Genomic DNA, 144,179 nt, shown 5'->3' on the forward strand with positions numbered 1-144,179 from the left:
GCCTGGGAGATGATATTTGATACCGGTTAGATGAATAATTTTGCGTCAACAGAGAGGGGATTTTGTAAGGATTGAAAACCATAATTGCAGTGGAAGTGCAGACGCATTGGATAGCTGAGACACATTTTTAATTCCAGGTGTAATATGGATAATTCATATCAGAATAGAATCTAGACGCGCGGTGAATGTTAATGCGAGCTGCAAAGAGGGGCCGGCTCGTCTGCGTGTGGCTCCGACTCTCATCCTGATGAACACTGAATATGTGCTGGCAGACTGTGACTGGAGCGGTTAGCTTGCACCATCGTTACCTGAAACAAGTAGATGGGAGACTAATCTTTAACCTCCCGCAGTGAGTGTATTACTGTTGGCTTACTCGGCCTGAGAGACCTTGTCATTTTGGATTCTTCATCTTGACTTTAATCCTGTGAAAAAACCTGTTGGCCGCAGGTAGGACAGAAAAAACCTTTGGATTTTGGCCTCTTTGACACAAGCAGCTGTCTGGACTCACACTAAACCTCAGCAAGGTCAATTTCCCTGAGTGACTTCTCATTTGTGAATGTAAATAGGCACATTCTGAGCACTCGGCTTCCAGAGGGACGGACAATATCTGGGCAATTTATGAACGGCTCAGATAACACACACAACAAAGGGGAGATAAAAACTGGTCAATACATTTGCTCGGTTGCTGTTATTATAGTTTATCATCAGCTTTGTGCCGCAGCAGCCGTCTGAATACCGCTTCACTCGAGTTGTAAGCACAGAAACATTCTGCTGCGACCGCCCCATGGCTGCAGCGTCCGAGCATGCACAGGGATCTCTTGCAGGGTGACTCTTAGACAGGCAGGCAGGAAGTCCAACAACACTGGGACATTTACAAACGGGGCAGTTTGCGTTGGAGAGCTCTCCCCTTCTCCGAGTGGCAATTTACGAACACAATTTCAACAAAGCCATCGAGCTCTCCTACGCTCTCTTGACTGCCAAACACCCGGCAACCATTGTGCTCCAAGCACTTGTCCACACTCTCCTCCCCCTCACCCAGTCACCTGCGTCACAAACGTGGAGGTCTGGATTTCCAATGACTCGATATTTCAATTTGATTGAGAAATAAAGTTGGGACTAATCATTTCTTTTACTTAATAGACAAATGCAGGTATGTAAACTGGGTTGCGGATCAAGTTCTCACCAAAGTAGAGAATGTATGCACTAGATTTACATGGACATAGTGCATACTGTCGTTTTGACATATCACTTCTAAAAACACATCTGTTATTAGTCTGTAAGACTGACATGATGGTTTGATTTGTTTGTGTTGTGAATAAGGCATAAAATCATGTTAAACTCAGTAGGAAATAATTGATTTCCACTACGTAATATAAAAAGATCTTGACGTAATGAAAATCTGATGATCTTTATTGTCTTTGTATCTCTCATTGAAAGACAGTTTTTGAATTGTTGGCAATGCACTGGTTGAATGTAGAAGAGGTACCTCGCTGTGATGTTTTTCTTTTCATCGGATTCAAACATTCTAAAGATGACTTGTGTTTTAGAAAAGACAGATTTGGTCAAATAGCATCTACTTTGGGTCAAAAAACATAAGACCACTTCTGAATAGGAACTAGCCATAAATGGGCAGTGAATGGAAAAGTGGTCTGTGACATTTAAACACAAATGTTTACTATATTTCAAAGACACAACTTGAAATACACAACAGTGGCTCGCTGTTCTGAGAGCGAGCAACGGCAAATTATTTGTGACCCAGTACTTAGTGGGACGCCGGCTCTCTGGCGTGTTGGAGGTGTGTGATGAATGAGCTTCTGTAATGCGGGGAGACATTTCGATGGCGTGCAATTTCAGATTCCTCATATTGCGGCAACAAAGTGTACAAGTTAAGGTCTAGTGAATATTCCCATCAGTAATTACAGTCTGCACCCATGTATAATAAATTCAGTGTATACTACTACGCCCAATCCTCAGCATATTGCCGGAACACAGGATTGTTATCTGGATGTGCTCTCTTGCGTTCCGACCCTTAACCAACACAAGCCTTTCTTTTAGTTTTTCCTTTAAAACCTCACTGCTCATTACCCAGTTCAATAATTTTATATTTAATCTCGATAAACTTATTTTTGTGTGTTTTATATACAAATTAACTTATGTAATGCTCCACAGAAAACCAGCAGGGTGCAGACATGAGCTTTCTGTAAAAAAAATATATATATATCATCTCCATCAAAAATAATTCTGGAGATGGAGTTTTGTAGTGAACTTTACGCAGTAAGAAACATTCCACAATGAGATCAGCTCTTATACATTCAAGCTGTGTGATCCCCTGTCTGCGTAATAGTCACAGGGATGAGAGGGAGAAGCAGCTTTCTCTCGCTCTCTCTCTCACACACACACACACACACACACACGCACGAGCATCTGAGATTTGGAAATCTGACGTTCATAGCCCTTACTCGTGCTCACATAGAGGGGGAAGTGGGTGTACACACTAGTTGTACTGTGTGGCTCTACAGTGCTTCAGTTGAGATGAGCTCGCCCAGCCGATGCGCACGTCGTAGCACCCTGCCAATGTGAGAAAGGCGCAAGGACGGCGAGCAGCAGCCCCGGGAGGCATCGTGAAGAGTGGACGCTTTTGTGCGGAGGCTGCCGTGGGGTTTTTTTTACGCACAAACTAAACAGAGAGACGCGTAAAGGATCGTGCGTATTGTTGTGGAGATTCCGTGGATTTGTAGCCTGTTTGAATGGATGAGAATCGCCGACTGGACTGGGCTGGACTTCGGAGCTGAGCGGCTGATGAGAAGAAGCCCACATTAAAAAACGCTCTTCTTTTCTTCTTTGTTCCTCTTCTTCATTAAAATGTCAGGATTTCGTCCATCACCCTCTGTCCACTTCAAGCCATGGGCTGCTCATTTGGAAGGACGCCAGACCTCCAGCCTCTCAAATCTGCAAGTTCAGTCCAATAAATTGTGACATTGTCTGTCAGCTTTTGGAATAAAAAATCGATCCTGGGAAAAGGAACGCGGCATTCTTCCCGGAATCTTAACGATCTATTTATCCCCCGTCGCCATATCCTTATAAATATGCGATTCGCTTGGATTTGCTTTGGTCCAGCTTCACGCGTTCGTAGCTGGACCGGCGCTGATAGTGACTGATTATTGCCGTTGGATTTTTTGTCAATGCAAGACTCGGGGTGGAAACATGTCTGGCCACTTCTTTGAGAGGATCACTGCTATCAGAGATGGCATTTTGGTCCAGCACTTCGGTTTTCACCTCTAAAGTGCCCCGGAAAATCTTATTCATGTTCACCCTCTCCCTCTCTGTCACCTACTTGTTCTACAGCTTGATGAGCTGCTACAACTCGCTGCAGTTCCCCCTGCAAGAGAACTACGCGTATCAGGGGAGGCTGGTGACGGAGGAGACAACTTTTGTGACATTGAGGGAGAAACTTTACTCCGCTTCCCAGGGATTGGCCGAGTTCACAGAGGCCGAGGGGACCACCGCGGTCTCCGCCGTGCGGGATCATGCCGAGGCCGAGCAGAGGACGGTGGAGTGGATTAGGACGCAGGCGGCTCCGACTAAATCCGCGGCGGCGGCGGCGGCTGCTGCGTATCACACCACCGCGCTGGAGAGGGAGCACCAGGAATTCAGCACCACGGACAGCGAACTCAGGGTGAACTGCACCTCGGATTACGGGGAGAAGAAACTTCCCCAAGCCATCATCATCGGGGTGAAGAAGGGGGGGACCCGAGCCCTGCTGGAGGCGCTCCGGGTGCACCCGGACGTCAGAGCCGTGGGGAACGAGCCGCACTTCTTTGACAGGAACTACGAGAAGGGGCTGGACTGGTACAAGTGAGTTTACCGTTCCCTCTTTGATGTAGTTATTCAAGGACGACTACTGCTTTTACGCGCAAGTGTCGTGCGCATGTTTTTCTGTTGTTGCAAAATTTGCCACCAATCACGTGCGCTTTACTCTCCTGGTTGAATATTTTCCAAAGTATGCCCTTGTGTTTTGGATTTTTTACTAGATATAATTAATCTAAACTAAGGTTAGGAAATCAGCTCCCAAGATGGATTTGATCCCCTATGAGATGAGATAATCAATCAGAGTCAGAATCAGTCCTTCTCTCAAGGTTGTCAAAGTTAATGCTTAGTGTTGCCATGCAAACTCTCCAAGTCAGTCGGCAGCCGGAAAAGGAAAAGGAAGTAAAAGAAAAACAAGCTGCAACCACAACCACAACAACAAATCTGAATCTCCCTGATGCAAGACATTTTCTCTCTCGAGTTGATTTTCAAACACAAATATGAGGCATTGACAGAATCAAACTGGGGCAACAATAATAAATAAATAAAGTGTGCAATTACAGTGATCATTTGAATTCTCTAGCAAAATAGTTGAGTAAATTGAGTAGAATTGAAATGTTTTGTTAAATTCAAAATCCATCTTTCCTACATTATAAGGTGTGTATTTATTATACGTTGGACCCCATGTGAAGATGCACTTTTGTCTTAAGCAGTATTTCTTCTTTGAGGGAAAATTACACTTTCCCTCAGGACTGTCTCTTAGGCCCCGTGTACCGGACAAACACACAAGAGTAACGATACCAGTTTTGAGCATTTTGCCTCACAATTTCACCCTTCAGGCTTTTTCTTGCTTTTTATGGTAAAAATGAAAACAGACCACACATTGTGAGACAGCACTTACTATTGACGTGACGTTGGTCATCTTCAGATGTTTGTTTGGCTTATTATTCTGTTGATTATTCCTCAGTATCTTTTACGGATTCACAGGAAAAACATTCTTCCATAAGAATATCACTTGTGTCCATGTGAAACAGATTGGACTTCATTCAGTATGTTTCACATGCAGGTGCTTAAAGAAGAATTAAGGTCTTTTTTTCCTGGTGTTTGCTCTTTCTCCTAACAGTGACCTTTTGTTCTTTGTTTTCTGGAGAAAATAAAAAGTTTGATCTCAGCTCTACCACTGGCTCTCAGGGGAGGTTGAATTGTTGACACTGGTTCTCATGTGTGTGACGGTTGACTTTCACTTTGAGTCCAGGTTGATTAGCCAGAGAAGAACCTGTTTATCATTGCCCTGTTTACGGGAGGAAAAAAAAAAATCAATTTGAGGGTTCATTCATGGTCAGTTGGTCATGGCTCAGTTGGGCGTTGTTCTCACATAATGATGTCCAGGGGAATTCAGGATTTTCTAATGGAGTCAATGAGCTGATGAGAATGACTGACTGGCTGATCAAAGTCCCCTTCTGTTTCTCCGCAGAACCGGGTCTGTTACGCCCCGTGTTTGGGTTGCGGAGCATCTGCTTTCATCTTGCTGCATAGACATGGGAGCTCTCGGCTGTTAATTTAGCCTGTGTTAATGCAAGCTGTTTCATTACGCTCACGGTGAAAGGCTCATTAGACAGGAGTATGACATGCTTACATAAATAATAGTAAGTGTGCTTATGTGTTTCAGGGCCCCCGAGCCAAACAAATCCCTAAAAGAGCCTTCATTTTACATCTGTCTTTGTCCTGTGTGCAATGTTCACCTCAGAATGGTGCGTTCAGGGAGGAAACAAAGGATACAAGCAGCATTTGTCACAAGTGGGGAGGATACACCAGGCTGAGATCTCTGCTTGTTTTCATGGTCGAAAGTGACATGGTTAAAAATGACTTGAATCACCGTTTCTGATGAACTGATATAATTATTCTCTTATTTGTTTGTGTCTAAATGATGCATTTTACAGTAGCACTCTCCTCTCTCTGCGATGCTCTGTCTAATGTGCACTTAATGGGCTTGAAAGCATTCAACCGTTTGACATTGTAGTTGAACGGGACCAGTGATCTAATACAATGTGATTCTTGGACTCTTAGTAACCTCATGCAGCTGCTGGTGTTATTGCACCGTACGGACAGAAATAATTTACTATCTATTCTTCACTTATTCAGGCTTAATGATCTTTACGAAGAATTGGGATGACAGTTTTTGGAAATGCTATATCATTTTTTCATGATAACTCTGGAAGAAAAGGAAACATCATAAAATAAGCTCCATTTGAGTCTGATGCTTTGAAGTGAGAATTCACAAATACACATGTACAGTCTACATGTTTTCCACCTCGCCCGGAGCCTTTGCTGCTGCAGTGCACTGTGAGATTCAGTGAAGGTCAGAGGTAGTGGCCACACTAGCTTTCCCTAGGGAGTTGTACAGTAGATGCCCCTTGCTGACACATATCATAAAGGGTCAGGTCCTCTAAGGATGCTGCCATTATCCTTGCATATGTTTGAAATGGTCAAATGTTGTGACGGTAAAGAAAATGTGTTGTTTTATGTAGGCAACACAAACCCCCACATATTCCACAGTCACAACGCCGGGAGGTAAAGCCGCCACCAGACTGCTGCTGAAGTCTACACAGCTGGGAACTTGTAGGTTTCTCTATATGCAATCCTGAAGGATTAATCTTAAAAGCCCTTCATCAAGTAAAAAAAAAAAAAAGATAATAATAACTTGAAATGTAATATACCTTCAAGAGTGATACCTTCATAAAATACTCTCATAAAAATGAGATACTGCAAATTAAATGTGTTCTTATTAGAAGGCTGAAACTAATTACTTTTATTCGCAATTAATCTTACAATGATTTCGCATTAAGTAAAAGTCAAACATAAAAGATGTATTGGAAAACAGGAGCCTAGTTTTTTCAAATATTATTTTCTTCTTGAATATTGTGTAATTATAATTATATTTTTCTTGTCAAATGACCGATTACTCAAATAATAATTTCATATATGGTTGTTAGGGAAATTCTTCCGATCCATTCTTTTGCAGCTTTCAATCAATTCTAATTTTTCCAAAAATGGACATATCCTTCTCATGAATGTTTGCATGTAATTGTCTAAATAGCTCAATGCTGTATTTACAGTAACAATGGGTTGAATCTTCATCCTACAAAATAAGTAAATCATTTTAGCATAGTCCGAGCAAACATAGATCGACCTACTAACATTAAATCAGGAAATCTATGAAGTCCAAGATCTACGGCCACTGGGAAATTGGGCCAGACATTAGAATGCTACAATTTTCCCATTCCCAAAGAGGAATGATACTAACAGAGTTCTACTTTATTCTGTATGAGTATGAACTAAGTGTTTCCTTTTTTTAAGGATGTGGCTTCAAGATTATAGCTTCCTGTATAGCCGCAGAAATCCACATCCATGAACATATTTTCCTAAATCCGGCACACATCTAATATTCACATCAGCACTGCGGGTTGAATGTGGGTCTGGTGTGAGCCCCGAAAGACGGGCCCAAATGGGTGATTGGTGCTCTCTTCCTGTTTTTAGCACTCTTGGACAGTTTCTCCAGTGTGTTTTGGGCTTACTTGAACAAGCAATTAGCAATGTAGTGCCATCATTACCATACACAGAGGACTTTCATCAGCCAATTGGCCGTTCTAATGTTGCCTCCATTTATGAGCAAAGAGGATGAGCCACCACCGCAAGGATTTAACTCATCTGTTCTCTTGAGCCTGCCTCAACCCGGTGCAAATGCCCGTCCTGGAATAGGAAACATTTGATGCATGATGACCAATACAGCAACTCCAGCTCCCTGCCAGTTTTCAGATACTTTCGAGGGAAGATAGCTGGCCCAATAGATTGAGCTCAAGAATGTCATTGATTGTCAGTCATATATGAAGATTTACGTTTTCTGTGGGCGAGCGTTGTCAGCAGGAATTCACGCTAGTTAGGGACTGGCCCTAATGAGGGCTTATTAGTGAGGATGACTACTTGGTATTTCCAGCATCTCTGCAGAATGCCAGACAAATGATGTTCACGTTAGTGCCAACAAAAAAAGTTTTTTTACAGAGTGACCTCCAGAGCAAGAGTCTAGAAAAAAAGAGGCGTCTGAAAACCTTTGTCAGGATCATGGAGAAAACATGGCGTGATTGATTACAGTTGAATCTTCTTGGCAGAGCTGTTATTTTCTGATTTAGAAACGGTTAAACTATTAATTACAAAATAGGAAAATAAAAAAGGTATCTTCTGAGCACTTTGAAGTTTGAGTTGACTGGAAGATTAACAGTGGCAGTATCTGCCTTCTACCTTGAGAAAATAGCACCATTTTTAAAAGTGTCAGACTGTCCGTTTTAGATTAATTTGAGTTGAAAAGCGTGTGTGACGAGTAAATAATACAGCAGGAGGCTTGAGGGTTCTCAATGGAATTCAACTCTGCGTTGATGTGTGAACTGGACAGTCAGTAAAGTGGAAACAGTTATATTTGTCTTTTCACAAGGAATGAGAAGCTTCTTTCACACTGAGAGAACCTGGATTTTTAATGAGGAATATTCTATGTAATAAAGGAATAAGTTAAATATGTCATTAAGTTATTTTTAATATAGTCAATATGTCCTAAAACATCTTAAGATTATATCAGTTAAAGCTACAATTCAAGCTAAAGAACAATGCATTTGGGGTAAGATGTATAAATATTCTAACATTAGGAATTCAGTATCCATATCTCTGAGGGTGCAAATTCAAGAGTTAGAGATAGAGTTGCATCAACACAGAACATAATTTCATCAAGAGTCTGTGTGGCAGTGAATCACAGATCTGAAAATTTCTAGCAACTCTTCCTCTGGGTTTTTGTCACTGGTATGTGTGTGAGTGTGTGTGTGTGTGTGTGTGGGTACATTCAGCTCACCGCCTTGATTTTACGAGCCCTTGTGACACCCTGTGACTACAATATTGCTTAATAATTCAATTATTTGACACACCAACCTCTCTGATATAATGGCTGGAACAGCTTCTCTTTGGCTTGGCTACTGATGTCAGATGATGATGATGATGATGATCCTACTCACAGTGGATTTTGGTGAAAAAAACACCTCGTTCAATGTTGTGCTTGGCAATAAAACCAAAGACAGCAGTGACCACATGATCAGCTCGTTGTACAGAAAACTGATGATCACTCAGTTGCTGTTTTGTATTTATGAATTTTCTTATAGGCCATGTTGGGCCCAGAAGTGGGATCTTCCCCACCCATGATGTAGATGCATATTAAAAACACTGGTAGCTGTCCTAAAATATGTATGGCTCCGTCAGCCTATTGCTTACACCCAGCAGCTGCCACCTTTCTTAAAACCGAGTTTCATCGCAGACTGTATGGATCCGACCCAGTGTAAAAGGATTTGTTGCCAAGCTCCCCTGTTTATTAGGTGATACATCATTTACCAAAATCATAGCCCCACAGTCGGTGCTTGGCCAAATTACATTAAAAGCACATTTCATGAAGAAAAATCCAACACAAAAGCCAATCCTGATCCAAACACATTTAGTTTTAGTTGTTTAACTTTCATCAGACAAACCCTGAACTTGACTTGCCTGATTTACAAATTGCAATAAAAACTAATCCAGCGAGGCCTGCATGTGCATACCGTCTCTTTCTCTATCCCCCTGAAAGGCCATTTGAACATAAATCAGCTCGCTGTGAACCAGAACCAAAGTATTCCTGAGGTTTGCAAGCTCTAATATCTCTGTGTTATTAAAATGACACTTTAACCCCCTATGCAATAAAAGCTGAGGAGATGTGCCTATAAATCTTTGGGAACAGGGTTCTTACTCTTTTCAAGGCTGCGTCCCCGTGTAGAGAAACGAATCGGCGATAGCTTCCAGCTCCATGGTGATTAGTCCCAGCCGACTTTGTTTTTATCCTAGCATACACTGAAATGGGTTTCGTATTGTTACTAGCTGCTTTTCTATCATCTTTTCTTGATGCTTCATAAAACGTGGCATTTTCAAAGGATGTCACGTAATGAGCTTTGCCATTTTCAAGGACTTTTCTTTTTTGTGTTAGTCTGATCTCATCAATAGATCCTAAATGGCTTCAGAACTTTTCCATCCGCCGAGGCCATGCAAGAAAGTCAGTTCACAACTCACGTCACCTCATCAAAAAGACTCTTTTTGTACTGGCAAAAAACGTCTCAGCTCCTTTATTCATCATATTAAAGTCTACTCATGGAGGCAGTGCCAGTGTATCATGTCTGATTCAGCTGCTGTCGGACACCGAAGGAACAGTGTGTGCTGCTGCACAGCCTCAACTAACTGCAACCTCCAGTCGCACGACAGGACCTGGTGACAGGAGGTGGGTGATGTAGACATGGATCCACTGCCGGGGCCCAGCAGCAGAAAGTCTAAATCCAGCGCTTATCCCTTGTTTAGCCCTGCTTTCCCACTCTCAGCTGCTCCATGGGCAGCTTAGCCCCCGACTCTTGCCACCTGACTGGGAGCCTGTGACTCCACTCAGTGGGGAGATGGAAAAGACCAAGGTGGGCCAGATCCCTATATAGGCAGGATGCCATCCCTTCCAGCTGGGCCTGTGTGCTGCCGCAGTGCCTCCCTGTCCTGCACCTTCCCAACATGGCAGAATCTGCCTACGCCTGATAAGAATGTGCCAAGACTCACAAGGACGCACCTCTGAGTGCTCTGATGCCAGTGCCGCAGTTGAGGAATTAAACTTTTTAATTAGCAGCATACCCCTGCGCTGTCAAGAGAGTGGACCAGTTCACTTAGGTCTTTCTCATTGCCCACCCCTCTTTCCACTTGATTAAACTCCCAAGCATCGAGGAGCTCGGCGGTTCCAGTAACCACAGGAGCAATCATGTTTATTTCTTGTTTGAGAATCTCCTGTATGCAGCATCTTCTATGAAGCGTGGCACAGAAATGTACTTATTATATCCGACAGCTCGATAGGGTTTAGCCTTTTACTCCAGCTCTGCCTCTCTATCTCCCTCTCACACACACAAACATACACCCTATAAATCAATGTATTGATCAATAGTGCACTTCCACGTTATTACTGTCCCCTGTCTTGAATCAACAGAACAATGGAGTCATCCACCCGATGTGTAAGAAGACTCCTTGTAAACATGCCATCCTCTGTGCAGCTGATATATAAAAAGCACATCCACATTTTCCACTTGATGTCCTTTCAGTTACATTGTTTAATAGTAATTATGATATGGGGCCTGAATTATATGGCTTCTATGATTAATGTGAAAAATGTATTATTATACTGTATTAGTAATATATACAGTGGTGAAAGGTTCAATAGATCCAGGGCATTGCTGGACGTGCTCGTGCCCTGGGCCACACATTAATTAGAAACCCAGTGGGGATTGACCTTTTCATTAAAACATTTTTAAAAACAGTTCTTTATTTCGATATGAACTTTAATCCGTTTCTGGTTCCATGTCATTTGGGTATCAGTTTCAAGTTTTAACTTTTTGTGTGCACGTTAACACAGAATCAACAGTATGATGAAGAAACAGGTCAGCTGAGCAGTGCAATCATTTAAATAAAATAAAATCAAGGTACTAAGAGCTTACCACATGAACTTGAATTCAATATACTACCTACATTCAATAGTTGCAGTGTGACATTCATTGCAAATGTAGTTACAACTTATGGAATGTGTGTAAATTAGTTGTCATCCTGTTTAGAAAACATTGTTTTAGAGAATTGGGTTTAGATTGAAAATATGAGAAAAGAAAAGCTAGCCCATCTTTGTATTACTTTGTTATTCAAGTGTTGACCACAATTTGTCATAGCGAAATTTACCCCTAATTCCAGCCCTTGTGCTACGCTAGCTAGCATCTTGCGCCAGGTAAATAGGTTACGATATAGAGATGAGAATGGTATCAATCCTCACATTTGTTTCTTAGTGAGAAAATCTACTCACCTATGTCGGTGGAGGGTTGGATGAAGGGTTGGCCTCTGGGTGAACTATCCCATTAACTTTTAACCCAGTTATGTGAACCTGTAAATGATGCCGTGTCAGGGTGGATGTCAAATGTTTCTATGAACATCTTATTTGTCAGTGTGAACATTTTGACATTCATGTTCATTAAAAAAAAAACATTTCCTCATTGTGGCATTAAATATGAACAGCAAAACGCTGGCAGGGCTGAACTGGCAGAACCGTCCCAATTAAAATTACTCCTTTCTACAGATAGCCCGCAGACAGGTTTTTTTTAAAGAATATTAACATCGTGCCATTTTGAATTCTTAAATCTCAGGTGAAAACCCTCTTTGTAGTTCTCTGTAGACTCGGATTTTAACAAGTGCAGCCACGAAGCTGCAACTATCCCAGCACAGCTAATTAGTGTTACCACCACAGTCCTCCCCAGGTTTGATATGTTATGCAGCAAATATCCCAATACGCTGGATCAACACCTACAGTAGAGCTCAGTGTTGAATTACCTTTCAGGAGGTTTTTCCTTTCACTCGTGTTTTGTTTTGCCTGAATAGAGACTCGTTTTTTTCTCTCTCTCCATTTCATTTCAGGAGTACAGGCTGGTTTGATCTTATTCTTGCGATCTGTATTGTACCGTGAGAATTATGGAAGGAGAAACGTGGCTCTATCCTTTTTGCACACGGACAAAAAAAAAATAACCCTCTTGAGCAGTTAATGGGTGTAGCCAATTTCATCCTGCCTTTGGTCCTGCTCAGAATTCATGTGCATTCCTTCTCTCTCACACACATTCATCTCTTTCTCTTGCTGTGCTGTAGCCATACTCTGAGGCTCTCAAGTGGAGGTCTATTTTACTTATGGTTAGAATTTAATTCACTGTTTTTTTTTTTACCCCACTTTCATTGCTGTGAAGTGGCCGTGGGTTATGGTCTGCCATCAAGACTCATATCCACTTTATTTTTGTGTCCATCAAAAGAGCCACATAAAATTCAGAGCAGCCCTCTCCTCCACTGTGGCTGGGATAGAAGGGAGGACTTGTGCTTGTGTTTTTGTTCCGCGACATGGACAGATTGTCTGAAAATGAAAGACACTGCTTCATCTGGTAAATAATTTATTTTGGACCCAAAATAAAGTATAAGCTAAAGTCATTTTATGCTCAAAGGGATTCATCTCTCCCAAAAGATCATTTGCATGCAACAGAATTGCCGTGATGTGGTTCTAGTCTGGAGGAACAATGATTCTGTTCGGCAGAATGCTGGTTTACAGACGTCTTTTAAATCTCTGCAAATAAGACTACCGTGGGACAAATGCGCATGTCAATCATACTTGTCAAGATTCCAATTCTCTTTCCTCATCTCCTGAAGCAGTAACGCTGCTCATGCTCCTTATTGGCTACGAGGGATGGGGTCTCATGACACAAGCTGATGCATTTGTTCAGTCAAAGGGAAAACCCTGACAGGAATGGTCACGGAGCCAAGATAGAGGGACTGCTGGGAGTTCGTTTTCAAATGTGTGTCCATGAGAGGATTGGTGCTTCTATAGTGTGCTATGCCGAGGGATGGGGAGAATAGAAATGTTGGGTTTTCCCACCAGTATAGGTGGCATTATCATATGAGCATTACAAAGCAGATATATGCAGCAATATGCAGGATATTGTAATTTTTTTCCTCTAATTAAGAAAATGGTATTTTGTCAAGGCACAGAAATTTGCATGCTGCACAACAAATACGCAAACCAGGCCAATTCTTCAGGATTCTCCTTTTTCACCAATTACCTTATTTTTCAAGAACTTAGCACAAACAATAAGTTGGAACCATCCATAGAGTTCATTGTTGGATCCAAACCCATCTCCTGCTCCTTAAAGCATCTACAGTTAGGTGACACCCTGTCTTAATTCAATTATGGCTGCGTGATGCAATGAGACTCCGGAGGTGCGAGCTAATTCCTCTGTTTACACCCATGAGTCACTCTCACAAACAAAGACAAACACACTTATTGGCTTCCAGGATCTTGTTTGCTGTAATTGTCCCATTGCCTTTGAAGTTTCCCATCGCTTTATGTTGTTTACTTATTCATGCTCTTTCTCTCCCTCAAAGCACCATGGGGTATTCCATTGGAATAATTTTAGCACAGTGTGAAACAATGCGTGAACTCACTATTAGACGTGTAAACTGCACTCAGAAACACTTCTTTCATGCAGAGGGATACGCTGCTGTGCTGGACCCGACTGGCGCTCGGAAGAGCGACTCTTCAATCAGCTAAAGCCGGATTTCATAACCGTGTTCAAAAACATACTGCTGCTGTCTCTGCCACCAGCAGTCGGGTTCGTTAAGTTGTAAGTCCTTAACACAAGCTGTGGCATTTGCCAAACTCCCGTGAGATTTGGATTAGACAAGTGAAATGCAAAAAGGACGGTTTTAGGGATTATGCTAATTGCTAATTGCTGTATCAGGAAGGGATTGTTTTTCCTGGATAATTTGGATTACGCGTTAGAGACTTAAGAGAGAGTCGACGTGTTCTGCTTTTATAATCAGGATGTTGCTTCCTCTCAATTATAAAGCCAACTCTTCCCATGTGGGCCCTTGAAATGTGTGATACTTCTCTATATTGTATATTGTCGGTATTGTCTGTATAGCACCTAAACACAATTAAATCACTTTTTGTTGAAGTACTTCTCAAAATACAACGTTAGTGCTGCCCCCGGGGATGATGGGAAAATGTTGTTAAGACCTTCACAGCCTCTTTTTATCATGGTTTCATAAAGCCAACATTCACAGCTCATGTTTACTAAAGTTATCCCAAAATATAAAACCCACACTAATGCAATATTCTTTGAAAGGACTTAAATTGTGAACAGATATTTTTAGAAATAAAAAAACAGAGTTGGAATCATATATTAAACACTTATATTATTATTTTTTTACATCATGGTAACAGCTCTGCTTTCTGCCAAAGCCCTGTGTTGGCAGCCAACGGATACTGATGGATTCAGACACTTCCTCTCTTTCCAATTTTATCAGTATCTTAAATGTCTACTTAGGACATGAACGTCAGAAACTACATTTTTCGTGGGTATTAGAATTTGATCGGTGCTGTCACAGTCCCGGTGGAATCCTTCTGAAGTTAACATATGACAAACCTCGCATAGCCAACCTAAACACAACCATGTAAACAAATTAACTGAAGACTTGAGATAAGAGACTCATTATGGGAATATTGCTGTGGGTTGTTTGTTCAAATTCTTCAAAAAAAGTTAGCATTTTGTGTACAAGGGGTTAAAGTCTGTATCGTAGTTGTAACCTTTGACTATACCTGAAAAACCAGACTGCACCATTTTAGCATTGCACTCTATAACTTTGCTGACAAAATTCTCCAGATCAATGCAGAAGAACCACAGACCTTTTAACTCAACCCTTTCTTCTTCTTTGCCATAACCTTACATAGCTTCATTGGATTGTAAAAACAGTATAAAACCACTTTAAAGCACCAATGTGTACAGTTTTTACAGCATATTTCTGATTATGATGATGGTAAAAGTCTGTTATCTTCAGTCCATTCATTCTCTGTGCCTGAATTTGAACGACCACTAGAAGTTACCAAAGTGAGATCAGTTTTTCTTTAACACTTGTGAAACGATCAGAAAACTTCTTTGAGTCATGAAATACTTCCCTGAAATAACCACCAAAAACATCTTGATTTATTTTATCATTTTATAAGAAACTGAATCATTTAAAAAGCTTATGTCAACCCTATGAACTACACTGTGGAAACATTGCTATTGATTTATGCCTTCGGACCCTTCTGACCCCTTCTGTTGACCTTTACCATTTCCACACTGTGACTAAGGAACTATGACTTTCAGACATAAAGGGTTTGCTGAAAATCTAAAAGCAAAATACTTTGTTTCTGAATGTCTTACTCATGAATACAGAAAGATTAAACACACGCAGTAACAACTGAGGAGAAAACTCAGTGATATTACAATTATCTGTGAGGGAAAAAACTGTAAACCCATGCCAGGATTCTTAAAGAAAATTACGATCCTTGACTTATTTTGGGCTCTTTCTTCATACGGTATGTCGACTGCATCTGGTTCTTCATTCACGTGCTTTTTAAGTATTCACAGGGTGAAGCTCCCAATAGCCGCTTTCTTCTCTGATCGACCTCTAGTTTGTTTCATGTCTACACGCCGGGAAGAGTGAGAATCTTAAGTATGAATTGATTTTTGAATGAGCATACATTTACTTTTTAACACCTGCAGAACGCTGGGGCTGTGCCGTGCAGCAAACAGGCCGTCCTCATTCGTTTGAGGGAATGGACAAGGACATGCTCTCTGTCTTTGGACTCAAGGTCACTTCGCCATCACAGCCTTAAGCTGCGTCCTCTGGTCTTTATAAAGGACCAACTTACCATGAAAGTGTATCTGGGCCGAGGTGAGGAGGTAGCTGCTGTGACTAATGGGTTTATTTAATTCAATTTATTGCTCCAGCCGCTGCATCATATGAGACATGCTGGTCACTGTAAGATTGAGGTTTCTTCATGAAAGAAAGAGAGATTAACCCCCTCTACAAAAGGGCAGAATTCACCCTCATGTCATGCTGGATTTTCGTGCCGAGATAGCTGGATGTATAAATCTGCAGAACTAAATGAATATAGGTTTGTGGTGAAATGGGGCTCTCAAGCTTATTTCGTACAAGCCTTCTAATCAGCGTCACGCTGGGACTACGCTCGCTGGCCTGGGAATCTGTAATAAATGAGGGCTTTGTCAACATGTCCACTGTGGGATACAGGGAAGCAGTGTCAACGTGTCAGCCCAAAAGCACTCCAGCGTATTTGTCCGAGTAAAACGTTCAGTATTCAAGCGCTATCTTTTTCATCTATTATGCATGTGTATGGATTGAGGATGGCATTCTGTTTTCACCCTCAGCATATTGTATTAATTCCTCCTTAATATCATTACGTCGTCTGCGTGTCAGACCGCATCTGCCTCTTAGCACATCGTCTCCTGTTGACGTTTTTTCCTCAATTCCTGATAGAATCTGTACAACACAAAAGGAGGAGCTTGTGTGTCGCAGGTCGGAGCAGATAGCTTTCCTTTTAAATTTGCAAGACGCCTCATTTTTACCGGAATAAACACGTACACTCTGCACATTGGGTAAACTCAACCGAGGCTTCAGGGTTTAGGAAATTAATGTGCCGTGATAATTAGTTAAGCAACGGAGGAATGCCAGAGGACGTAATTTCACACCTTGAGTTTGGTAATATACGGCATAATTTACTTTGGTTGTAATGTGTAACATATGTTGCTTCATGTTATTTCATGGTCCTGGAGTTGTACTGTCACGTCTGAACAGATGGATCATCACAGCGAGGCACAATGGCAGCCACTTGTTACAAAATGACTCTTTTTGTGGATCTATTGTCCTCATTGTGTCCGTGTGAACGCGTCGTGTGCAGCACTGACATGATAATTGGAGACTCTGGTTTCAAAGTAAGTGTTTAACAGGATTACTTTCACATTGTCTGTGGATTTCAGATTAATTTCATAATCTTTTGCTAACGGAGAAATACCTGCAGTATCTTCTTCACGGTTAGAGTCCCGGCATCACGTATCTTCAGCATCAACATTCCCAGAGAACATTCGTGCTTTCCGACAGGCGGACATGACCATGCAATCCAAAAAACATCTGAACAGCGAAAGCCCAGCCAACAGGACGTTCATCACTCCATTTTCCTTGCTGCAGTTTGGACGGCGCTGAATGCGGCGCCGGTCTTCGTGGCGCGGCGGCGTGGCGTCTCTTTATCCCGCCAGCTAGCTGATTGCTGGTAATTGCTTTCACCTGGCCTCCCAGGTGTAAACCACTTCCTGATTACATGTTCAGAGCGAAGGAACCAGCGGGCCGCCGGGTCCGGAGGCTTGGAGCGAGAACCAACCACTCATCCTAGACACTCATCTACTTCCAATCCCATCCACTCTAATTGCTCTCCAACAATTCAGCAAATGTTCTCGTTTAAAAGCTCGTTTTGAATTACACAAGTTCATAATTGCAGCTTAAACACTGAACTTACATTTACATTTTATATATGTATATATATATATATATATACATATATAAAGGTGAAGGATACTATAAAAAAGAAGTGATCATAAATATATATGTGTTAGTCTATCCAGTAGTTCACATGCTTCTGATTCATAATGAGACAGTGAGGTGTGCAGACACATCACTGAGGCTAACCCCCTGCCCTGGGTAAGTGCTAACCCACAGAGTCAGACATGGCCCTTTTCCCTCCATGACTTCATTGCTATTGTTCCCTGAGTGATTCATTTCATCTTCATAAAAGAAAAAGAAAAAATGGCCGTTGTTTTTTTTTTTTGCGAGTTTTTCTAAAGCACCAAAGATATTTTGCAGTGAAAATGTTTGTCATCATCCAGACTCCTTTTGCTCACTTAAAGAGAGGGGGGGGGGGGGGGGCTTGAGTCCTGCTGCAGCGGCTGCGTGTGCGGTTTCAATGCAGCCGTATCTTCTTACATCTTCTCACTCTTGTTCATGGTGAACCCCAAATTTTAATTTGCAGTGTGGTTGATAGGGAAGATATACAACATAAAAATGAATTATATGAAGCCTGTATGCTCCAGAACATAATTTACAAAAGGCAACTTCACAATCTCCTGCAATATTCAGATAAATGTGGTTTCACCGCAGAGGAAGAGGCACACTGCATTTGAGATGTGCTCATGTTCGTCAAAGTGCATAGAATGATGGTTAGTTGGGTTTCCATCTAAGTAAATCTGGAATTTTAACCTCATTTCCAGGAATATAAATGTCAATTGATTTTCATTAACTGTTCAAATAATTATTCTATAAATAATACGACCCTAGTTCATGCATTAATATGACATTACGGAGGGTAACCATGTCTGTGTCTCTCCGCACAGATCTGATTTGTCACTATTGTCTCTTCAGTTGAGCAGAGGCTTCAGTTAACATTCAGCTCCCAGTGCTCCGTGTTACATCATGATTTGTTTGCCAGGTCTGTTGCAGTTTGTCTCATTTTACTTTTGTTGATGCATCAACTTTTCCACCTCAGCCAACATTTCCACTCACTCACTCACTTTATATTCACAAAATTGTGCCTAAAAACAAATATATTGAAAAATCACTAAGAGAAACAGATTTTTATTTCCTCCTTTTTTATTTTATTTTATTACAGTGTAAATGATGCCTGTCTATGGTTGACTAAGTGTTCCCGCTTCCTGTGGAGTTTGTTTTTGTTTTCTCTGCAACCAGCCGACCCATCAAAACTGGGTCCATTAAGACTCTTCTCATACAATAACATCTGGTCGACAATCTTCAGAGAAAAAACACACTGTTACAGGAAATCAGACTCTAACTTCAGAAGAATATAAACTCAACTGTAAAGGCAATATTCACTGAAATTAAGTAGTTACATATCAAACAGGAGGAAGTCAAATAACTGTAAAAGACATAAATATACTGAGTGACAATATGGTACACATCTTAATCAAAGTATTTTCCGAGACAAGGTTTCTAGATAGTTTCTGTTCTTTCCTGCAGTAAAGTAGATGGAAACACGCACCCAATGGCAGATGCAGTCTGTCTCTGGTGCGTCTAATAAGACAATAATAGGTTTACGTAAACATTGTGAGTTGACAGACAGGTCAAGCAGACGTGTGTAGGAGTCAATGGCCTGTCTGGCTAGTTGGGGCGCCGCACCGGCAGCCTTTGTTTGCCTATAGTGACACGGCTCAGGGGAAGTACAGTTGCTGGGTTCACGCACGCCCACGGTGACGATAGAGTCCGTGAGGAGAGAGGTTGTGGAGCAGATGGCGAGTGTGTGACGACTGTGGGCCTTTTTTTTCCAAAGCACACATTTTGTCACAGTGGGAGAGGTCCAGGTGTTCCTGTTAGCATTATCCCTGCTCGGTTCAATTCAAGCGTCCCCGTAAATAATCGCATTATATACACCAGCAGCAAAATGTCTTCCAGGAAACCAAATCAACAGGATGGCGCTGTCAAGTCGACACAAACGTAATACTGAGCTGTGAGTCATTTTTTGGATTCAGGGGGAATGTTGTTGAGAATTGACATATATATAAACTGTTGCCAGGATTTTATAACTATATGTATATTGTGGTATTTTAAACTATTTTAGGGGAGGATAAAAGTTTAGCCCCATGTTAAAGTTACATCTGAGAAACTGCTGCTTCAACAACCAGTAGACGACACAGCTTAATCAATAGTTTAACCTGCACAATGCTTCACACAGATTAAATTCCTTTCACATTGGCACTGCTCCATGCTCAGTGTCTAATCAAGCCAAGGCTTTCTGCAGTCAGTGTTGGCTCCTTTCTGATTTTTTAGTTTAAATTGCACCTTTTTTGCTTTGGGGTTTTTTCTCTTTCCTTTTACGTGTCATTGTAAGCAGTTGAAACTTCTGCTAAATTATAAAGGCCAAAATTTACTTTGTATGCTTCTACACCTTGAAGAAACTTATTAGCAGCCTGCCTACCAGATAGTAGGGCTCAAAAGACACCTACGTTACACTGGCTACATTGCTGTTAGAGCACAGTCACACATTCACGAATGCAGGTGAAGGTCGTGGGTCAAAGTTCACCAGAGTTGAACCTGCCACAGGTTGACCACCTCTACATTTGCGTATGTCCCCTTGAGATTATAAAATTATCACAAAACCTCCAACCCAGGCCCCGACAGCTTGCATCAGGTATCCACACTCTAATGAGTATGGGCCGACACTTTGCATTTAAATTGGTGCTAAATAGCAAATAGCAACATGCTATCAAGCAGAACTCGGATAGTAAACATTGAATGTGCTGAGCAGCAGCATGTTAGCACTTGTACACGGTTTGACGACAGAAGAGATGATACAAGTCAGCTGCTCGATATAAAAACCTTGAGTTGTTGTAGAGGAAGGGAATAAAAGAGGTTTTGCGTTACATGGTATCAAACCTTGCAGCATTTTCAAAGGATTAGCAAACAGCTGCTTCTGTTGTGCTGACAAATGATGGCGGACTTCTGTGCTGGCTTCCCTTCCTCTGCACGAGCGAAGCATCTGGGTGTGATTTCAGCCTCCCCCTGTGCTGGTGTTGTGGTTTGTTTGTTTTGGAGCAGGTTCGGTGCCATAGCTGGCCTCTTTATCACCGCATTCCCTAATGCCTTGATTTAATGCACTCTCAGAGGTCAGAAATTGTGCTGGCAGCCACAGACCACTTCCTTCAACGCCGCCTCATTAATAACGGCAAATAAATCAAGGCACACTGTGAATATCGACGCGTTTGGGAGCGCTTTGGGGACATCTTTATTACATAGAGGAAGTATATCACCAAACACTCATCTGTTTACACCTCAATCCCGAGTCCAGAACATGTGGTCCATGTCCAGATTAATTAAAGTTACCATTCCCTGTGGGACACTTACATTTGCATACCAATACAAATCCTCAGAGGGCCTGAAAGTGATTTGTGGGAGATTTAAAAGACCATGTAATGTTGACTCACTGAGAAAACTCCTCAAAAAACTATTATTTGTCCAGTTCTAATGAACGCGGAAAAACATACACATATCTGGAATGTAATGTATGGTTTGAACACACAAACCAACGTGTGAGTAAATCAGTAGCGTTTGAAGCTGAGCGTGTGATTCAGGTTTGTGACATGTGTGGAATGAAATGTGAAATGAGTCGCCGAGGGAGCGGTGCCTCGGACACAGCCTGAGTCCTGCACATACGTATCAGATTCAGTTCCATCGTCCAATAAAGCAGACATGGTCATACAGAGCACGTGTTTTCCCTGAACAACTCGTGATCAATTTTAGCCTTCATTTTCAATTTAACCCAGCAAGCACCTTTCGTTTTACTTAAGTGCAAATGCGCCGTTCAAAACCTTCATGTGTCTTTTGAGAGAAAACGTTGAATGACTCCAAACATCTTCTCCTGCTGGCTGTAACAGTCGGTTTATTTGTGGCACAGGCACACGCTATTTTTAAATGATTATATAGAGAAGCTGTGTCCTGCTGTTTCTTTGAAATGAGTGAAATGACAAAAAATGGGCCACCAGACGTCTTCAGGAGAAGAGTCTTGAGAGAATGACACAAGATGCTCACTGTTTCCCTAACCGACCCGAATTGGACCAGGAAGCCAGTTTGGACTAGTTCTAACTGTGGCTGCAAAAACCAACATTTTTTTTTTTTTAAGGTAGAAATTTATAGCAAACGTTGAATCACCGAGGTGAAGGTCTGCATGTGCGAGATAGGTTGCGTATTTTAGTTCTAGATACATCGGGGAGGTAAACCTCTTGGCAAGGTTTCTCTCAGGCCATGTGCTTTTACAGAAGCGCCTGAGATTGGATAAATAAATAAATAAGAGCAGGAAGATGGAAAAAAAAACATGCACAGGACACCGGCTCTATGCTTACACAGTCATCTATATTGTTTATGTGCCATTAATCTCATGCAGCAGTCTCCCTTCACTTTTCACATGAAAGCATAAATTGCTTCAGGCTACTCTCATGCAACAATGATTCATACAGTCTGTACTGTAACGGGGGGGGGGGGGGGGGGCACCTCTGTATTCATGGCAGACTCCCCGAGAGTTTAAGAATCAGTCTGGAAGAGGCAAACAAGATAAAATAATGCATAGGACACCACTGTTCACGCTTGGAGACATTTTATTATGCATAATCACGATGTTGTGGAAATAAATTCCGCCTAGAGTGAAATATTAACTCTTGCTTCTTCTAGAAATAAAGCAGAAGTAATCAAAGGCTCTGCATTAATTACATACATGAACAAAGGAATCTAGTTAATGGTGATAAGCACCATCAAAGTTCCTGGAGGAACTCAATGCAAATAAGGTCCTTGGAGAATAACAGTTAGCACGTGTTTGTGTATCCATGTGTGTGCTGGCATGAGGTCAATTTCCTCCATGTGGGAAGTCCATGCTTGTGTGGTGATTCATGTTATTCTCAAGGAAAAGCAAACATGTTCCTCTGCCCGGCTGAATAATAAACATCATTAGCCATTCTATATGTTCCCCCCCCCCCCCCCCCGCCTCGCTATTAAAAATGAACACACGCGCTATAGCTGCAAAACTTGGCAACAGTGTCTTTATCTTGATTTGCCTGGCGGCCAATGGGATGTCTCAGCGGGGGCGGGCATTCTCTCAGATGTTAAGAGGTATGAATTATGCAGAAAGCAGCCATTTCAATATTTTTCACTATATGTCATTCTTTATTGCATGGGGTGGAACAATCGTGATGTCATATTTGAAGAAGCTATTGTTGAGACAAAGATACCAGTTTGTTTTTTAACCTCCAAAAGAGTGTCCAGGTAGCAGCTTTCACTGGTTCTCATTACAACCCTGCAGTCAACTTAAGTGGATGCTAAGAATACAGCCGGGAGAGCGGAGAGTGAACTGATCTCATGTTTTCACGTTCCAAGCTCAACTAAATTATGCACCGGAGCATTGTTTATCCATCAAACCAGGCCCCGTTCCAGTGATCCACTCACAGAGAATCCAGAATTAATTGGCACCACCAAAGTGGTTGCACCACGGCAAACAGACAACTTTTTCTTCCTCTGTCCACGATGCAAATGATTTCCTGTGAAGGGGAAAAAAAAAAAAAGCAGGTTTCAGTCTCTTTTTAATGTCTCACCCGCCTCGGTTCTTCTGCCAAAGCTCAGTTGCTCTGCGGAGTGTTTAACCTCTCCACCCCCAGTTCCCCAAAGGCGCTGGCAGGAATATCCTGACTGAAATTAATGCAATGGTGGGCAACAACTGAGGAGGTAAATGAAGGATTGTGAGTGACGGTCAGATAATTGGGGTCCGCTGCAGCTCTCTGTCCTCCCTCTGATCCTTGGACAGGGAGGATGGGAGTCGGGAAAGGGGGGTGGGGGGGGCTTACTCAGCAGAAGAAACCATTTGAAGTAGGGACACTCTCTCGTCTACCTTCTGCTGTCATAATAGCCTTTTAGTACACTCTTAAGTGACTCGCTCAGATACGTTTCATGTGGCGAAACCTGTTTGAAAAGTTGGTGCGCTGTCAGCGGCCCTCGTGAAGAGCGCTCTTCTTGTTCGAGGGCAGTCAGGCAGGGGGGGGAGCAGGGGACGGGGGACGGGGGGGGGTTGCTAAGTGGTGCACCTTGGCGAGAGCCGTGTTTACCCATGAGCACTCAACACAGTGACACATGCTTTCACTTTGACTAATAAATCATTGAAGGTCTGATGTGCATCGATGGGAATGCAGTGTCAGTTTTGATACTTGATTAGCATTTCTGTCACTTCGCCTTACGTTTAACATAACTCCAGCTGTGCGGCTCAATCCGCGCTGCCCACGGGCATGACTACCACGAGCCATTCGTCAAAGTGACAGCCTGTCGGGGCGACACGTCGGCAAATGTGCAATTTCACCGGATATTCGAAAGAAACAAGATGCGTTGTAAGAGATATTTTCACACCGCGCGCAACAATTAGAGTTAAAAATGTTTATTCTCATCAATCTTAGGTGCATATACATCTTGGCAATTTTTGCAATTATGCTTTATCCCTTGTTTATTGTTTCGCATGTGGGTGTGCATGTTTCCGAATTGCACAAGCGAAATTACAAATAAATTTGCCGATATGTGTATATATATGTGTCTATATACGAAACCGATTGGAGTGAAACAGAAAAGTCTCTCCCATCACCCCCAACGGTAGGACATGGTTTAAACCAATAATTTCAGCTGATGCACCTCCATGCCCACGGCTGTGCCCAGATGGTTCCTTGCCATCGAAATATTCTAATCAAATACCGAGAAGAGAAGATTGATGCATGTTGATGTAGCTTACATCCCTCCTTTATCGTTTGCTGACACACATATAAATCACAGTAATGTGTTGTTTGTATAAATTGCGCTTTTTGATGGAAGCAGTCATTTTTTGAAAAGGGAACTGCTGCTGTAAACCTATTGAGTTCTTGGCTGAGGGATTGTGGATTTCATGATAGATTATAAACGGAGCGGAACTTTGTTAATCTCACACTTCTGCTTTATTGTCGGACACATGATGCTTAGTTGGTTTATGTAAGTGTCATAGTGCAAATAGCTTATAGGCTTAACGTATAGGAATGTAGCTGCACGTTGAGTGACTGAGACCATGGCAGGTTTGACACTGCTTTTATGCAACACTTGGGCCTCAATGTTATTGTGGAAATCAGTGCAGCATTAAATGTAGGAATGATGTTACTGGTCACCTCCACCACACAAGGTTGCCTATCTGTTTAAATAATAAAGATAACTGATAGGAGGCACATGATGCTGTCCAAATGGTTGCTTTAAAAAGGACTGACAACATTAAAATGGTTTATCTGATCAGTTTACTACAGGCACATCTAAATGAGCATTTTTGGCTATGCTACCGTTCTGATGTATGAACTGCTCGTACAGCAGTTGTGATCCCCTGCTAAGATCAGGCAGATGTATTCAGAAATGCATCTTACGAGGTCTTTTTTAATGTAGCGCATGGGGACTTGACAGCATTGTGCCGTTCCTGCAGATTTCTAGCAGAGCCTGTTCGCTGCGACAATGTTCCACCACATCTCCGAGATGTTCTGTTGAGTTTATCTTTGGGCTGCACAGGCAAGCGGTCCGGGGCTAAAGTGAAGTCAAGTTCATGTCCCTGTTCAGACAGTATGTCAACCTGCTTTAAGTAACCATCAGAAGGTTGTTGACTTTGGCCTTGAAGGGATGAATAGAGTCCACGGCGTTGTTTAGGTGAGCTGTGGTGTTTGGATGGTTAGTCGATACTCTTGAGCCTGACGTGTGTGTCCTGCACCGTTAAATTCATCACACAGCCCTGCGTACATGTTTATTTTGGTTTATCAAGTCATTTTTTCAGTAAAGGACACGGCGCCACAGTCCCTGAAGATCAGCTGTTTCTACTAACGCTCACGACACGTTAAAAGTTGCGATCGCACGCCCTGCGCGCTCTAGCGACTCGGTAGTGGTTGAACCTTTTAAACCTGCACTGCATCTTTTACCCTCATGCTTTATTTATACACAGTATGCCTCACTGATTATAGTGAGCTGTTTGCATATCCAGTAATCGGGAAAATTGTGGCGTGTATGATATTGAGTCGCGTGCAGTATGTGGTTCACAACTCCCCTTAGAATATTGTGTAAACAGTGTGCCTCTGTACAGATATGGGAATTACCATCCTGAGTTTAATCACACCGTCATCATTTTTGAGTGATTCTGTGTTCAAGTTCTGTGAAGAGGCCAGAACAGTTTGAGTCTAAAGTGATGATACAAGACGCTCTCACTTCTGACCTGATTTATATTTAAAAAATCACATGTTGTTCTGGAATAATCTTACTTCTTTAGACTTTTTAAGGGGTCAGAGTCAATTTAGCTTTGACCTTGGGATTCAAATGAAGTTTAATTGAGGTAAGTGCAGGGGCCACATTTTCATGCACAATGTCAATATGCTAATTAGACAATATGTTAATATCCACCTTCATTCTTGTCCTCATTCATCCTGGCTGCAGTGATACCTGTCTGCTGTACTGCCCGCTGCATCCCTGATAGAACCCAGCACACCCGCACACTGTTAACCACGACTCTGTCCGTGCAGAGTCAGAGGTGGGACGCACTGAAATCTGTCAGAGACATCACCAGATTCTGCTTCCTGTTAAACACAGAGTGGTACAGAATCATTACCTCCCCCAAGGAGGTTGGGTTTTCATCAGCAATTGTTTCTCAGCAGGATTACGCAAAAAACTGCTTTGCAGGGAATTTTTATGGAGGGGTGTGTCATGACCCAAGGATAGAACCCTCTAAATTCTGTTTTCCATATTTATTCAACACTTTAATAATTCAAAAATATTCATGGTTCTTCACCTGGCGAATTGGTTCTATAAGGAGAATGTTGGCCTTTGGCGGCGGTACACTCTACCGTGTACATTCTATTCTATTCCTTTTAATGGAGTCTTGACGATATAGAACCGACTAGAAATTGTCCTCAGTAAATCAGGAGAGTTGAATATTAGTTTTATCATTATTAATGTAAGATCAGGACCCATTGCCACACATGAAAAAGGGTATATTCTAATATTGTCCTCTTCGTAAAAAGTTGGATGAAAAGTTAAATTATGAGAAGTCTGATTCTTAAAAATTGCACTCTCTGTTGTTTAGATCACAGAAAAAGTCTTAACTTTCACTGAAACCTTATTACTGTTAAGTCTTCATTAACACAGTACAACTATTACTCATTCTTTTATTTTCAGAGCATCTGGTTGACGCTGTAAATGTGTTGATCATCGTGATGACTTTGATTCAGAGTCGTTTGAACTTTCCCGGCAAAAAAAAAAGAAGAAGAAATTCCTCTTTGAAATGCTGAGAGGATCAACGTGTGAAGCGCAGTTTTCCATGGCAACAGTAAACCGGCTTTCTCGCTCTCGTTGCCATCTAATCAGAATCAGCTCTCGACGCTGCACAACAGATTAGCCAAAGAACTACCCTTGAATCAAGGGAAGTAATGAGTTTCTCTGCTTGCGACATTACGGAGCTGAAGAATGTTCATGTCATTTGCCACTGTGTGATGGTGGGTAAATGTGTATGAATGCAAATGTGCTGAAATTCCAAGGAATCGCTTCCAGTGTACACTCAACCGAGTCAATCCAGACACCTGTAAATTGTTGTGCAGTCGAATTTAATTCTCCCATAATGGTGTGAAGATTGAGGGGATGGCATTCATCAGTATTTTGGAATCCTTGGGGAGAACATTATATATGTACTTATTACTACTGCCTGAGCCAAATGAATAGTTGGGACTAGACTTGAAACTCTTTAGTAAACATGTTTAAGCTTCTGTGGGCAAACCAAGGTCTTGTGTTGTTTATATAAACCAGTTTTTTTCCTTTCAAATGATTACGAATCACCCAAAAATAAAAATAATCTTAAAGCCATCTTTAGTGCAAATAATCAACAATCCTGTAGCAAAAAACTCAAATGTGGCGCTCCAATAAGCCTAACTATTGTCTATTATCTCACCATAGTAACATTAAATCTGTTTACTGCAGTAAGCTATGTTTTCACATAATTCAATTTAATGGCATTGGAACTGAAGACCCGTTGTTTCACAATCACTTTCAAACAATGGGTCTACAACTGCAGTCTGTTTTCTTCCATCTGTTACACGGTTCCACATGGATTTTTGTTTCACGCTGCAAGCCCTGGTGAAGGTGTAAACATGAGTCTATGTCATGGACGTATTGCAGGCTTCTCAAAAGTTTGCAGGACAAGCGATTGCGGAAAACGGTCGTATTTGAGCTGTTCACCATGTCCGCGTGTCAGTTTTAACAGGACCGAGGGGACACGTTGTTGTCGCTGACTGCTTACGTCAATATGAAGGTCATGGCCGAATTATTTAAGGAGGCTTTCAAGTGCAATTAAGAGCCCGTTTGAAACTGTATTTGTGTGTTAGCAATGACCGATAAATTATTCATTAAACATTAATCCTCCTGGGATTAACATGTTATCTTAGACTATGCTACAATAAAGTATTGATTAAAACAATATCTCTGCAATGCATGCTTGAATGCATTTGCACACACCGACTGGTTGTTGTGAGTGAATTAAGATTGCAACACGAGGTTCACTTTAATTAGTGCAGTTTGTTAATTCGCTTCCCACCAAATGCGTAATCACCAAAGCACAAATTTCAGCACCATTCTTTCAAAAAAATATACGAAATGCTCTGTAGAAACCCCCCCGTTCCTCAGCATTATTATCACCATCTACTAACATGATGTATAAGAACATATCATCTTGGCTTTGATGGTTCAGTCAAGCTTTTAGTTACATGTACGCTCCTCACTCCACATCAGTCTACAGCTACTGGTAAAATGATACCACCAAAATATCTTAAAATATTTCATTTTATTCAGGAAGAATAAAAAAAAAAAATAGGACGATTAACTCCGGAACAAAGAGGGACTAAAACAGGGGGAATGTTTCTTACATAACAGCATAAGGCAATTATTTGTGTAAGCTTGTGGTGTTGTTTATCTAACTAACGCTCGTAATAACTTAGTACAGTGAGGACAAGTCTGGGTTTTTCTCTGTTTCCCTCCGAGAGAGGGTCTGGTTATTATTTCACCAATGCCGGTCCTGATCCTTGCTTTCAGGCTCATGGCCTACATTGTATTGAACAAAGTAAATCTTCTGTCTTCCTCTCTCAGGGGCTCGGAATCAAGAACATAATGGCTACACAAAGAAATGGTTTTGAAGGCGGGGAAAAAAAGATGCTCTTGGGGCACGATGTCCTCTTGTGGTAGCTTCTGTCTGCATTGTAATGATATCTTCGTGTGTCCTCGTTTTGGACACACTGGGATGGGGCTCTGCACACCAAAACACTCCTTTTAAATTGTGGCTGCGTTTGTGCAGACGGAGCCTGTGAAGTGGGTCCGACTCAGATGGAACCGTGACGCAGACTGTGGTCCGTTGGTGGAAAGTGTTTGCGAGGCTTCAGGACCCAATTGAAGCTTTCAAATCTTCTGCTTGGAACAAAGATTCACCAGAAGACATCACAGACGTGGATGAATCTTTATACGTAACAGCAGCTTTGTGGGTTCTGAGCTCTATGCACACGATTGTTGCATCATTATTCTGAAACTCAAGCGAATTCACACAACTAGTTGGAATTTATGTCAAATTTAAGTAAACATTGGCAGAATTCCTCCTTTACTTAGTCAGTTAACAATCCATGAAATAAAACACATCGGCTGGCAAACGATGCTAAAGAGTTTAATGCTAACTGGTTTCTTTTAAACCATTAGGATAATGACGCAGTCTGTATCGTGGCTTCTCCATATGGCTCTCGACTGTGGCGCCAATAATAGCATTTCAGAGCTAGCAGCTGTACATCTGCCCTGCTGTATCAGGATCTGACAGGTTTAGTGGCACAGCTGTATTAACCCGGGCGCTGAGGGAAAGAGCTGAGTCTGCCAGGCCCCCAGTCCCCTTTTTCCAGGCGGAGCTCACACCGGACAAAGCCTCTCGCTTTGATCTGTTGAGTGAGTTGTGCTCCAACGTCTTAACTGCAGCTGACTTCCCTCCTCTGTCTGCTCTGTAGTTCAGATGCAGTGTGCTTATATCGAGGGGAACCAAAGGAAAGCAGAGAAATCTCGGTTGAGGAAATGTTTGACTTGTAAACGCCTATTCCCATATCATTGATTTAAACACAGGTATTTCATGCTTTGGTTATTGACATCTGCTCTAACAGTGAAGGTGAAAAACAAATGTTTAGCCTAGTATTAGCTCAGCCAGATGCAAACACATTATATAGTCATTCGTATTGCTCACTTCAAACGTCCCTTTTAAATGTTCATAAAACTGCAGTGTTGATGCTTGAACTTTTAAAAAAGGGTTCAGCTCGGTTTACATCTCTGCCTTAAGTGGCACATAATGATGTTAATGCCTTTCCAGTGAGAGGACATGCCAAGCATCACGGTGACTCATCTCCATTTCAGTGAGGCCACTTCGCACCAAGAATTCAATAATACTGCATATTTTTCTTCCTGTTTTTGAATTGTAGAAAATTAAAATTTCAAGCTATCTAAACACTCAGTGCTTTCCTCGAGGACACCGGCTGTTCAAAGTTTGGTTCAAATGGAGGCAAAGTCAAAGAGGAGCAGATGAAGGAAATGTCCATTTCCCCCCCTCCCGTCTTCACACTCTTGCCCTTTATCATTTATAATGGAGTATAATTTCATTATTGAAAAATTCCTTTCCGAGGACACCACAGCTATAGAGTTGCAATGCTAATTTGGTTACTGTTAAAGGCGTTGAAGGTCATATATATTTGGAGTCATTGTTACTCAATGTCTGTGTAATTATATCTTTGAATAGCCAATTAAAATCCTTGTTAGAGGTTGAGATATTCCTTTATTTACCTTCTCTCTGTGGACTTCCTGGCTCTTGTCATTCCTTACAGCTTTGCAAGAGCGAACCCTGGTGCACGTAACCGCACACACACGCACACACATACGCACGCACACACACGCACCAGCTCCACCACCTCCACCGTTCCCATGTCTACTCATGCTGTTTTAATAAGAGATAGCACAGATATTAGAGAAAAGACAATACTGTGTGTTTGCACTCCCCCATACCGAGGTAATGGCCTGGGGAAGCTGATTAAATATCACAGGAGCTTCTGTCCATCCAGCTTAATCTGGACAATACAGCAAGTGGGTGATTCTATTCCGTGGCGTTCACACCAGCCTCTACCAGAGAATGGAATTAGCCACACTTCCCACATACTCAACTGATTCTTTCTCTGCGATTTCCTTACATTGTCTCTTTTGCACACGGTTATTACACTATTTCAATTGTGGAAGTGTTAACATCGCACTATGTGGTATTTATAGATGTGCAGCCAATAAACACCCAGGGCTTCAGGAAGAAGCCTCCAAATGCGTCAGTGCCTGCATCTACAGTACCATCAGCAGTGAGAATCCAGTCCCCAGGTGGAGCTGTGAGGAGGTGGGAGGGGGAAGTGTGGATTCCTTTTCTTTTAATCTTTCTGTGTTTCAGAACTGAATTTAGTGATGGGTTGACATTAAAGGCCAGTGAATTGACAGCAATATAACAAGAAAGCACATGTAGGCTAAAAAATAAATAATCCTCTGCAGTCAATCACAAGCCCTGCAGGTAACACTCCTTTGTTGATCATTTGTCTTTTCAAACTGGTTGAAACATTTTAGAGGGTGATTACCTGTATCATGAGCAATAACTAGAGGCCGTGAGTGGACATGTACAGTAATACTTTGCAATATTATGCATCTTTATTCAAAAACATCCTTGAATCATATATTTGTATCGATTGAATTTGACGTTGACGTGTGAAGTATGTTTCCTAGATGATCCACTGTATTGGATTGCGTTATGTTTAAAGCTACTTACTGTGTCCACGTCTGTGTACTTCAATTAAAAGGTGCAGTGTTCTATTTGCCTGGCTTTAGTAAAAAACAACTGCACTGCATATGCACTGACCCATACCACACTGACTATACAGTGACCCAGGGGGTTCTCCAGAGATGCCACACTCTGCACAGCCCCTTGATGCTATAGAAAGAGCGAGAACGCTGCGGATGATCCTCTCTCATTTCAGTGCACTCAGCACGCTGGGCCATAATGCCTTGAGTGGTAGCCTGAGCTACATGACATCACTCAGTGCAGCCACTCTCCAGTTCTCGTTTCGCCTCTGTTTTCCAGGGTAAAAAGAAAAAAATATACTGAAAGAGAAAAAGGTAGAAGAAAGGTTTTGGCATGAGGAAGGGGGGGGGGGGGGTTGGAAACAGGCAAAAGCTTGCCCGGGGGCAGAGCGCACCAGAGACGTCTCTCTGGTACACACTAATCTGGCCACCCACTAGTCGTGACCCGTGTATTCCCAGCGTGTGCTGTGTGCTGGCGGACAAGCCCACCCGTCCATCACTGTCGCACGCCGCACTAATGAGTGCCAGAGGCCACGGGGTCAATGACTAAGCTGATTTGCATGCTGATAAGTGATTGCCAAGAGGTGCAGCAGCGGAGAAACTGAAAAGAAGTCTTCCCCCTGCACTCGACAGGACAGCGCTCTGTTCCCCTTCCCCTAAAGAAGAAAGAAAAGATGGGAAACATTTTTGCCAATCCTCGCCGTGTTCCATATTGTTAAGAGACGCCCCGGGAACTAAACCCGGCATTACACACAACGACTGCTAATATTAAATTGTCATCGTTTAGATCAGGGTGTTTCAATTGTTTTTATCACACCCCAGACATTTTTTTTTAACCTGAAGTGTTTTGTGCATTCAAGACCCAACCTGGTAACATCAGCAGGCCATCCACACAGGTAGGAAATAACAGACACCGCGACTAATTTGCATGTGATTATGCAGCTGTTACTGTAGAGAAGAGAGCGCAGCTATAACGGTCTAACTTTTAGCATGTAATTACACAGCAATTTACTTTCTGTAATCTGAGATGCTATAGTGAGCGCTGTGCGGCACAATTAAATGAAGAAAGAGGGCTGTTGACTTGATGCACGCGCTTGTTCTTTGTTCACATCCCTCCACTGCTCACATTTGTCTTTTTAATGAAGTGTGCTTCTCAGCCTCATATAACACTCAGTGAGTTCTGAAGGTGCTCAGGTATTACTTCTACCTCTCCTTTCGTGATGCATTGGACTCCACACCCTGTGGGAGGCAACATCTCAAACTCCAGTGGATAAAACGGGTGAGGAAGAAAAAAATGAATGAATAAATAAAAACGTGGGGTGATTATCCTATACCTGGTGACGCTGAAAAGCTTTTTTTTCCCTCGTTGCGTTCTATGGATAGCTTCTTATCGTGTTTCCAGCTTATCTTGCTCTCTTTTAACTTCACCAAAAGCAGCATCGGGCTTTTGATGCCTTTAATCCTCCTGAAATGAACCCCGAAGTCAAGAGAGAGAGACGGAGCCTGGAGTATATGAAATTTAACACTTCAGGTGGGATTCAGCCTTCAGTCCACTTATGCAAAACAATGTTTGCTTTGTGCTCGCAGTTAGACACTTGAGGCCTTTATTTTGGCAGGGGCCCGGGTATTGGCAGTTCTCAGGGAGACTGGCAGTGGCCCTAATCAATCAGGTCGTTCTGTGTCAGGGTGGAGACGGTCGAGCCCGGAGGCAAGCGTGTCTGTCAGGGAGCAAGGCAGCCGTCCCAAGCCAGCACCCTACCTGCGCCACCCCCATAGACGTGCATATATGAAAAGGTTGTTTTAATTAGTCAGCTCTTCCGTGAAGTTTATTCAATTTTTCGCGGCCGCTTAGCACCATTAGGGGGGGGTTAAATAATGCATCAGGTGCACACATCCAGAAGAGGAGGTTTTTGTGCTTCCACTCTGAGGATTTGCAAATATCTCTGAAAGATTTAGCAGCTGGCGCTGAAGCTCTCACATCAGAACGGGCTCAACCCGGTCCAGAGGCCACTCATGCAGACTTCGCTTTTTATAAGTTTACATGGTTTATCAAATGTTGGTGAAGTGTAAGTGAATGATACTTGTTCAAATTCAATTTAAATGTAAAATGAAAAGGCAAACTGACAAAAAGTGGTTCGCAGTGGAGAGCCACTGAGCACCCTGCTTGAACTCTGACACTTGAACTATGCAGAATATGCAGTAAAGCTTGAGGACTCGTTTTGGACAATGGATCATTGGACCTAATGTTATAGAAGTAAATAACCAAAATTAGACACATGTCAGAGTATCAATTAAACACGTCTTTGCTGTAGCTGTGAAAAGTAATGCACAAACTGCACGTCACACACCTCACATCTCAAAAACGCCAGATTTCTTTTCATCACGATCCATGAAATATTATCTTGGCAAACAGTGTAAATGTTGGCTCCACCCCTGATCTGGAGCGACACCATGATTTCCTCCCTGACCCATTACACGTCCCTCAACCAGGTTTCGCTTTGCAGAGATAAAAATACTTTTCTGCTCCAACATATCAAATGTCCTAATCTGACACACCAGATTTGACATGCTATTTGTCGCTATATAAATCATCAAAGTAGATGAAGACATTTAAACACACTTAATACACACATACTAACCAGATAACCAGGGTCTTGGTGAAGAACTGGATTAATCATTTCAGTATGAAACTACCATAGTGTCTATACGATTCTCGATTTTAAACATACAGCCATTGCTTCATAAACTGCTGTAATGCCCCTTTTTTTTTCTTCTGGAGATACGTTGTAGTGTGTGTGTGTGTGCTGTCGCCAGCCCATGAATGATGCACGTACACATGTAGAGCTGCGGGCGCTCTGGAAGGCTGACCCCGGGTCGCCTCGCTCTCAGGACTGGGAGAAGACGAACGGTGGCAGCCTGCGACCGTGTTGACATTTTTAGAGTAAGTGATCCACAACAAACGTCTGGCAACGGTGCGTTACGTTACGCGGGAGTCTGTTGCATCAGCGCCGTCCAACAGGAGTCATTTGGACCATGCCAGCGGAGGTGACGCCTCACCAAGACGCACGAGTCGGCTTTCCATTTCTCTCTGCATGAACGAGCCTGTTTAAAAATGGCTCCGGGTTGATAAGTGGCAGCTTCCCAAGATGGAAATACACTCCCATGTCCTGTGCACAACAAACACACGGCCGTGGTCTCACACTGCCACGATGGAGAATTAATGCTCGACTGGTGCTCAGACTGCACTGTGTACCCCACCTGCTGAGTGTTTGGTAATCAGTGTTTAGGACTGGAGGATGAGAGCCATTAAATGGAGTATAATAGCTTTGAAACAAGACATCACTGCGCTCCTTCTGCTGCCGAAAAAAAAAAGCCGGTTAATGTGGATATGACCTCGAGAATTTGTTCCGGCTGCATAGACTCCTGCAGGATAAACAGCTCCGCCGCCTAAAGGGCAAAGGACACTCAACAGACTGAGGAGTTAAGGGCGAAACCTTTGGTCTTTACAGCACGGTGGTGCTACATCACCACCCTCTCCCGTGGCCTATTTATCATCTGGTGAATTTGCATTGTGCACAGTCCTGCTGCATTAGCTATTAAGCAGTTGAAATGTAACCAGGGATGTGTATGTGTTTATTACCTCAGCGGAGGAAGTCCTGTTTTCACCTCCTGCCCGTTTGTTGTTGGTTTAGTTGTTTTTGAACAAGATTATGCAAAAACTAATTTACAGAATGTAACCAAACCTGATGGAAGGATGTGGTATGGGTCATAGAAAGGAATATTTGCATCCTCTAAATCAGGAGATGGATCCATTTTCACTTTCTTTTAAGGTTCAGTGTGTAAAAATGTTTATAAAATAATCAAATAAACTATTGTGTGTAATATATGAATTGTATGAATTGTTTTCTTTAACCCAGAATGGGCTTTTTATGGGCTTTTTTTTGTAGAAAGCCGCCATGCTTTCTACATCCAGACTGGACAAACCAAACACCTTTTTAGTTTTTACAACAACTGGAGGCTACCACAGGTTTTCTGTCGTGCTTGGAAGCGAGGGGTGAAGTGAAGGGTGTTCAGCTGCAACATGCAACTTCACCAGTAGATGTCACTAAATTCTACACACTGAACCTTTAACTTTTCGAGACTGGGCATTTTTTAATTTTTCCCTTGAGATTTTAGAGATTAATTAATGGATGTTGATGAAAAAAAAAAAATCACCATTATATAAGAGATCTTTTAGTGCTACAAGCAGGAGGTAATTTCTAATTATGATGATAATGGGGCAAGATCTAGAGTTATGAGAGGCGTCTTTTTCTTATTTATCTGCAATGATAATGTAATATATGCCTTTAAAAAGCAAACTGTACCTATTCCATGACTTCATATATGTGTCGCGTCAGTGTGTTCAGCTTTGACTGAGTTATGAAAAGAAACCGTGCGAGGGGAGTGGCAAACAGTTTTTTTCCACCTTCTCCGTGCACCACCCCAGGCAACGGTGCCGTAGGCAGTTGCCTATGTTGATTATAACACAAGGCACCACTGGGTCCTCAAGCTGAGACTCCTCATGAATATGAAAGCCTTACTTCCTAAATTATACTTAGTATGTAGCATTTATCCTCCGGGAGAGGAAGCATTCACATATTGTATTTTCTTGAAAAGCTTCAGGTAGGATCATGATAATAAGACTAATGTTGGCATTTTGGAATGACATGTAACACTATTCCTTCTCTGGCATTCAAGCACAAATAGAATATGTTTTCCAGGGAGCACCACTCCCATTATAGTGGAAAACTCTGATTCTTGACAAATGAATACACTAACTGGCTTTAATTGAAAACTTGAGTATCTTCTAATAGTAATTTCAAGCTGTTTAACACATTTCAATGGGAAGATAAAATGAGGCTTCAGGTAGCAGCTTGTGAGTCTGGTCCCAGTTATCTTGGTGTGTGAAAAGAATTGTTATATTGTCTGCCTCCATGCATACAAATACAAGCAACACAGGACATTATCCTGCCAGAGGTCCAGAAATACTAATTACCTGCTGTTTACCGGGCTTTGTACACCCCACCTTTCTTGGGACAATCAATAATTACGCACAAAGGCGGTGGGAATGAAATCACCCTGATAACCATTAGCATGAAACTGGAGGAAGTTCATTAGCGATTCCGCGGGCATAGTGTGTAATATCCAATATCGGAGACAACTAGCTCTGTTATCCCTTTGTCTTTTGTTCTCATCCTGTGCGGAAGGCTCACGACTTGGTATTCTGTGACAACTCATTACAGCCTCACACAACATGCAGTCTAATATATTGCCTCCTAATAGCACGATAAGCTGTTTTTTATGCATTTGTTTTTTTGCTGTTTGCACATGCTCCCTCACAAATTTCCGGTTTTTGAATACTCAAACTGATGCAGCAACTCTCTGTGACCTAAAATGACATGATTTATTTCAGGAGTCACATCTGAACACTTTGCTTAAACGTGGAGGTGATTTAATGCCTGGCAGAAAAATCATGACAAAGTAATAACAGTGTTACGGTGAGACCGGTTATTTCTATAGCTTACAATTATCCCTCTGCCGTACATGTGTCTATATTATGTTCCCAAACCGGAATTATCACCCTTTTACGAGGGCATTCACATGCATTTGCAGTCGTTTCGATGGATTACTAACTAGACACATTGCAGATTGTGTAAATTATGGAGGGAACGGGGCTTTTAGCCTATTCAAATCAATTCAGTCTTATTTGAATATCAACACCTCACAACGTACAATTTCTCAAGGCACTTAACATTGTGAGGTGGAGAACCTACAATGATAAAGAGATCAGTTTTCACACTGAACAAACAGCTGGTATCAGTGGAGAGAAAAAATTGTTCAGCTCTTAACAGGTAGAAACGTCCAACAGGACCAGGGTGAAGGACCAGGGTGAGGGACTGGGGTAGGGGACCAGGGTGAGGGACTGGGGTAGGGGACCAGGGTGAGGGACCGGTGCTGGTGAGAGGAGATAAATGGGGGAGAGAGGTGGTTTGAAAGGATGAGATAGAAAAGAGAGAACATGAGCGGTTGTTTGACTGCTGTGTTTATCGTTAAGTCAAACTGTAGCCACATCTGACCAATAATTGAATCATTGTCGGCATCTGTTGCGAAATGATTGAATTTCATTTAACCAAGAGTCGTTTGTCGTGGCCTGTGCTCTGTGCAGACTTCACTTTCTTATGTCGAAACATCTTGTGCGTCACAGGGGCCGGCTCTTATCTGCTGCATGCTCTGACATTAACACACTGCGTGACTGGCTCTCTGTGCCGGTGCACTGGAGAGCTCCGTTCAAGCAGCAATAGATGACACAAAGGGACCTCGCATGCAGAATATAAATAAATGAAGAGATATGTTAAAAATTAACTATCTCTGCCTTCCCCCCCCTCGACTGACCATGTGCCTCAAACTGCATCTACAGCTTTCGGTGTAGGCGAGGTCGGCCGGTACCAAGGACTCATTCGTTCTTACCCGACGATAACTTTCATTTTTTATTTATTGTTTGGTCAGAAGTAAACCTTTTTTGTCTCCAAAAAGTGGACCCTCAGATGTTCTCTGTAGAACACACTTGTTTATCGGCTGTTTGTGCTGCATTTACAGTCCGGACGGTGAACAACTATTTATATCTCGTATAACCCACTGCCGTCTTTTAATTAGTTTGTGGAGGCACATTTACATTTGCTGAATATTTATTCTGAATTGCATCCTATTAAAGCTTGTCAAAATATCTTATCAGCTAGAGTAATTATATGCACATGCTGCTTATTAAATCAATAATAGGGCACAAGTGAAACAACATACACACACGAGTTTGAAAACACTGGCACATTTTACCGATATTCATGGTCCTCAGATGATGAATCCAACCGACATTCTCTTGTGAAATATATGTCAACAGTTATTTAATGAAATAATGTAAACATAAATAACATTTGTTGCAGAAATGTCCCCTTGAATTGCTAACGGTTGATTTTTTACGTAGCGCCACCTTCAGGTACATCTGTTATTATTCTGAGCATGTTCGCATTAATTAGTGCAAACATGCGGATATGCAAACATTAAAGCTCCACTGAGCTGAAGTTCACGACATGATTGCTCAGCTGAGAAGCTATACACACACACACACACACACACACACACACACACACACACACACACACACACACACACACACACACTATAACTGTCTTCCAGAAGACACCTACACATTTTCAAATACAACATTATCCCCATATTTATATGATCATTTGTCTGTACAAAACAATAACACTTTCTGGTAAACACGATTAATCAACTTTTGTCTTTTTGTTCATCCTATCGATGAGTTGAAGTGCGGAGAGCAAAACTAAAGCATTAAACTGTTACTAAGTAAAAAGTGCCTGCCTTATAGTTGCAGAAAGATTCAGTACCAAACATTAGGTCGGTGAATATACAGTTAGTGTAATCTAGTGTACACATCAGAATCATGTGGTGATTCAATTTGAAACAGGAGCATGTGCAAACTTGTACTTTCCTGCTAATCACTGTATCTACTTTCTAAATACAGTTCATGTAAAGTGTTAAATGTGTAGAACAGTTGCTACATCACAACAGAGGAATCTTAATTCATCAAAGGAAAAGTATTTTCTCTATCATCCTCCGAAGGGACATTTAAAAGAATGTACTTCATTAAATAAAAGTTCAGGATGATATAATTATTTAAATTCTCAGTAAATGTATCCACTACTTTCAAACATTTATTGAGCTAGATAGTCTTCAATAATACTCACTGTACTTTAGATCTGCAGTGAAACGTTCTTGATAGTCATCAGGGGGTTTTAAGTACCAACATTTTAACACAGGTGGCTCCGCTCAGTGCACAATTCAGCAGCAGCCCTTTTATTCAAGACGTTATTGCGTTTGATCACAAACCTGCGAGTTGTAAAAATGAGCTTCAGAACAGTTGCCAAATGTCACAACAAAAAAACAACCCTTGTTAAATGTTGTAATAAACACTGGAGGTAAATATTTGACTTATAGCTCAAGGTATAAAAAGTACAGATACATAACGTCAGGTCAACAATAGGAACTTCTGTTGTATAATCAGTGATGGTGGTGGCGATGATGCTCTAGCACCAGTAATTTCATGTGTTTCAGTGAGGATTCAAATAATTCTCGCAGGAAACATGAAACATAAAACATACATTGCTTTCCGCTTCTACGTTTCAAAGTGAAAAAAAAGGATAATAATTCACAGTGTGTGCCGGGGGGAGCCTCGCTTCACTCACAGCAAACCTGTGTCTTTCAACTTTCCTTCCTTTGCCGTCTCTGCAGTAAATCAAATGAGCCCACTTCTCTTCCTCGCCTCTCCCGAGACATATTTCGTTCCAGTTTTCTGAAAATCAAACAGTTTAGTCGACGGTTTTAGGTGGTGTTGTTTACTGAGGTAGAAACACCACTTTGGGAGGAAACCTGCTATGGAACAAATGGAACCGAATTTTAGCTTCAATGCCTTCTTTTTTTTCTCCGCTTCTACGTCTTTGCCGTCACGTCGCCCAGATAACTTTGTTTGAATCGCGCTGTTATCTTTAATGGCTGTACCCGATGACCACGGATAACCTTTAAACGTGCTTGTCCCCATCTGGTTGGACACTTGATGGGAGACGAAGAGTGTCTCCAGAACAGAGGCGGTGTTAAAGTGCCCGGCGTACCCTTGCAGTGACACTATCTCAAGTGCGACTTGGTGCAAGTGGACACGAGCAGAGAGCAGAAAACAGCGAAAAAGAAAGATAACATTGATCAAGGAGAAAAATAGCGTCCTCCTCCAGCGTCGTTCATCATCGCCTCGCTGTGCTACTTAAACTCCAGACGGTCCTGGAATATGTAACACCGATTATTGTTAGAATACGACTTTTTTCAAACATTCCGGCTCTATGAAACCAGGGTAATTAAGTGGTTATATCTGTTTATTACAAATTCTCCTTAATTTCACCGTCGCTGCAGGCCCACACACACGTGGTGCACATCGTGATGAAGTCTGGCCCTGAAACGCAGTGTAATTTTTTTTTTGTAGGGCAATGTAGGGCATCCGAGTGAAGGGTCTGGTGATGCCAGAATAAAATCCAGTAATTACCCAGTTCTTCTTCAGAATAGAAAGAGCGAATAATCCTCTGATTGAACTTTTGTATCATCCGTCCTCTCGTGATGAAGTTTGAAGCTAAGCTGTCAAAGTGAATGAAAATGCAAACTGTGTGGATATTTATTAAGATAATTATAATAATAGAGATATTTGTGCTGTGAGAATAAAAGTTTTTTGCTCTTGGCTTTATTTAATGTATAAACCATCTGTAAATTGTACCATCTGTCTTTTTTTAAAGATGTTAAAACTTGTAAAAGATGCATTTTTGACGTTAATCACATATCGATGGGGGATGCTCACCATTACCAACACAAACCTACAGAAATACCAGTCCTGACCCGGAGTGTTTCCATCCCATTAAGCATACTGTACGTCAGACTTGAGCGCTGAACAAACCTTGGCTTTTAGCGCCTTTTCACCCCCGAGCGTATTGCTTTCAATGGCAAAACACTCATACTCTCTTTAAAAAAAAAAAAAAAAAGGACTCTTTCTTATTCAGTGGATATTTTGAGTCCTTCTCCGAAGCCGCGTCGTCTGTAAAAAGGTTCCCTGTCAGGTTACAACTACAACAGCGCAATAAATAAGTAAAAGCAAATACTGGTTTGCTCAGTTCTTCCACCTCGTCTTGAGTGAAACTACTCTGGTGTGTCCTGTGTTTTCGAGGTGCGACAATTCAGGAAGATCTTTCCTGCTTTGGCAGGGCTGTTTACTTTAAGACTAGCTTTAAGCAGAAGCTAAAATTGTTTGCTTGCTCAGTTCTACTCAGTGTTTGTCCATCGAGTCTCCTTCTCCCACCCGGATTAGGTGGAAATCTATGTGCCAGTTTAGAGAGGGGTTAGCCCTACTTGACAGTTTTTCCTATCTCTCTAAAATGACAAATGCCGTCAACGAATCTAGAGGCTATAGTAATAGTGTTTGGCTTGCAGTTTCCCAGGTAATTAAAAAGGGAGGGCAGCCCGCTCCCTAATGTCAGAGGGATTTCATTATCAGCTTCGCAAGGTGCTAGGAAAAGAGTCTCGGCGCGCCTCAGTCTTAACCGTTCATATCTGCCTCCTCAGACTCGCGCTTGAGTTGCAGTTTTAGACAAGGTTGCCATCCCGGGGCCCATGGCTGGATCATTAGAAGGTCAGAGGCACACACACACACACAAAAAAAGGAGACAGATTGTGCAGCCACCTCTCAACAGGGCTCATCTCATCTCGTTTTCAGCTCAGTGGGATGCTTTCACAGTGCTGCGCTCGGGAAAGTGACACGGCGAACACTGACAACTGGGAATGTACATAAAACGCCCCGGCAGAAAGAGATTACTTTTGAGATGCAAATTTTCCATTAAGCGCAATCGGACCTCATATCCCTGACAGTTGTGTCACGTGGCTGAGGACTGCTCCCAAAGCTGCCTGCAGCCTAATGAAGCTGCTGTTAATGAGGCACCGTTTGATGACGCGCTACTTAACGTCCACTCAATACGTGCAAGCTACCGTATGTTTAATATGCAGAAGGCTGGTATTGGATAGGGTGATGACAAAGCATGGATCAATATACTGTTCAGAGCTTCTTATCTTTTGGCATTTCCATAATTACATCCACAGCTTCACGTTAAGGAGGAAGTCAGGAATGCAACATGTTCTGTCATATAATGCTCAGGGGAGCTTCATGGAAAGGGGGCTGACCTCCTTATTATTAAATAGAAATATGCAAAACATCTTTCCTTGTTTCAGTTTGATAGCTGTCAAGAGACATCGGAAGTAAATTGGATTTTACTTTATGGTGCTTACAACAATAACAAGCATTTTATAACAAATTATAGCAGCAGGTCTACTACTTTCTACCAAAGACAGACAGAAATAAAACTGAACAGAGCTCACTATGTATTTTGTTGCAAAAATATCTAAGTCTTGCAAAAGTCAAACTCAACCTTCCTCCATGGTTAAAAACCAGAAGATCTAAAGCTCTTCAGACACCATTTCGGTGTTGAGATCTGAGACATTTTTAACCCTGTGTTTTGTCAATTGTGTTTAGGACACTGACTATGAAACTTTCGTCCGTCATTAAAGTTTCAGGGTTTGATTTACTGTGTGTTTTGGCATCTGACATAGGCGCTCCAGAGAAATGGAACAGAGACATTTGTTTTCATCTTTTTATACGTGGTTTAAAAAAATCTAATGATAAAATGCATCAGACCTTTCATGAGAATGTTTATTTATTTATTTATTTGTGTAAAGGAGTGGAGATCTGACAGAGTGTTCAGTTACTTTGGATAACATGTGTCAGCAGGAAAATGTCCTGTAATGTCACAAAATTGATCGGCTCAGACTCTGAGTGACTGCTTTGTATTCCAATGGATGAAATAAACATTTCCTTCGACACTTCCCTCTGAAGGATTGACAGAAGCTGTGATTCAGCCTCAGTAAAAGGGAACATACGGTGAATGTTATCCCTCTCCATTTTGCTGTCCCAAATCCGGCGCACTTATTCACACACATGCTGCTTGTTACCAGGAATACACCTCGCACTTAGTAGTGTCTTGTAACATACTCGAGTAATGTTTTTTCCCTGCCGGCCAACTTCTAGCGACGGCTGTGGTCGTTGTAACTTACACCGCAGGTTTCTGGATCGCAGTTAAGCTAAGTAGTGACTCTCTGTGTGAGGCGTGCACATCACAATACACCGTAGTACATGGTGACTGGGCCCAACACCAAATCTGAGAGTCATCCTCAAAACTGCTACATCACAGAGGGAGAAAAAAAAAAAGAAGAAGCGATGCGCCGTTCATCTACAGCTTTGGGGAATAATTAAACCTGCTGCATATGTCGGAACTGAGTATTTAATTATATCAATTGTACACTGCAAGGCATTCCTGCTTCTGGCTAACTTGAGGTTTAGACAAAATTAGCCCTTATGGTCCAGTGTTCGGCAGACGCCGTGTGTGTTGATTTTCATGTGTGTATCCTGAGTTCAAGGAGCCGGAGATTTAATTGGTATTCAGGAAGGGCTGTCTTTTGTTTCCCATCAATTTTTCATACCCGCTGTCCTCGTCTGCTTTAAACTCAGGACGGGAATTAGCCCCTTTGTTAGATCTGCCTCCCACATACTGTCCAAAATGAGTGACCCACTTTGGGTCTTAGAAAATAAGGGGTTCTGGGGATATAGAAGGAAAAGTGGACAAAAAACGATCACCTCTGCCTCTCCTCTCGATCCAGTTTCTATCCCTCTAACCCGGATTTTCTCCCCCCGATCGTCTAATAGCTTTTTTTTTGCTCCCTCAGTCTTGCTTTTAGTTTTATATGACAAACGCCCTCTCCACCTCTCACTCTCTCCGCGCTTACAAAGCTTTTAAACATTGATAGCGCCTGCAGAGGGCATTGATGGCCACATGGGAGGAGAGCTGGTGACCTCAGGTGATTTCGAGCACCTGGCTCTCACAGGAGACATGCAAGGCGCCGCTCTGCAGTTTCTCCTTTGCTTTTAGACAGACGTGCGCCGCAGACCCACTTTCCCGGTGACTGCTGATGAATTCTTTTTGTTCTCACCAGTCCCGGATGTGCCTTTGATCACAGCGTCTATTTTTACAGTCACCAAGAAATAAAACTAATAGAACACATAAGAGACGACTATTTTTTTTGCGGTATGGAAATCTGGAGGAAAAGTGTTTCTTACTCGGTGTACGTCAGCCTCATCTCAGATGTCTGACATGGGCCCTGTAAATTAGTGATGGTATTTTCATCTGTACTTCCTGTGTCTGGTTGCTGTCGGAGGCTGTTTGAAGCCTAACAGACAGCACATCACTGTGTAATGGAAACGACAGGCAAACAGCACACAGCTTATTTAGGATTTCCATCGTAGTCACAGCGCATTTAGAAATCATGCAGTCGTTCCTTAGCACACAGTTCTTTTTTTCTGCCCATAGCAGATTTTATGTATCAGGCACAGAAGTCACATGCCTCTGCGCGCTGCGGCGTGCGGTGAAGACTGCGATGACTCTTTGTTTTCCAAAACCTAATGCGGCTTCTTATTTCCAAGGATGCATTTAGTCATACCTCATTTGGTTTGAGGACACTTAACATGCTCAATTAGTTTGTCTGTTTTTGCCGTCGTTCTTTTTAATAATGATTACTGTCAGTTCATTCTCATATCAAATAATTACGGCATACATGGCACAACCTTTTTTTGGCGAATTGATGATCGTCCTTTGTCTTACTTATTTTCCATTGCAATGTTGTAGCTGCACATCGCGGCCGACTTTCTCCACGTATGTGCTGGTGAACAGTGATTCAAAACTGCCTGTGCTCACTGTGCTAAGGCAGCGGAGGCATATCCGAGTGGTCAAGCTCGGCATTAGTTTCCCAAATTCCATGATTTTGTTGGGTTTTAAAGGATTACACGGCTCAGCGCTGCACTCGAATTTCCAAATTTTGCATTTATAATGATTGATATTTACTGCCTCTCTTTTTAATCTGCTTTTTAATGTCTGTTAATCTATTGAGGTTATGTATCACTGGCAAAAACAACACCTCCCCCAAATAAATGCTTAGCAGTGCCCTGAAAAATAAAACCTGCCTGCGACTGTCAAACAAATCCTGTTTTAAATGGGAAAGGGAAGCCATTCTTCGTAATACGTCTCCTGCTATATGTCCAGACAGGAATAATATCTAAGATTAATGAAACGCTGATAGTAACCATAGGTGATTTTGGCTGAAAAGGGTAAGCTATCTTTTCATGATACAGCCACATCGGCTCACCCATTCCTTTTACAAAGAGACAAGATTATAACCATTATAATTCAGCTTTGAGAGAAATGATAGTGTTTTCCTTTTGGCCTCTGGAATATAATCCTACCCAGAGTAAATGTAAATATATATTTCATACGTATCCTTCATCACCACACTCATAAATAAACTCATGAAGGTTTATAATTCAACTGCGATCCATTAAATGCCTTTTCTGAGCTATTGCTCATTAATGGTTTGTGAAAAATTCATAGTGTAGCATTTAAGCAGCAGTTAGCAATTAAGGGCAATGTTGAGACAGATGCTGCAAATTAGCTCCAGGCTATCAATGCTATATGATATGTGGCTTCTGCTGAATCAATGCATTGTCTTAGCTTAGGTCCCTGTTAAAATAAAAATAAAATTGCATATTGATCAAAGCTTCTCATTAACATAACTCATTAAATAAATATGTAATTTATTGTTTTTTAAAAGATGGTTTATGTATCAAGCTGATAGTAAAGCTCTGTTGACTTTAAACAACCATAAATGTTTTAATAAAATGATTCCTTGCCAGTAAAAGTGTAGTTTAATATTGAATTTTATAGTGCGTAAATTATTAGTGCCTGTTCTTTCTCAGATCCCGTGGGTCATTAGTGCCTTCCTTACCTTTACTGCTGAAAAAGCAGGACTTTTCCCACAACCGCTGTAAAATTCTCTCATTCCGCCGAGCTAATTTGTTGCAGAGTCGTATGAGTAATTAAACCATTGTGTTGTTACAGATTTGCATTTGTTACCGTACATTTTGAGTGTATAAGCACTAAACCGTGAATATAAAAAGTTCATAGTAACAGATGCTTAATTAAAATTCATGGAAGTTTCAGTGGTATATGTGTGGTCAAATGAAACCCACAGGAATGCATTTTTTTTACAGTGTACCTTCATATGAGGGTCGGCCTCACTCAGCGACACTAGTTCCATAAGCTTATAAAAGTGGACAACTTTTGACTCTTGCCTTTTTTGTACACTTTATAAAAATGGAGACTCAGTGTGTAATGTGTATCTGCGTTTCTAATATTGATTACTTATATATATCCCTCCCTGATCTACTACACCTTTGTAAATTGCATTTCCTATTTTCTTTCAGGCACGTTATAATTTCAGCTTTCAGCCACGTCCGCTGCATCTTTCATCCCGCTCATAATACATGTATCTATCAATCTGTTTTTGTTTTCTTTCTTTCTCATCATGCCTTTGTTCCCCCCCCCCCCTCCAATACACAGATGGCCCCGGTATGATCCTTTCCTTTTGTTACCATGGTTACCACACTGTGAAGGTACAAACTTATCCCTCGCCATGGTCTTGGTGGATATGAGGCTTAAAAAGGTGTATATACTGTTGATACAGGATATGTATTTACCTTGTTTTAAAAAACAAACAAACATTAGTCAAGCTTTTTACAGGGACAGCCGTATGTGTCAGCGCTGTGTATTCGAGCGCCTTTTATCGTATCCTCAGCTGTCGTTATCACTTCATCACGTTGTTTCATTTCTGCCCAGATGAAGTGATATGAGTTTTAAAGTGTTTCTGGTATGGAGCTCGACGTTGGACGAGTCCAGATGAAGCAAAAACAAGAAATCCCCGCAGCTATACACACTTTAGACAAGGTCTAACAGAAGAGCTGAAACACGATCACGAAATTAAGGGGATACATTCAGAACAAGCATTATTGTTTTCTCGGGTGAAAGTAAAAGGAAGAATATTTCAACATAATCCAGATGGATGGGTTGTTATTGTGCATTAAATTGCTACGAGGAAGACAAATATCACGCCTCGTAAACAAGAAATATGGTGGCAGTAACGGATAGCGGATAAATCCATATTAATGGCACTGACTTTTGACCTTTGGGCTTGGGCTGCTTCACCTGAACCGAACTGCAGTACGTCTCCGTTACGACTCTGATACAGAGAATCTGCTTTTACTCATTGGAGGCACAAATTCATTAGGTTTGGTGCTATTTTTCAGCAGCCTGACATGCAGAAGTCAGCTGATCTAACATATGCATGCACACCTTTTCCTGTCATCACCTTGTGGTCTATATGTATACATTCTCATCCCTAAGTGTCACATTATTGCAATTAGTGGTTTGATGGAAATGAAAGGGGAACCTCATGTCCTCAGTTCAAAGGTTGTAAAAGGGGATTTTCAGAGGTTTTAACAAACAGTGTCAGTGCTTACAAGCCTTGAGAGTGTGTGTGTGTGCAGTAGGAGCACTTCCAGCCCCCCCCCCCCCGCTGTAGTAATAGTAATGCGTAAGAAATACAGTATTTTTCCAGATCGCATCCTCTCAAAGGGACGCATTGTTTTGCTTGAATAGCCTTTATCTTTGCGTCTCAATTGCGATGTGAACAATCCATTACTTGGTCAAATACACTGTTTTAGAGGAGAGGAGAAACCATCCATATTTAATGATATTGTTTGTTTCCAACTTTTCTTCCCTCCAGAGTCCCATCCCGGCGAGTGCATTGTATGTATGGCATCAGATCATCCAAATTTAAGTGTGTGTTTTTATGCGTCAACCTCCAAAGTCCTTTGCTTTTATGCGGCTGAGTGATTAACCTGTTAAACTCCGGGCGGAGCGGGACGACTGCCTCACAAAGCCGACAAAAGTCATCGGTAATTCAGTTTCCGGTGCGGCTGAATGCTGCAGGCTGCAGATTAATGTTGCATTCTTTGTTTAGCTGTAGAGACTACACTTCATAAACTCTGGTATTGCACAGGGAACATCAGGTTTTATAACATACAGTCACAGCCTCCGGAGCATCGGGGGACCCTGAAGAGTAAAAGACAAATTCCTGCAGGAGCCGACGCAAAGACAATCACGAATAAAATATGACGACCGACGCAGTCATATATAAAATAGTCAAGCCTACATAAAATTATAAATCAGTGACAATGATTTGCGTTTCAACTCAAGAGGGAAGAAGCAGAGGAAATAAGGCAATCAAGTACATGAACAGAGAGATTGGAGAAATAGTGTTGGTTAAAATACTGGAAAATGAAGCTTGGTTCAATCAATACGAACACTTCAGTTAAATATCCACCACTTTCCACCCAATCACTCAAAACATACCGCATTTATTTACGACTTTCCTGTAATCTTCAATTGTGACTTATTATCCAATCAGTTCAAATTCCAGAAAGGCAGCGTCCCCTCAGTGTTTTAGCTTCAGCAGCTTTTTCCCAGGCTTCAGGGCTCTAATACCAAAACTGAAACCAACTGTTTGTCACTGTCACTGCAGTCTGGTTCACTTGTCCTGTCTTCTACCCCAAAGCAATCGCTTCAACTGCAACCGATGCCAAAGTTCTGAATAGTTTGATTGAATTAAGCTTTTTCAATTAGTGTCTCCTGATTAAATTACCACAGCAGCGGCGGCATAATGTCACAGAAGCATAAATATGTGATCACCGCTATGGGATTCATTATCTGACAACTGCGCGGAACAGGGACAGAGGGTCCATGTTACATTGGCCTCACTGCTCTTTACAAATTGTATAAATTCCATTCGCGGTTGCTGTGTCTACGTTAGCGATGTTAGCATTACATTTTAAACTTGAGCAAAGGTTAATGGAGTGCACGGAGGAGAACAGGCACAAAGTGGAAATGAACGTGCCGCCTGGCTTGGAATTTGATTCCCGATAACAAGGTTCATAGCGTATCATCTTTCTGCTAAAGTCAATGAAATAGAAGCTTTATTGAAAGTGATGTGAGATTATTTATTCATGATTGAATCAACCAGCGTGCTGTTGATACATTAGTCCTCCACTCTTGTGTTTTATGTCCTTATACTTTTATTTTTGGACTTGGAGACAAGGAAATTACTGAAGCTATGGGTACATTTAATGGCAAAGATAGAATATTCAAAAGGCCATGCAAGGTTGTTTTTTTTCTTTCTATAAAGGCCACATGTTTGGCAGCATGAAGGACATCAACAAGTGAAGGGGTAAAATGTGGCCTGGACATCGGCCCAGAAGTCATGAGCTCAACCCCCTGCTCTGGTATGTACATGCTGCAATTGTAAGGAGCGCTACACAGATCGAGCAGTCGACAATCTTGGAGGCAGCAAAGGTCAGACACTTTGATTCGAGCTAAGTGATGTCATGTGCCAGGTCTGCACAACTCCACTCGCTGAGGCTCAGCCTTCACAGCCACTTTAACTCCGCAGCAGATTAATTGCTATGAAATGGAAGTGACCCGCCAACCTAACGTGTCTCGTATCCGTCTGCGGGATATGTGTCTTTAATTGGCTGCGATGAAGTTTTTAGGCCTCGATTTACTCTGTATTTTAGATGACATTTAACTGCGTTGACAGACACTTATTCGCAAAGCTTTCACGAGGCCGCCCTATCACGACGGCGATCACAACACTTCTGCCTTTGCGGGTAATAGCCTCACAGTCTTTATTGTGCGACCTTTGAAAGCTCGCCGCTCAAGGTGAATGGCAGCAGTTTTTTTTCTTAAACATGACTTATGCTAATGTTAAAGTACAACAAGTAGTGGATCTAAGTGCAGGGGAGAACAGAAACACAGGATAACCTACTGGGGGAAAAATGGAAGGAATGTCACATGACTGTGGCCCATCGGATACACAAGACAGGCAGAGGGACAATATGCGGAAACACATGGTTGTAAGTCAGAAGCAGATATTCTTTTTTTCACCAGCTCATGAGGGATTTAAAAAAAAAATACGCTGGGCTCCTAATTGTTATGCGAAATGAATAGGCTATTTCAGTCCATCTCTTTGTGTGAAGATCGAGTGCTATTCACTATAGAAATCCTCAGCTTGTTGATTAGTCTCAGTTGGCTCTGACTCTAATGACTGTGGGACTCTGACAGGTGCAGTCGATACGGTGAAATAACTAGGGTGTAGGGAGGAAACGTAACGTGCACAGCTTGTGCAAAGGGAAACCTCTCTTAGGCTGTGTACGAGAGAAGATGCAGCTCTTAGGCTCTTTGAGGGGCGGTCGGCTGATTAGTAGAGCAGCCGTGGCCTTGGCCTTGTTTTTTTATTTTTCGGGTTGTATTCGTGGGCAGATTTTTTTTTTTACAATTCATATCCAGACATAAATCAAACATAATAAGATCGATCTGTTGTTTATCTCAATATTTACTGCATCTCAGTACCCGTCTGTGTCACTGCCTGTGATGTGTCTATTTTATGTTTGAACCTGTCTCGTTATGCCATTCAGCGTCTTTGTTATAGAATCTGTTTTGATGTGATGCTATATAAAGTATAAATAAAAGTGCAGCACGTAAGTACGTTTATAGCGTGTGTAGTGCATAACACACGTGCGTGTTAGTGTGTGGATGTGTGTGTGTGTGTGTGTGTGTGTGTGAGGTGGGGTTATTGCTCATGGGAGTCAGTTGTTTCGGACCTTGGCAGTGTGGGGTAAACAGAGCTCAGTAGTCAATTTGTCTTTATCGTATGAAGTCTTCTGTCATCGCCTTAGTTTTGAGGTCCAGGTTGTTATGGTGACACCCGTAGACTGTGTGTATAAAGACAGACAACATGACAGCTCAACAATAGTGAGGCCAAATCCTCTCAATTGCCCCTTAGTGTCTGGTTGCAGTAAGCGTTTATCGACGTAGTCATTTGATATGCGAACTGATACTAATCCTGATCAGCAGGGATGGCAGCCCTGACGTGAGACAGAACGTCTCTGTAAGGTTGAAGATGTTGGTGAATACCTCTGTACTCGTCTGCAGACTGAATCTGGTCCGGCTGCTCTGCTGAAGTCTATTCTGAGCCGGGGAGGATCTGACCTGGTATTGATGTGGGTTTATGGACTGGCTCTTCCCTGGTAGTGAATGATGTTTGCTGACCTCTCCGTTTCAAAAGCGGAAAAGAGCAAAGGCCCTGGTTTAGTGTGTCTGGAAGAGTGTCTCTACCTGGAGGTTGTCCTTGTGGCGAGCCATTGTTCCCTTCCACATGCGGCAGGAGCTGTTGTCATTGCAGTGCTCGTCTTTGTGATGTTCAGACCTGTGCTAAGCTCCTCCTGGGCCGCCCTTGTGCTTCTCTGTGAACCTGACTGTCTCCAGTGCCTGTACCTTCCTGTTCAGCCATAGTTTCAACTTGGGAAACCCACTTTTGGAACAAGCGAATGAAGGCACTCCCTCGGTAGGTGAAAACGGTCCATGGTTCAACATCAAGTACTCTGCAGCGGCTGAGGTGTTTGCCAATGACACTGGTGTCAGCACACCAGCTGTTCTCCTCTGCCACTGCTCTTACAGACTTCGGTCCAACCTGTCGATAGGGGCCTGCCAGCTCTCATGGAATTTCTCAAACCACGTCCCTATTGTCATGATCACAGTGCAGTTCAGGCTGGTAAAAGTCAACACCTGATGGAGCTTGTAGACTTAAGATATATGGTGACAAATTATGTGACAAGAAAAAGAAAGAAAAGTGAGTTAGTAAATTAATTTTCATTTTTGTCTCATTGAGGATATAAAACTACGTCCAATCCTACATTCATGTGGTAATACTGTTGTTGAATTCTGCTCAAATGTATGAGGTCCATCCTCATCTCCAAACTACATATATTGATTCAAAATGGTTAAATGTTAACATTGTTGTCTTTCAGTAGAGAAGACACAGCTAAATTACTTTGAAGCAGATATGAAAAAGAGCTACAGCACAGCTGTTAATTATTTTGCCCTCAAAGGCATTGCCCACGTGGTGGTGTTGAAGCCGCGTGTTCAGCAAATTCGGGAACAGCTCATGGCAATCGAAAACAAAACAGTCACAAGTAGCTTCGTAATAGTTACAAGCTCGCCAACAACTGCGTGTGTCCTGGCAAACGATGTATTGAATTCAAATCAAATTTAGAGGTCACTGGAACAATATTTATTTATTTATTTTGACAAAGTCTGGTTTTACAACACTAAAGGATGTGCCATGATCATGATGACCTGTAATGAAAGACTACTGCATTTGAGGTTGCTTGTTATTATACTCTTACTGCTATTATGCTCCTGAAACTGAATGCTCAGGGACATGGATATATTAGTGAAAAATACACCAAAATAGCAGCTGATGAGTCTGTCAGCTGTGGGGTGAGGGGCTCTTTCTGGGCTGAATGAGCTTCTATTGTTTTTCTTGTCTTGCTGCTTTAGATAAAATTGCCAAAAAGAACAACAATGATGTATCCTGACAGGTATTCAGAAGCACCTCGAAAAAACTTCTATTACAGCAAGCGTTGTTGGCCTTCGGGGTCTGAACGCTGCTCATTTCGGCTGAGATGCAGTGTCAGTGTCGTAGGCAGATTTCGGCGCAGGGTAATGTGTATGCAGCCCACAGCCATGGGCTTCTCTGTCGTGGTCAGGCCAAATGACAGCCAGACGGTGGATTCTTTGTCAGTCAGCCCACAGCTGAGGTGGAAAAATGTCTGGGGCCAAGAAACATCCAACGAAAAATACTTCAATAGAGCGTTGTGTCGCCAAAACAACACAAAATGCAAAGTGAAAGGGATGTTTGTGCAAAGTGCCTCGACGAGAACTTAAAAAAAAAAAAAAATGTTTTTGTAATATTTAGTCATTTTTTCTTTTTTCCAAATGGGTTGAAGTTACCAGGGCTTAGACAGAAAGTAATCCATCTGAACACTGGCTAAACCTTGTCCCCAAATGTGATTGTCCAGTAATAGCTTGAAAATACAAACGAAGCACAGTAAGCCTGTCACGCTTAGGATTTTGAGCATGGGGGGGTTTGTGTCAGTTGTTTCCAGATATAGGGTAATAGATTTGTTGCATAGGGCATAATGCAAAGACACCCTCATCCAAAATTCTACACACGAACCTTCGTTTCACGGATCAAAATGACAGCTCAGGCCGGGGACAGCTAAGCCGACCAAACTGGGGATGTCCGGTCAGCCTTTATGAACATCCCCAAACATGACAAAAAGACACAGAGCCACAGAATTATGATTTCCTACTTATGACAGCTAAAACTGATCTGAGAGCATCAATCATCCTTTCAGTAATCTAGGGCCTTGGTTGTTAGAGCCTGCTTAGTTCTAGTAATATGAATTGTTGGACGGCTGGTTAGCTCTGTTGCCCTGCAGTAAGGAAGCTGCCGGTCTGGTCGGGGTCTTTCTGTGTGGAGTTCGCATGGCTGCCGGACGAGGGTGTAGCTAACCTCTTGCCCACTGTCAGCTGGGATGGGCTCTAGCTGCCTCTGTGACCTTCAAAAAGATAAGTGGTATTGATAATGGCTGAATGGATTAAAAAGGCCAATTATTTCCATTTTATGCAGTAAATCAAATTATATTTGTAGAATCCAGCTGTGGTGTGGAAACGGAAAAGCCTGACAGGTGTTTCAAATGCAACAGCTAGTTATTTTTTTTAATGAATGTGGACTTGTTTGTATTTCATTTCCCCAACATATCTCAATACTACATCAAATATGCAGACTGTGGCTCCTTAATAGTTCCATCAGCTTCTTTTAGATGCCTGTGGTGCTCCATCAGATTGCACTGAACATCTGTTGCGAGAGTAACAAGGAAATATCCTGGGTACACTCAGTTGCTAAATACTTATCAGATCAACATAATAACTGTCTGTTTGATTACTAGCATGTCAGGGACATCAACAAAAAGCACACGTCTATGCTAGAAAAATTATCCTTGGAGGGGCAGAAACACATGTGTTACAAATCCTAATTACCCGGGAGCAGTTTGAATGTGTCATAAACTGAGAAGTATTCGCCTCGCGTCAACCCTTCAAGACTTCCTGGTATTGCTAGTGCCCTTTGGTTTTTGTCCCAGGAAACCGTTTTGAAGTTTATATGGATTTCAACTGTGCCGGGTAGAAAACAAGCTCAGTTTCTGTCTAGCAAGCTCTTTCCCTCAATAGAGTAAATCAAACCCAATACTTTTTTCTTCTGCTTTGGTGCTCTTAAGCAACATTAATAATTGCAGGCTATATTGTGAATGCCTGACAACTTGGTCATGAGAGAGGCTGTGCTTGTCACACGCTGTGCATTAAGTCATCATGATTACAGAGCTGTCCAACAGGGAGTTGTACCATATCTTTATCAATAATATACGTCTTTCTCTCAGACTTCATCATCCTGTCCCAGAAACGTCTGAAGCAGCTGCGTCTGTTTCCTCTTCTGTGCTTCCAGGTTAGACCAAAAAAATTTAAATACGCCTCTTGGCAAAAATGACATTATCATGAAGGTACCCCATCATTCCTGGTCATTTGAGCCAAATACAAACAGGGTGAATTCATATGCAGGCTTATCTCCACTCCCTCTGACAACCTGAAGTGACCAGCCTCAGGCCTGTTTTGTTTGAGACGTCAACAGCCTTAACTGTGAGAAATAATGGAACATCCAGCAAGAGAATAAAGCATCTTTTAATAGCCCTCTGTCTCGCTGAGGTAAAAGCCAATGTGGAGACCATTTATAATGAGGCAATCATCAGGTGGACCCTGTGATATTATTGTCTCTCGTAATATGCCCAGAAAATCTCCAGGCTCAGAAAACCTCCCCCCCAACAGCAAAACACTGCTTGCGCTTGTTACTACTGAAAAAAATAAATAAACGACAACGCATTACATGCTTCTGCCGTGTCTGAATACTAACGTGAGTCATGCAAATTGCCACAGATTTCTGCACACAACATTCAGCCGGGTTTGTAAAGATTAGTGGGGCCTGTTGACTTAAAAATGCACATTTCAAACTTGATCATGTGAACAACTGAGCGGAGGATTAATTGAGGGGAAAATTCTTTCCGACAGGCTTTTAACTGCCATGCTCTGATATAAAAACTGTCCATTAAGAACATTAATAACTCCACGTCCGTTTCAGTTCATCTGAGATTATCCCTGTGGAAGTCGCTCTCAGTTCCCTCATTTCTCAAAGATACAAGCAGTGTGAGAGGCCAAGAGTTTGTCATTTCCACTTTAAACCATGTTGTGGGAAAGATGAGTGTGGTGTGTAATATTAATTATGTCAACATCTGCTCAGGGATACTCTAGGAAGTGACAAGAATGAATGCACTGGGAATGCAATTATACAAAAAGGGTAAAAACATAACAAGATACACCCAAAGCATATAATGTGCATTGTGTCAAGATGAAGAACATTTAGGAATATCATTTAAAATACTGCCTGTATTTCAATTTTTCAAGTTGAGGATACTTAGACATTCTATTCTAAAACTATTGCTGTTCATCTACTGCTGAAACAGCCTCCTCTCTCCTGTGAAGGGGTTTCCATGAGATTTAAGAACCTGGCTGAAAGGATTTGCTCCGGTTCCAACATGGGAGCGTTAGTGAGGTCTGACAGTGTTGAGCGATAAGACAGGCAGCAAATCCAGTTCATCCCAAAGGTGTTTGCAGAGGTTGAAGCTTTGAGATCTTTGCATCTGCCGGTCAAGCTTTTTCGCACCAAACCTGGGAACCTGTTTCTTCAAGGATCAGTCTTTTGCAACCTCATCTTCACGAAGATGACTTTGGTACATTTGTACTTCCTGTTCCACTGAGTAGAGTACTTGCCTTGTGAATGTTTTTTTGATATTTGAGGCAGGAGCTGTACTGTCCTCTGGGAGGTGATTGGTGGCTGGAAGGGTGGTGGATACCTGATTCTGCATTGTGAAAGGAGGAGGTTGCCTAAACCATTAAAAATCCTACCCAGATCATAATTAACCACAGTGATATTTGCTGAATTAATGTTATGAATCAATTAGGATTAAAGTCCAACATTTGCAGGGAGAAATTCACACCCAGAATATAAAACTTGTGTAATCCATTGGAAGGAATTATTGGCATATTCTGCAAATTAGGGAATAAAAACATACACTATGGCTATATGAATAACTAGGGTTGCAGAGGGGCAGAAAGTTTCAGGTAAACTTTCCATGGGAAAATTGAGCTCGGGATTTTGGGAGATTTTGATGACAAAAGAAATATGGAAATTACACGCTGAGCAATAAAAACATAATTAAAAACTCTATTTTAAAGATGTATGGAATGCAGCACTTGCTGCATGTTGAATTTCAACACTCCACTGTGCATTCTTCCATCACATGCACAGATAATTCCCAGCATCCTGCACACTACAGCAGGGCTATTGAGGACTGCTGTAGTGTGCAGGACTAGTCAGGTAAGTTTCAATGACATTACTGGGGAAAATATAGTAGCATGCTGATGAGGATGTTCATCTAGCCTATTTCTATTCATTTATCCATCAATTTTAAAATATTTTTAAAGACGATTCCAATTGTTTGGCCAACTGTTATATCTCTGGCATCGCTTTAGTGTTTTTTTACAAGATTTTTTCTCATCTTGCTCTACAGAACAATGCCAGGTGCACTATCTCATGTGTGGAGCCATTTCACCCCAGCCATATAGTCAAGTTCCCAAAGTTTCCTCAGGGCTCAAATCAGCCTATGACAAAACATAATGTTTATATTTATTTCTGTATATGAAAAGGTAAATAGCGTTAGTATAAATTACCCACAAAATGTCCAGTTTATTCCCTTTTTTTATCCCTATATCCCTTTAATTCCCGTATATTCCCGTTAATTCCCATGGAAAGTTTCCAACTTTGAATATTTCCGGAATTTTGCAACCCTATGAATAACACAATCAACACAATCAACTGATCTCCTAGTAATGGTTTATTCAAAAACAAAAAGAAAGGTGCAGCACCCGATTCATTTGTGAAATGAAATAGAAGCGCGATATCCCTGCCCTCATTTTTTCGCACTTCACACCAAAGCCACATTTACACAAAATGTTACTGGAGCATATAATCATGTGTCACTTCAACAAACAAACTGTTTTCCTCACTGACACTTGAATGAGCTGATAAGACACTGGAGACGGCTCCTGGCTTAGTTATTTTGAGCGTTCTTCACATGTTTAATGCTTTAACATCTTGAAAAAAAAGAAAAATCACACGTGTAACAACTGATATCTGAATTGCCAGTGTAAGATCACAGCTTGTGTTCGGCATCTTTTGTAAGACCTCAACCTTTTAGATTCCCATCATCTCATCACTGCCATCATGAGTATATATCACTTGTATGTACAAGAATCATTAGGTGACATATTTAGTGTATAGCTTAACACACCCTGTTGTCCGATTTGATTAATGAGAGCAGATTAATAGTGGGATTATATTCTTCAAATGAGCTGAGCTTTCTTTCATATAAGGGGAGGGTCCACGTCAACTGGAGCGTTACAAGTTCAAGGATTGGCCGTCTTGGATGGTGTGCACAACAAATACAGTTTGGTGACGAGCTCACCGATGCGGACTTCATTTTTTCAGTGTTAAAGGCAAACAATTGATTTAAATGACGTTATTGAATATGACATGTGTTAACCAAAATGTTTTTTTTGAAAATTATGTTCTTCCATATTGGGTACAAGCTTAATTTAATAAATGCAGTAATATTACCTTTAAGTGTTTAGTTTTTTTCTTGCATTACCCTGGGAGAAGCAATAAAAAGCTGCAATGCCGTCCGCTCGGCCTATTCATCTGATCACAGCGCTTAATTGAATACTGATGTGAAATGCACACAGCTCGAGATATAGCAGAGCAGCATTTAAACATAATTAAAACCTGCTACTCAGCCCATATGGACAGTTTGTTTTAACTCATCTATCCCCTGTGGGGGGAGCGTGTCTACTTTAAGTCTTGGTGGTAGATCAGGGATTTTCATCTCCAGCACTAGGTTGGGATCAGCATCTGAAAATAAGCAGAAAGATGCAGTGATGGAGCAGCGTTATAATTAGACAGGTTCTAACGAAGTGGACTTCTAAGATATATTCCATCAGAAAACGAAATCAGGGCCTTTCCCTTGTGGCTGTGAGGAATGTTCAGATACGATCAATGTACAGACATTTGCTCAGTAGCAGAGGTTCAGAAACATGCTGATAATTTACATTTTAACACAGTAAATATTGACAAACACGGTACAAGGACAACAGGAACTTTGATTCAACAGACCATGGAGTCTATACAGTGCTTTACATGCATTTATCAGTTAATAAGCAAGCGCATGGGGACAGTGGTGTGCACAGTATGTCTCCCAGTGCATTATCCAGTCAGCGGATTTACTTTGGCCGACATGTGGGCCAAGTGACCAGCCAAGCTTCAGCATGGAGGCCAAATTGGAACCATATCCAGGACCCAACATTACCAAAACTAAACCTGTTGGGAATATCTGTTGTGGCTAAAACGTGGACTTCCTGCCGAAATTTTAATTCCATCCCTAATCCAGTGGAAACTAGTAAAGTATACAGTGTAGCAGTGTGAGCACAGACACTACCAAAGGCACCGCTGATCCTGTTGAGGTACAGTATGGATTACCACAATCGTACCCCCCACCCCCCAGGTGCAGGAGGTGCAGCTGCGGCAGCTTTGCTAGGTGGCTTCCTGAGCATCGACCATATGTTGCCGGAAGACATAATGGTTTCCAGGGTGGCACAGTGACACCACATACTACATGGCCCCCTCAGCTGTTTGCTCTTATCTAGGCTGTATGGCGGTATGGCTGAAACATATGTGCCGATTGCCCAAATGTATCAGCAAGCCGTTTCTCCGCCACTCTGCCAGTAAATTGTCTCATGTGGCCAACCATACTATCATTTAGACCCGAAATTACGGAAAACACACCACTTGTTTTAGTTTCCTCTCCTCAGACTCGCTGTCAGCGGAAATGCGACCTCACGATGCTCACAGCACTTTGTGCGAGCGATTGAGTGTGACCGCTTCAGCTAAGAAGTTAATCAGCGCCTATATTTTGAAATTCATTCTATTTCCCCACATGGCCTCTCCTAAACCATCCACACTGAATACCAAAGCCACGTTAATATGTCAGTAATGTACATACAGCCTTGTCTTCTAAATTAATTGCCGATAGCCTCGAGAAACTGAAGCACTCGGTCATTTCGTGAAATCACTTGAAAAACTTGAAAGACCACTTCACTTCAGTCAGTGGATTTTGTTTTTAGTACCTGGTTGTTTTCTACAGGGCAGCTATCCAAAGTAATTTGTCTCTTGAGTTAATTTAAATTCAAATATATTTGCGTGACGATTTGGATTCAGGAACATTAACTTCTTCTGCAGCAGGAAGATGAATGAAAGTAGTTTAAGTTAAATGTGTCATTTCATTCTTTTTTTTTTCAGGAGTTCATTAAAAGGTTTTTATTGACGTTACTTACACCATTACCTTTTTAATTGAATTTTAACTGATCTCTCTTACATTCCCAGAATAGAACAGAACATATGATGATGACAAAAGAAAAAAAGAGCCTTTGGAGATTAAGGTTTATTATTTGGTTTTATTCTATCTATAAACATTTGACACATTTCTCTTTAAGCTCTCCCTTTGGCAGCCTGGATTACACAAGTTAATCTGTATATCTCTAAAACATTATCCTGCATTTGTCATGTGTGTTTATGGCGTGTTCACTTGCTGCGTGAAACCACCTCTGTCGGGGAGATTAAGTGTGTGAGCAGGGGTTTACTGGAAGTGCTCAAACAGGCTGCTCGTGGCTGAGGGCTATACCATGATCCATTCAAGGATTACAGCCTCGTATCTTCTCCCATCTTGGGTATTGAAAAGCAGCGAGATGTTCAATGACTTGCAGCAGCCATTTCACAGCTGAGGTGTTGTCTGTCCATTTTCTTCGACGATAAAGAATATCTTCCTGTTGGTTTTGGGGCTGTAACCGGCGTAAGTACTGCGGAATACTGCCGCGGTAAAGAGGTCGGAGGTTGCAGCCGAGGCTCTCAGTGCATTACGTTGAGATCTTTGCCCGGTGTCTTTGAGTTACAGAGAGCAGGACGGCACTTGCCACACTTTGATCCTGAAAACATTAAATATACATGACAGAAACCAACAAAACCCCGATACCATCATGCCTCTATAAAGAGTGATTTAATGGAGTGGCTGTGTTTTCCCTGACAGCAGGTTCAACCCACTCGCTGAGTCGGGTCCTTTTCATGGTGGACTCTGTCTCTAATGCCGTCAGTCTCGTCCAGTTATGAATCTGAATGAGGAGAAGAAACCCTCTGGGATTAGGGTGTTAGATTAAATCTAACAGTGATTAAATAACTAACCATTATATGGTTGTAGTAAATTAATTTCCCCCGAGTCGTGTCATGCCTGGCTAACACAGTGGCACCTGTGGAGCCGACTGTGAGCGGCTGACATTAGCTGCAGCGTTAGAACGAAACAGCAAACCTGACCTGGTCTGGCCTCTGCAAAAAATGTCACAGTAAAAATGGAAGACCCCCTGAGACCAAAGAAAGACAGGATGTTGAGTTATGTACCTTTTTGCATCCCCAACAGTGGCACCATCAAAACAGAAGCAACCTAGAAAGGCTTTCTGTCCGATATAAGGGAAAACACAGGGAAATTCCTCAATGACAAAACATGCCCTGTGCTTTGCGTTGTCTGCAGTAGTAAATATAACTGTCACTCAGCTCATTTAAGCATGGTGTAAGTATGGCAGCTGTGGCTATTAAGCTCGTGTGAAATGAAACATGCTTAAGGCACTCTGAACTGGTCAGAGCTGACGTTTATATGGTGAGCAAATGGAATATCTGCCATGAAAATGAGGAGGAAAAAAAGCACGGCTTTTGTGCACACTTGATGCTCGGGGAGATAAATATATTATAAATGATAGCTCATATGGCAGGTGAACTATTTGAGCTTTTAGCTGTTTCCCCCTCCCAGCAGACTGTCTGAATTGAGCAATCTCTGCCGGCTAAAGCACAATTTGGATTAGCAAAAGCCCCGCTGATAGGTCAGCTTAGCCCGTAATGGAGCAGCTTAGACCTTGTTTGCATGATTGTAACATTCTCAGCAGCCTTTTTTCTTGCATCCAGATGTTACAGTGCAAACATCGATGCCTCGCTGTAAGCTCCAGACAAATTTGGATCACAGGGACACAAGGTGATGCACGCTCTTTTAAAACATATCTTTGCATATAGGACATATTTGTTCCATCTCTTTGCTGATTCAAAGCAGCATAATGTCAACTCTAACAAAATGTCTTTATCAAGACATTTCCGCTGTGAAACTTCATTTAGAAACGCTACCAAATTTGGAATGCCTTTTCAGTAAAATGTTATTTTGCTGCTCAGTCTGGTTGCACACTCGGCATTTAAATATCACGGATGTCTCTCGTTCCCCAAACTTCCCAAACCTGTCAGCTGTCATTTATTTTACAGTTCGGTTTGTAGCTGCACATTAAATAAGAGCTCCATCTTTACAGGTGAATCAGAGTACCCCCTTCCCCCTTGTAGAAACAACCAGTGTGTGTGTGTAGACTTGACTGCACTCACCTGCGTCAATTGAATCCAAGGGTGTATTGTTAATAATTGTACAAGGTGATACCCAGCAGCTTTTGCAGCAAATCAATAAACCGGTTCAAGACATGGTTAAAGGTGTTAAAGGTCCATAAGCGACGTTCCCCATTGATGGAAATCAGTTGAAAAGAAGATTACTCGAAAAATCAATAGTTAACTTCTTTTTTTTTCTTCTTGCAAATGACACTCCAAGTGTTTGTGTGAACTGTTGTGTGCTCAGCCATTTTAAAACACGAGGTCTAGCTGAAGAAGAAACCCTTCTAATAGCAGGTTTCACTGTCACTCTTTACGGAAGAGCCCTCACTTCACTTGGACCTCATCACCAACTTATAATATGTTCCCAGCACATCACTACAGGACATCATGCAGCTGTATGAATTACAGAACATCCAGGAACAATGGATGGATGCTTAGTATAATTGGTTGACGCTGCAGAGGCTCATTGGAGTAATCTGTCACAATCAATTAAATTCCTGATTAAGATGGCGGGTCCTTTTTTCATAGGAAAGTTACTTTTCTTCTTAAACCATATAATTCATTTGGTATCAGACTGAACCTTAATGTCACTATGAGCCTACCTCCCCCAGGGTTTAAAAGTCCATGTATGAAACAACACTGTTTTTATCTGCACCAAATTGCCCACACTCCTAAATATCAGTCCTATAAATATGCCTTCTGCGTAATCCTGCAAACAAACATGCAAAAAAACATATTTTCATCAAGATTGTCTAAAACAAACTGGGTAAACGACTTCGAGTCTTCTTTGCTTTTCTTTGTTAACAATGACAATGACACAAAGAAGGAATAAAGAAAACTGTCTACATCTGCTGGGTCTCTCCCAAACCACTAGTAATCCAGGGTGTCCACTTACTTTTGGCCACATGCATCACAACAACACTTATAACCTCACCTTTGAATACAAAGAAATGTTAACATAACCTACATGGTGAAGGTAAAAACATCATATAAATGAATGAAGGGAAAAAACTGGACTATAATTTTGTAAATATTTGAAGACAATTTTATTTCAAAAGTGGTGCAAACCTATGGTAGGCCCTTCTTAAATGATTGAATCCTTAAACCTGTCTCGAATGCCTTTTATTTTTTAGACAATCTGCATGAATAATCAAAGTTTGGCTAACATAATATATTAGTTACCCGCGAATTTAAAAAGCTTCCGTTTCTTCTAAAATCAGCACCGAGCGGTTTCATCCCAGTGTCAGTTTTTACCACACGTTAGCCGCTTTCTACCGATGACACATTCCCAGCCCATTGCTCTTCTGACGCCTTAGCCAACATTAATATTTCACAGCGAGTGTAGTGGGACGGGCCGACCTGCCCAGACGACCTGCCACGGCTGCTGGAAGGAATTTAACTAGTGCCACAGTGTTTGACTGGTTGGCTTTCCACGGTGCCTTTACTCCAGAATACACATTTCTTACACAAAATCCCTTACACATCGATGTAAGGGATTTTTGTGCAGAGAAATAGAGACAGGAAAATGGGTAAAATTCTCATACAGAGGTAATAGATACACTCTTTCATGCCTTCCCTCTTCCCTCTCTTTTCTTTCTCTATTATCGCCTGCCATGGGGATGCGGGAAATATTCCAGAAAATACCCAGAGCCTAGATGACATTTAAACGTATTAACCTGCAGTGCTCGGCGGGGACGACAGTAGCGAGAATAACAGCCTGACAATTTACTGACAGCATCATAATATTATATAGTAAGTTATCGCACAAGATGTACACCATTGTAAAAATGTTTTACACAGTTTACAAAGGGCTCTCGGTGCCGTATCGTAAAGATGATTGTGGATCGCCTGAAATCATCTAAAAGAAATCAGGCGGCTGGTCACCCGACATGAATACACCCTCACCCCTCCCCATGGGGAAAGTAAAATAATTTCCGTTTGTCACGGCAAACTGCTGACCAAACACTGCTTCTTTTTTTTTTTAAACTCATTTTAAAGACCTTGAAGTTACACCCACATTCTAATAAGGGGATCAATACACTTTCCGCTGGTATTCCGTGTCGGTGTGCTGCTGTTGCACATGTGCCCCATTATAACGAGGGGGTCAAACTGAGTCATGACGCACCGGTGGCACTTCTGCTGAAGGACATGCTCCTGCAGTGGGACGGCACAAGAATTACGATTCAATCATTTTTTTTCATTCAGTTATTAGTCCACTGCTGTCCTTCATTAAATCACCCTAATAAGTAGATTTAGAAGGAAATTAAACAGGGAAGAGCAGGAAGAGTGGAGTTAAAGGCCTATAGTTGTAATGATCCTAATGGATGCATAACAACGAGGTGACGTACAGACCATACGTAAATCTTCCTTCTTTGTTTTTTGCCAGACATGCAAGCAGCTAAAAACTATCAAGATCTTACCTCGTGTTCACTGGCTCAGGAATAAAGAGCGTTAGATGCTGGAGGCAGCTCATTGTTGGATGTAAAACATGGAGCCACAGCCTGCAGACCGTATAGATAAAGGACTCTTAAATCTTAATATATCCCACAGCCTATTTATATGAATTCAGACTTATGGCTTGACAAGTTCACTCAGCAAGGCAACACAGCACGTAGTTTAATCATTTTATGAATATTTATGGCTGCGGTTTATCTTGGTCAACTAATTCCTGACGATAAATTACCTGCCGAGCGTCGAGCTGGAGCCACCGTGAGCTCTCATCTGTGAGAAATGCTCTTAAACTTGATATTCTAATCCGTCTGAGTCTAGCAACAAAATGGCCTGTGTAACTCAAACATGTTCCTCTTGAGGTTGGTATTATAACAAATGAATTTAGGTTGACATTAACCTGATAATAACTACATAGTCAGAATAAGTCAAAACTCCTCAAATCTGTAAAGATTTAAAAGATGTAAAAGACATTTCCCAACAGTTTTAGGACATTACCTTTTCCTGCGATATGAGAAGTGCCAGAAATAACTTCTCACTGATGTTCATCCTGCCATTTTGTGAATCATCGTAAATTTCTCGAAAAGGAGAAAGCTGCCAAGTTTCAGCTGATTCTCTGTAGTGTAGTTCCGTCTCTATCACTGTGTATATGCACTAATGTGTCGCACAGAAAAAGGGAAAGAGTTTGTGCAGCCTCCTCCTTTGTGCTGTCACACTGACCTACAGCTCCGTAATGAAGTGTACTAAAAAATGGAGCAAAGAAGTAGCTGTGATAGGTAATTTCTTGGAAGGTTCATGTTTGGGTGTTTAACAGATTGGGCTGCCAAAATATAACCTCATGCATCCACACATATATGTATATATATGTGTGTGTTTGTGTGTGTGTGTGTGTTAAAAAGAATCAGACAGCCTCACCTTGCTGAACACTACTATAGTACACCAACACAGGACTGTATGAGATAATGACATTTTCACTTTATTTATTTATTTTTTGTTGCAGAGAATGACACATTCTCTCTACTTTGCTGTGACCTGTTTTATTCCAGCAGCTTCTGATTTCATCTTCTGCACCCACACGATTATTGATTCATTGTCAGACATTCTATGACTGCAGGCTTGGTGCATGGAGCGTAATTGGAAATTAAAAACACCAGGAATGCTCTTATTAAAAAATGACAATTTTGAATTTCACACACACTTTGTTCTGGGCTTGTTACCTCAGGTGAACTTTAGTATGCTTCGCAAAATCAAACAAATATGTCATCAGTGAGCCGGGCATTTGTGTAAAATGCTGCTTCATTCAATGCAGTCAGATTCATGCTTTTTTTATACAAAGGTTTTATATGAGGTCAGCTCCGGTGAGATGATTGGATTCTACAGGAAAACGAAACATTTTCTGAGGCTAGGAAATCTATCATGTTCAAACTGTCATATTAATTGGTTCTGCTTAACTGAGCCGGATCTGCAACATTTTCCGGATGTAAATTTTAGCCTTTGACTCTGACGTATTCAGGTGTGACTTCCAATTATGGAAGATGCAGAGATGGATGGAAAAACTCTGAACAAAGCTTTGTATGTTTAAACTGATATTATATTTCATTAGTCGACACAGCACATTAAACAATACGCAGTTTTCATGTTGGATCTTCACGTCAAAGTTTTTTCCGTTGAAAGTGGAAAGGTCTTGTTGTTCTGAGAGAGCTGCTGCGGCGGACCAGCACATCGCCACCGCTTGTTTTTGTAGTGGCAACATCAATAACAGAATATTGAGGGCAATTGTGATCAAATTGAATGAGTGTAGCCTGAAGTGCAAGCATCAGCACATCCAAGGGAGACTAAACACACAAGCAAATAACAATAAAAGAAGCAAATCATCTTCTGGAGCTCTGGCAGACTGCTGCTGTTTTGTCCCAGCAACGATGAGCCACTAGGATAGATTATTATTTTATATGTAGGGTCTGTACTGTATATTTAGTTCTGTGAGGAGGAAGTAGTGCCTCTCGATAGTCACACTAACGCTAAAACTAGACACACCAGAGTGGAACACAGTGATGTCCTTTGAGTCTTTGATTTGAGATAAGATTGCATCGATTCCTCCATGGACTTGAAAACAGTTAAAAATAGACTAACTCTCAGGATCTTATATACAGTGTTGCGAACTAATGATGGAGGGTGATGCAGCATTCCAAACATCCTCGCTGTTTCCCTCGCCGCCACGTTTTATGTCCAAAGGGCATCCGCACACAGGCTCAGATCTCGGCACGGCAGTCTGGTGACGCGGGGGGGAGCGGTACCTGGCGATGCCCAAGGTTGGAAGCGGAACGGTCTTCAGGGGATCCCAAGAAGAGAGCTGGGAATGAGGTTTTGATCGGGACCAGCTGTCATTTTTGTCCTCAGCTACTCTGCGAAAGCCTACAGTCCTGCAGCAGTGCACGTATAATGGGCTTATTTGGAGTGGGGAGGCTGTGTTGTGATTTTAATTAAGCCCACCATTTTGTTCTTCTTGTCATGCAGACATGGTTTGCTACTTGTCAGTAGAACTAACTGAATTTAGGAGACACCGACTGTAATAAAGTTGATTAATTACTTTTTTTAGAGGAGAATTTGGCATATACTCAACCACCAGGCCCAACGTGTTATTTTTAATTAGTGAGGAGTTTTCAAGGTGAGCCTGTGTAGATGAGACGATGGGCCAGGTGGTCGATTGATAAGATGTAACCAAGTTCTTTTTGGTGTCTAAACCTAGCAATGATAAATCCACAAAACAAACTACGTGATATATTTGTATCCAACTGATTTACCGCGAAAGCCGAGCGAGGAACATAAATAAACTTTGGAAATATCTCTCAGGAGAAGAAATCTAAACTTGGGCAGAAAATGTTGTGTTCACGTAGGATCAGGTGGCTCAAAGAGTCGAGAACTAGAAAAAAGGTTATCTTAAAAAGGTCCTGAAGACTTCATGTTCCTTTTTACCTGAAAGATTGTTCTTGTGAAAATGCAAATGTTATGTGGTGGTCTCACTGGAGCAATGGGAGAAGTAGCTTGAGGCTTTCATATGCGTCAGTATGAGGCAGTTTAACAGCAACACAAACAAGACAACCCTGTCTCCTGTAAATTGTATCAATATTCAACTGGAAGGCAACAGCAAATACGTTTGCTGAAACATTATCATGGCTGGACCATGTTTTATATTAATGTAATGGGGATGTGTTGTTATTTACATATTTATATCAGAACAGGACAGCATCGACAAACAAACTGAGAACGATAGACTAAAGCTTTACAGGACTGTTGTATTGCACTGATCATAGTTTTCCTATATAGCATTATATTACACACATATTATCTTTAGCTATAATTGTAATCAAGTGGAAATAAAATGTAGGTCATAATTTAGTTTAAAGGAGAGTATATGGAGAAGTAATGTGTTGAGTGAGCAGTGTCACAGCGAGTTGGTTTTTAATATTTGAATTTCCAACAGAGCTTTACGATCTTTTATTCAGTTACTGGATGTTTTAATAAAGGCAGAATTGAATCAGTAAGTTATAATGAAACATAATATAACGCTCCTGTTTCACGTTTGAAATTAAATTAGAAATGACGGAAATCATTATAACCAGCAGCGACATGGAGCCTCTCTGACTGACAACGGAAATAAAGGTTCATCTGAAGAAAAAATATACAACACCGGATTTAACCTACAGCAGGTGTATGTATATTACAGAACTCGGGCCACTGGTTGCTCCGGGGCGAGACCAATTATAGGATCCGTTCACCGCACTCGGGTGAAAAGGTCAGATTGAGATCGAGGAAAAACAAAAACAAACGTAACCCTCCGCCATTACTGGAGCCTGATCTGATCACTGAGAAGGGCAAGCTACTCGGTATTTGTTTTCCTCCTAAGAGTTGCACCTTAACTGTGACAAAAACAATGCCTCCCACTCCACAACAGACCCGCGAGGACCCTTTGCTCTGCCCCGTAGGCTTGTTTTCCTGTGTGCCAAACAAGAACCCATCCACTTGTTGTGAGCAGACTGAGGATTGACTCATTTGACCTCCCATTTTTTCTTTCCCTTTTATTGCATTTATTTATTTCTCCACTGCTCGGTAAACCAATGCTTTTTGTTCTTTGTGCTGCTGCTGCAATCACAGACTTGTCACTCAGGTTGGTCTAATGGGATTATTCATTGCAAAACTGACCACACGTCTCTCACTTCAAATGTCCTGACTGTTGTTGACGAGCAGCCGCTCACCCCATCAACTGATGTTTGCATTTGCATTCCGACTCAGAGTTCCACTGATATACAATTACTTTTTGTTTTTCCTCTTTGTCGGCCGCCCGCACTGAGATTTAAGGCCTCGTTCTGTTGAGAAAATCTTCTCCGACGGCGTTTTCACACCTGAAAGTCTGAACCGAGGCTTATGTCTTTGTTCAGTTGGAAACATTTGATCTCTTCAGTTTTAAATTCACGCTGCAATTTAGGGAGCAGATTTGAGACTTCTCAATGACATGGATACGTCCTGTTGCATCACCCGAATGGGCTGCATCCACCTACACTTGACATTGATTGGTTGGTAGACAGGCGTGTCTGATGTCGGCGTTTTGTCAATTCCGCTATTTAATTCAATACGTTTTTAGAATAAAAGCAGTTGAAAGATTAATGAGCCGGTTCACTTTGCTAATACCGTTGCCACTGCAATATAATTTTTTTTAATACCACCAGTAAAATGAAATCCCCACAGTTCAAACTTTATATCGTCCGAGGCAGAGACTTTGAACAGTCCTGTGTTCGGCTTCCGCTTCTTTTTCTTCTGTTCTCTAAAGCTGTCTCAGTCCCAATTGGTCCGAAAAGTCCAAACTATCCCAAAAAGTGTTATCACAATGCAAACGATTCCAACCATAGGTCAGTTTGGTCCGGACTGGAACCCCCTTCTTTGTTCGACCCAGTATTTGATCTCATTCTCGTTGTATGGTTTGGACTGAACTCAAAGTCGTAGGTCGGTGAGAAAGGGCCCTCAAACAGTTTTATTTTTTTTTGGGGGGGGGGGGGGGGGGGTTTACACCATTACTTTTTTGCAAAGAATAGTCTTCATAAAATGGATGATCGATGGTTTCATCTTTAAACATCTCCTTCATTTAATTAAAATACGCTATATATTTCCACAAAAGCAAAGAGATTCTTCCACATTCGTGACAGAAGCATTACTCCGTGTTACTGAGTCATTGATGACAGGACACAAAAGATGAGACGCTTCATTATTTCACACTTCCGCACCATCATATCATTTTTTAAAGGAACTACTTAGAGGATCAGAGCGGTTTCAGTCACGCCCACATCTCTGGCACTGTCTTCAAAACGTGCTCTCCGAGGACTCAGAAGCTTATTATGAGTGCACTCCTTTAGAATAATTGATTGTATCTGACATGACATGGAGGGAGCCCGGCGGATTGATACTCTGCAGTCGGGCCCTGATCAATCCAAATGAGAGACTGGGGGAGCTTTTATTTCTCTGCCAGAGTTTATTAGAAACAACTAAGCTCCTCTGGAGAAACTCGATTCCTCCAGAAACAGCTTGGACCTATTAGCATCCGAGAATGTAAATTAGTGTGATCCCTCACCTCATCATGCCTCAAACTATTCCCCCTGCACTAGTTTGACAGAGCATAATGAAACATTGAGTTAAATGCCTGGGCATGTTCCAGCACACTTGGCATGAAGAGTTATGATTATCAGCGAAGATTGGTTTCCGTCTTAACAAACGCGAAACTTTGCTGCGATTTGGTTCAGCGCGAGTTCTGAATGACAAATCAACCCTTAGAGACGACCGGGCATCTCTGGATTGGAAGTTTTGCGTGGCTGGGTGTGAAATGGACGTAGATATAACCGGTTTTAAAGATCTATTTTCTGTATTATTTCATATTTGACGCATTCGGGGTAGTTGTGGTGGCTATATTTAATGGAGCTGGCTTTTGTCAGTATTTTTGCGAATTATAGAACGCTAATGAAACTGCATTCTGATATTTAAATGGAAGATTGTAACTTTTTTCTGAGCAGTGACGAATCCTGGGCATGTTTCGAACGAGATGATATGAATAGTTGTGTATAATCCCCTGTATCCCTCAATGTTACGATCCTCTTGTAGGCATACTGCCGCAGGTTTCCCACGGTGGAGATCATTAAAAGTTACTCCAGGCTCGAAGCGCCTGTGCCTTCACATTTCCGTTTGCTATGTAAATAAAGCTTTGGACATGAGTGGAAATGCCAGAGAGTAGGGTAGTAAACAGCAGATGGTTTGCCAGGGCTCTTTAGCGCTTCACTTTTTATTTACCTACCCACCTGAATGACCTGTGTTCAGCTGAGCAGCTGATGCGAAGAAAAACAAAAGCGAGAGTTAACTTGTTTTTTCCAGCTCCGCAAGACTACAAGGCCAGAGGAGTCGTTTGCCACGCACGGAGAAATCTGCTTGTTTATCAGCATTTTGATTTTGTTTTATGCCGCCTCGCCCTCCCACAGAGATTTTAGATGCAGATGATCCATGACTGATTCCCAATCAAAACCACCAGTAGTATTTGGCTTGTGCGTTTCCCATTGTTTTATAATTAAACGTGTGATGATTAGCATCAAGCTCAACGAGGGCATTAGCTTGTTATGTGCGCATCTTCCAAAAGGTAACCTTGAACATTGCACATCTGTCCTGTCAATTGGATATGCTCCAAAGATGCACAACGCATTACCAGCGAGATGCCGCCGCTCATGTCCATAAAGTAGGATGGTGGTTGTTTCAAGGTGATTCGCGGTGGTATATTTGAGCATCTTGTTTATTACCATGCATGGTGATGCTGCGCCCTCGGACCACCAAGCGCACTCTGTTGTTAAGTGGCAGACGGAGACTGAAGTCCTTGAAAGGTTGCAAAAATCTTTATCCATTCATTATTGTGGCGGAGGAAGTGTAGAATAAGATGGAATATAATGAAAACTAATACTCTTCCAAGTCGCCATGCTATCTGTAGATATGTTTAATATCCCATTACAGGCCCACAAGTAACCACAGTTCTAAACCGTCGAGGGACAAACATAATCCAGAGGGAAATTACCCATCAGGAAGGCAATACTGTTACTGAGATGCAATTACCAGGCCACTTGTGAGACTTTCAGCCCCGAATCCATGGGTGCATGTGTGTGAGGGTGGTCGATATGTGCATAACAGCTCTTATGTTTTGCAGGGTAAATTGGATTCTTTGCTGGAGAACAGTTCATTTAGAATATGTCCAAGATGCAAATGATTGATGTGACTATATCGTTACAACCACAAGTCTGTGTTGTAGGGCAGCCAAATGGGAAAAATAAATATATTGCAGGGAGAGGGAGATGGGTTTTATTCCAAAATTGTGGAGAATTTTCTGCAGCTAACTCTGCGAGTCTCCGGGCTGGACTGGTGGAGATTTTGGATGGCTGTTTCCTTTTTTAATACGTTCATTTCAAAGTAAACATTACATGATTTGGGAGGAAATTAACCGTCTGAGTGCTTTGATTCTACCTCCCTTTACGTTATATTGTGGAGCTCCTGCGCTCGTATTTGTTAGTAGTTAAATAAATGACGTGTCTCGCAGAGGATTTAATGTACCAATTTAGCACGGAATCGCATAGCCTACAAACAAAGAGAACAGCACGGATTGCAATGAACATCAGTGTAAACATTTGATAAGGATTTGCTTGAGGCAAATGCTATGCTTTATTACTGATACAAAAATAGAGACTGTAGAAACAAGACGTGCCTGTGTGCATGTAATGTACTTGCCTCCGCACCGTCGTTCCTTACAACTCATTCTCAGAGGCCGAGCTGAACATAATATTTGTGGCAATGGCAAATGGCTTCCCGTTATCCCCAAGATAAATTTCTCAAAGCGGGGACATTTCTATTGTGCTACAAATTATCACCTTGAATCTGATAATGAATCACTCCTGCCTTAAATGAACTGCCCCGAACCATAAATGCAGTGCAGAAAGGAGAAGAAAGCAGCTGCGCGCACCCGTTGCAGGGGAAGCTTCCTGCACAGAGTGTGAGCCTAGCATGCATAATAAATGTATGACAAAACAATACCCCAGGCACCCCGGTATTAATGATATGCAGTGAACTCATTATTAAAGTTCCAAAACAGCTCCTGGAGTAACACAGATGGAGTCAATTAAGCAATGAGCACACTTGCTTGCCTGCCGTTTCATCTTCTTTCTTTTATCTCTCGCATATGACTCCACGGATGTAATTAGCTGTATGTTTGTCCTTGCGACATAATGTCCGGTGATAATAACCGTTATTTTCCACTTGTAATTTCAAATAATGCACCGCTTAATAAATGTACCAGATTTGCTTGCACCGTGTCTTTGGGTATTCCGCTTGCACCGCGAGAGGTGCTCTGGATAACACCGTGCTAAGCTGCTCTTTCCCTTCTGCTGTCTGTGTTCCCAGAGACCTGATGCCTTCAACGCTGGAGGGGCAGATCACCATGGAGAAGACGCCCAGCTACTTTGTGACCAACCATGCCCCGAAGCGCATCCACACTATGGCCAGGGACATCAAGCTTATTATAGTGGTGCGTAATCCTGTCACCAGAGCCATTTCAGACTACACGCAGACGTTGTCCAAGAAACCTGAGATTCCCACCTTCGAGGTTCTGGCTTTTAAGAACCGGACGCTGGGTCTCATCGACGCCTCGTGGAGTGCGTTGCGTATAGGAATATATGCGCTCCACCTGGAGAGCTGGATGCAGTATTTCCCTCTCTCCCAGATGCACTTTGTGAGCGGGGAGCGGCTGATCGTGGATCCCGCGGGTGAGATGGCCAAAGTCCAAGACTTCTTGGGACTGAAGCGGATTGTCACGGACAAACACTTTTACTTCAATAAAACGAAAGGATTTCCCTGTCTGAAGAAGCCCGAGGACAGCAGCACTCCCAGATGCCTTGGCAAGTCCAAGGGGAGAACTCACCCTAAAATTGACGCGGACCTGATCCGGCGGCTGCACAAGTTCTACAAACCCTTTAACATGATGTTCTACCAAATGACCGGACAGAACTTTGAGTGGGAGCTGGAGGACGACAGTGAGTCCCGCAGCTCCCAGGACTAGTAGACTGCAGGATGGCATGGCGCAGCCACACCACCAGCCTTCTCACTGCACCGTCTGTTGTCCCGCTTCATCTACAGAGACAGTGCCCGAGCACGCCAATCTGTCATGGCTGTCTTAGCAGTGTCTGTACCCATTAGCAAGAGTTTACTGACATGCTTTTTCCTCTCCCTTCAACACTAATGGTCATGATGGACAAATCATTATTGTACATACTAAACATAAAATATATTTATATTTGTGAAAAGGAGATGATTTATTCCTTTTGTTTTCAAAGCATAGAGCTGATATAAAAAACATGTTGACTATGGCAATGCATGCGATGAGTTAAGTGTCCTTACCTCATGAGACCTAAGGGTAAACTCGGCCCATTTCTTTTCCTTTTCCTTTTCCTGCGGTTTCTTGCCCTCACACCCACTCACCAGCATTCAGTACAGAAAATGTTCTATTTCAGTGTCTAAGGCCAATAAGAGCTTTGTATTTTTTCTTTCAACACTGTCCAGCTGCTTAAGAAGAGAGAAAAATAAGACATGTAGTCGAATAATCCTTTGACATGTGCTCATCTTTTCAGCCATCCATATTCTGAGTGACAATCCTTATTTCCTTTTGTCAGTCTAAGTTTACCAAAGTGTTAATTTACTCCGTTTCAGCGTTCTAGCTCCTCTGCACTCATTAATTGCACACATATTCAATAAGGGAGCTGATGTACAGTGGCCGTCATCCAATAATTGGATTGCTTCACTGCATAGTCGAACATTAGCATACTGATGACCACGCACTCAGTTGTGGCGCAGTATCAGTGGTTTTGGCATAATTTGACAAGTGAATCCATGTACGACAAATACCGAGGGTTCACTGTGCATCCTAACAAAAAGCAAACTATTTCCTGTTCCCGAAATGCGCCCAAAACATCGGCTAACTCTCTTGCTCGAGTTTTTGCCCTGTGACCCTCGGCTTGTCGAATTAATACATGTCAATGAGGGTGAAGAGCATCGGCAGAGGACCGAGCAGAGATTTGTTCACAAACATCTGCTGCGACGTGGTCTTCTGTCCTTAGAGATTAATGGCGTGTTAAATAAAAAAAACGCCTCTGCTGGAACAGTGTCAATGTCAGAGAGAATTTGCTGATGCGGAAAACCCTACATACATGCCCAGGTAAATTACCAAGTAATTACTGTGTGTGCTTAACTTGAGTGAGCTGATGTCTGCCAGGGAAACGTGCTGTAACTTGTGATCGGCAGGACTATCTGGGCGGATGTTTGTACTGAAGATAACAGGGTTTTGCTGTGAAATGCTATTTTACAATTACATGCAATGAAATATCAACATGACCCCATTATCTCTGCTTTATTTTTATTTTTTTCAATTTTTTTTTGGCATAACTCGCTGTGCGTCTGTGTGTTGTCTCTGGACTTTTCATCACTGAGACAATCAATACAGTCAATGAGTCAATAAATACAGTCTGCTACACATCACTGGTTGCTACAGCTATGATGCATTGCTCTGTTAATCCGCCCTGTTCTCTGGTCATGGACGGCTGGATTGGTTCACTCTCTGCAGACCTCTCTTTCACCCTGGGGAGGCCGGCACCAGCAGCTACTTACATAGAGCAATTGATTCAATCAAAGTAAGCACTATACTGCCCTTTGTAGCGCCAAGCCCGAACACTTACCTTGGAGTCTTACTATCCTGCAGTCACAACTTCCACTTTAAGGACCTTTTTAGTTTTTTTGTTTTGGGAACAGCCATCCCCTTGGTGTTTTCTTGACAATCTCAGTGTCTCTGCACTTTTTTTCCTCGTCTCCCTCTCTCCACACACGTCATCCTCCGAGTCGATATGGGATATGTGGGAAGCTGCAGCTCTCTGTATGAAGACAAGCAAACTGCAAGCAACACTCGCTAATACTCAAATGAAAATCTTCCAGATCGCCTCTTTATATGCACCCACTGTCAGTTAGGTCACTGTCTATTACCAAATGAGGAAACACAATGGTCATTGAGCATATGGTTCACTGATGAAGGCATTGTAATATTTATATACATGGAATATTTGCATCATGTTGACTGATCAAAAGCTAATATTTCCTACTGCTGCAGTGATGCATTGAAAGCATGTATCTGAAAAACCAGATTTTTCCTATGCAGAGTCACAGCAAATGCAATGTGGTTATCAGTGGAGCTTGGCACTTACCGCTATCGTTCAACAGTCATTTTTGGCATTTTCCGTCAGCAGGTCAGTTTGAAATATTGCAGGCAGTAATGGAACAAGAAGGAGCAGCCACAGTGAGCTGTTAGATGAAGAGCTGCAGGCGACAGGCTGCACACCTCCAGCTTCTCAGCAAGAAGCAGACCAACTCCTTTCACTTCTCCCTGCGTGCTCACAGACTCGTGCTGTGTGCAGCAGAGAGTCAGATCATGGTTGCTCACAGAGCAGTGGAGAAAAGGCCTTGCTACTTTATTAAAATGACAGGGGTTTGTTTGGCTGCCCACAGAGTTCTGGGACCTGTAGTATTAAACCACCGGCAACTACAGGTGTCGCCAAATCAAGCATGTCTGAAATCTTCGAGATTGCCACAAAAAGCCTTTATCATTACTTATTTATTCGGATTTTTCCCCAAGCTTTAGTACATGAATAATCAACCCCTCCAAACCAGAGATTCACTCCTCAGTGTCGAGATGCTCAAAGAAACCGCACAAGGCCCCCTGCAGTGCTATTTGGACAGATGAGGACTATGTTCTTCTATGAATATGTACTTGTACCATCATTTGCAATTCCAGAATCCCATGCATGAGGGAATTCCTCTCCAAAGTTAAAACTTGGCATTAGAAGACACACACACACACACACACACACACACTTTCCTTTGTCCCTCTTGCTTGTTTTCGGTTCAATGCAAAGCACTGTGATATTATCCTGCGAGAGCTACGACTCATGAAAGACATGCTAAGCTGTCCTTCTTGTGTTCCTCCCGTTGGGGTCACACTCTGTTTTGTCGGTGCTTGCAGCATCAAGCGAAGGAGACTGTGATGATAAACGAGCATCGCCCGCTCATCAAACTGTCACGTAAGTGCCGTTGTTTTAAGGAAAAACTGTTACAAACTCACATTTATCATTCAAGACAGACAATGTGACAAAGAGCTGAAACAGTTTTCACGGTATGAAAAGGTCACCCGTGTGAGCGTGGGACCAATTTGCACTACCAGAGCATATGTGTTTTTTAGTTGATGGGTATAATCTGTGTTTGAGAGTTGCTTTAAAGGGTTTTATTTCACTTTGCATTCATACCATCTATAATTATATACTGCTGAAAGGAATAATGAAAGGGTTTCGGCCCAAAAAATTCAGTTTGAAGCAAAACAAGTGAGAATAGTTTGGCTATGGAGGCATGTTTGCAAAAAAAAAAAAAACCGTTGGGTGTAATGACCTCTCCATTATGACCAACTAATTGGTTTTCACTTCATTTGAGTGAATGATTACCGGCTCTGTAAAGAGGCACGATGGTATCAACTCCCACAACTAACTTTTTCTCTACTCCACTGTGAATTAGTCTCTAAGTGTTCCCTTTTTAATGCCCGCTGACTTCCAAATCCCCGCCCCCCAAAAAAACAGGTGCCCACTGCTGAGGCTTTAAATCTTGCAAAAGAACAATGTGTGTTTGTCCACTGGTCACATACAGTACGAGTTTATCAGCAGCTGTGAATCGCTGCAAAACAAATATCCCCAAAATGGAATAAGCGCAAAATGAGATGCGACTGTGCGCCCTCCCCGCGCGCTCATCTTTTTCATCTCGTAATAAATTCATCCGTTTATCCATACAGCAATTGCATCTGCATGGAAATGTATCCGATGGCGGCTTTACCTGCAACCAAATTAAGGAGGAAGCGCAATCCCCTCCTCGCTGAGCGCAGTCACCTTTTTTCCCCTAATTCTGCTATTGTCTTCATGTGTGAGGACGTGTGAGACGGGTCGGAGGACGAGGACAATGCGTGCGCCGGTTGCCAAGGACAACCCGCACGCCGAGGACTGAGCACATTGAGATTTCACAAGCGAGACATAAACGCTTATCTCTGCTTCTTCTGCTCGACTCCTCATTTCCACATCCGCTGTATTTCCCCATGAATCTTAAACTGGTTCAAGCGTTGACCTGCTTTGTGGAGCGGAGACGATGCTCCATCCAAATTCAGAGTTGAAACAAGGAGTGTTGCCATTCTACCATCCACATAAACAGGAGGGAAATAAATCATTATAGTAAATGTCTTCTCTTACACGTGGGTCTCAAATTTCCCCCGATGAACCAAGCTCCCTACATTGCTTGCAGACCAGAGTCACGTACAGGAGTCATCATTTCATCTGATGCTCCTTCCCCCCCCCCGAATCAGGAGCTTCCCCTTCAACCACCTCAGGAGAGGAAAAGCAGCCCTCTCATAAATTGTGACTCAGAAGCCAATCTTCTGCTCTGTGCTGTTAGGTCGATTTCACAGCTGTCGCCACTCTCCCAGACCGTCCTCGTCTCGCACGAAATCCCGTGTGAAGTTTTTACTACGCCGGAAGATCTGATTCATGCAGTGTGTGTCTTTGCAAATCCTCGAGTGCTCCCTCTGATCAGCATAATTGCTACTTCTGATATTCATGATGAAAAGAACGACGTCCAAGATGACCAACACAGTTTCGATAGCCAGCGGTTTTTGCAGGAAATACAGGTTTGCTCATTGAAACATTGTTATCGAGCCCTTCACACCCTTCTTCTGTTGTTTTCTGTGAATTCAGTTTTCTGTGTTCTGTTTATTAAGGAGATGTCGTTGATCAAAAGAGCAAAAATGGAGGGGGGGGGGGGTGACACTGAGCATCACTGCACACAGTTATCATCTAATCACCAATTAAACAGTAATCACTGAAAGATAAACAAGTTGATATTGTAGGCCAATAAATTAAGCATACATAATTAATGTATGTTTAATGAAATCGGCAGAAAATCACATTGGCTCCTCAAACTGTGCTGCTATGGTAATGTGCAGCATTCCAGTGGTAACAGAATTCCATTAACCCTGTAGTCGTCCACGTTACATCCTCCTCCTGAAGCGACACAACTCTCTCTGTGAGACACACACACACACACAATAGTGCTTTCAATCCACTTTTTTGTTGGACGTGAACGACAAAAGCTAAAAGACAGTTATTATGCATGGCTGGTGTGTTTATTCCTAAGAGCGAAACTGGTCTCCAGGTTAATCACAGAGCAAATGACTGCAATCACTGCTGATAGAGGGGGAAACCATCGGTGTATCACACTGGTCAGAGGCAAGATTCAAACACAGAAGTCCATAAGATTGCAGAGGTATCAAAAAACATCAGACTGGGGATTAGAATGCTACATGATGACAAGCAATTGACAAAGCAACGATACAAATGAAGTGCTTGAACCCTAAACAAAAAGTGGCCAGTACAAAAACGAAACCAATACTAAAAAGTAATGAAAAAGTATTTATTATTATTCAAATAAAGGCTCATTGACACTGAAGGTGGCCCCCTCCATAGAATATGAGGTTGAAATTGAATAGAAAAAAATGTTAAACCAAATATAGATTCTATTATTATATATATCTATTGAGGTAAAAAAACTACCTCTCTGTCCTCTTGGTACTTTATTCAGGTCCTCCAGGGCCGGTGCGTCCTGGAGGTGTGTGATCCTCCCTGACAGTTAACAAGCCAGACCTCGCTCTGTGTCTGCCTGGCACCGAGTGCCGCACACTAACTATCAAGGCGGAGGATCAAAAGGATGATCAAAAACCTAGAGGACACCAGCACTCGGGGAGCGGTATCGAGTTTCCAGGCTTCAGGCCAAAACAGGGGCTTGTCGTGACGCCCCGGCGCTCGACTGGCAGGAAAAGCTCCTCCAAGGTGGTCCTCCGTCACCTTGAATCCAGAACCTTTGTACAGCCGAGTGGAGGCACCAGCAAAGCAGCCTCCTTTTTCAAGGACTCCGGGAAACACAAGAGCACGGCTGAAATGGAAACTCAAAGGCTTGGTGTGAGGACTTTTTGTTGTGTAAAGGTTTTTTGTTCATGTTCACCTTAAACATCTGCTCGAAAAGGATCGGATCCCTTCATGTAGGACATTCAACATTCTGATAAATATTTAGAATCATGCAAAATGCATATATATATATATATATATTTTTTGTATCCTTTTTTTAATCATCTAGCTTTTTTTTTGGAAAAGTCTGATAATGAGGAGCCCTCGGCAGGCAGCATGAGTAGGCCTGAGGCAAATATGGAATAGTTGCAGCCAGTCTGATCCTTTTAATTAACGTGAGACTTCGGAGTTGGCTGACGGAGAGTGATACATTTATGAGCTCTGGTGTTAACAGCTAGAAGAGAAACAACCAGACATCAATGTCATGGAATAGTCAACTAAGGCTGCTTGTGTTAAAAAGAGCCCAGATACCGAATGAATGTTGTCATGCGAATCATTTTAATCAGGCTGAGGAATATCAGGGTTATTTCTGAGGAACCCATTCTCAAAAGGATGAGGAAGCGTTGTTTGAGTGATAGTTAAAAATCACTGGACACATTTACATGAAAACCAATACTCCGATATTAAGCTAATGAAGACAATACTCATTAGCATTTTCTGACCTTACCCCGAATTAGGTCATAAGCTATAATTAAAACATGAGAGTAAAAAGTTGTAATGAAGACATGTCTCACTATAATGTCCTATTGGAGTTTTCAGAGCATTTTCACATCCTTTCATAACATACATGAATTACCAACTGCTTTATGACGCATGGGTTTGAATGTAAACGGTAAAAGTATGTCGACATGAGTCACATACAGATAATGTTCTCCTTTTTGCTAAACATCATGATCAGAATAATGTCTTGTTGTTTTCTTCCATGTAAACATAGTCACTGATGTTGAACATGTTACAAATATCAGTAGTTCCAGTAACTGATGAGGAAATTTCCAGTGTCACATGAAATCACATTTTTATTATTAATGTTTGCCATGGAAATAATACAAAATAAAACATTTTAAAAGGTGTGAAAGTACAGGCTTAATAGTTTCTACAAAAGCAGTAAAATAAGAGAATTTTTTTGAATTTTTTATAGAGATGTTCAGAGTCAAGGTTTCAGTTAATTTTGACAAAACAAAAACAGTATTTCTGGAGACCTGTGATCTTCAATTAACAAAGAAAAACTAAACTGAAAAACTACCTCAGTGGCACTTCACCCTTTAAAATTGTCCAAACAAAGTGACTTTTTTCTTTGAAGAATACATTTTTCCTTTCTTTGAAATCTTGTTATTGTGATCACTCACAAAGTTTTCCTTCTCTTCCGTCTGTTCCCGTCTCATGGAATCGCCGCCGCTCAGATGCTGCTGGGCCTTAGTGTCTGAATCATTTTCATAAACACGCGCACGTAAACACACACACACAAACACACACACAAGCTGAAATGCAACAGATGTGGACGACACAACATCATAAAACTGAAAAAAAATCGAAGAAAATGATGCGAAACAGGATGAAATCATAAAAAAACAGGAGCCTTACACCTAGAGACTCACCAAGATGTCCTCTTGGTGAGTCAAGACAATGGGTTTCGAAAGCTTTTTGAAGGGAAGAGGCAGTGAGCCGGAAATAAAACATATGTGATGTTGGCAGCATGATTTACGTGTCGTATCCTGCCTCCTCTGTTCAGATGTCACCCGAATGTTCCCAACATTTTACTGATGTTGTGTGACTCTCACACCGTGTGACAATGTGTTTATTTGCTCGTGGAGCAGGGAAGTGAGATCTGATCACGTGTACGATACTGATGCTCGAGACACGTGGATGGATTCTATTACATTTTGATCGGACCACCTGAGATTTATTAATACCAGCAATGGACAGGGCTTTACTTTGGCAACACTATGATCATCTACCTCCATTGAAATCTTGTCTGTGTCTCAGCTTCAGCTACCTGCCTCCGTCCTCCACCTGGTTCAGCCTCCTCCTTTTCTCTGCTCTGATCTGGGACCAAGAAAATCCGAATCCTGTCTGACCCGCTCTCTCACAGAGACTTTCTAAAGCCTCTGGTTCCCTGTCCTGCTCACCTGACTCCCTCGTCAGAAACTTCATATCAGATCTTCAGCCCGCCAGATCCAAACATTCATGTTTGTAGCAATCAATCTTTAAAACCTCCTGCTGGCTGTTTTGTGTGAGGTCTCTGTTTCGGCCCTTTTTAACAATTATTCAGAGAAATTTCAATTTGTACGTGTTTAATTAATATTTCAAACAATTACATTCACTAAAAGAGGTCACACCACACTGCAAATATCTTACAGGGATCTTTTTTATATTTTCCCATGCAGCATGAAGGCCTGCTGGGTCTTCTCGGCAATACCAGACATTCAATTTAGAGGGAGATATTTTAAATTAATTTTATCTTATTGACCTCATAAATAATCAATTGCCTGCAGTCATAAATAAAGAAGTAAAAAACCCAAGTTCCTAATAAGAAGCTGGAAAACTTGGGAGGTCCCTCAAGATTTGGAGGAGCAATCGATTGGTCTCATTAAAAGGAAACACAAAGAAAAGCTAAACATCTGTATCTCTGGTAACATTAAGGTTTCTTGTGAAAACTGTAAAGCACACGCCGGCAACCGCCTGACACTAATATGAATTTTCGTTGCAGTTTGACTTTGAAGCGCTGTTCAAATGAAGAATTGATACATAAATCTACCCATAGAGTCCTCTCTAAGTACTGCCTGACTCCCTGCCAATTAATAACCCAGCGCAATTTTCTGCAGACATATTTCATGTGCATGAATCACGCCTGAAAATACTGCAGGGACCCGCTGATAGTTTAGCTCTTCAAGACGGCGAGGAAAACAGGCAACGCCGAGTCGGCTATCAAAGGTGCAAGGAAAGCCTCGAAATATGGAACGAGAAACTGCAAATTCCATCAGATTTTCTGACATTCAGGCTAAAAAAATACTCACTTTCTTTCTCTACTGGGGGTCGCTTTAACACTTCAAAATTCAAGGCGATAAAGGTTATTCAATTCAAATCCTAACGGCTCCTTTATTGGCTGTGACCTCCAGCGGGGGAGGAGCGCACAGGCGTGGGCCATCTGGTCAAGGGCTTCACCAACAGATGCATTCTTTTTTTTTTCAAATCAATACCTCCGCATCCCAGAAAGTCCACGCTATGAAGGAAGACTAATTTCGTTATCAATCCATGCAGGTAATGATCTCATTAATTCACCGTTGATTCAGTTTCAGCTGAGTGGATATTACCCTTTTGCCAGTAGTCATTAATTTTCCGCGGGAGAGGTGTGGTGTGTCGTGATTGGGGGCGACGTAAACAAAACAATTAACGTCAGAGGTCTTTCACGATGTCCAGCTGACTCCTTACACCCGGATGATCGATTCATTGATCGCGCTCCACCAGCAGAACGGCCCTAATCTCTCGCCCCGCACAGGGTGTGTTTGGGCTCCGGACGTGACGAGGGGGGATTATTTGTGTTGTTTTGTGTAGCCATGCGTGTGTTTCCAGGACAATTTTCATGCTCTGAATAACTTTGCGCCAGCCAATTAGGGATCGCTGTGCAGCACCTGGACACCGCTCACACGTCGGACTCTGACGACATGCGAAGGACTCGAACGGACGGAATTATTAATTATTTTTAAAGTTTTAATCTGCCTATTCACAGTCTCTTTTTATATCAGTCATGGGCTAATGGCCAAATCAGTTTTGATGGGAGATTTCCATTGTTTTTCCTACATTGTGCATAATTCAAAATCCTATTTATCCATTTAAATGAACCATGGCGATTCATATTATTTATGATACTTACATTTATCAGTCTTGTTATCTCAATTTATGTTCACCTTTATTTTATTGAAGACCTTAATTTTACACTTATTCTGCTTGAATTTATATTTTATCACATAGTTGCTCTATTAATTCCAAGACGTCCCTCCAGAGCCGTGTATTCCAGCACTTCCTGGGGGATCCGCAGGCGCTTCCAGGCCAGATGGGATATGGAGTCCGTCCAGCGATTTCTGGGTCTACCCCGGGTCTCTTACAGGTTGGTTGTGCGTAAACCCCTAAAGAAAGAAACCCAGGAGGCACCAAACCGAACCACTTCTACTTTCCCCTTCGGTCAGGAAGGAGCAGCGGTTCTACTCTGAACTCTTCACCCTATTAAGACTGAGCCCTGCCGGTGGTGGGGGTCGGAACGTAGATTGACGGGTAAATGGAAAGCTTTACCTTGCGGCTCAGCTCTTTCTTTACCACCGCTGTAAGTATAAGACCCAGAGATACTTGAGGACAGCAGCCCCCCCTTTCCAACCCAGAGAGGGGATGGTTCTTGAATCTTGAAATTATTATCCTTTTTTTTCTTACCTCCTGAGAATAACATCCCTCTGTAAAACGAAACTATCAGAGGGTAACATATCAATCACTAAGCTTCCTCTTTAAGTTCCACAACAACAGTCTGTGTTCATCTGAGACGTGGACACCGGCTCTCCTCTTTTTTTGTATGTTGAGCTTTTGCAACTCAGTCCAGAAATCCAGTAAAGGCTCCTTTAATCCAACAGAAAATTGCGTTCAGGTTCTGCCAAACTGATGTTCACCGTCCCTGCATCTGTGCCAGCAACCGGTGGCTTGTACATTCAAGGGATTTTTTTTTTAAACAGATCACAGTGGACAAAGTTATTAAAAGTTCCTTTCGTGCCCGTCGAGACGATTCGACTCCAGTGTTTACGATCAAATGACTACACACCCACGCTGGGCATCGTAACTCAACCTGAATTTGATTATTGGATAATATACCACGGAACGAGGTGAGTTACATTTACTGTGTTTTGCGTTGATGGGCCTCCACAGCAGCGTATCACCCTCATTAATTTTTACTGACTGCTGTGAAAGGCGGCTACGACAGGAGTCCAGTAAATCCTCCACCAAACAAGGGGTTTTACAGAAACAAGACAAGTGGAGAGGAGAGGTGTATGAAAGGGAATGTGCTCGGAATGGTAAGACCTGATGTGGCGCAGTGACGGCTTGGAGAGGGAAGATGAGATTCTCCATCGAAACTGTTTATTAAACAAAAAGGGGATGAACAGAATAAAAAAAGGTATTTTTGGTGTCACTCCGGAGCGTAGCAAAACACCGGGGGGGATGAAGAACACTGTCTCAGTTTACATCAAAATGGAAAAGAATGAGATGCCAGTGTTGGGTTGAAAGAAGAAATACTTCTTTGCGTAGGCACAAGAAAGAAGTGAGAATGTTTCTTTAAAGCGAGACTAAAGGGAGCCAGGAACTCTCACACTTCGGGGACTCAGCACGCACTGGTCCATTGTCTGGCACTAATAAGGGGATTGTGTGTGTGTGTGTGGGGGGGGGGGGGGGGGGGGAGTGTCAAAAGTGCATGCATTCATTCTAGCAGTTTTTTTTCTTCATGCTGTCTCAAAAAGAGGAAGGAAATATTTCAGAAAATCAACATCCAATGCAAAATATACATATAGTGTGGATTCATGAAAATACACTATAATTGTGTCAAACATATTTTATATATTAGTGTATAATAAACCCTGGAATCAGTCATAGGATGTGCACAGGTAAGGTAACAATAGTGAAGCGTAAAAATATTGAATAAAAGTAAGACAATGGCGATAGTTAATTGAGGTATACAGATCCATTTATAGGGGATCAGGAAATATATAATGTATTTGTAGTTCAATCTAAACTTAGTCATGCAGCACAAGAGAGCTGACAGCTGCATCCTTTCATCATGTTTGATTGCTCGTCCTTCCGTCTGGTCATGACAACAGTTTACATTTCCCATCAACATAAATTCCCCCATCCCCTAAATGTTACTAAATGATATACTATCCACTCCCGCACCCCCGCGCTACCTCTGTCAGCCCGAAGATAAAGTTTGAAGGAGTACATTTGACCCGACATGTGGCGAGCGTAAATCTTAAGCCGGCGAGGGAAGCATCACGGGCCTGAATGCAAATAAGGGCAGAAACATGATTTTAGGGCCCGAGAGGGGCAGAGACGTCAGGGCTGACGGGCGGTATTTCTCCCACCAGGCGGCTGCGGCGATGATCTTAAAGTGAATTTATTCTCCCACTTCAAACCAAGACTTGTTACGTCTTTTATTATTTAGGATGTTCGAGCCTTTGTTCAGTCAAGACTTATTATCCTGCTCTTTGGTCTCAAAAATTAAGTTTTAACGTTCACTCATCCTGACGAGCTTGTTCGACTGCTGGCTGAGACCATAATTACAAATGCATGTTGCATGGCCAAAGATGATGAAAACCATCAGAGCATTATTTTATGCTAGATATCGCATATAATACATATTTAAAGCTGATCTGCTGAAATGAAATTTTGTATAACACTTAGTCCGTTTTGTATTTGGTGTAATGGTGTAGCCAAAAACATCCTGCTTCTAATAAATCGCCCAGGTTACGGCCGTTTCATTATGTGCTTTGGTGTAATTTAAGAGGACATTAGATTCCAGTCACCAGGAGCATCCTTATTCCAGGCCCTTTGAAGTAGAAACAGAAAGAGAGAAAGAAACAACTCGAAGAAAGCTGAACAGAAAAGTCACCAAAGAGCTCAGTTGTACGACACTGTTCTTTGTGTACCAGTCCGGTTTTGGTCCGGGTGTGTAGCCTTTTTGTTTAAGCCATGTTTTCTCCTGCTTTTGTTTGAGGAGTTAGGTCAGTACCATGTCTTTTTGTTTCCCCGATTTGAGTAGGGAAGTTTAGGTTGTTCGCCTAAGGTTTGATTTTGTTTATTGTACTTGCTGCTCGACCACCCTGAAGCAAAAGTGTCAATAAACATAAACGGGCTGTAAATTGTTTGTTGCTGGTTCTTCTTGGGAGCTGGGAAAGGGGGGGGGGGGGGGGTGGGGGCACATGTATCATGTTGCGACTGGGTTTCCTCCTGGACGGGGTCTCAACAATATCCTGCTCCTTCCCACAATGAGCCGATCATGTGATGCGCACTGATCAAGACAGTGATCAGACTGAACTCTGCTCCCAGTCAACACAGAATCACCATTTGTGTTGGGTTGGTGTGTCTAGAATGTGAAGCAGGATGGATTCCAGGAGCTCTGGCAGGATCAGCTGACTCTTATGAGTTGTGTAACTGAACACATTTGTGTAATAGAAGTAGTTTAGAAGAAAAGTATATGCACACACGTATATATAGGCATATTTTAATAGAAGCTGTAGATTACACACAACTTAGAATAAAAGTCACCAAAGTCGCTTTATCCGATTTAATTGATGTTTCAATACAAATCATATATTTTTATCTCCAAGTTGAATTATGGCTCTTTCCATTTTCTTTGAATATTTAAATGACTGCGTTAACAAGATGGTTTGGAAAGTGGAAAGACCTGCACTGTTAACCTTAACCATACTTTTATAGTTAAATAGCACAAGTGGGTAAAGTGCAGGGGGCAACATGTCATTTACTGTAAGTGGGTGTGTTTTTGAAACTTACAGTAAGATACTAGTTAAGACATTTGCGGTAATGCTGTCAGAACTGTGGTAATACGAACCCGAGAAGATTTCCATTTTGCAAGGGGAAAAATGTTTCAGAAAATCTGCTCTCCCCATTTTATCTTTACCAATCAAGTCTGTTAACAACATCATAATTTGCTTAATTTCTTTGTTTTGGGCCTCTGCTCGTGTTGTGTGTGTGTATATGAAAGGCACATGAAATGAACATTTAATTTGCTTTCATTTGGAACGATACGGAGCAAACGATGCCTCTGATTTAATCTTTTAGTGGGTGGCAACATGTCAATATGTTTGTTTACTGGACTGAGTCCGCTGCAGCCGCTGCATCCCGATGCTGACAATGCATAAATGATGTAGGACTCAAAGTCATGTCAGGTTCTCGCCTCGAGCCAATCCGGCTCCTAAGCAAAACCGTGCAGACCAATGTTAGAGTGAAAGAAAATATGGTCAGTGCATGAAAACATCATTAGTCCCTGAGAGATAACGGGACTGTGACGTCTCGGAAACACATACTGAGTTATATTGAGACGACTGTCACTGGGTTAAGTGAATGATGATGTGAGATAACACAGGAGGGAGAAATAGGGAACAAAGGGAAACTATAAAAGGCAGGATATACAGTATAAAGACAACTTCAAATATCGAGCGGTTGTATGTGTGGGTGTGTGTGTCTTGGACCGGTCCTGTTGGGAATAAGGTTTAGTGTAATGAGCCTTCTTGGGATTACACGGCAGCATGGAGGTATTCCCAGCCGGCTGTCCGTGCTGCAAAACAACACGCGATATGTTAAAGTCAACAAATAAGACCTTCTGCTGTCAGACGGAAACGCCAATTTGTGTATCACAGAGCGGAAACCAGCTCTCAAAGACCGTGTTTACAATCGGGAAAGAGGAGATGCACACAGATTCTGCAAACACACTGATTAGACTTTTTTTCGTAAGACAAATAAAATGGTACGAAGCACTAAGAGCAACTGAGACAGTTTCGGGGGCTTAAAGATAAGTCATTTTTTTTTTTTTTTTTATTTTTAATAAAGAACCTTAAATTCTATTAGAGTAACCTTTGTTCCTGAAAATAGTTTGGACCCTCTACCTTCATTTCACTAGCGGAAAAAAATAAGGGCTTATCATTTAATTGAATAGGGAATTGACAGCAGCAGAAATCATGGCGTAGGAAAGGGAGGGGGGCGGGGGGGGGACGCAAAAATAACTGCATCCCATACAGATCGAACAGGAAAAGAGAGCAGGTGGGGATTCACTGTGGAGGAATGGAGCCAAGTTCATGTGGTCCACAGCTGGTGGAGACTCCACCGAGGCAGATTCATGTGTGGATGAGTGGCCAGAGGGTTCTCTCAGTATCACTAAAGTATGTGTGCCTCCCTGATTCTAATTTAGATGCATGGTTTTCGGCTGTCACAGTCATTGATCTGAGGAGATCTGCAAAGCACAGGCCAGAGAGCAAAAAAAAAAAATCTTAATTCTGAGCATAAACCCAATTTGGTGTTTCATCTATACAGTCATCCTTTAAGGGCTGCGGGGGGGGGGGGGGGGGGGTTTGGAGCCAATCCCAGGTGCCATTGGGCCAGAGGCGGGTACACCCTTGACAAGTAGCCAGCGAATTACAAAGCTGAACAACCATTTACATATTTACACCTTCACCAATAATTTTAAGTCGGAAAAAAAAAACACTTGGGGAAAACATTCAAACCTGTAACAAAGAAAGACCTTGGCATAATTGGGATTTGAACCCTTACCTCTTTGAGACGACAGTGCCGTGCCGACGGGCAAACAAGACACACAGCGAAGAGCCTCCGCATCTAAACTGAGACCAAATTCATTTTGAGAGCATCTGTCGGTAGTGAACTGAATATAGCTCACCGCTAAGAGCGAATGTCCAAAGGCATTTACAGTGTTGTGACTTGATTCAAATGGAAGCCCGAGGCCATGCACGAACAAAACTAAAACATTTTGAAACCATTTCAGCTCCTAAAAAAATAAAGAACCCTTCAACACCACACATTCAGATTATACTTTATTTTTCTGACCTATTTTATTTTTTTCCAACGGCCAAACAAAACAACTTGACGGCTGATGCTATGTTTTATACAGGTAAACAATACATCTGTTATTACATATACCACTAAACACAACAGATGGCCGACATGCAGCATCTCACCTTTCTATTTAAACCCTGACTCCCTGACTGGAGCATCTAATTTTAAAAAGTGTTTCATTTGGCTCAGACTCAAACCCCATGAATCCTCCGTCAGACACGTGAGGCACATCCACATCCTGCAGTTTGCAGAGTCGTCATTATAGCATAAAACATTTCCCTTTGTGAAGAACAAGAAGAAGTCCACTAGATGGATGGCGTTTAAATATTAACAAGCATAACATAAAGACAGAGCCCCATCTGCTTTCATTAATACTAAATGCTAAATTATTTGACCACACCAACTGGCTTGGATTGCAATATATTCCACTGAATTATGGATGAGAAATAATAAACAAAAGGAAACACTGAAGAAAGAACGCAGACATTGGTGCATTAGGTGGAGGAATAAAACAGATTATGTATTTTTAGCATGAGTAGCAGTGATGTTAGCGGTGGAAGTGCATGGATGTCTGAATGTTTAATTTGTCCCGGAGCATAAATCAAATGTTTAAGAAGGAAGCCCAAACAGTCCCTCTGTGGTTTATGAGGCTTAGAGATGCGAGCGCGGAGCTTCTCCAGACACAGAGAATAAAGTGTCCCGCCGATACAAGGATTGGTTTGTACTGTTACAAAATATTACATTTGATTTCCAGGCGGGGGGGTTTATCTGCCTCACAAATCAAGGCTGCACTGAGCGACAGAGGATAACTCGTCCAATTTCAGTGGGAGAAGTGTTCGCCATTTGGATGACGAAAAAAATAAAGCATTTATAAATCAGCTTTCATCGGCTGCAATGCGCCGCAGATGACGAGGTCAGGAGATTGCAGAGAAAGTCTTAATTAAAAGTCACTGGTGATGCGACCGAATTCAGTCTGTCCGGTCATTTCTTCGGTGACAAAGAATCATTACATTAGATGTCAGAGTGGATCAATATCCTGACTGGGTGTGGTGCTCTCACTCCCATCCTCCTCGCCCTGGCCTGTGCATCGACTGCAAACCTTAAGCAACAAGAAGGATGAGGTCAAAGATTTGTTGAAATCAGCACCTCCATCCCCGCAGCGAAGACAGGAGGAATCCCTCTTCGTTTGTTGCGGCAGACTGCACCAGCGAGCCATCATTAAATTCCTTCTCACTGCTTATTGTGCATAATTCATGTTCGGCCGTTGAAATATAAATGTTGCTGTGTTGCAGAAACTCTGCAAGAGCGAGGCACAAGAGCGAGGGGCCGGAATCGGGCCCCGGGTGGGACCGCAGGTTCAAGGAAGCGCGCACGGGTGAGGGCTCCCTTGGATGGCTGCGGATCGCCTGCAGCCAAATCAATTTTGAGAGACACACAGGGAACAGATAAACATTTAATTGCTCATTATGAGAAACATTTTCTGATTTTGGATTGCCAGAGTAAAGTATGATATGAAATTCACAGCAGGGCTTCATAGAAATGCATTGAAAAGTGAAATGTGTCACAGTCGTTTTCTCATTTGCAGAGACCTGCCTGTGATGAGCAGCCCCGAAAACACATGTTGTCAATACACATTCCGTGTGTGCTTTTTGTTTGTCTCTTCATTTTAAGTAAAACTGATATCACTGGCGGAAATTCAAATAAAACGGTAAAAATGATTTTGCCAAACCAAGCAGCAGCACACTAAATATTGCACAATCTGACCGTGAACGATGTTCTGACCCGAAGGAGAGACAATATCCAAATACTAAACTCTGGGAAAAACACTGGTTGCAAATTCACTTCAGAACAATGAGAGACTGCAGGGAAAGAACAAATACTAAACCTCTTGACACACGTAGCACACGTCACATTAGTATTCTGCAAAACCTTGGGTTGTGTTCAATTACAGTGCCATTTTAACGTTCAGCTGCAATTGATTCGTGGCTGCAGTACACTGTGGGGACAGTTTCTATGTTTGCAGTAAGTGCAGTGTTGAACTGCACTGCATTATACTAGAGGGACTTAAATATTCTGCCTGGTATTCAGTGGTGTGTAAAAAGAAGTGGACATATTAAAGTCTGGCACTCTACGTACCCACACTTCACCCTGCTGCCTAACACTGGGCTGAGGAATAAAACATGAGACGCACATTCATGTTATTCTCTCTTGATTTTGACATTTTCAAATTAGTTCTGTCCCAAGTGTAACTTCACCCCCAAGTTTAGCCTCTCCCAGCAAATAAAAACAAATGCCATTAGAAACACAGTGCTGGGTGGAATGGCTAAGACTCGGCAACCTACTCTGATCCTGCACACACACACACATGAATACCAATACCAATAGCTTGCTTAAGTTAACTAGTTTATCTAAGTTAACTTCTTGCTGAGTTATCTGGGTTGAGGGACAACTCCAGGCGCATCTGACACACTTTTGCAACAGAAATGTTGTATGAAATAGAGGCGCTTCGCATCCACATTTTCTGAGCGTAGCTTTCCAGATGCATGCTGGGTGGTGTTTTCAAATATATCTATACATCATGATGTAGAGACGTCAGAAATGGTTGCCTCTACATCAGCATCGGCACTCCAAGTTGCAAAACGTAAATTTGGTAATGATTTTGAGATTAAAACTAACAGTGCACAGTATAATATGATCTAGTTTTCAGCAAACAAAAAGGACCATTAAAGAGACAGTGTTCCTTAACTGATGTCTCATATTCCCATGCGACTGTTTCGGGTGCATTGTGCAGCACAGAGATCACAAGTGAATCAATGTATTCCTGCCTTTGTCTCATGGATCCGTCTCCTCCGGCTTTTCCCCACGTTTGGCTTTTCCCCTTGTGCACTGATCCCTGCAGAATGACTCACTGGCCCCTCTCTCTCTCTCACCTCCACCCCAAATTCTTCTAAGTTGGCCTGTTTTCAACCCTCCCAAACATTCTAAGTCAGGAAGCGCTGGTGTTCGCCATCCAGCGCGGAAGCATCATTTATAGAAGCGTTACATTTACCAGCTGTTGACGCTTTCCTGCAGTAAATGAAAAAAAAAAGTTTCCCCCCCCCCCTCCCCACAGTAATGTCCTGGGAGTTTATCTTCACAGCGAGAGGTGAACGAAAAGATTTTAGAGATTTGTTTTGATCACAGACCAATATTGGACAAGCTCTCGTGTGCTTTCAGTGTATATGTGTGTGTGTGTGATTGTGTGTGTGCGGTCACTGGGCCGTTGCCTTGAGAGCAGGTTGCTTCCCATGCGACGGCATTAATGAGGGGGGTGCAGGTTGGTGTAGTTGAGCCTATATACGGCCCTCGTTCATTTTTTTCTTTCCTGTCACAGAACCGTATGGAAAACGCATGTTATGAATAATATACCAGAAGACTAACAGCAGGGTAATTACAGGATAATGAATGCACTTGCATTTTGCCCACAATGTCAAAAAAAAAAAAAAAAAGAGTCGCAATAAGCTGGAAATCACCGCTGCTCATCCCAGGAGTGCACTCACTCACGCTGTGGGAAGCAGACACGGGGAGGCTTTATACAGCACTGGCCGGTTTGTGTTGTAACAGATTCAGCCGGGCAGCTGTCAGTCAAAACTGCATTTTTTCAGCGTGTTGCCTCAGCACCGTTACTTGCACCGACGTATTGGTCGAGTGAACATTTTTCGGCTCCCAAAGAATCCATTCGTCTATTGCAGCATTTAAGTATTTATGAATAGATTGCCAAAGGGTGACCGAAATCCCATTCACTGCACAGAAGAAACACAGTGCAATATTAGCAAAGAACGATGCAATAAAACCATATCGACAAAGATATTTGGTTTAATTTAAAGCGCTGTGTCCTGTTGGGGTCCAGCTTGCGGACTTAAGAGGTGTACTAAATCTTTACATCACTACTATAAATATACAGCTCTACCAGGCTTTCCAATATTAAACCCACCTCTTATAAAAAAAAAAATGGCTTTTATAAACATCTGACATTAACACATCAGTAAAGCTATAACACATGTATCTTGGCTTGTACTATGATGCGATAATAAAACACATAAAAATAACATCTCGTTTGATAAACAGTGCCAGAACCCATTCATTTTGTAAGTATATAGAGTTTGTTCTTTTAACCACTTTTCTGTACAACGGGGAAACAATATTTGTTTTTCAGTTATAAATGTTTGAAAAGTGAACATTATATTATGTGAAGTCACTGTTGTAAAATTAAGGAATGAAGCTTTTTCTGGAGACTGAAGGGCAGAAGTATTTACTGTCAACACTGAATGCATCAGGGAGACTGAAGGATAAGGGTGTACAGATAATACATTACAGTTGCGTTGCCTGGACCAAAAAAAAGCTGTCCAACAAAACAAATCGCAACTCTGTCTTCAAAAATTGTTTCACTATGTGCAGTGACAATAGATTGTATTAAAAGATGTACAATGCATTTCCATTTCCTCCCAGTTTCCACAAAGGAAGAAAAATGCTCCGGATATGAACACTGCCATGATGTGCATTAGAAGCTACAGTCTGTGGTGCAGAGTTCGGTGGGTGAAGCAGCGGTAACATGGTCCCATAAATACAAGCATTTGGCCAATCACGAGTCAGTCTCAGCTGTCAATCATGATGTACCGCCCTGTTTAATCGCATCGAATGACCTAATAGAAAACCGAAAATGAACACCAAACATCAGAGTGATAAGAAATACCTTTAATGACAGAAACCATCTCTATGAAAAATGCTTGTGTTGATGTATTTTGGACTTTATATTTTTTGCTTGATGTCCAATTCACTGACATGGATGAGGCAGAATTTAGGACAAATCTGCAGCCAGCCACCAGGTGGTGATCATGCTTTAGCTTCACTTTAGGAGAGCAATCAGGAAATCAATCGTTATATATTGTTGATGATTAAATACCTACAACATGTTTGCATATCATTAGATTATTCCAATATATGTTATCATTGGCTCATCTCACCCAACCATTGACTGTCATCAAACATCAGAGTGCGCTCTTGAGGAGATAATTCAAACCTTCTTCCAGTTGCTACTTGTTTATTTTACAGAAACTGTGGATTTTGGATAATCTTCCCCTAACCTGATACTGGTGTCATTCTGGGAAAAAGATATAAGACTAATCATTGTAAGTAAACATTTCAAAGAACAGAGCAGGAGGACCCAAAGGTTGAGGTGAAAATAAAGTGTCCTTAAATGCAGACTGATTTCAATACATAGACAAATAAGCACAGAAGAAAATAAATCAGAATTCATGAATAAAAATCTATAAATCTAAAAACGGAGAAACACAAGGAAAACCAAAAAAGCTGGAACACACAACCATCGAGGAACCAGACAACAAGACAACATGACAAAGACCAAGGGAAGCACAAGACTTATATACACAGGGGAGGCAGGGATAATTGAACACAGGTGAAACACATATGGAACAGATGCAGACTATCACAAGGGCAGGAAAACAAGACAAAGGCACTAGGGGCGAAATTTCAAAATAAAACAGGAAACAGAGTAAACAACCAACTGGAACACAAATCCAAACACAAGGAAAACAAGGTAAATGACCAAAGCAATATAAAAAAGACACACGGCACAAAATCTGGTCCAAAAAAAAGTTCCAGTGGCAGATTCATGACAAAGAGAGCTAAGTTATGGAATAGACCTTAACCCTTAAAATCCCCATAAATAATGACTCCTTAAGAACAAACATGGGTTTACTGTATTTAGGATGTGTGTGTCCCTTCAGCCTGTTTCACTTTGATTCGATTTTAGAAAAGAAACTTAAATGAATTTTAAGGCTACACTACCATCCAAATCCAAAACCTTAAATTTACCATCGGCGGTACTGTCTGCACTCTAATCCTGTGGTCGCAGCATGAAAACTGTTAATTCGATAGTAATTATTCAACCACCAGCACATAGGCTGGAGAAAGAACCAAATCACTGTGGCTTTTTAAATCGATGCATATTTCTCTGAGCACCGGGGAAGCGACGGCAGCGGCCTTCATAATGGGATGTGAGATATGGGCAGGCTGTGTGGCCTACTGTGCACATTCTGCAGCTTCATTTGCAGCAAACATATAGATCATGCAGAGGCAAATTACAACCTGTAGAACCTGTGCCCCTATGGATCTGTCTAATAGAGTGAGAGGCAGCATCATTACCCTTGAGAACTGTCACAGCCACATACCAGCCACATCAGCCCACTGCTGAGCAATTGAGTGTTTGGCTTTGTACAGGAGGCATAGTGCGCTATTCATGTTTAATGTCCCATTGATTTAATCTCTGTCACTGAAATGTTTTTTTCTTTTCGATCTAAGCAGTTCCCACTTAGTCCTGTTATATGTCCTGATATATACTGTGGCTAATCCATTTTTTTTCCCCAACCAAAGTGGACTGACAGCCCTGTTTTGTGTTACGCTGCACGACTCTAAGAATAAAAAGAAATTCCATAATGGAGTCATTATTGGTCATCATTTGCTATTCTTTCAGGCTGTAGCTTAGTATTCATCTTGCACCGTGACACAATGATGGTTGAGAGAGTGAATGACTCTAATAAGGTTGGTCTTTTAAGAAATGGCAGGAGAGTGTTGCAACTGAAACCAAACCTATGTTGCCATGGGCAGGCAAAGCACATGAGGCGTTTGTGGCACAGCAGAAATTGTTTTTGTAGCAGTGTGATGGACATTTTCACAATCTGTCAAAATGAGGAAAAGAACAAAACATTCCCGCGGATCTTTTTCAAACTTGGAAATACAAATATGACAAAAAATATCAAATGCAAAAAAAGTACGACTTAGTGACTGTTTCTTCTCTGGTTCGGAAGTATCTTTGGTCGTGAACACAGTATGGATGCCTCAAGGTTTTGTCTAGCTCTACCTATTTGTCTTTGTGGTGATGATATTTTGTGTGTATATTCTTTGCATTGTTTTGTATTTTCTCTGCATTTTATCTGACTCTGACTAAATGTCATAATTTGTTGTTCTCAGGGAAACTCACCAGCAACAGCAACGTTGAACCTCTCAGGTTGAACTATGCTTCCAGACAGCATATCTCCCCCAAGGCTAACACCCTATCTTGCCATATGTTATCGAAGACAGTGAAAGAAAAATCCTGAATCCACCGTTTTATCAAGATCTGCTCTGAAAACTTTTACCGATCCTTCCTTGGGTCATGCCTCATCCGCGATTCCCTGGGGAATTGGAATGAAACATAAAAAAATCACAGTATCTCACAATGTTCAGGAGAGTGAAGGAAATTCCCTGAATCCACCACCTGATCTGTAACAACACCAACATTTTGTGGGTTCTTCTTTGACTCGTATCACATCCTTCTATTTCGTGGTGATCTGCTCAATAGTTTTTGTGTGATGCTGCTTAACAACAAAATAAGTGCCAAGATCAGTTTGTTGATAGCAGGTTTTGTTATTAAAATCTCTGCAGAAACAACTACATTCATATTAGCCTTGCATGCTGATGTTAGCATTTAGCTAAAATCCCTGCTGTGTCTATATACGGCCTCAGTGCCACTAGCCAGACTTTAGAGCCGGATGCATCCACTAGGAGTTGGCAAGGACCTACACGTTGGTGCTTTGAAGGGAAAAAATACATGTTTAAATAAGGGAGGAGACTCATTTTAAACCATGATTTGGATTTAAATATATATAAATCTCAGCAGCAAAGATTTGTAAGGTTGTCGATAAAGCGCTTTCAAATTTGTTGTACTCTCCTTTATGCTGCACTGTTACGCTCCACTGACCTCCGAAGAATCGGCTGATTTCAGGAGGCTTCAATGACAAACATCCCTTTCTTGACAGAGGCATCCGACAGAAGAAAGTTGAATCTTGCCTTTCATTCCATAGAAAAGGGAGAAAAACGAACTGAATGTTTATTAGACCAAATTGCAGCATGGGCAGCAAAGAAATACAGGACACCCCGAGTCTGAGCAGAACTGGTGTCTCCTGAATAAATGACTCTTTCCAGATGGAATTTATCAGGACACTTATTTGAGGCCACTTCCCATTTCAGGAGCTCTGAAGGCAGTCTCCTGTCAGGTCATACAAACAAAGCTTTCAAGAGATAAGAATGATTTTCTTTCAGGGAGAAGGGAAATGAAAATTCAGTCTCTGAACCATAGTAATGTTGTCATCATCTATGCCACATCAAAATACAAGGCACCAATTTCAATTATTTGTTTTAAGGTTTGAGGTCTAACAATGTGTTCCTCTTATTCTTTCCCCTTCGTCCCTTCACATGCTGCAGGGAACAGCTCTGTGTAGCCGGCTCACGTTTTCCTGCCTTAAGAATGCATTAGATCATTTCATTTTCCCGGTTCCCTGCGATCGCAACGAGATCGCCTGGGACACGGTGAATTAGGACTGACCTTGTCCTGGACAATCTTTCAAAGTTATTGAGCCGGGGTGGTGATGACAGTTGAGAAATGCTGGCCTACTCCAGTGAGGATATATCATTGGCTAAAATTGTCTTCATATTGACCTCCTTGAAAGGAATGAGCTCATCCTCGCAGTGGCCAGGGTGGAGTTCCCCGAGAAATGGGGAGGGATGCGGGAGCACCTAGAAACAGCTGGAGGGGTGTGTATGAGTGTGTGTGTGCACTAGTGTAATCACTCATACATTTGTCCCATCTTTATATTTCGCCTTTTCTCGAAAATAAATCTTCAGAGGAATTCTATCAGGAAAAATAGACATGAAATATAAGTAGTATTTTTTTTCTTAAGCCGTTGAAATGTGTGTTAGAGGGAACAGTGGAAGTTTAGGCTAAAAACAAGGTTTAAATGACGTTGTTTGGAGTCAAACCTGAATGTCAGGGCTTACGGACACTCAGTAGAACCACAGGAGCAGAATGGAGGCATTTTATGTTGTTTTCTGTTTGAAGATCAGTCACCATTTACTTCAATTGCATTGGATTTGGCTGCAACGCTGTTTACCCCTGAAACTCCAAAAGTGTTTTGTGAACTCAAACACTTCACCCATCCCTCCGTCGGCATAGTGCTGACGTTTGGGTGAACTATCGCTTTAAGTAAAGGCCTCAGTGTTTTGTCGGCACTTGTTGCTAATTGCAGTTTAAAGCAGGACACACAAGGTTTGTCATCGGTCGACAGTTGGCCTTTGAAGCTCATTGGTTTTAGCGCTGAGACAATTTCCCCTTCTAAGAGACCCCTTTCATCAACAGCGTGGCATTTGCAAGTGGTGGAACACAGGAGGAGGAATCCTGCGCTTTGCAGGGCATCACATGACACTTGCTACACTCACCTGAGAAACCAAAATAATTCATCAACGTCCCCCTGCTCTCTCCTCGCCACGCTGTGAGAGGATCTATATGACCCTGTCCTGCTACCCAACATTTGCACTTATATATTGTTTATCTTGTATTTCCAAATAAAATAAATTACTTTTATCTTTTGACAAGTTGCCCCATTTCTAAACGAGTTATCTCAATATGTTGTCCAAGATAGGGTGAACATCTGTACTTCGAGGCTTGGATCTTAGTCACACGTGTCGTAAAAAAAAATCATTTCGAGAGGATCCTATACAATGTGGAGCCAAAGTCATGCAAGCAAATGGACCCTCTAAGAAAATAACAAGCTCTCGCCCCTGTCAGCTCTGACAATATTATATTTTAAATGAACAAACCATGGGAACTATGGGAACCCCAGCTCAGCTCCGAATTCTTCACACAAGCATGTTGTGCAGTAAGTGCGGAGCCATAGTTTTTTATCCTTGACGGAGAAGATAATTGTCATAGTTCTCTCCCCGCTTTCCTTGTGTCTCCTCTGTTTTTTTTTTTGCTCCCACCCTTTTTTTCCCATCTTGTCTGTGGATTCCAGATCGTGCTCTACTGCTTCTCCTGTGAACCAGGTCTCTATCCACACTAATCACCTGCAATCAACTACACAGTGCAGTGTAAATACCTGGTCCTGACTTCCACTCTTTGCCAGTGTGTTCAGTGTATAAAACATCACAGGCGCTTGGCCCATTTTCTTTACTATTTTTGAAAGAAACCTTTGCCAGAGTTCTTTGATCCTCATGCGATCCTACGTTTTCTTTGCCGTAAGCCTCAGCCAAAAAGCCAAGCCCTGCACCTTAGCTCTCCCCAGCTCCCAAAGATTTCCTACAGCTGGATTACTGCATTCAGTCATTGTTGCAAGTTCAAACAAACACATCCTGTGTTTTATCTTGAGCTGTTGTTGTCCTGTACTCGGGTTACAAACAAATTGTTTGATTGTGTTCATTTAAAGAGCATAACAGTAATATTAACACAATTGTATAATTAAATATTAGTTTTCAAATGCATCCATGTACTTTAAAAAAAAAGATTGAAATGTCTAAATGTAGAATTTTGTAATGAATGGAGCGCATTATGCTGTCACTTCCCAACATTTGAGTTCATTAATTATATAATTAGTAATTGCAGCTTTCTTTCTAAAGCTGTAAAAGTGACAGTTTATTCAATGTTCAGTGAAGCCTGACTCTGAAGGCAGAACCTCAAACTGGAGAATCAGTTGTCGCTGATGTTGTCACGCCGGTCAACTTCATTTACATCAACGGATCTCGATGTGTGTTTAATTCAAAGTTAATTTATATTGAAAAAAATTGCTGGTCAAAATCACAGAGATATCAACACTTAACCTCTTTGGGCCCCTTAACAATGCACACGCCAAGTGTGAAGCTGATAAGATGAATGTTCTCGAAAAATCACAGAAACCGACTGAGCTGAGAAAGAAAAGGGAGAAAAGGGAGATTTCCTTGCTCATAAGATGTTATACTCGGTTGAATATTCTACTACTTTGATCGCTAATTTAGTATAACTGAAGCCAGCTCAGTTCTGCCTTTTCTCTTGGCCTGCAGCTCTGCTCCACTGCCCTGCTGATGGGAGGGGGTGAAGACTTTCTGTCCTGATTCTCTGCAGTAAAGCAGGGATGTTGTTTCTCCTCATTGCTCCGCTCTACTGATCTTTATTAAATACAACTTCAAGACACCGGGCAGAGGGACTGCAGCTCCAGATAAAGGCTGTTCCTTCAAGTGGGGATAAGGGAGATTTCGATTTTACTTATTTAAACGTCCACACGCAAATAAACAAAAAACTAGAGGCTAACTAAAAATGAGGAAGGTTTGCAGGAGCAATAAAAGAGCAAAACAAAATGTTTGATGGGCACTCGTTTCCGTCGAGGATTATTGTTTCCCTTGATTTTCAGTCTATAGCTTTAGGTAGTTAATAATAATGAGGATGAGTGGTTTAGTGCAGGATTAGGATTTGTACACAAACACAGTATTACTGTCTTTTTTTTCCCGTGGACACTGAGTTCACTTCTCAAGTGATACTGATGCAGATATAAATGTCCAATTACCCTGTGATTAAGAGAAATTACACATAAAGGAGATTTTGAGTTGTTGAGCTGAGTGCTGCACCAATGACAAGAGAGGAAACAAAAAGCAGTTAACCAATAATGTGTTAATGACTGATATAATGGTAATTGGCACGTTTTTTCCTCTGATGGATAATAAAGCTGAAACATTAAATTCACCCTGAACACCAAGTCATTATGTCACTATTAGCAAGACAGGAAATACACATTGCATATGAATTATCCAACAGCATGTAACTTGTAGAAGGTCTACCATATGTTGTATTTTGTAAGATGTGTCAGTCAGGTGCTGTACACCCACACAGCGCCAACTGAAGTTGATAGCCTTGTCTATTCCTGCACACATCCTAATGATTTTTGCTTTAAATTCAAAACTGAGTTTGTTCAGCTGCTTGTGTCAATACTGAGCCTAAAGTCTGTGATGTACAGGGACTGTCATGCAAAATCCCGACCCAAATCCATGGGTCCAATTAAGATGCACCAAAGACACCGGATTTGTTTTTGATGAGAGAGAATTTGGAAGGAAAGTGCCCGACGAAAACTTGAATCCTAATCTAAAGCTAAAGGCTGAGTTGTGACTGTTTAACATGTTGTGGCATCTGCACACAATTTAAATAAACACACACACAACCCCAGACATAAAGACACACAATTTGCCGGTCTTCCATAACACAAGATGTACTATGCACAAAAATTAAAATGACTCTACACGACTTCAGACATGAAGGCAGGCAATTTACTGTTCCAAAATTGTTCACACTCTTGATCTTGACGGCATGTTTGTGCTGGCTGGGAGGTAGTTCACCTTAAAGCTGTCGATGTACTTTCGGTAGACAGCCTCCAGCTTGATTGCAAAGGACATCTCCATTTCTGTCAAAACTTTTTTTGTTAGCAGCTATTTGATCCTTGACTGGCTGCTTCTGCTTGGAGCCTGTTCCACATCCGCAGCCACAGCCTGCACATCCTCATATGGCTGCACCTTCAGTTCTTCCTCCTCCGGCTATCCAATTCTAAAGAGGGTCAATGGTATGTTTTGGAAGACACCACGTTATCTAGCTTGCATACTAATGTCCCTCCTTCTCTAATTGTCTCTGGTAGGATATAAATGACAAAGGACTTCTGCAGTCAAACTCCAGTGTGGTTCCTCAGCATGAGTCAGGACAATCCCTGGATTAACCATCCTCAGTTTGGATTGTTGTGGAAGGGAGTGTGGTCATGGATCAACTGGCAATCCTACCTCAGGCCTTCGGTTTCCTTTTGGGACTCATTTATGCTCGGCACCTGGACTACTCACAGTACATGAAATACACTCGGAAAAATTATGCTACTGCTCCACCTATAAAGTACTTTGTTTTAAATGCTGCACTATGTATGCGTTTTTTATACTGTTTAAAGTGTATGCTTTGTGCTATTGGGACTTTGTCCATCTGTCCCATTCTCGTGGACGCTATGACCCTGTTCAGTACTGCCCAAAATAAACAGCAGCCTTATGCATGTATTCTGCTTACCTGAAGAACAAATAAGTAAAACATTTTTAGTTTTTCCCCTGAAGTGCTTTTCAATTCAAGGCCAGACTCTCTCAGGAGATAAATGAGTGGAAACTCTACAAAACGTTAAATATAAGGATGACAGACACTTTAGAAACAGTGATTCAAAGGATGAAGGATGCTACAGCCGTAGCCTTAAGTAATGGCCTGACTCAAGGCGATGGCTTTGTAGCTTACTGGTATCACTACAAAGACCGAGACACATTATAACTTCTTATTATACTGTTAATAAAAATGGTGGGTATGTCTAAGTAGCTCAATATCCAATATCAACAAAGTTAAGTAAAAACCCACTAGAATAATTAAATTTTTTGAGAATTACTGGGTTTAGCCTTTATATTTGGAATATAACTAACTTTACCTAACTTTTCTGTAACTTTAACTGATGCATTGCGGCAGGTCAGTTAATATAGCTATTTAATAAAACAAAAATGTTCCCAAGCTGATAAGTTAGCTTGAATGATATATCAAACATATTTAACGTTGGAAATATATAATTTAGAATTGTTATAACCATATTGTTATTAATTGTCCTTTAATGCCTATGGAGGTAAGATATCTGCTCATCACTCCCTTTTATATCTATGTAATCTTACTAAATCTCACTATGTTCTGCTGCTGCAATAAACATTTGAAATGAGAGTTGTCTGACTGAAAGAGTTAGTCCATTGCAATAAGCGACTTTACTTGATTTGCAGTATTACAGCATATAGGGGGACAAATGAATATTTACCAGCAGTCAAATAAAATAATACATAATTATTGGCAGTGACAGAGAAGCCTGTCGACGCTGCCTGATGGACTGACAGCGTGCCCGCCATTATTTCTTTATTATAGTTATTTCTGCCTTTTTGAAAAAGAGATTGAAAGATGGAATATCATCTGACTATAAAACAAAGCATAAAATACAGTATGGTGATGTGACTCACAGTGTTGAGCCAGCGCAGTCACAGTAAGCTCGTGAACAATGGGGCTTTGAAGGACCTTGGAAATAATGAATGTCCCAATGTCATCAACATAGCAGAGATATAAAACCTTTGTTTGGAGCCTGCCCGTGTAGCTCATTCAAACATGTGCTGATATTGAATTTGATCGAACTGATGAATACAGTTCAACTATTTACCCTCTGTCAATGGCTTCAATCGTATTTCTGCTAAGGGAAAAACTCAGGCACCTCCTGATAACTGATGCGGAGCCGCGTGGCCCTGAAACCTGGTAGTTTTCCACCAACGCATCCGATTTGCAGTTACAACACATAACAGGACATTATCCTGCTGTGTCTGTGGTAAGAATGTTGCTTTATTTTGAATGTCTCCAATTCCAACAAAACTGCCGCATATTGGCACATTTCAGGAAATCATAACCTTTATGGGTCCTCCTGTTGTGTATTTCCAATCGTTTTTTCCGTTAAGTTTGCAAAATGTTTTGTGTTAATCACCTGAAATTAAGGATGGAGCATATATGTTATCAGATAAGTTGAGAAATGGGGGAGGAAAATGGCTGTTTGTTCAATCTGTCTATCAAGGGAGAGGCTGTTCCAAAGTTTGTGAGCACAGATGGCAAACACAGTCCCGCTTGAATTATAACGTTGTCCTCGGAACAACCCGACCCTGTTGAAAGGACCGCAGAGACATTTCTTTTTAAATGGATAGAAATTCAGTAGCTCATGCAGGACCTCCCGTTGCTGTCAGGTATCCAAAGGTTTGACAAATAACTTCATACTTTATTGGCAGTAAACTGCTAATCAAAATGTGTGATGGAAAGTTTGACAAGCTCTGTAAAGCCTCTCTGTTCCAGTTCTTTCTCAGTTTTTCCTTTGGCTCAGTAAAAATGAATGATATACCCTGTTCAGTTTGTGTTGCCTTAGAAGATCTAAACGCCTGGAGACAGGGGATTTGTAGGTAGAGGGGATGTTCACATTTTAGGGTGTAGTAGGAGTGGTATAGTATTTGGTGAGCTTACTCTCAATATGTGCTGTATGTTTTACTTAATTTAAGCAATTTCATTATTTTAAATCTTTTTCCAGGATATCATGGTCAAGTACATCACAAATACGGTATTCTTGATAAATCCTTAGTTCTTTGTTATGGTTATTCAAGGTTTACATATTTTCCATACTTTCGCTAAATATGGAATTGTGCCGATTTTTTAACTATAGTGTTACGTAAAGCCTAATGTTCTTTACACAACAATCTTACTTGAGTTTAACCCAACTCACTGACATACATCAAATTTTTGCCATTATCATATTAAAGATAAATGCTTTCACAAAAGTTGAGAGTCGTTGTTTCTGCAACAGTTAAAATATCTAATGATACTGAGAAAACTCCTGCCGATCCCTGCGTTAGTGCTCTACAAAAGTTTGAAGGAGTTTAAGCTTTTAAATCCCAGGTCTCACGAGATGTCAGATTGTTCTGTGTGGCAAGAGAAAGACCCAATCAGGATAAGTTAAATTTGATTCGTTGCAGTGGTTGGTGAAGCAAGAGGGTGTGTTCAACTTAATATTTGACTTGTATCTTTGAAACGGGGTCCCAGGGCTGCAGGCCATCCTCCACCCCATTCCACTGCAGGAAAAAATATAATCTTATAATGAGAAAAAAGAAAAAGACGTTTTTCTTATTGTTTCTATGCTTCACTTGGCGGCAGAATGTACTGTCTCACTTCCACTTTTATCAGAGAAGGGAGTTATTTAGGCTGCAGACCACAGGATTTGGGGGGATGACTGAAGACCTCGAACATGAAGTGAATTTCCTAGCACGGCTAGAAAAACGATACAGAAACAGAAAGAAATGTTTGCTGCAAGTTCATCGTTTTTTGGGGGGGATTTAACTGCAGATGCAAAACCATCCGCGCTGTAAATAATACAACTATGCGACTTGACTACCGTATAGAATAACACTGCGCAAATACAATGCCAGATGGCTTAAGATCTTTTAATGTGCATGACAGCAATATTAAAAGCCTAAAGAACAGTGTCTGAATGGATGATGACCCAAAAGGCAATTTTATGCATCCCAAAGATGATTCTAAAACACTTTGGAATCTTGTGGTTGAATGAGCTGTGATTTTTCATATTAAAATACTTTGCTGAGGAAGGTGGACTCATGAAAACGGAGCAGCAGCTGTGCCGGGTGAGGAGGAAGGCGAGGAAGCAGAAGTCACTGAGAGTCAGTGGATTTCTACACCTGCTGTGGAGGAAACTTCAGCCTACAGTCACTTGTTGAAAGGCTATTATCATTTTTGCGTTTCTACTAACAGGTTCGGATAAAGCACTTACTGCTTGGGCGCTTCTCTACTCTTGACGGACGATGTACCACACATCTCACAAAAATGTTCACAATGTGCATATACATTTACAGATGGTACATCAGTCATGTGAATGAGACACTGAGAAAAAAGTGGATTGATTTAAGACACAGCTTTACTTGCATTCAAGTGACTTTATAATCTCCTTGAATTTGCTCTTATTACAAAGCCTTCAGTATTTTGACGTTCAAAAGGCTTATGTCAATAACACAACATGTATAGTTCTGCAGGATTCTTTTAATGTATGCAGACATTTACAATCGATCACTCTGTCATTTTAAGTCCAATTTGAGAAACAGTACGAACCACCTTTCGTCTTTCGTTTGAACAGGGCAGAAATTATTTGTCACCGTAAAAAATGGAAAAATAAATAAATTGTGTCAAGTAAAATAAGCTCTCGTTTCTCATTTGAGATGTCCCGGTGTCAACTGAAAGAGTAATGACTGCAGTATAATGAGGACAAATTGATGGATTGTGGCGGAATGCAGCTTTTTGAATAGTTCAACTTTAATGCCCTATTGAGGGGAGAGAATGGAAACAGATTGGGGGGGAATTGACATATTATTTATATTTTCTCTGTGCGGTGTTAGTTTAAATGACAATTATGCTATTAAATAAATGACACTTTAAAGCGCTGACATCTTGGCATTAGTATCTAATACTGCTGCATAACTGCTGCACTCAATAGAATTATTGACTTCCCTTCCATTGGCTTTTATTTCACAGACCTGACGTCAGATCAGAAAAAAGATAACCCTGCTATGAGTTTGTCTAAGAAAATGTTTCTCTTGATGGTATAGAACCAAATTACAGTTTTTTTCAGTGCACAATTTTATTCTAGCCATTGGTCTTTGAGTCATAAATATTTGACCAAAACAGTGACACGAATACTTCTTTGTCTGAAGTACGCAAGTCTCTTCATTAACACTTGGTACTGCAACCAGTGCTGCCCCTTGAGGTTCTTCAGGTGGTGCATAACACACACTCGTATTATTTGCTCTTTATCATTTGAGGCTTCATTAAAAACAATCTAAGGACAATGTTAAATAGGATCCTTGGGTTATGGTTTTGTATTATCATTATGTTGATCATGTCCACTTCTAAACAATTATAACTCTGTATCAAACAATCGCCATGGTAGCTACATTTGTATCTGATTCATACAAAAAACTGCTTATTGCATTTGTTTTCATTATGAACAATGTTTTTTTTAGGTATTTATACTTGTGCTTAGAGTCTCAAAGTTACCATCACTGAAAGTAAAACTGATGAACACTTGTTTCTTCATCGTGCATTGTTTTGTGTCTTTACTGGAATGTCTGCGATTTCATTTTTCTTATGTACAAGCCCATCAATTTCTGTTATTGCAGATATTTAAAAATACATTTAAGTAAATCTAAGTTTTTGGATTCCAGCTAAATGGAAACAGTGTTATTATTTGTAATGCTAGATTAAAAAAAGCTGAGGAGAAAACCTGTGCACATTCCAGCTGTTTGTTTAACCGTGCTGAACCCTGTCCTGCAGCTGTAAGGAACAGCACGCTCACTGGTTCACTGCATTGCTTTATTGAAGGGAATAAACTAATCCACAAAGTCCACGGGTACAATTTGTTGTGGGTGTGGTTGAAGTTTACAGAGAGTCACATTGAGCGGCATCGTGTCCACTGCTAAAATGAATGCAATCTCCTCTGAGACAGTCAGTGCCTGGCTGTAACCACTAATTTCCCCCTATCGTGCCACGCGTGTGTCGGCCTCTAATGTGATGAAAGCAGCCGAGTGCAGAGCACTGTATCACTCTGGCAGCGTGCCAGAGATAACACTGTGAGGCCGGCTGAGACACTTACCCCTGCTGCAGAATCTCTCGAGAAAAGTCAAACACACCCTGCCTTTCTGCACGGAGACAGTGGGGCTACGCTGATAACCTCTGAGAGCTCAGCACTGCTGCATATTTGGAAGAAAAAATTTGAAAACAAAGCAGCTGAAGCCGTTGATTTCTGCATGTGTTGGAAGCTCCTGCCAGGGGTTCTTCCCTGGCCCAGGGAGCTTCACCCAAAGGGCCACAGTTCATCCAGCCCAGGCGTGTGACTTGCTGATTTGTGCAAACATGAACTACACTGATGAGGTGCTTCTGACCTACAGCGGTTTCAAATACTGAACATCATAAACATAACAGGAGCTGGGGAATAGACATTTTCCGTTGTTTAATGAGTATAAACTGTTCTCCTGCACAGAGGAGCCAAACCATTTTCTCTAATAGGGCAATTTGAAACCTTTAAAAGGCTCTAACTTACCTGGAGTGGAAATTTAACTATGACAGTTGCTTGTGAATGGTGTAGTGAGATTTAGGGCACTTTCACACTTATCTTTTCGTATCCAGGCCTTTGCTCTTTTCAGTTTCGCACAAACCGAAATAACGGATTCTGAAAGGTGTCTCAAGCCGGGGTTGTTAGGAAGTCTAGGTCCTGATCAAACTCAACCATAGTTTGGTTTGTTATAGTGTGAAAACTCTTTTTCACAGGAAGATGAAACGGCAGATCCAGCACAGCTTTCATGTCACAAACTATTTGTGGTTGGCTCTATTACATAGTTAATTTCTGTACATCGTATACCCTGCAGGATTATGTGATGCTAAACAGTACAACGTCAACACAACACTCTAAATGGTTAATATTTTAATTAATCTTAGTTTCCTGTTGAAAGCAGTGCGACACTAAAAAGGAAAGATTTATTTGCTCATTACATTTTGAAACCACACATTCAAAATGACTCTATTTACAGATAATTAATTCCAACACAAGCTACAGACCCATTAGCATTATTATCAAATTTCTCCAGAATACACAACCAGGCATTATATTGTGTTATGAATGTAAATGGAGCTTTATTTGTTGTTGCGTATAACTTGCAGCTCAATAATTCTGATTACAGCAATTAGATGTGGGAGGAGATGTCAGTTGACAGATCTGGACCACATAGAGAGCAGTAGGACAAAACTGTGCCTCAGCAAAATGATGTCTGTTGAGTGTCAACCCCCAATTATACGCGTCAAGATGGCTCCGCTGTGCGAGATTCAATGGGAAATAACAGCTGTGAGTCACAGTATGTGATGTAACGATGTATTGCTTCATATTACATAGGCAAATTATAATAAATTTGTAAGACATAATCCCTAGATTTTCATGAAATCAAAGCTCACTTTTTTCAAGAAGCCATTCTATTTGAATTATGCAGAAACCGTTGTTTAAAATTGTTTTTCATTGATTTTATTTATGCCTATTTTCTTACTCCCACAATGTTATTATGTTTGTTCAACCACTGTGGGTAATAAAATCACACTTTTACATATTATCACAGGTGTTGCCAGGTCAACCAGAAATTAAATCTTGAGATATTACAACTCTGGGTGCTTTCACACGTTTCTATTGAACAATTCAGACATTTTAATAACTGTCTTTTTTATGGTTTATTTAAAATTTAGGAATAAATACAATGTTGTTAACTCACACAAGAATGTTTAATAATTCAGCTCCTATAAACAATAAAAAAATGTTTCCCTCTAATCTAAGCTTTTCTGCATAACATGGACAAACTCCACTCATCTGCAATATACCTGTTCAGCTCTTGATTAAGACCTTCAGCTCTCTCTCCCTCTGGAGCTCCCCTGGAACGGAGGCTTTGCTATTTTCTAATCCAAAAGAATATGATTATGCAAGTGTGGTTTGTTCCCTTTGCTTTGCTGCTAGTTAATTTGTATGCAGCCACTCTCATTGCTTGCCCCTAGGAGAGCAGAGGTCCACATAATGGTTACTCCAAGAGCTCGGCTTTGAATATTTCAAAGAGACGCAACACAACTCAAAAATTCAGATCCGTTCAGATGGATTAATCAATGCTTTGGTATTTTCACAAGTTCAAAGAGAGAAACTTGTTCGCCAGACACACATGGGGGGAAGCAGTATTATCTCCGGCTTCTACGGAGCTACAGTCTATGCATCAGGTATTGACATTTTTATAGACTCCTCTGTATTGATTTGCACAAAATGTAGGGAGTTTAATTGAAGAAAGGAATCATAATAAAAAAGGAAAGGCAGTTTGCCCTAAAGCTTCTCTCTCCATCCAGAACTCAAACATTGACATGTGTCTCCTCTTGTACGCATCGTCCTCGGAGACTCACCTCTTCTGATTAACTGAGTTCATGCGCTTAATTATGCATGTCATACGTCGTCAGTGGAATTGGGGTCTAAAGTGTGTGATCCAGCTTTTTCCCCTGTCATCAGTACATTATACGATGTATTAATGGCTTTAATAGGAACTCTTTCTAATGTTTCCCTGGGAATGCTTCGGGAACCATTATAGGATTCAACCGGGACGCACAGACCCAGACCATCACGGCGACAGATGATTCTCCAGTTCGTGGTTCTGCACAGGGTCGAGCTTCACCTAACTTCGGATAACCAGGCGAACAGCTCTATGTGCGGCAGCGGTGGTGCAGCTTCACGGTTCAGCCAAAGAAAAGTGGCAACCAGCATCACCACAGGCCATACCAAGCAAGCAGACCATTGTAAACAAGCATAGAAAAGACACTGAGCTTGTTTTTGGAAATTACGGTGAAGTAGAATTGTAAATTTCAATCACATTTGGTTATTTGTTTTTTAAATAGGAGATTTGATTGGACTACACATTTGTGTCTTCCCTGTTGCTCTCTGATTAACTTGACCTTTAAACTATCTTCTATCTTGAAGCATGACTTTTTTATTTTCCCCCAACATTTACTGAATCATAATGTGACAAACCTGTGCCTTTAATTTGATATGGCTCCCACACAATAACCTACCAACAGTGTTTCTGTACAAAAAAGGGTCCATTTATTTCTAAGTAAAGTTTTCATGAGCAGTATCATGTGCATTGAAGCCATTTCAAAGTATATGACATCCTCAGAACTTATGAATCTCCAAAACAAGACTGTGGTGCACTGAGGGGAGGAGACAGATTTGGTACTCTGAACACGTCATACTGGAGCACAACAAGGCTGCCGAGCCTGAATGCTTAATTTGCGGCCAGTGGGATGCTTTATCCAGAGATATAAACAAGTGCAGGCCCTATTGCATGCACCCTCACGTGGGCAGTGCATGAGTTGAATTATTAAACAGTATATGGAGCCTCCTAGTTAACCCCCAGAGCCAGATTCCAAGCATTCATTCAAGAAAGACTCCAGACCTTGAAAATCAAGTTGTGCATAACAATTGAAATCATAACTCCAAGGATCTGGGCCGAGCAACGCATCAACTTTTTCATTATCTTTGAGTCGTGGCATCACAGCAACAATGCCCCGTAAATTCCAATGACCTGCAATAAAAAACTGAAAAGCCACTATTAATAAGACAAGATGTTCATATCAGCACCCATTTAAATGATCTCATGCAACTAGAAATACAACAAGTTCATTAGATGCTCCAGCCAAAGCTTTTTTCTTATCAGTGCGTTGTGTGCTTATTGTAGGAGGGGGGCTGACAGGGTCCTTGCATAATGATACACAAGCCTTTTGGCGTCTTAACAACCTGTCTCTCACTAAAACAAGGTTTGAAACCACACGTGTCTTTTTGAGACCATAATTAATACAATTCATTCAACCAGGTGAATAAAGTATTTAGAGTCTATAAAATATAAAATCACAAGGGTAGGAACCTGGGGGCTTTTATTCGAATTCATTAAATTCATACGCCTCAATAATATGTTGCAGATGTTTCTTTGTGTGGAAAGATATTCTTCCTCTGACCGTGAACATTATCTAGTGCCAATATGAAGCGTGCCTTCACCTTTGATCACTTTGTTTTACACCGGCATGGTCTGCAGCATGACGCTGAATACCACTGGTTAAAGATAACAGGAGGATAGGGGTGCATAACAATGCAGCTATGGGAGAAGAAGATGTTGAGCATCCACTGAAAGACTGTAACCGAGCAGAAACACACAGGTGTTGTGTAGCTGAAGTCTGAAGTCTCTGCCGTGGCGCCGATGAGCAGGTCGGTAGAACAAACTGGCTGACTGGATACAGGCAGCACTGACAGGCAGGGAAACTGACCAGCATACAGCTAGTTCCCTAAAAAGGATAGGAAAAAGCAAGAACAGGATTCAAAATACAGGAGCCTATACTGAATGATACTAGTGTGTAGTAGAACTGTATAACCTGGTGACGAGTGGAGGGAAGACCAGGGTTCTTATACTGCTTCGGATGAATAGTGAAATTTAGCTGCAGGCGTGCCAAGGACCTGCAGAGGGACGCCATGAAGCCCAGACCTGCCAAGCTAATCTCACACAGGCTGAGTCAGAAATCACCCACTCACTCACTAACCCATACTTTACCATATATAGAGCACTTTATAATTCAACCTGTCACTCTTTAACTTGGCCTCATTAAAAGTTTACAGTCCCAACATTGTGCACAGCATTCATACAAGTTTTTAATATTGGCAACTTAAATAAAATTACCCCAAAAACTCTAAACCTGCTAATTAGAAGTTATCTCCTTGTGAAGCACTTAGTCACTAGTGTCTAGGTGCTCTTTAATTAACTGCCTGCTTATGCAGTCTCCAAACATGTATCACTTGGCACAGGTGTCAGAGAGGGAACTTTCCTCCAAAGGTATTGGAGGAAAGAAACACAACCAAAGTGGTTTTTACAGAAATGTTTTCCTTAGTATACTTTCTGGGGTTCAAGCAGGTAGATGGAGACGAAAGCAGTTGTCACTTCTGGGTCATTTTGTTGAGCCAACGAGGAAACGGATAAAGTCTCGATTAGAGGGAGCGTCCATCACACTCTGTCACTCCTCAAACGTTATTACATCACAGGCTCAGGCTATTTCTGAGGAACAAGGTGGTCAGTCCATAATACAATAAGTGATACAGACTGCAGATCACATGGAAAGGAAGTTGTGTCGTCTTTGTCTCGCAGAACGAGTTGTGTTTAAAATGAAAGTGCAACATTTTCACCAGATTTGAACTGGCATCTACAAAGGAAAATTAAATTATTAAACATCAAACTGAAATGTCGTGTGCTTCATCAGCTCATTGTGCTTAAAGAGATGGACGTGATAATAATGAGTACAACATTACTGGATAGGGGTCGACCGATAAGGTTATATCCGATTTGTAAACCCAGTATACATTTGTAGTAAAAAAGAAAATCTGGGTATTATGTTGTTTTATTATTAACAATAACACACTGGTAAGTAAGTGACGTGCAAGAAATATGCATTCCTCTGCGTTGGTCAGAGGTTCTTCAGTCGCCCTTGGTGCTGATAGGTGTGAGGTCTAATAACTCAGTGGGCGGGACATTGCTTGAGACCACAGAGTGTTGACTATAGACAGAGAAGAGGCGGCTGCATCGGAGCCAAAGTTGCACATTTTTTAAATCAGTTGATATTTTTGACAAACAGTAAAAAAAACGACAGATACAGATCATCCAAAAAAAATTCAAATATCGGCCATATTAATCGGTCTACACTTATTCCTGGAAGGGTTGGCTGACGGGTAGGTGGTCTGCTCTGCAATCTGGCTCCGCGGGACACCATTCACAACAATGTCCCCTGCCAGCGGTGGAGTGCGCTGGATTTCAGTCCAATCAAACCTCACCCCCCAATTTTAATAATTGGCATTTCTTCAACCAGACAAAGAAGAAAAAAATCAGCTCTGGTTGAATTTGGATTAAATTTAGACCCGATATCTTGCAGGGCACAGCGCTGGACACCACTGGCTCGACGGAAACATGGCAGCACACCTCAGTGATCTTAGTCCTATTCATGTACTGCGGATGGACTGAATATTCAATTTGGAACGTTAAAGTCTTGTTTTGGTGCGCACCAGGAGCCTGGATAATGCTGTTTGTTAGTTTATTGTGTCAGAATGTAAGCAAGCTCTGTGTGTCAGAGCTGGATTCACATGCGGGAAACTTTGTTGTCCGTCATCAAATGTGAAGTACAAGACAAGAGAAGAACACAATAGAGACTTTATTACAAATTCAAAACATGTTCCAAAAATCCAAAGCAAAAATTATTTAATTATGTTTTATAAGCTGTCCACAATTGGAAATAACACAGGGGAAAATTGATATTACAGGGGCTTGGCTGCATTAAAAAGGGTAAAATGGTCCAAATATTATTCTGGGTCCACAAAGATGAATGTGGCTTTGATTTCCATATTTATGACCTACAGTGTATAGATTGGAGGAAACTGCAAATTCCCCTGTGTGACTGCAAGGTTGAAACCAGCGCAGTGGGGTGCACACTCAAAGTGGCTCTCAAGTGTAGAACCAGATGAAGTGGAGACGTTGTTGTTGTAGTTACTGTAGTGTATGAAGGCTTCGTAGATTCAACTTGTATGGTACAGTTGAGAAGATATATTTGCAAAAAGATCGTTATGGTCTACTTTGGAAATTATATAATCTCATAAAATAAAAGCACCTGATCCGTTAAGAAAAATAAACAACACAGGATCCATTAAGGATATATATATAAATACATGTTTGCTGGATGTGTAAATGGGCACTTCTGCTAGTTTATAAACTGTTATGTGTCAGTGTTTTTTATTCACTGCCCTCTATGTAGCCAAAGGTATATTTGTTTTATATCTATATCATAACATTTTATAAACTGCACATTTTTATATAATACTACGGGTTTGGAGCTGGAGTATTTTGTCATTACGACACTGAAACTGCTATTTATTAATACATTATAATACCTGTATTAATATTACAGCTTTCAAAACCAAAGTCACAAAGTGCTTTACAATAACAAAAGCTGCAAAAATAACAAATTTCAACAATATTAAATAAAATAAAACATTTTAAAAAATAAATCCCAACAAAAAAAGGCGATTCTATAATGTGAGTCTTGAGAATAGATGTCAAAGAAGATGCTGAGTTAGTAAGCCTCCAGCTCTCCAGGCAGGGTGTTCCAGCGAAGGCTCGGCCACCTATAGAGACCAGCTGAGATTATGGAAACCAGAAGTCGGGCCCTGCTGGAGAGTCTCAGCGTTCAGAGGCTCATGGGGCTTGTAATTGATTTTACAAGCAGTTAAATCAATCATAAAAGTCGCAGGTAGTCCGTGGACAGCAGCAAGGATTGGAGCGATGTCATCACTCCTTAGTATGCGTTCAAATTATTCGTTTTTTCAAGGGTGACATATAAACTTCCTATTTGCCTCAGTAATAAAAAAAAAAGCTGTTCTTATTGCTATGTCATTTCATGCTTTATTGTATTTTGAGGGAAAACTATTGGTTTCTGCACCGTTTCGGCTCTGTGACCATATTAAAAGTATCGATTCAGCACCTGTAATGGAAAAAAACAAGATTCCCTTACTCATGACGTCACAGCGAAACATTACGGCAAGAAAACATCCATCTAGTAATTATCTTTGGTTACAAACACAGAGGTGCTAGTCGTAACCTATGGCTGTTGTTAACCAGCGGGAGATTGTCGGTGCCACGTTGATGTGAATGTGCACATCTTAAAAGAGAATAATATGGAGCGAAAACCATCACTTATCTGGGTCCCCTGCTGTCCATAAAGAGCAAGTAATCCATTACTGTCACCCTGAAAGTACACAGCCCTGATTGCTAATGTGCGGACGCCATCACCATGCGTCTGCACAGAGCAAATATTCTCCAACAGCTGCACGTACGATTTGACAACAGAGGGTTGTTGCTCATGTAATTTATGTCTCAGTGTTTTTGTCCTCACTTAAACCCCGAAATTGCCCGTATTGACTGTTATGTATCGCTGTAATATTGTTTTCCGGGGTTCTCTTTTGTGTGAGGCGCTCACGTATATATTTGTCGTAAATCTAATATTAGCGACTGGATCCTGAGGCATCTGCTCGCGGTCTCCTGACGTCAGCCGCCACTCTGACAGGCATGTCAAATATCTGTTTACATTATAGCTTTTGACAACAGTGGGCTGACATCTCCATTTCCCCCCTGTGACCACATGAAATAACCCTGTCACAAATATATTACAATCCATGCTTATGACATTTCGCTCCTTTCAGTCACACAAGGTCATCGGGGTGGCGCCGCAGACGTGCCCCCCCCCCCCCCCCCCCCCCCCCGGTGCAACTTTAATGACGATGAGAACAGTTTTTTTCAAGGTGGGGTTGATGGAATATAGAAACCTGTTTCTGCTGGAGACTGAGCGAGAATGCATGCACTTATTCAACAAACGCTGGGGGGGGGGGGGGGGGGGGGGAAGAGAAGAAAAGGAAAAAAAACAAAACCTTAACAGCATCTGACTCTGTGAGCTTTCAGTCGGCGTGTATTAGATTTATCACTCTCTTGTCCCTACACCTTGTTGATGCCTCCAGAGTATGACTACATTGGTATGGGAGCGGCGGCCTAAGCTGTGACTATGACATCTTTCTCGGTGCATTATCTTCACACTCAATCTCCTTGGGGTGGATGGAGTGCGCGGAGGAAGTGCTTCCACCGCTTACGTCCTCACATGTAACCAGACATTGCTTTTAGGGGTCGGCTGTTAACAGGGTTGACAATGCTCTTTTATAGCCTTCAGATTGAATATTCCCAGAGTCTCCATCTGCAGAGGCCATGTCATTACAGCTGATAGCTCCATTATTGTTTGAAAGAGTTGGCTGGACTTTTTTTATGTTTCGTATTTCCCCCTGCACTTAATGGCCGTCAGTGTTCCTTACCTTTAGTCGACATACTTTCACAAGGACACTTTTGGTTATGGCGCTTGGTCGTCAGATCTCCATGTTCAATTTTTTCATGCTTTCAGTATTACTGCACACATAAAATGCATGACTTTAGGAACAAGCTTTAGTTTCTGTTTGATAAGGCAATAACTTGGAGGATTTAAATACGGTATAAAGTTGAGCTTGGTCTATTTCAGCTTTATTTTTCTCTTTTTGACAATTTGAAACAAAATTAAACCAACATCAGGATGCAGCAACTGTTAAGATGTTACAATACAATTTGACAACATTTAATTTAGAGCTCAAAAGTCACTCATTAAATGTACTAAATAAGTAGTCATCTATTTCTAATGTTATTTCACATTCTTTTTCTTGGAATTAATTTGAAATTTGTTATTCATATATGTATTTTTTCAAAAGGCCCTGTTTCAGTGTATCTTATAGGGACTTTTCACACTGACACTTTAATTTTATTCCAGATTTGATTTAATAATTGTCATGAAAGCGGTGTTGATACCAGCGCCTTTTTAGCCAATCACGTGCCCTCATGGCTTCTTATAGCAAGAGCAACAACAGCATAAATCTCTACCAACCACCTAGAGGTGTCTGTGGTGAACACAGTTTATGAGAGCAGGTGTTCTAATAGAGACGTAGATAACTGATGTACACGTTTAACGATGGAGTAGAAAATATGCCAAGTTGCCATGACTTTCCATGGTTCCCTCCTCTCGTCTGCAGCCTCATTTCTTTCCCTGCTCAAAATAACTTCCTGAAGGAGGAGAGGAAAAGCTGCAGAATCCAACCCTGGTTATCATGACTCTGTTGGTTTTGTCTAAAACCACCATCAGGGAATTCAGCCGAGTTGGTAGGACTGAAGGCAAGAAGCACCTGGGGCTCAGGGATAGTAAGAACATAAACTCATCCGAGAGAAAATGACTTTTGCATTTATTTAATTTTGTGAGAGGGACAAAATAATGTGTCATATTATGATGGAGAAAAAAACAGATATACAAATAATTAAATGTTTCTTATCTTTGTCGTTATTGTTTAAGCTATGACAAAAAACATTTTGGATACCTGCATATTGCTTAAAAGTGATATGGAAAATAATATGGGCACCAGACGACATGACCACTTCATTGGTCCAATTGAAAGAAGAACATACTACTCTCAATTTGCATAATTCAGTTAGAAGCCATGTGCATTTTTTGAAGATCCAATTATCAATTAAGTTTATGTCATGACAGTAAAATAGACATTTAGGCTTTATTGGTTTCTCAACAAGCGGGAACATTTTCAACCTTAAAAAATATGAAGTAAAAAATTGGTAAAAAAAAAGTATAATTACAATTAATATGAAAAGAACTCTCTCACACTTCACAGAGGGATCTTTTTTTATGAGAAGCTACAAGTACAAGTAAATGTATTAATTGTCTCATTGTCAGAACAAATGACAATGATAGGGTGATTAAAATGTGTGGTGTCAGTTTCCATAAAGATAATATATTATATGTTACCTAATGTCATGTCATAATACCCTCAGAGCCTAAAATTTTGAAACTACCATAGTGTAATCAGTAAAGAACATGAGGCCATTTGTATTGACATTTATGGATACAAATCATGCATTGAAATGTCTGTAAGAAACAGTGAAACTATTTGATACTGTGGAAATATGAAGAAATCTTCCATATTCATTGGAGATGCACCTGAGTTTTTATATGGAATAAAAATCTTATCTTGTATTGATTTATTGATGCCTCAATACTGAATGTTGCAGTAACTCCTGAATTGTTGAGATGAACATTAAAAAAATATCACCAACCACAGACTGTTTCATTGACAGGAGCTCCAACAAGAGTTGAATCTGTGTACCAGGCTGTTGGAATATGCTGAGCTACTCCTCATAATAATCATGTGGATTTCATCAACTCAGCTGTTTGTTTATCTGCTGACAAAAAGGGATGACACACATTGTTGTCCCAGCATTTCATAGAATCTCCCTAAAAGGTCCCATTTAGCAAAAATGTTGATTAATTGTAACTACATGTATATGGCAGAGAAATTCACAAAAACCTGTGCCTTGCAATGAGCTGTCCAGCTTGTGATGTCTCCACTATACAGTCACGTTTATAGATCACTGCACCGGATAAAACTATTACAGACCAGTGGCTTTGTTCTAATTACACCTACTGCAAACTATTTATGTTGCTTCAAAGGTATTGAATTGATTTGGTGCCGTTGCGACCTATTTTCAAGCAGTTGTAATTGTGTGATTGCTACTTGAATTGAGTTGTTCACCCACACCATTTTTAATACAATTACAACAGCAATCAATATTCAGTTGCATTACTCTCTTTTGATATCATATTAAAAATGGACAAAATGTGAATAATATTAGAAATATATAAAAACGTACTGAGATATTTTGGTCCCTAAAACCACTGATGATGAATATTGTTCACGAATATCAGAACATATAGAGACTTTAAAATGACATTATAGGCAATTATTAGTATAGTGAGTATCATATGTTATATTCACTGTATATACACAGTTCATAATGTTTGTATGGATATTTCCACAGTCCTACTCCAGTTGAGTTGGGACTTTTGTGTGTGTGTAAAGGCCGGAGCATTCTTCTGCATTTTCAGGGGCCCCGCAAGCGCAAGAGCCCTTCCGGGCCCCTTACATGCTTACGTATCCCTTCTTACGTGCTTGCGTGCTTCGCCCAATTTTTCTAACTATACGGCAAAAGCTCCGCAAGCCTCACGCATCCCGCAAGGCTGTGATTGGTCTGCTAACTACATCTTTTCCGAAGTCGCATTTCCGGTTTCATGCCACATAATACCGGCAGAAACCATGGAAGGTTTAGTGGAACGAATATGGAACAAATAGAAGCGTTTGGCAGAAGAGATCCCAAAGTATGACCACTTGTATAACCCGTCACTGACTGGCGGATTTGCCTGCCAGAAAAAGGCTACGAGGAGCCGCAGTGGCGATGTAAATAAACGGTCGACGACGACTGCCACACACAAAGAAGGCGTCTCTTAGGCCGACTTAGACAAAACATGTTACTCCTCCTAGTGTTCTGGCGGTGAATTGCTTTGCAACAGGTGCAACGCTTGGAGAAGCATGAATGACAACGAGTCCTTCGACACAGCTGCGTGAAAAGACGCAGACGCAGTTGCAGAAGCATGCGCCAACCTTTAGTTGTGAGCAGAGCACAGTAGAGCACTAGATAATTAAGTTGCTCATATGATCTGCTGCTGCACCGGTTGAAGGGAAGTCACTGTCACTGTTTATTAAATAATAATAAGTAATACATATTAATTAAGTTATTGTTACAATATTTCTCAGAAATCACTGAAAATAGTAATGACAGCCGTCTTTACATGTCCATCATAATCATTCTCATTATTGTGTGTTCTTTAATTTTTGCTGTAAATACATTGCATTTTTCACATATATAGTTTCTATTTCTTTACAAACTAAATTTTATTTCACTCCATAACAGATTGTAATTTTCTTTACCAGCATTTGTGACACTCACTGACTCAAAGGATGCAGATTCAGGCATCTAAAAGAGTTCAGAGGCCGTACCCTGATTTAATTGATATAAAATAACTAGCACAAACACTTTGCCATGAAATTACTGTAAAACAATGACCATTTCCTTTTAGAGTGTCAGCTGAAAGGCCACGTGTCATCTGAACACAGTGGTCACATTTTTCCATTGTATGATCTCAGGGCTTTGAAAGCGGCGAGCAGGCGTGTTCCTCTTTTCATACATGTACATGCACTCACCTTTTGAAATCACTGAAATTAAAAGCACCGTTAAATTGAAAGAGTGGGTCACTGAATACTATGCGCATAAAATAGATGTTTAATGTCTGTATGAAAAAATACTTTAATTTCTGCAATAATCATTTGAAAAAATAATTTGCTTTTATGAATAGAAAATATTATACAAGACATGCCAGTATATATTAGTCTTTCTACTATAGGTTCAGAACAGTAACGTTTTGTTGAACCAAAACCCGGTTTCGAAAACTATTGACTTATTTCAATATCCAACTAATCATAGTAATACAAAGGTTAATAACAGTTCATGGATTTAAACATACATTCAAAGCAATCTCTTAGCAGCCGGGCATAACAATCGTCCACGAATGAATTAAGTTTGTTCAACTTGCATTTGAATGTTTAATTGATTTCTGTGTTTCCAACTGAAGTTAATACATTTTCTTTATTTCAGTATACATTTATAGGCAACCATTTTCAACTGCAGATTAATACACATTTTTCTTATGTGTATTATTTTCAGTTTTATTGAGAAAAAGTGTCATCAAGTGAAATATTGTTCCCCGTTAATGTGTTTTTTATCGTTTTTTGGAGAATTGAGATTCATGGCACAGAAGAAGAAGCTTTGTGAGACTTTAACTACACATATGGTGCTTGTGAGTTGGTTTTGGTCAATAGCAACAACAACAATTTCTCTTATTTGACAATAATAGAAATTAAGACTATGAATGGCCACATCCTTAAAGTGTACAACCAATCTGTTGCTAATAGAAACTGCCAGGTTCTCGAGTAAGAGAACACAGCATGTATCCTAACACTAGGCACCAAGGCTACATGCTTGTGTGGGTAAGAGAAACCGAGCTGGTGCAAGAGGGAGTCACTGAAAACCTCAGTTTGTTGTGGAGCCACTTCCAAATCATGTGGCACTTCTATAGTGGGACCCCTGCCCCGTGCCCTGTCAGACCAATATGTTGATGTCAGATATGCCAGGGGTTTTACTGCGTGTTATTTAAAGTCTGCCAAGAGGAGCACAGAGGGGAGTGTGTGTGTGTGTCATAACCGCTGAATCCAAAACCACTTGTTTCACACCGTATAACAAACCCGCCACCCCCTGCAGTGTCAGCTGATCCAGCTACAAAGCACCTTCTTCCCCGGCTGCTGCACGGAGCACTTCAGGCTCCTTCCTGTGCCGACAGCCATTAGACTTCAGTCTCGACAGAGCTTCTTGCCCACTGGCCACAGCCTCACCCTCAGCCTGCCAAGACATGCAGCGCTGAAGAAAGATGGCTGCACATGCTGACCATGGAGCCTTCACGCTTTAGGCAACTCCATAAAGCTCTGGCTACACGTCATCAATGTGTATACGTCTGTGATTGCTCAATGTACCGTCCCCTTTCTACATTAGTTCCTGCCCAGTCTGTCTATGTAAGCAGAATTAAAGTTTATTTTATGATGACACCTCCTGAGACATTAACACTTATTTTTGTGGCATCTTGCAATGTGATAATGAGAACACAAACACTATTTTAGCAGATTTTATACAGTTTTCTTACATTTGGTATATCACCTGTTTTACAATTCGCCTGCATCAGTAGTTTTACATCTTTATGTGTTTTGACCTATTGTAATAATATTATATTATATATATATTATATATTATATATTTTGACACCTGGGTTGCTGAACTCAAAACAGCATATTTTTAGTGGTGCATCTGAATTATCTCTCTGAAGGAGTTACCATTTTCATTTGTTAGTTTTCATTATTGTCAGGATAACAACAACAGATTTGAATGTACTTTCGTGAAGGGGTGGGGCTTTACCTACGGAAGAGCCCGTTACCTTTTGGTGAGTACCCAGATCAGAGGAAGATCCCGTTTTTTTTTTTTTATTATTATTCCATCGATCTCTCCAAAAAAAGGATGCTAATCAAAAATAAAGCATGTTTAGGGAATTGATATTTATGAGTGTTTGTTATTCGCTGCAGATCCAAATGAAAATCGGGAGCTAATGACTTTAAATGTGCTTTCAAAAGGGAACTATTCAGCCTTGGCGGTGTGTGTGTACTACAGTGTCGTTCCAGTTATTCCAGAAATACAATATATACATGCCTAACAATATAACGCCACCATTCCATTATCGTATAATCTATAAGAACAAATTTGTGACAAAGAGCCAAACCGACTGAAGCTTTATTTAAACTGCAGTGCTCTTGAAAACAAACGACAATGTAATGGCAAAGAAAATAGGTAATGACTCAGGGGCCCAAAAGCTGGCATCCGTCAGCCATAACAGAGAAACAACGCGAATCGATATGAAAAGTGTATTGGCATATCAGTCATATTTACTTTACTGCTCCCACATGGCTCTGAGGGACATTTTGCATATGCAACTGTGTGCTTGTGCAGATTACTTCAGCAAGTGACACGCGGAACGCTTTCTCATCGCCGTCCCATTGGCTCCGAGAATTCCCCCTTGTTTACTTAAAGCACAATTCTTAGAGTAAACATTTACAGGCGGTTAATAACTGGAGGCTGTAATTGACGTGCATCATTTAACACTGCTCATTTGATGCTTCCATGGTTCATTGCAGGCACATCATGGCTAAAATGTCAATGGCACTCGGGACACCACTACACTCAGTGATCTTATCAGGTTTTTAACACTTCTTCTTGGTTTTAGACACAGCTAGAAGTCCAGCCGCACTGTTACTGACCTGGTGTTCTCTGGTCAAATATCTGAAACATGCTTAAATTAGGGATAGTTTTTATTGAGGGTTTGGTGAGGGTGCAAATTAAATCTGTATTCAGAAGAAGGGAGGTACAAATATGTATAACGTGTGAGCATGTTTGTACATGCATGGTATATGCTCTGACATAGTGGACATTGACCCAGGGAAAGTCAATTAGCCAAGTTAATTGGTAGAGATTGGTATAGCCTCCAATGTGTCAAGGGGATTAACAGATCAGCGTTCAATGAATTAGCAATTTTGATTGATAAATAAATTAAACTAGATTGTTACTCAGTAGTTTTGGGAATTGGCACCAAATGCCACATGTTCATAAATATATCGGCAGTTCGTCGAAACTTTTGAATCATTATCTGAGAAATCAACACAAATGTTCCACCATATCGCACGATGTACAAAAAAAAATCACGGAATCACCCCCTGATCCAGATCTGCACCAAATGATAATGGGTACTTCTTTCGGGTCCTACCACACCCCTCCCACAATTTGAGTAATTTTTGCATAATGTTACTAGCTTAAGGTTACAGTTCATCCATCAAAATCACACCAATTTTCAATATGAAAAAGAAAACGTACACATACACAAGGCCACCATACAGGCACAGGGCTGCAATTAATTTTTTTTTTAGCATCAAACGCAGCAGCAGCCTCCGGTGACGTGATGCACCACACGTGTAGGTTTGGGCCGGAATTAGCAGTGCATCAATTATGCAGTTCCCTACCTTCAATCAACATGTATAATTATACATAAGGTTGCTTATCACTGCCTTACACGTGGGATCATCTATGTTTGACAAACACATGACTAACACCATGAAGTCTTGGCACAGAAGATGCATCCCTCGTGACCTCAGTGTAAATTAATGTAAAGCACTTCTTTTTTTTTATACCGACCCAATGGGAGCAGTGTGTGGTGTGAACAGATAGATCTCAGTGGAGGACCATGCGTACACATAATCTAGAGAATCATTAATATCAGATCGCTATGAAACTTCTCACTGACAGCAGATGAGACAATACAAATGTATTTCTCTACAAATGAAAATGTCAACAGCTGCTTTAGCCTCTTTGTGGACATATCTTCAACCCACATAGTCAAACCCAAGGTGACAGTGACAAGTGGAAATGTTTTTACTTTCTGTTCAGGGTCCTTTTGAAACACTTTATACTATATTTTTGTCAATTAAATATTTATCCTAACAGAAAAGGGGCATGACAAGTAAGAAAGGTGAAAGTGAGCTGAGTGCTTCCGAGTATTTAAGGTGAATTATATTGTATAGAAGGATAAAGACAAGGATGTTTCTAGGTATCAAAATGGAAGAATAAAAAAAACAATTTCCCATACAAAAATGTCTGAGGAAAAGTTGAAACAGTGGCAGAGCTCTGGTTAAGTTTAGGGAACTAAAAAATACTAAACACCACCCATCCAATTCTATTGTCACTTCATGTGAAAGAAAATGTCAGCGTACTTCCACATCCACGTCGTTATTTGCACAACTGCAAGGGGTTACTCCTTCGGAAAATAGCAGTCATTTTAAGCACTCAGACAAATGGCCAATGCTGTCATTTCTTCTGCCGAGCACTCCTCTCCTCTCTAGTCACGTCAGAAAAAGGAAAAGAAATGTCCCCAGGAACCCCGTCCACAATCCCTCATGTTAAAGTAAAACATCGTTAGCATCCCCGGGAACTGGCTCAGGGACCACCGGCAGATGCAGTGCCTGACCTTGACAAGAAGGCACCATATGGCCCCCCACAAACAGCCACACAGCAGTCAGACATATGTTTGTGTCATGGTCTTATCTTGAGACGGTCCAAAAAGAAGGGGCTTATGCAACATCTTTGGGAAAAAAAAAAGAAAAAAGAGGCAGCTAAGGAAATCCTACACACTTGAAGCAAAAGATAATGCCAATAGGCACCCACAGTAAAACAAAAAAAAAAGGCCTGTATTTGTGTAAAACTAAAATAACTGCTAGCATGACTATTTAGATTTTTCCAGAAATGCTCATTATCTGGATGTTTTGAATTTTGTATTTACTCTTATTTTAGATTGGGTCAATTTTTAAGGAAAACAGATTAAGTAGTTTTTACAGCTAATTAAGTTTATATAATAAATTAAGCTCCATTCAACTTTTACTCGTAAAAAATGCTTTTTAAATATTGTTTTTGCAATGGTTATCATGTATGATGTGTATTTATATATTTGTGTGTTTGTGTGTGTGCTCAATTACACTGATCTTTTAGATTTGTTCCAGTGCGTGAATGCAGCTCCTGTTAACTCAACTTATTTAAACAGCGCAGTACTTCATGTGAACTCAACCTTGCTTTTCAGACACACTTGACTAGATTGCAAAAAAAAAAAAAAAAACTGCTCATAACGTCAGTGAGTAGCAACACCTGTAATTAATAAACTAGGGTCGGTATTGTTTTGAATTTACATGCTGTTAATTTCCTGCCCTGAACCTGAATCCGCCTGAACTGTATCACTCATCAAGGGGAGTTAATTATGCAGTGAGTGTAACTAGGGATGCACACATCATTATAGAGAAGTGAGAGGGGGTTTACTAGCAATGATTAATTTGTGTACTTGCACACAAACCCGTGCGAAACCTGTATAGCGGGCACAGTCAGCACAAAGAGGCAGGGCAGGTGCCACAAGGGTGAGGAGGCTCGGACAGGGCCACATTGAAGAGGAAGGTGGTAGCTTCATCTGGTGATAGATCAAACACATCCACAGGAGGCAGCCAGGTGTGCTATAGCAAGGAAAGCAGGGTCAGTGTGTGAAAGGGGAGAATATGGAGAGGAGGAAACTCAGCTGGAGAGAGCCATGAGAGAAAAAAAAATTAATCATAGGTGCCACTTTCTGTGTGACTTGTTACCTTGTCCCCAAAATCTGAGCTGGCTCCTGGATCCTGGATATTGTTTCTCAGACCTTACTGAAGGAGACATAGCTGAGTCTTTTCCGTACTCTCGCTGCATCGTGTTGTGTATTTAAGGTATCGAGGGCATAGTCAAAATCCCTTTACAATATTGTTATTTAAAGATGAGTCAGCTTGAAACTACGGTGGCCCAGATGTCTCACAGCAGCGCATTAATGCCAAACACAGAGGCAAACGCTACACACACAGCTGCAGCAGCCACAACAAAATGCAAAGGTCACAACACAAACAAAGTAATTTCACGGTTATCATCCGTTGTCACCCACTTCATTTGTGGTTGTTTTTTTGTTGTGAGGCTTTTGCATTCGTGTTTTTCAGCTAATGCCAATGTGTGGGACTTCTCCCCCATTGTAAACAACGTTCAAACCTCCACTGGGGTCGTTTTTGAACCATTTCATGAAACTACCCTGATCTCATCTCGGTCATCTAAAAACTACAGGTAAGGCTGCATATAACCGATATGATCTATTATGTGTCGCGTGAAAAATCCAATAGCTGGAAAATATGGACCATTAAATAAAGGATAACAATCAGGCTCCTGAAACGGAGGTAATATGTTCATGAATGTATGGAAACATTGTTCTGAAATGTCAATTACTGATGACTGCTGCACAGGCAGATCACCTGTCAGATCACTGACTTGTTTTCTCCATGTGTCTTGACGGATAATGTTTAATCTGCTTTTCACAGCTTTCCCCTATTTATGCAAAGATTTTATTCATCAGCAGGCAAACTGACCTTTTTAGGGTTACTCGCAGATCAACAAAATAAAAACAATTGGCTATTATCAATTTTTGTTTTTTTTATGCAATGAAAATTCAATTAGTTTGTATTTAAAGTATCAGATAGTTGTTTTCTTTACATATACCGCCAATTTTTACTGTTATTTTGTCTTATACACGACCACTGTAGACAGTCATGGTAACAACAGAAAAAGTGACACTGAATTCCTTTGGCTTCTTAAGAATTACGCTATCTCAGGTTAGGTGCCTCAAAGAAATTGTCCGTGAGTTTGTGTCGACCTTAATATCCTCATTATCGTGATTGTGATTTGGTTTTCAATAACCCAGAGTAGGACGAGTACATCTCTGTCTCAAAAATAGTCATGTGATTGATTAATGAAAAGATGGGCCCTGTGAAGAATGGAAATTAAACAGCACAACTGAGGTGTTTCTGTCTGACACAGTGATTGATTACCTCCGCTTACACAAGTTGCCTTCAGGCCGATCAAGAAAACTCCAGTGTTGTGAAAAGGTGTTGTAAAATGTATACATACGTGCCAATGAAGCCTAAATAACAATTTACATTAAGAAAAGCATCCTCGATTTCATTCAAGCCTGTGACTCATTGCTTGTTAGAGCACAGTGACACTACTGATGGTTCATGGCACTGGAAAATGGAGGAGATAAATTATTTATATGCTTTGAAAAAAAAAACTGTACTAGCCCATTAATTCACATTCATAAGCAAAATGTAATGATTTCTTTCCAGGTCCAGGTCCCATCTCTCCACTCAGATGAGTGCAAACATCCGCCAAGGTCCAACTGTCCCCTATGACACCACATTTAAAACTAATTGATTCAGATATCTATTTTTCATCTGCACCAAATTGCACACACTCATAAATATCTGTCCTCTAAACATGTGTAATTTAGTCTCTGAGAAATCAAGGAGAATGTTGAAAATCTCACAAAATTAAAGAAAGTATAAACAAAATCGCTACTACCCCCCCTGATCAGCAGTTTTTGCGTAATGCTGAGTCCAGGTAATTATATGGATTCAGACATAGCTGCTGTTCAGCCCACCAGTTCTTTATTGCCAATTTAAATCTTTTGAAACGTGCACTTACATTTTTATATCCATCTTTCTTATTACTGTGACCTCGGGCATTAGATATTCATTACATGCAAACACTGAGTCACAAAGTAATTAGCTGTAGCTGTATCCACATAGGTAAACACTTGCCGGGGCTAGCCTGTGGCACAGTGAGCTACAGCTCAACACATTTCCCTGGAGCCTTTACCTACAAAGCATTTTCTCTCATTATTCATAAACGATGCGGTTGAGAGGTTGAGGAAGTTGCCGATCGCCTTATTTCACAGTGGAGCCACTTCGCTGACCTCTCGCAGGACGCAACTCATGGAGCTGATAGGGCTGTGATTCCAGGTTAGTTCCACGTATCATCCATGGGTCGCCTTAAAGCTGTCGGGGGGTCTGAACATCTCATTCTGCTTGTCGACCCGCCAACTGAATCCCCGGCTCCACAACGAAACAGCAGAACTGTCGCGGCGAAGCACATTTTTAACCTATGAACTTCTAGAAACAAGAGCGGAACATTCACACGAAGCACTGCATGGTCAGGCCCCTGCATACATCACTGACCTATTTCAGCCGTACAGCCCCAAGTCACCTAGGTCCACTGACGACTGCTTATTAGTCGTCCCACATAACCCAGAGGTGACTGTGCTTTCAAAGTAGTGGCTCCGACATTGTGGAAAACTCTTAACTTAGAAATAGGTTCTACAAAATATATTAAAGCCTTTAAAGATCAACTAAAAACCCATGTTTTCACTCTGGCTTTTGTCTCACCATGTGAATTGTAGCATTTGAACATACATGCATTTTTATTGACTATATTCTTTCGCAATGTTTTTTTTTTGCAGATATTTATTGTGCACTACTTTCCGGTGTTATTTTAGTGATTTGAAGCCTTTTGTCACTTTGCTCTGTGAAAGGTGCTGTTTCAAATAGACTTTGCTTACTTACAAATGTTGCAAAGCATGTAAACGTGTAGTAAGGACAGGAGACTTTCCATTTGAACTTTTTTAAATCTACTATGTAATTGTGATATATGTATTTTATTTTTTCGTAAAGTGGACGAATTATTTGTGGTGGAGATACATTAAAAACAGTTAAAGGTGAAAATAAAAAAAAGTAAATAAGGATTTTACTCCTGTTCCAGTAATTGTCACAGTTTCAAAGGCTTTGTTCCTCAATCAGAAAATAACAAAACAAAGAAAAGGAAAGGTAGATTAGCTCTATAGAGCTGTCTGGTTCATTGAGGAAGAGAAATATATATATATAAACCATCCGGCGAACAGAGGTGCAGGCAGCTGTCACTGATGTGGTAACGCGATCTAAAGTGAGGTTCAATAAAAGTCCAAACATCATGAGAAACAGTGGAGTACTGCAGCTAATATACTTCATAACTTCACTGAATCTTATTTGCAACAGTGTGGAACAGGACGGTGGAAATTTGTCTTGATTTGAATAATCAACTCAGGAATCAAACTTTTCGTGTTTAATGAATGCACCATGCTGACAGAAGAATTCACTTTTCCTTTTCATATCATCCTCGCTGCCTGCTTATGGAATACATCTGTAATATTTATTTCTCGTGTCCATTACAGATGCAGGTTTATTGATCTTCTGCTTCTTTCACCAGTAAATTGAACCAGACTTTCTGTGAGCAGCTCACATAGGCAGTGGGCTACAGCATCGACTGACTGTTTTTTTTTTTTCCCTAATCTTTCCTCTAATGTTAACCAGATGACAATTCTAAACTCAACCAAGTGCTTTAATTTGCATTAAATTAGCACAAATTAAATTAACACACATGAAATTAAATTACCTTCAGGTGCACGTTATTTCTGAACCTTACAGATCTGCCGTTCGACACACTGTCACCAAGGGAATCATTTTTTCTCCTCATTCTCCACCATCACACACATACACATGCACACACACACACACACAATAGGTGAAAACCATTCGTCTGACTGGGGCTGCCTGCCCACAGAACTGTACCTCAACCTTGTCAAATTTGACACCGACAGATGCTAACGGCACTTGTGCATCATTAAAGTAGACGAACCCTTTTTGCAGTTCGCATATGAGACAAGACACAGACGTGCATTCATTATGTAATATGTTTTCCCTGAATAAGAGTCTTTGGTATAAAACCTGAAATACAGCGTTGGTGTGACAGCTATTGTTTGACCTGTTCATCTTATCATTCTCTGTGGTGATTAAAGGTTCAGTGTGTAGGATTTACTGATATCTAGTGATGAAGTGTCTTGTTGCAGCTGAACCCTCCTCACCTCACCTTCCCCTTCCAAAAATAAAGAGCATGTGTGGTAGCCTTCAGTTTTCATAAATACTCAAAAGGTGTTTGTCCAGTTTATAGACTACTGTAAATAACCTGGCAGCCTCTGTAAAGAGGACCAGCTACTAAAGTAAGTATAACGTATTTAAATAAAAAGGTCCCATTCTAGGGTAAAAAAAAACACGCTAGTGAAAACATCACTAGGGTTATTTCGAATTCATTATATGCGAATAGATCCCTTCCCCTAAATCTTGCACACTGGACCTTTAAATAAGCAGGTGAACAGCTCGTTGTGCAGCAGAGGTGATGCAGCTTCATTCTTCTTTTCAACCAGAGAGCTGCAACCGGCATTACAGCCACTCTGAACAGGCACTGCACTAGTACAATTAATTATAGGAACAGGAGGGAATGGTCTTAGTGAGGAGGAAAGTCTTGAACTTGTTCTGCGAGTGGCAGAGGACACAATGTCAGCTTCATTTTATATCATGCTATTATAAAAGCTGTGTTAATGAATAAAGCAAAAATTAAGCCAGATCTTGTATATGTAAGGCTCGTGTACGTACATTACTCATTAACAACAAGTGCGTTTCGCCATCTGAGACCTAGAAAGGCCAAATATTTACATTATTAATGTGAACTATTCTCGAATTTCTATAAATTATCCATGGATTTTTATGCATGAAGATTTTCATCTGATGACTAACTTGAAACAAGCAATACTAAACACAACTCCAGCAGCCCGTTGTGGGATAGTAGCTTAATCTAATTAGGAGCTAAATGTCTGGAGTCTGCAGCCATTTTTACGACCATGAACTTTGCTCACTTTAAATTCCCTCACTAAGTAGTTCCACTACAACTCCTGTGACCTGGGCGACAGATAAATCCCGACAGATCGGTTACTTTGCTTCATTTTCCAGCATCATGTCTCTCCTCGGGCATCTTTTTAAAAGTGTCTGACGAAGATAAATCAAGCAACAAAGTTGTTAAAAACCACATTCAAATACATATTTCCCAAATGTCGGCTGGAGAATTACTGCTCTTGTGACACATAATTCGACTCCGGTCGTTAGTATTGTGAAAGCATCTTAATGTGGACATTAACATTTGAACCCTAATGATTCTGTGAAGAATGAACTCATCGGGGCATTAGACACTGGGGAGAGCCCTCAGAGCGGCGTGTGCTTTCATTTCCTCTGGCATCTGTTGAATGTTGCAGGAGACAAGCGAGGAGGTGGACTTCTTATCGCGGCTCAGTGAGTCAGCGGTGGAAGAAACACAGCGGAAATATAAGACCCTTTGACAACCTCTTGTTTTATGGCTGTAACACACAAATCAAACCTGTTCATATTCCCCCAGTAGGTTTCCATTATGTGTACTTGGCACAACATTTGTCAGTGACTCCTGCCTCCCCTCGGTTTCCTTTCGCTGCCATATGTAAATATAAAATTGTCCTTGACAGGATAGTTCGTTTATTTTTTTAAATCACGTCAGGCTCGTATGGAATTAGGTTCAATTCCCTGGCAGCAGCACAAGTGCTCTGAGCTCCCACCGCGCCGTATGAACACTGAGACACTCAGGGCAGTGACAGGGGTATGGGTGAGTAATGCAAAACTGATTTTGCAGATATGGATTTTAAAATTATGAACGCTTCCTTTAATTGACCGCCCCAGTGTTTAAATAATTGTATTGCTGCTGTGACGGCAGCTGCATTGACCATGCAATATAGTTCTCACTAGCTCACAGTTTGATTTCTCTTTTGGTGAATGTAAATCGATTCGGGGATTAAGGGGAATATTGTTGAGCGGGAGCCTCACTGTTAATTGACTTTCCTTGAGAAAATGTCTCTGTTCCTGTTGTCTGTCTTTTTTTTTCTTCTTCGTTGAAAAGCACGTTATCGAGCTTGAAGCAAAGTCGGGGAAAATTATTTTGGATAAAAATGATTTGGGTTTCGCCTCTGACTGGAAGCAAGGTGCGCAGTCAGTCTCCAATCCTCACAGCGAGGTGAACTACTTGCTTTCCCCCCCTGACTTTTTCATAAACCGATATTGATCCTGATAAGACTAACTGCAACTCAGGCACCCCGACCACTTTTACAGATATTTACCTTCACCCAGAAAGACAAATTCTCCCCCGATAAGTGCTCCTGCTGCAGCTGACATATCATCACATCACTCAGAAGTATTTAGCTGTACAGTATTTTCAGATTTAGGAAGTGTAGCTGGTGACTACAGTGGCTCCGGCAGCTCCTGCATGCGCACTACAGCAGCTGTTATTTTTAAAGTTCAGCAGAGCTCCAGCGGCTGCAGAACCAGATCAGTTCATTCTTAACTGTACCTGAGGCTTTCCTTATGACAGATTAGCTAAGATTATTCTGCTCTTTCATTTGCCATTAAAGCATTTAACCTTTGACTGTTGTGGTAGATAAAATGCTCATTAGCCAGGACCTCTTCATCACAGTTCATTTGACTGTAACCCAGAAATGTAATAGCTATTTTAGGTACAGCATGTCCCTTATGTTTGCACTGCATGCATCGACTGTGTTAAGGTTAATGCCTTAGAAGACAGAATATAAATTATGATGATAATCGTAAACTTTTATTTAACTTAAATTATAAAACAGCTCAGTGGGCTTTACGTTAAAAGCTAGTTAAAATAGAGAGATGGTTAAAAACATGAGGACAATTAAGGCTATTGAAATGATAAACTCTAAAGAGGTTATAGCTAGCAAGCTAGTTAAGATTACAATTAAAAGACAAGTTTGAAATGAATTAAAGAAAGACATTGAAATTAAAAGGAGTAAAAGAAGAATATTAAACTGGAAGAGATGACTGGAAACATGTGGAAACTCATATTGACAGAAAATAGGTTAATTTCTTAAAATAATGTTTAACTTATGCTTTAAGCACTAAAATTACAGTTTCAGAAATAAATAAGCATCACATTATACATGTTCAATGCAGTAGGCGTATCTCACTGTAGCAGTAATACACATGTACAATGACCTCAGAGTATTTGGGGCTGAAATGCAGCATTAAACTGAATGTAGGCCACAGACACCTGCCACTTCATTTTCCCAGTGTATTTTAAGGGGTGTTGGTGGTGTCCCCTCCAATGCAGGGCTCCATTACAATCCTCGCAATTGTGCTGTCAGTTGTCTTGCTGCCTTCTTCTCTGTCTGTCGGAAATCCAAAGTTCTGCCACAGAGCAGATTTAAAACTTGACAGCAGCTCAGTTTCAGTTTCACCTCGGTCCGTCCTGTCTCCTGCAGATTTGTCTCCCCTGTAATGAGTGGAGCCAGGCTCACTGCAGACGTGATGACCCTTGCCAAGAGTGCGGAGGCGAAATAAGTGAACTTTACTCGTGCGTCAAACGGGGTTAAGTAGCCAGGTAATTCAGATAGCTATAAAGCATGAGGTCTTTCGAGGATAATAAGTAAGTTGAAGCAGACACTGTAACTAACAATATAGCCATATATTCAGCATGCGCCCACCTAGTGTGGGTGTTTGGAGACACAGGGCTGGCCTCCTTGAAGGAGGTCAACTCATCGTGTCATCAAGTGGTGTAAAATAAATAGAATATTGAAAAGGACGCAAAAAGGAGCTATTGTTTTCATTCTTCACTCAAAACTTGTTTTCTGCAACTTCCTCTGTAGGGGAGGTGCCAGAAGTCAAATTGAGATCTCTGGAGGATGCAGAGGCCTCAGGCTCGTCTCTGGGCTCCATCGTGGGAACCCGGTGCCCCTGTGAAACGAAAAGGGATGAGAAGAGAAATAAATGAATGACAGAGCGTTATTAGGACTGGTACAGACAGAATGTTTGTTGTTTTGTGAGTCAATAACTATAATCACACAGCAACATGTTCCTCTCTATTATGGATAGAAAACAGGGGGACGGATATCTCATTATCTCCATAAAATGAAATTAACTTTAAAAGCGCACGCCATCTGCTCTTGGCAGATTATTTGGTCCATATGACGCTCCACCTCCTGGACAAGTGACCGAGTTCTCTTCTGGAAGAAACACTGAAGTCTCAAAAATAAAATAGGTGTCTGTACTTCACGGAGAAGAATGAACACACACATTGATAAAGTTAGTATTCCTCCCAATCCAACCTGATCACCCACTGCACAGCTGTGAAGTGTCACTGCACTGTTGACTTCATGCCATGCTCCAGTGCGTCATGAAAATCAAGCTCTTGAAGTTAATGATAATTATTTTCAGGTATTTCTACATATATCTTCTACGTTCAGAAGCAAACAGAAATCAGTGTCGTTATAATACATTGTACAGAATTTAAGATCTACTTTTACTTGTGTTTAATTTGTTTGAAACAAAACGCGCACTGATGTGTGTGTGACCATGTTGTTTGTGTCACAGTTCGTTGTTCAGTCAACTTTATTCACATGGCACCAAACACAACATATATGACAACTTAAAAGTTCTTTTCCATGGTGTTTGTAAGCTTTTCAAGTCAACATAAGAAAGAAGGTCGTATTTTTCAGGGGGTCTCATCAGGTGAACCCGGTTGTCCCTTGATTAAGAGTTGTAAGTTTAATCCCCGGATCCTTCGGTCTAAATGATGAAAGTGTTAAATTATTGCTATCCAGGTATCGAAGAAAAGGTATTGAAAAAGCTGTGTGAGGATTTACTTTAAAAAAAAAAGGTGACAGTGTTTTGTTACAGATCAGGGAGCAGTGGTACATCAGTCTGTTGTCTCACCATTCTGCTGCTAATGTTCTTTTGATGTTCTCTTTCAACCTTTTAAAGGTCCCATATCGTAGAGAGGGAGCTCAGCTTTGTTTATAAAGCAGGTCTAGCTGCTGGATAAATTCTGTGAAAGCATCAAAGCTCTCGGCCTGTGTTCAAGAACTGTGCCTTGTAATGACCCGTGAGGACTTCTTTAACTTTGTGATGTCACTGCCCTCAACCAGGGACACAGGAGTTGCCTCTCTTTGCTGACACTTGCAATTTTATAGCCAATCTCAATGTTTGGTTTGGCCATTTTAAGCATGTTGTCACATTTCCATCTCTTTAAAGAGTCTTCTATCAAATTTGGGATGACCTTTATTTTGCTGTTTGTGGGTTGCAAACATGCTTACTCACAGTTGAGGGATGATATCCACCACTTGGAGTCGGAGCTCAAAGGAAAGGATCAACTCCTTTCGTGGCTTTGTCACTGTAGCTTCTGCCCAGGCAAAGCATATTTTACCACAATATCCCCTTTAATCCTTGTTGCTGATGTCGAAGCAGCAGTTTCACTCAATCCCTTTCAAAACTCCACATGGCCTTGCAGCGATGGTAAAGGTGGCCTGTTCCTCCTGGCGATTCACTGGCAATTTTGCCCAATCCACCACCTGCCTCATCACCTCGCTGGTCTCACTTTTCGCAGGCATGTACCTGGCTGGCCCCAGTCTGGCAGCCGAGGAGAGTGAGCTGTAGGCAGGGACGGCAGGTTGAACCTCGCTGGACCTGGACGCTGCAATATCGTTAGCGTTCAACCCAACACTGCCAGATGATCCGTGGGTTTGCAACGGAATCAGGCCCAAGGCTCTGGTGTGTAGCTCCACACCGAATCCAGCCGTCTGTTAGGGTAATTTCAGCACTGACTGGCCATCGGCATCTGCATTTACCAGGAGAAAGCTGCAGTCACACAAGCTACTCCTCCGTTTGTGTTATTGTGCAGGCAAGATCACGAGGGAGTGCAAGAGAGGAAATGTAAAAGCACATAAAGATGGTTTTCAATTCCACAAATATACATCTATGTTATCGTGGATTACAAAACTTTTAATGAAACATGGAGAAAGTATGAAACGTGGGATGTATAAAGGCCCCCGATTTTTACACTTTTTTCATGGCATTCACGATACAATCCTTACATTTGGTCCAAGGGAACAGCACAGATGGCATCTAAGAAAAGCCAAGACTGGTCCGAATGTTCTGGTCACACATTGGGTTTTTATGTAAGGGCAGATATCGCTGCGCGGACACCTGTAATGGCCAAATGTACAGCGTATAATGACTCACAACTCGTCTCTTCCATTGTGCGAGAATCTTTTTGTTTATCTCCAGCTCTCCCACTTGCGATTGGTGTGATGGTGAAGGCCAACAAAGAGCAACTATCCTTGGTGTTGGAGGCAGACAGAGCTGAACTGGAAACCATGGCAACACAGTGCTTGCCTCTCTAATCCCTTGGCCCTGCCGGAGAGTAGACAAATACCTGCTTGCTCTGGCCTATTCAAAACCTGCATAAAAGATTGCACAATATGAAAAAAAACAAGACAAAAAACACCAAGGGAGGAGCTGTTTTGACAGACTGTTGTTTTTCTACAGTATCTTCACATCACACACCACAACTGACAAGCGAGCCTGTCTGTTGTTTCCATTCTCCGTCTCTTTGATTCCTCTCATACAGCATTTACACTGTGGAGACATATACCTGTACTGTATATACGTGCCTCCTATAAACTGAAGTAAATAACAAACACTCAAGCTGTGAGTGTTTTTTCTCATCGATATATCGGATGTTTGTGATATTAATCGTCAAATAATGTGATTAGTAAATCATACTGTATTTCACAATAAAAGACTTGGTGTTAGATTGTTTTTATCTGTTTTGTTTGTCTTACATAACAATTAGATTTTTTGACTCAACATTGTATCATCTCCCTGCGGCTCTATGACATTTTCCGTGTATTTTTCTCTTATGCTATGTTTTGTATGGCTTTTTTATATTACATTTACCATTTTATATACAACATATACAGTGTATGGATGACACACAGTGACAACTAACATCCTATGTAAACAAGCTGTTGCAGTTGAATGAAAGTGTATCTGTTTATCAAACGCACACAACTGTGCACATTGTGAAAAATCCAAAAGAAGAATAGTGTTGAACTTTTAAACAGTTAAAAGTTCAACACTATTAACTGTTATTACAATTATTGCAAAATGTAAGATTAATTAAAACCTTTACTCTAGGGTGTTGTCTTTTGCATCAATAAGGTTTCAGATTTGGTTTTCTTATTAAGCAGGGAGAAGCTGATAATTTGATCGTTTTATCCAGTCACATTAATCTTTCAAACTGTGCTGTGATCAGTGAACCTGAAACTCATTGCACTATCAAAGAAATGGGGAGGAAAAAAAGACAGAGCCTTCTTCTTGATTCCTGTCTCGAGTTGATGTCCATTATTCACGATGGGCAGAGGATAATGTGATGGACTTTGTAATTACATCTGTGATAAATAATTGCTGCAAAATTGTGCTGTTAACAAAAATCTAATTAAAATTCAAATGGAAAGGAAAAAGAAGTGAGATTGTCTAACATGACACTGACTGTGTCCCCCTCATCCCCTGACCCCTTTCACCATGGAACGCGGGTGTCAAAGGGAGAGCGCCCAACAACTTGAAGGCTGGACATGGCTGGAATTTCAAATTTCAGCTTTAAAGGATAGTTCATCCAAGAATCACTTCACGTTTATGTGAAAAGAGTAATATCAGTAATTGCAGGGTCAATGTAAACACTTCTTAAAGAACAACAGACAAACTGAAAGTCCAATCACCAACACACAATTAAGGGTAAAGCTCACCCAAAAATGAAATTTCACTCACTATCTACTCACCACTATGCCAATGGAGGGGTGGGTGAAGTGTTTGAGACACTTGGATGATACCACAGGAGCACTGGGTTACCAGTTAATTTAATTGTATTGGATTCGGCTGCGACGCTGTTTACCCCTGAAACTCCAAAAGGGTTTTGTGGACTCAAACACTTCAGCCACTCCTCCATCAGCCAAGTGGTTAGTAGATAATGACTGAACTTTTCTTTTTGGGTGAAGTATGCCTTTAAAGGTGTGTTGGTATTCAGACTTTTAGTTTGTCTGCTTTTCTCTAACGAGCATTCACCTTGACCCTGTGATTACTGTTAGTATTGTTTTCACATCAAGCTTTAATAACCACACTGTCGTTTGATTTCTTTCAGGATCCTCACTGCTAATCCGCAAAATATCTCGAAGTCAACTTTCAAGTAGCTCCCCCATAGATCAAATAAATAAACCGCTTGTACAGATGACATGTGAGCTTTTTCTTTTCTTAACAGGACAAGCTCAAAAGGTTTCCACGCTGTGAGAGACTCAGCCCACCATTAACCTTAACATCAGAACGACCCACTGAAAAGCAGCCAATCCAACAACAGAGGAAAGGACTGAGATCAGAAAAGTAATTCATAACTGATAATTAGAGGGACAAGGCTGTCTGGGATACAGCAGCTAGTTCATTCACAGGCAGCAAGGACATACATAAGTCTCATTAAAACTGCAGCTGGAGCTCTGATTCCTCCTCACAGAGAGACCACAGGAGGGTCAGGGCTTTAGATGTGGGTGAAACATTTTTCACATGACCAAAAACATCCCATTTGTAAATGTGGTACGTTTATAAATCAAACAAATAAAAATATGAATGAAGGAGGTCGTCTATTTCTTTCTTTCAGGGAGTTAGGGTCTGACATCTTGCATTCAAATACCATATTTCATCATTTAAAAGTCCAACATTTACCAGGTGAGCACAAAAAATGTACAGGCTTACTGACCGCCTTGCAACTTCCTGTTCTAACAGACACATCTGAGCTAACAGTTCGACAGCAAAGGTCTAAGGCCGATAAGAAATGTTAAGGCCACTTAAAAGTAATAAATATCAACATTAAATCATTTCAAAAATTACCTTCTTCCACTTGTTAGCGAGCCAAATAACTGATCGATTATTTCATTGTTACAAATGTCAAAGGGATTTTTGGAAGAGCAGTTCAGCTGTGACAAAAAAGGTGCCGTTTTATTCCATTAAATGAGATTTCCAGGGTGTCAGTGAACATGTTTTTCAGCAGGAGGTGTGAAGCTGTGTCAGTCACTGCCCATGACAGTGATATCTGTGAGATGAGGTACCTTCAGTCGGCAGAAAATTGAAAAATGCAAAATGCAAAATGGTTACATCAATGTCTAAACCCAGATATATCCGCAATTCTATTTCAGGTAACTGGACATTTTATTGTCATAGCCGCTTAACCCATGGCATTTCCTGTCTGTGCTATTTTGCATTGATACAAATATGTTACCTTATCCTCAATCACGATTTATACCTAAGTTGTGTCAAAGTAGATTTTCATCACCAATGCTGGTGAAGACAACAACTCCCGCTTCACGAGGTCATCAAACCAAGTCTTTTGTGAGCCGGCGAAGTTACGTAATGTTCGTCGAAAGAACAACAATATCCAGAGAATGCATCAAATCAAATTTATTCTCTTCTCTTTGTTAGAGGGCATTAACAGTCACAGACGCTTCACTGCCGTCCTCCCCCTCCTACCTGTTTCCAGCAGTCACGTCTCTCACAGTCTCCAGGAGAAGGCAGTCGGGTGCCTTTAGTGTCTGTAGATGGGGCCAACAAATGCAGAGCTCGCCATCCGCTACCAGACTTGGCATCCCACCTGTAACATCTGCTGCCGGACCTCTTTATAGATGACCTGCGGCTAAAGAGGGTGTCACCTCTGCTTTGCCTTAAGCCCGCTACCGTCGAGTCACCTCAACCTGCACCAGGATCAGGCCTCACCTCAGCGTCTGACCTACAGAAGCTGTCACGACCTGGCTCGCACTTTCTGACTCTTCTGTCAAGATTAACTCCGAGCTACATTTTGTTGATTGTTGAAACAGCTCACAGCCTTATCCTTACACAGTGTCTCTGTCCCGGCTGTGATCGGTACATTGCTCATTTCCAGCCTTTTTCATCCAATGTTGGCACAAGCAAATTCATTGGGTTGTGACAATTTAGAGAGACACACAGGAAACATGCGCTGACCACGGATGAAACTGATATGGATGGAACAGTTGCCATTTGAAGGAGCAGAGGGCGAGTCTCTGTTTCTTTTTTGGGGGGTTTCTTCATCTCGGCAGCAGAGGTGGCAGGCAGAAGCACAACAGCTTTTTGTTGCCAGTATGGTCACAAGATGGTTTACAAGGGAAGCACATCCGCCACTAATGGAATGAATAAAATGATTTATTTAGTATGTGCTTCCAGGATATTTGATATGCTTGGCTACGTTTAGCCCATAGCCTCATCATAATGAAACAGCAAGCAGTCAGAGTTGCAGAGGAGGCATCTTACTGGAAGAGGAGAGGGAACGCTGCCCGAGGCTCTGTTAAATGATGCTCCTCGTCCACAGTCACACCCTCATTTCTCTTCACGTCAATACAATTCTTAGTGGCAGCGACGAGTGGCATACATCAGCATGTGCCTGATTGCATATGACAAAGAATGGCTCCCTAAACAAGAAAACTACATGTGTGTTTAACCATCTATATATTGTATGGATTGTCCTATACGTCAGTTCATGTGTGTTGGATAAATATCTCCAAACAAGAAAACGAAATATAGATTTGACCATTTACTATATATATTGTACATATTGCCTTATAAGTCAGTCTAAGTTTATACCGAATAAACCTATACCTACCATTTATATAGTATATATAAGCAAACATATATATATATAGTATATATGTTTTTCTTTTCAGATATGTTTCAGCTATAACCGTCAGTCACCATTTTGTCGGTTTTGCCCATTCCCAGTCAACCTTATTCAATCCCAGTGGCACTTCAGTTAGAAACGCTTAAATCCAGTTAATTCAATGACCTGTGAAATTCCCGGGCGATGATGTGGTTCTTAGAGTACATGGTATAATGTCTTCTTAATGTCAGCCGTATTAAAGTGTTGCATAAATCGTCTGGTGCTGACACCATGTGTGATGTAGTGAATACTAAACTAATTTGTTTCTCAGCATATAAATAAATAAAAGGAAGAGGTCTTAGCATGAGTGCACCCCCCCCCCCCCCACAGCTCGGTCTTTTTAACATATCTCTGCTTATTTAATGGTTGTTTTCAGAGGCTTCTGGACGGCAGTCTTGTTGACTCTTGATCCCTCAACTTCATTCAACATTAGATGCACTTGCTAATACACTGTCTATCAAGAGAGAAGCTGTAAGGAAACAGATTTCTACACTTAATCCTTTTTCCACTTCAGTTGCTTCACTCTCTCAAACTAGCCAGCGATGCTACTTAGGGATCCACCTTTGCCCTTAAAACACATTTAACAATACAAATCTTGTGACTTCAAAATACTGTATCGCTGTAATAACTATAAAGTAATTAAATTGGATTCAACAAAAGTCTTCCTATCCAACACTGGATGTTTTTTTTTCACAATATGACGTAAAGGCTGTTTGTGTTACCCCTCAGCTTCAGCAGCCTCCGATGAGCCTGGAAGAATGAATCATATGGTAAACAAATTGCATGAGTCAGAATTCATTCAGAATTCGACCATTGCTGTTTGTTCAGGTAACGTTGTAAAAAAATATAATCATATTAATTCTTCCCATACTCGCAAAAAGAAAAAAAAACAATTACAGTTTCAAGGTTTATAAGAGAGTGATTTAAAATAAATAACTTTTCTATCCGACCTCTGAATCCCTGTTGTGGAGAGCCCTGGCCAACATCGCTGACCTTCTATCGGAGTCAGCGCCGCAGGGAAAGCACTCTCCTGCTCCAAGGTCAAAGTCGAGAGCTATCGGCGGCCTTTGCCATCGTGAGAGAGAGGGTTTCTAATGGTCTGCCTGGAAACCTCAGCCTGTCGCACAATATAGGTGTATTGTTGGGTTTCTGAGTCATTTCACTTCTGATTATGCGGAAAACTGAAAAATCAATTAAAAAGCAATGTTTTTATCACTGTCAATGTGTTTGAAATATTCTAATCGATGCGCTTGATGATTCGGTGAAAGCAGAGGACATCCATCATACTGAGAAAAGTTTAACCTGACCTGACCTTTCACACTGTTCATACTTTAAAAACACTTTTTCGTAGGTGCTGCTGATTCAAGATAAGGTAGAAATAATTATCAACCATTATGTTTTCAACCTTATTTGTTTGCTGGTTTATTTATTAGCAGGATTACCCCCAAAAAAATACTGAACCCTTTTCCACCAGACTTGGATTTTTTTTTTCCACTTTCTTTAACTATATTTCCTATAGATCCCTTCTGCTTTTTTTTTTTTGTTAAAAAAACAAGATAATCACTTCCTAGTGTTTGTGTGGCGTTAACTTGTTGCTGTAGTCAAACTGCTTCTCTGTTAAATATTGCCTCGTAAAGTGAAATAGGCCATGGGTTAGGCTACATGATCAGCCACTGCAAAGATAATTGCATTGTCATTATTATATTACTTTAATATTTATGATATGATATCTGCCTTGGCATTGTTCGCCACCAAACTCAATCCTTCAGTTTGCACGATACCATTGGCGTCGTCTTATTATAATAACTATAGATATTTATAAAGCAACTTTCATACATAAATTGCAGTTCAAAGTGCTTCACAACAATTTGCATGAAAGACATGATAATATACAATAAACAAAGTTAATTTGACTGTAGAAGACCACACATTGCATCAGATGAATAGAGGAAGTGCAACATGCTTGTTTCTTCACATATGATTCTGTACATGGTTTCTACCATGGATTAAGATCATTGAAATATCGTCAAGTAGAAAATATAGTTTCTGGGATTTTCAACATGCCTGCTGCACCGGTCGAGTTCACAAAATATACAGTGTTGCAATAGCTTTGTTGTTTTGAGTGTCTAACCCACTTCCTGTCATGAAATATTAAGCAGTACAAGCCTCATCCCTTCTTGGACTCTTCCAGAGGTTCCTTCATGAGCAGAATATTTTCTGCCAAAACCAGTGTTTGTAAGAAATGGTTGAAATCTCGGACAGAAAATCAATTCATATCAAACTGATTGGTTCATCATCCTGCAGAATTAGTATTTATCCCTGTACCTACTCTACTTTTCTATGATTGAAGTTATTACTGCCTCACATCTTGGTGCTTGAAGGCTTTCCTCATCTGTATTTCTGAGACATTTTAGATCAGTTGAATATCTTCTGATGTGGCTTTTTTATTTGCTTTAAACCACAGCAATCTGGCTGCACAGTAGAATGAGCAGATTCTTTTTTTTTTTTTTACTGCTTGCATATTGCATTGTTCCTCTAATATCAGTGGGCACAGCTCTACCCTCCTGTCCTCAGGGATCTTCCTGGCACTGGCTCATCAATAACTTGGCTTACTGGCAGACTCTGCTCACTCACTGCAAAACACAATGGCAACAAATTCAATTTTTAATGAGCACAACCTATCACTAATGACTGTTCAAAGTCAGTGCAGTGTTGCACATCACTCATATCAGCAAATTTAAACTACCGGGCAATTAAATCCATGTAATTTATAGGTTTGGGCTAAATTATTCCATAACACACTATTGTTGTGTGATGCTTACTAAAGCAAGCGCCTCCATTTTGGTCCAATCTGTTTGTGCTATCACCATCATGATGATCATCACCTCCATGCTAACTGTTTCCCTGTCTTCTTCGTTTCGTTTGAAGTCAGGACAATGTGAAATGAGGCGTTGGAAATAACAAAACCATGCACAGAGTGGAAGGAAACGATTGCTCTGATGAGAAGCAGTCCACTATTATTGTAATTCAACACCTCAAAAGGCATTAGCACACACATACCACATCCACTCACTAATGGAGAAAGTCAATGTATTATCAGCTTAATATTTCCGCATTTATGTTAACATGTTAATAGATCATTACGTTGGAACATTAGTATTTGACATATACTGTAACCCTGAAGCAACACCATGTAACAACAGCCAGCGCCCTCTGCACACGGTGAGTCATTCTGTTGGGCTCCATTTTCCGAGCCATAAAGTGGTTTTCACGCAGAGAAAAAAAAGGTCAATTAATGGGTTGAGTGGAGCTCTGACTGCGTAGCCCCACTCAAAGAACTGTAACACAACTGAACAGTGGCTATTACCAATGATCCTCAGGTTGCTGCACAACAAGAGCTGCCGCTGTAACAAATACACCACACACTGTTTATAATTGTTCATATATTCAATGTTTTTATCGCTGAATATTGGAGATGAACAGTTTCTTTTTCTTCTCCCGTCATCTGCACAACCGAAGTTGCTATTGGTTCATGCTGTGATATCACTGTGACTCACCATTGCTACATTCACATATATGTGACCGCGCTCAAACTCTGGTAATTTAAACTCTTTTAGACTATTTGTCTGTACGTTATTCTCACCAGAGAGTGTAAGTGTTTTGAGTGAGGAGATCCATGAAATAAAAGCCATATATTAGCTATGTGGCCTTTTATCTATGCTATTTTCTGCAGGCACGTTCAATGCATCTAAACTCTAATTATCTTTCTATAAAGGAGTTTTCGTTGTTGGAGTCAAGTATTCCCCGCTGGAGTCAGATTGCCTTCCAAATCTCAAGGGATGATGCATAAAGGTTTACAGTTGTCTCTCTTTGTATCAGCCCAGGGCTTATATTAAGCTACTGCAAACG

The 144,179-nt window shown here is 41.2% G+C and overlaps 1 protein-coding gene across 1 annotated transcript; it reads left to right on the forward strand.

Moving 5' to 3' along the window:
* The first annotated feature begins 2,629 nt into the window (after window positions 1-2,629).
* hs3st4 (heparan sulfate (glucosamine) 3-O-sulfotransferase 4) lies at window positions 2,630-75,018 on the forward strand. The gene is made up of 2 exons (XM_062407262.1): window positions 2,630-3,855; window positions 72,907-75,018. The coding sequence occupies exons 1-2, from the start codon at window positions 3,245-3,247 to the stop codon at window positions 73,559-73,561; spliced, it is 1,266 nt and encodes a 421-aa protein (XP_062263246.1). The 5' UTR covers window positions 2,630-3,244; the 3' UTR covers window positions 73,562-75,018.
* Window positions 75,019-144,179: the final 69,161 nt, after the last annotated feature.

The sequence above is a fragment of the Platichthys flesus genome, chromosome 16 (assembly GCF_949316205.1).
Source record: "Platichthys flesus chromosome 16, fPlaFle2.1, whole genome shotgun sequence".
Lineage (NCBI taxonomy): Eukaryota > Metazoa > Chordata > Actinopteri > Pleuronectiformes > Pleuronectidae > Platichthys > Platichthys flesus.

Excerpts from the sequence above, each read along its gene's own strand:
- hs3st4 (XM_062407262.1), top strand. The coding sequence starts at position 3,245 with ATGGCATTTTGGTCCAGCACTTCGGTTTTCACCTCTAAAGTGCCCCGG. Across the intron at positions 3,856-72,906 it reads AAGGGGCTGGACTGGTACAA|AGACCTGATGCCTTCAACGC; the intron begins GTGAGTTTACCG and ends CTGTGTTCCCAG.